This window comes from Gobius niger, assembly GCF_951799975.1.
Source record: "Gobius niger genome assembly, chromosome: 6".
Taxonomy (NCBI): domain Eukaryota; kingdom Metazoa; phylum Chordata; class Actinopteri; order Gobiiformes; family Gobiidae; genus Gobius; species Gobius niger.
Window position 1 is genome coordinate 11098438 of NC_136857.1, and position 144179 is coordinate 11242616.

Here is a 144179-nt window from a genome sequence, read left to right on the forward strand (position 1 = left end):
GATGTGGCAAAAAAGAAAAAAGTCATTACTGATACAAACTCTCCCTTTATCTGACCTCGGGACCGGAGCAGAGGACTAAACACTTCATCAAGCCAAGTGGAGATCGGTGAAGCAAGTATGGAAACGAGAAAATATTACTCATTTATTCCTCTAATTTAAATAACTAATTCACGGCCCTATTATTTTAATTGCTAGATGAGTGATTTGTTTGTTTTATTCTTTTATTTTTCCACTCATTTCACACCGATGAGATAAAAAGGTCTTGTCTTAATTCATCGGCCATTCCAAGCCTGACCAGGGGCCATGGTTGCCGTAGAAACAGCTCTTTATTAGCAAGGCGCCGCTCTGATTTTGACCCCCTTTTATCCATCGTTTAAGAATCCTGATTTTTGCAGTTGTTTTGTAAAATATTAAGTAGAAGTAGCAGCCAACAGTATAGCGTCTTGAGTATTGTTTGAAATGCACCAAAGAATATTGGACACTCGGACTATTCAATATGTAAACCACTGTAAGTAAAAGGCGCAAGGAAAAATATATTCGCTAACTGCCTGTAATATTTATAAACGAGGCCCCGGATAAAATTGAAAACGCCTTGAGAACAAATGACGCAGAAAGTAGTTTAAAATCTCTCCTTGACCTCATTGATCATTGCTCTGACCTGGTCATTTCTTTCTCCAGTGACCAGAAAATTAACACTGTCTCGAAAACAAAACCCAGCCCCCAGCTAAATTAAAAAAGCTAAAAACTTATTTCAATCACACATCTGGTGGGTGTTTCCAGCAGACGCCCTGTCGCCAAGACTTCACCCTCCCCCCCCCACCCCACAGTGTCCCACGTGAGTCAGTGCATGTCCTGTGCTGGTGTGTCCCGTTTCAGGATGCCGACGGGAGTGGAGGACAGAGCAGCGTCTCTTCCCCTCCTCTCCTGTGCTCTCCGCGGGACATTCCTGGTTCGCTCCTGAGCTCGTGGTGTAGGTGTCGGTGGAGTTTGGACTGTAGTGGGTCACTCTGGGGCAAGGAGGACGGGGCGGGGTGTGGAGCAGTGCAGCAGTACATCGAGGAGGGCCTGGGTCACTGCCGGCGGTCCTCTGTCTCTGACCGCGAGAACGCCATTACCACGTCCTCCGCACCTGGAAGGACAAAAGACGGGCGGGGTTAGTGCCACCTCATGTATGTTATTGTGTGCACAGAGAGGGCTATGTTTTATTTCACAAATTAAAAATTAGAAAGGCTTCCTCTGAAATGTTTCAACGTCCAAACGTGGGATACACTGCAACTGGATCGTATAAATTATAAGTGGACTTGTTACAAAGTAGGGGTGGGAACCTCTGGGTACCTCACATGGCTGACGATAACAATCATCTCACAATACGCCGATACTGCGATATATTGCACAAAAATAACCTAAGATACGTCACGATTAATAAAAAAACATGCTACTTTTAACCTTAATTTCAACATACCACATATTATTCATCATTTACATTTCTTTTCATGTGTACCCCTTTTATCTGTGTGTATAAATGATCCCAGACTTACACACTGAAAATGGGTCTATGGATCCGCCAGTGACTTCATTTACATTTAAATAAACAAGAAACCACAGTCCTTTTTAAAAAGGAATAAATCAAGCCCAAATTCATCTTTTTTTTATAAATATAAAATTAAAAGTAAATCATTTGTGTGACAGTGTTTGGTCCAAGTGCTTAAAACTGTAGTGCTGCCCCCTGTTGCCCTGACTGAATTCTTGATCATTGACCTCTATAGACCAATGGCCGCTGGCTGCTCTGCTTTTTGGCAACAACACTAGGGGCTTCCATTGCTGTAGTACCTCCACATCGCCGCTAGTCTCCCATTGAAATGCTTTGGACTGTAGACACGTGAAAGCATTTCCAAAGCGTCCCTAATTTTCTTAAACTTTCTACAGCTAGATATTCCTCCTGTGATCCCGCTGGGTTAGTTACAACTAAAGAATCCAGGCTGGTTTTCGTAAGAAAAAATGTCAAAATCTCGTACTTAATGAGGGCTGGACTGTTAGCATTGGAGCAGCGCGAACTACACGTCACTCTAGTTGACGTGTAGTTCGTGCAAGGGCCAAGTCTATGTGATCCCGCCCCTGCCATGATTTCCCCCTCGAGCGTAATCATTGTGGCAAACAGGGAGGAGTGAGCAGGAGACGTCTATTCTTTTTAACGGTCTATGGTGAAAACAGTGGAGCACTGCGGTATCATCGTCCCACAAAACACCGCGATATATCGGAAAATCTATATATCGTCACACTCATATTACAAAGTGGCCTATAATACAGCAGAACAGAAACATAAAAGGAACAACGTGACCTCAATTCATTTTATATGGGGTCCAAAACTTCAAGGTTACATTTTCTGAATGGTGAATATGAAATTCTACCATCAGGAAGACGGTACAGAGCACACACCGTTTCAAGAGCAACAGACACAAGCTCTCATTCCTCCTGTGTCTCTTTTAAACAAACAAAAGGATAAAGAGCAAGTGAAGAAATTGTATTGGATTATTGTGATGTACTGGTTGTAACTGACAAACTGAATTGTTTTACATGAATGGTTGTACTTTATGTGTGGCAGCTGCGGGCAATGAGCACAAGACAAATTTCCTCATTGGGAACAATAAAGGCTATCAATCAATCAGTCAATTCAAGGTAACTGTGTTTACACTCATAGGTAGATTTGTTTGGCTGTTAAACCAGATATGAAATCTCATCCATGAAGCAACTAAACAACTGCGCAACCTAATGCTAATGCTCACCTTTTCAAAACGTCTTCTTAACTATGGTCAAAACCAGGGGCGGACTAGGACTAAAAAACGGCCCTGGACTCTGACCAGCCCGGCCCAAGTTAGTGTAAACATACGCGTCCACAAAGACATATTTTTACATCAATTTATAACAGGCCTAATTTTTATTGTGCAATTGCTGTGTCACCAATAGGCGCTGGCTGCTCTGCTTTATGACCATGACACTGGGGGCCGCCATTGCTGTAGTGCCTCCATATCGCCACTAGGCCCCCATTGAAAACACTAGACTAGGCTAGAAATTCCTCCTGAGATAACGCTGGGTTAATCACAATTTAAGAAACCAGGCTGGTTTTCGTAAAAAGAATTTTTGAAATCTCGTACTTAATGAGACTCGGACTGTTAGCATTGGAGCATCGCGAGCTACACGTCACGCAAGGGCCGAGTCTACGGTGAAAATCCCGCCCGTATGTCCTTTTTAGGAACATGCTTCGTCAGAGCTGGGGAGGGGGAGTCTGTAAATCTGCCATGAATTCCCCCACGGCCGTGGTCATTATGGTAAACGGGGAGGAGTGAGCATAAGACGTCCATATTTTTTTTACAGTCTATGTGTGTCACCAATGAACAACAGAGCTGTTAAACAAATAGAATAGAGATGTTTTAATTTTTTTTGCTGCTTCGCTGTGCAATTGCAAGGCCAAGTAGCAGCACCCCCTTACAGACTGATGGCCCTCAAGCCAGCAGCCCTTCTGTGCTCCTCCAGAATGGACCTATGGCCAGTCCACCCCTGGTCAAAACTACCGTTCACAGAGGGAACGCAGTTGCTCAGGCTGGACTTTGTGCCTCTGTAGCAGCTCTGAGACAAAACTATTGCTCTTTTCTCTTAAAACACGACTCACTGTCTGACTTCAGGTGTGAATCAAACCTCCCATAGCAATTAACATTTGTCCTGATCCGTGTGCGACTAAAAAACCTTTCGCAGATAAACTAAAAACCAGCAATGACTAAGGCGCTCCCTTCTGCAACCCTGCTTTGAGAGGCTTAAAATCATGACTCAACAAACCGATCGCAGGTCATTTTGTGGGTGGAAACTCCTGCCTCACAATAAACAGTAACTTATTGCTACATTTGTGAAGCTAATAAGACAAATGGAAGCTTCTATTGTTTGTACTGACACGCAACCCTTGACCTTCCGCCAATTGAGCAACTGCAGCCGAAGAGATTATTTTGGGATCAATCAAATCTATATTTAGAGCTCTCTGCTTGTCATCCCAAACTAAATTTAGTCCGATGTGCAAAGTGGGCGCAGAGCTCACACTCTATGGGGGATTCTCAGCTTGTTAAATCCTGTCTTGTGTGACGGTCGCACAAAAGGCACGAACAGTAAACACCCGTGAAAATCCATTTGCAGCATGCAGGTGAATTTATGTATCGCCATGTTCAGCCAACACCTGCCGTCAAGGAAACAGTTGATGGGAGACGCCGCAATGCACCGCGAGACCTGCTGACAACGGCGCTCTGCTCGGCAAAGATTAGGCTTCACAGATGAGAGAACAATACCCCACAAGGCTACAGTCTGGGAGATGCTGTATCCAGCCCGGCCAATTCTGTGCACTTGCTCAGTATGTAAAAATGTAGTCCAGTGCTCCGGTCTCTGCACTGGCTTCCTGAGACTCAAAGAATAGACTTTAGGGAGGGGTCTCCTGGTGGTTCCCAGAGTCAGGACTAAACACGGTGAGGCTGTGTTTCAGTTTCATGCAGCTAAAATCTGGAACAGTCTGCATGAGGATGTGAGACAGGCCTCAACTCTGACAATGTTGAAATCCAGGCTGAAAACAGTTCTTTTCACCCATGTAGAACAACTGAAAGTATTTTATCTGCACTCTTGCACTCTCGCTTCACAGCTAGAAGGTCCCGGGTTTGTTTCCCACTTGGACGGGGCCTTTCTGTGTGGAGTTTGCATTTTCTCCCCGTGTCTGCGCAGGTTTCCTCCGGGTACTCTGGTTTCCCCTACCACTAAAAACATGTACAATAGGCCAGGATGAATGATGTATGATGGTGATGAGAGGGACCATTGGTGCAGACGTGTGCAGTCGTGACAGTGCTTCTGTCAGTCTCCCTCAGGGGAAACTGAAGTTACAAACGTAGTTTACCACCACCGAGTATGGAGTGAATGTACAATTGTCTCATGTAAAGCGCTTTGTGACTATGTCTGTGAAAGGCGCAATATAAATAAAGATCTTCTTCCTCTTCGTTATTAATTATTTTTTTTGTTGATGTTTTATTGATTTTATCTCTTTTCTTGTAATTTTATGAAACTGTGAAACACTTTGAATTGCCTTGTGTATGAATCATGCTCTACAAACAACCTTGCCTATGTGTTATTGTAACGGCTATTAAATCTTGATTTCTTTTTAATTAGCAAAGTGAATATCCAAATGTCTTGCTCCACAGGTCTGAAATTAATTTGAAGAGAGCCGAGGCACAGGTTTTGCCAGAACCCACCAGGACACTGTGAGGTGGCTTCATTAACACGCAGCCAAGTGATTCAGCGGCTTTGGTCCAGGCTCACACCTGCTGAGAGGAGCTTTAACGCATTTTCAGGATTCAATTTTACAGAACAAGGCCTATTCAGTTAGATATGTCATGTGACAATGCTTTACTGCAGGTTGAATTCAGGGGGGGTTCACATATCAGACCATGCAATGAAGTTAATTAATTTTCAGATGGATCGGAAACAGCAGCCCTGATACTTGCTCACTATAGGTCACATTTCCACGTTTTCAAGGTGAATATTCTATGAAGAGTTGATAAGTTGCTATGAAATAAGGTTCAGCTATATCATACTGTCCCCATAGGGAAATATGTCTTTGGCAATTGCTCCCAACCTTTCAGGATCAGTGTGTGACCCCAATGCAGCGTCCGGTGACCTCCAGATCGCGAGGTTTGGTCATAACGTCTATGGTCAGGAGAGGGTCAGCCTACTGTGCATATAAAAACACTTAGCAGGGCTCATCCAGATTAAAAACATCCCGATTTGGTTTTTCGTGTTGTTTGTTGGAAATGAAAGTGAAAGAAATTAGCTCAGGTTGTTGATTATTACTTTGAATAACTGGGTAGCATCACCGCGCCGAAAACTTGCTAAAACAATGAGTCACTCCTTTGTTCCCTTTTCACAGATTTCCACCTCCCGTTGAAAAGCTTACCTCTCATAAGTCGAGTTTACAGAGTTTTGTCATGCTCTTGTTTCTCTCTCATAAACACCATCAACACCTTCAACACCTTCACAGACAGATGAGAGCATTTCCTGCACCTTATGCACCGCTGCTATAAAAAGCCCGCCCTTCGCCACAGCGCCCAAGAGCTCACTACATTTAATTATTGTGGATGTATGAATGTAGGCCAAGAGACTGGAAGCTTCCTCTCGTCGAGTATTTGGCACAACAGGCGGACGCTCTCATCCCAAGTCCAAAAAAAATATTGCATTTTTGGTTTGAAGCTCGGCTTTATGTTTATGCGGAGGATTAATTAGGACGCCGCCGTTTGCATCCGACTATCCCAGCTTAAAGCAAAAGGAGGGGAATAGCGTGGCTTTTAAGATGACGTTTTTTACATGTGCTTCCTCGGGGCGAGCGCACTGGTCTGGCAAATGAGGTTATGGCAAATTACAAGCCCCTAAACGCTGACAGACTGTTGTTAGGCTTCGAACAGAAAGATGGCACGTAAATCACTGGTTTGTACAAAGGCAGTTATGTAACGTCACACAATAGGGACTGCATAACTTCGCAGCTCAAGTTTGCGGCATTATTTGTCTCAGTTTTAGCTAGGTGTGTCAAAACACAGTCTTAGAAAGTCTAATCCTACAAGATTCATAGTTTAATGTGAGAAAAATGGTCCCTCTTAGTCTTAACAGGCTCAATGTAATTCTGCCTTGTGGATGCCATTTTGAAATTGACTTTCATCAGTCAATGCAAATCTTAAATATCGTGCCTGGTAGGTTTTCCTCAGGTAAAGCTACACTTCCCACTGAAACGATACTCAGCCATGTGAGCCTGAAATTAATCCCAAAAGACCTAAGCACTGGCGGGACCCTGGGGCAACTGTCTGGACTATATCGGTCTTACTGGGACACTTTGCTGCGAGCTGTTTTAGGCCTTGCTCTCACCATAAACACATTTAGACAAGTCCGCGCTGCCGGGACAGTCCCAGAAAGCTGTTGCCTAGCTACTGATAAGGCTGCATCAGCGGACCGCAGAGAATAAACCAATCGGAAAACACATGCAGGGTTTGGTATCCTCCCCGCAGCGCACTGATCCCCCCCCCTCCCCCTTCCCCCTTCATCTGACAGAGGGGCAGAGTGGGATGCCCCGGACACTGGATTACATAAGAACAACACGCTCGTCACGTTTGTTTTCCATAAATACACCCAGAGGAGGAAAGTCCATCATCGTCCGCCTCTGCTCTGGAAAGCATGATTCATAATATCACAATTAGTGGAGCATAAACTAATGTCTCAGATATCTGTCAAATATAGAAATTTAACATCATTAGTGCCAGACTTTTGGGGAAAAGGGCACAGAATTTTTAGATCCCTGCATTATATAATTTGCATATGTATAAAAAGTATTAATTGGAAACTTTATGTCTTTGATTTCCATAAGACATGATCATTTATATAACCGTCATAATGTCAGAGCTGATGGGAAACTTCAGAAACAAGGACAGTATAATCTGAATATTGGTAACATAATTTGGAAATGCTAATGTGGGGAGTTAAGACAATAAATCATTTTATACTCACCACTGCCACCTCAGGCCATATGTGTAACTGCAGCTTCTATATTAAGCTCGTGCACGACGGCACTTCGGACCAAATTAACACATTTTTGAGTGCAGGATTTTAGAGGCAATTGTGGTGAACAGGTCTGAGCTCATTCTACACATTAGGACATTGTTGGAACATGTAGGGGATGAAAATACATCATTCTAATATTTTTAAACTCTGTACAGTCCCTTTAAAGCAGAACTAACTAACTTTCCTACTTTAATACATCCTTTTCATAGTCCCTCTGAGGTGAATACAAGTGTTAATGGGATGATTGTGGGGTCTTTCATCTCCCCCTGGTGTCTCTGGCCAGAAAACCACCCTTGCAGCTTTCCTGCCCCGACCCGGGAGCCCCAATACACACTAATGGAAAACATTTCCCTCCCTGCTCTCAGTTGTCGACAAAATCACTTTTGGTTTGCATTTCTGAGGTTCATGACAGGGCACAGGTAAGTCCTGACTGTATTCGGTTTATCACGATCAGAAGAAGCTAACAGGCTAATGGGAAAAGCTAACTGTGGGCTAGCGCCACTTAAAGGAATAGGCCACCGTTTTTATATACTAAGATATGTTCTTACCTCACTTTAGTCGAGTTAATATATCCCCGTCTGGTCATTGTCCGCGCGCTCTGTCACGCAAACGGAGCACATACGCAGCCTCTCCCATATGTGACATAGCTCCGAAAAAGCTCACGATAGAAGCTACCAAGCTCTTCCACGTGTTCCCTATTTAAATAAAGTTACGTGAAGTGTTTTCATGCGAAGTATATTTACACAGAAATGTAACGTGTCGATTTTATAAGCAAATAAAAAGGGGGACTATATTGTGAGGCGTAATGATACGAGGAGCACAGCGTCCGCGTAGTAACTCCTAAAGACTTCCCCCCGCTCACTTCCGTCAATAACCTTTAGGAGTTACTGCGCGGACGTTTTACTCCTCGTATCATTACGCCTCACAATATAGTCCCCCTTTTTATTTGCTTATAAAATCGACACGTTACATTTCTGTGTAAATATACTTCGCATGAAAACACTTCACGTAACTTTATTTAAATAGGGAACACGTGGAAGAGCTTGGTAGCTTCTATCGTGAGCTTTTTCGGAGCTATGTCACATATGGGAGAGGCTGCGTATGTGCTCCGTTTGCGTGACAGAGCGCGCGGACAATGACCAGACGGGGATATATTAACTCGACTAAAGTGAGGTAAGAACATATCTTAGTATATAAAAACGGTGGCCTATTCCTTTAAGCAGTATTTACAGCCAAGTCTAAGTGGAAAAAATATATCAGAAGAAGCTAACAGGCTAACGAGAAAAGCTAACTGTGGGCTAGCGCCAGTTTAGCAGTATTTACAGCCAAGTCTAAGTGGAAAAAATATATCAGAAGAAGCTAACAGGCTAACGAGAAAAGCTAACTGTGGGCTAGCGCCACTTTAGCAGTATTTACAGCCAAGTCTAAGCGGGAAAAAAATATCTCAACCCATCACAATGTACAATATCACTGCGCATCTAACTATAAAGCGTTTGAAACAATTTCATGAGTTTGCAGGTTAGTTTTCTGGCATTTCAGTGACGATGACACTGAAAAGTGACACTGCAAGTTGTGAAATGAGCCATTAAACCCATCCTTGTGAATAATTAAAACCACAACTAACATTTTAGTTTAGTGGCTTCCTCTGTCATTGTTTGTGACATCACGCATATTAATGAGGCCACAGTTTCCACCGTCGATAATGGCCGAAGGTGGTCGACACTTCTGCCAGGACAGACGAGGGCGGCACCAAGCCGGGATTTAAGTGTTTTTCAAAAGAATTCTCCAAATGTCAAAATAACGTGTCTTTTGGGTTTTGTGTTTTCTTTCTCTTTCATGTGTACTGAGGAAATAAAACAAAACCTGTCAACAATATCAAAGTGCAACACTTAATATTCATCACAACTCATCGAAATCCAATCAGTCCCTCCCTGGGCATCGTGACAAAAGCAGTTTATCTCGGCCCAGTGGGTTTCAAATTGACATTACAAACACAACTCCAATTGAATATTGAACAAAAACAAAGCTTATATTACACATTTTTTGCTGTTTAAATGGAAAAGCAATACCTTCTGCTTCTTATTGAAACATCAACAGATTTTGTAAGACTGTAATGTTTGCTAAATTTGCAAATCTAACCATATCTGGATCAGAGGTGTAAAAATGAACAGATGCAGCTGAAATTCACTCAACAAAAACAAACCAGTAATGATTTTTCATGTTGTTTCTTGTTTTGCCCAAACAACAGCGCGTAGCTTTGACAACGTAAAGCTGGTGTGTGGATCGATGTGTGGTGGGGAGAAGGTGAGGCTAAAATTAGAAATGAAAGCACAATGTTCAAGAGGCAGGTGTTGATGTGAGAGCACTGTTAGATCGACCGAAAGAAGAGAGCGTTTGATGTTAAAAGTCTTCTCCCGAAAATCGCCCGGGGCCTGGGCTCACAGCAGAGGTGGGCCGGGAGGACGGGGCTCCAGCTCACAGTTCGAGGTGGATTAAAGCTTCAGATGGATTCGCGCCCGAGGTCTGTGCGGGGTCAGTCCGGAGGAGAAAGGGCCCCCTCGCCAACAAGAGCAGCGGGGAGCGGGTCAAGAGACACAACACGCAGCAGGGGGTCTGTGTGGTCCCGATCAACAAACATCAACATCAGAAAACACTCTGCGCATTTTAAATCATTTTGAAAGAGCTGTACAGACAAAAGGCTAATCGCGGCTACAACTTAGGGACTTTGTATCACACTGAAAATAGGAAGACAATTTCTATTTAATGTTCATTTTTGGCTACTTCAAGACAAGTACAATATATTTGTACATTGTAATGTATAATGGCAAAATCTGGCATCATTTTACAGGGGAAAAAATCACTTCGCCGCACTGAGACCGGCACTTGATAAATCAGTCTAAGTGGTCTATCTATCTGAGTTAAGAACAAACGAAAGCAGGAATCGATACTTGGCAAAAGAAGTTCCAACAAAAGGGAGCTTCATCATGTCTCCCGAGGCTTTAGTTCAAACGACAGGTCGGAGGACGCTTTGTGAGGTGGACAAAAAGGAACAAGATCGTGCATTGAACGCTTGGAGCAGCTCTGATATCCGAAACTACCCCTTCCATTTTCTTGAGGGCCTTGAAGAGTTTGAAGAGTTAACATGTTGTCGTCATTAGCACCGAATAAGCCCCAGGCCCAAACGGCACCTGCTACAGCGAGCCGAAACGCCAGAGAGGGAGAAGCTGCTTTTCCCAGGACGGCCAGGATCACTATGGAAACCCTCGCTCATCCGCTTTTCACTCCGCCAGCCCCCTGAGGGGTGTCACCTTCCTCGTCAAATCAGACAGGATAACAAGCGCATCCATAGTTGGCTGTGAGTGGGTACATTGTCTAATAAGTAGCATGCCAAAAAGAAAAGTGTTGGATTTGCAAGTTTATCCATATATACACTATATATATGAGCAATTAAGTGTATAATGCCGACGCCACACTTTATCAATCACCAGTGTGCGATTGAAGAGCCTGAAGAGCCTATAGTTTAAAATGGAGGTGGAGGCAGGTAAGAATTCCAGGATGATAACTATTGGTATCTGTCAAAACTCAGACTTTTTATGATCTATGGCTAATATCTCGGTCTTTATTAGGACAATCCACAGGAAAACAAAAATGATCACAGTGAAGTCTTCTCGGTCAGCATACCAAAAGTGGACACAATATTCAAGAACCTTTACGTGACCTTGGTCAGATGAAAGGACCCTCAGCCAAATGTATCAATTTTATTTTTTGAACATTTCTTTCTCTGCTATAGAATAGAGTTGCATTGGTCTCTGCTCTCCATCTGAAATCATGAAATTCTAGAACGCAACCTTATGGCGACCTCCAATATGTGTCTGCTAAAGACCGGTAGACAAGGAAGAAATTATACGATTTTGGGCACATTTTTAGATATAGATGAGATACCAACTCCTGTCACAAGGGGTCAGTAAAAGTATTTCGATAGTTGAGTAACTCTGAGGCCACAACTTATAAAGCATTTACGCATCCAGCAAAGAAGTGTATTCAACATGTTTGTGCTCTTTGCTCTACTTATTATTTTGTCTCCACAAACGGGAAAAAAAAAACCCTGTCTCTGTAATAATTTAAGATAGACTCCCGTGTTGCCTTGCTCCATCCCAATTCTCACCTTAACCACAACAAAAGATAATGAAAAACACATTTCTGCTCTGCTGGGCGTTTGGTAATGAATCCCTCTTTGGCCTGATTAAAATTGCACAACAAATTTCTGTATTTGCATGAATGCTAATGAGCCAATTAAGACCATTTGAAATGTAAATCTGGTGACCTATCGAGAGTGAGAGGGGGGGGAAAAAAAAAGCGCCTTTCTCCAAGTTGTACGTCTCAAAGCAGAGGAACTGGCTAAGATTTGATAAGAAAATGAAATCTGTGAGAATAATTCAAGATGGAGCCCAGTTTCTCTCAGTAAAATGCAAATGAAATGTGCAAAGAGAAGTGCTAAAATATTCTGGGTGAAATCTGCACAGCACAATCATGTCACTGCAGACTTTATGTAATGGTCTGGTTATATTATTAGTAGCTTAAGCATGTTCTTCTATTGACCTGTGCATTAAAGACTTCCTCAAACGTTTGGGCCTCAGTGTCCGCAGACCACGTTTGCACAGCTTTCAATAAAAAAAAAGGCGTATCTTGCATAACCTGATTATTCTTAATAAGCAAATGGATAGCATTCTTTTGCAGAACGGGCAAACTAAGCTTCAGGTGATAAAAAATAATCACATTTTTGTTTTCCTGATAGTGATGAAAAACAAATGCTTTCCTCCAGTTTGATTTAAAGCAGTACTAAGTAACTCATGCCCCTAGAGACCATAAGAGCCACTGCAGGTGTCGTAGCACGTTTTTTTTACTCATTAATTGTCCGTGAGAGTAAATACTACGCTGACAGAAAAGACAAAGGAAGGAAAAAGAGGGATATTGTACATTGTGCCACACCTCTATGACACAATGGAGATCATTTTTTTCACTCAAACAGCTGTAAATGCTGATAAGCAGCGCGAGCCCACAGTTAGCTTTGCCCGTTAGCCTGTTAGCTTCTTCTTTGTGATTCTATTAGTGTGTATTGGTGGCTCCGACGCGGAGGCAGGGAAGTTGCAAGGGTGGTTTTCTGGCCAGGGACACCAGGAGGAGATGAAAGACCCCCCAATCATCCCATTAACACTTGTATTACTACGAAAAGGATTTGTTAAAGGAGCTACACCTGATTTTACTTATAGAGACGGTATGAAATTTACCTTGTCCTCCTTTTGCATATTGTAAACTCAAACGTTTTGTGGGGGAAACAGTGTGGATCATATTATAAAACATTTGTATACATTTCACTTTCAGGCTATTTTTCTAGCATTTTTGTGAAAGTAACCCCAAAAAGTGACGCTGCAAGTTGAGAAATATGCCTATAAACTTGTCCCTGTAAAGAATTCGGATGTAACAAATATATTAGGGAAGTCACAAATGAGTTACAGGCAAGTTACTTAGTTCTTCTTTAACACACGACAATCTTCCATTGTCTCGTCCAAACTCCAAAACTAGGTTCTGTTTCTGCCAAAGAAACAGCTGTAAACCGGATGATCATAAAGTCCCATGACGATTATTGAGATTGCCCAGCCCTACTTCAGGGGCAACATGTGACCCACCGTCCACAACCACCAGTTTGACGCGTCGGCAAGTTTTGTCAAAAGTAAGGTCATAAATCTTACTTTATCATACATCTGCTTGCTTCAATAGCAGTACTTAGGTTGAATAACAGCGTGAACAATAAAGAGTATTTCTCTATTCAGCAGTGGAGACGGCGGTGGCAGGTCAGAGCGGCCGCCGTAATGACCTGCATCAGACAAACTGACTGTGTTTCAGAGAAGTCTGTCTGAAGAGCGGGGTCAGACCAGGCTCACACTGATCACAATAAAGACCACCACTGAGCAAGTCTATGGATCCAAAATGGCGACGTTTGATGCAAGAGCACACACGGAATAACACGAATCGAGACTGGGCTTTATTTAGGGTTAAATACACCCAAGTACCACGGCTTCTATCCCTGACAAGTCACGTAACAGCAAATCTTAGGCAAGGACCGCATGTTAGGCAAGCAAATGGACAGATAAATAGTCTTGAAATAAAAGAAAAACCAATACATACAAATAAGTGTTTCCAAACTTTTGACCAGTGCTACATAAAAATGGATGAGAAAATATTCAACTTTGGACAAGGTGTTTGTATAGAGTCAGAACATCCACTTTATATAACCCTCTCTTGCCTCACATGAACAATCACCTGAACGTCATAACATTCATCTTCAACACGTCGACATGCATTAAACTACTGAAAAACTGTCAGATATTATACAAGAAATCAACACTTTCAAAGCAGTAATGAGGGCATGCTGGCTTACTCATTTCACATTATTTACATCAGTAAAATCAATGTGCAAATGACTCACTATATGGTTTATATTATAGATGATGAGTAACAATCTGTGTGTCCGTAAGTTGGCTCTTGTTTCCACTCTCAACACTTTGCATATATTTATTCTTTGTATTACTTCTTTGAATAGGAGAAACACTTCACCCTCCTCACAACATTTTCTCACTGTGTTCTTAAGCCTCGCCGTGGTTCATATGCAAAACAAATCAGTACGCCGCACGACGCTAACAAAAACGTCTTCTTTCATCTTATTCAGCTCTAAATAGGATCAAATAGCAGCCGCGCTGCTTTATTGCCCCACCTCCGAGCTTCTTCAATGCGCTGATGCGGTTTCCTATTGCCACGCGGTGCATATTAAGAGTGATTAACACCGTCTCCGCGCCGCCTAATCCCCGCGTTTTAGATGAGATGCAGACCACTAATAATTCATTGGCGGTGCGGGGAGATGGCAGAGCGCCAAAGTGACACTAAATGTGGCTGTTTTTTTGATGTTTAATGCACAGGCCCAGCACCTTCTTCAGTCAACATCAATTATTAACAGGGCTCTTCCTCGCGGTATCGACACGGCAGCACAGGCCTGGAGCGGTGAGCCTCCACTAAAGGACAACAAGGAGAGATCCCAGTTAACTGTATGACACAAATTACAGAAAGATGTCTCATGGAAACACCTGGCTGCAAAAGTAATCAATGGTTGCTATAAGAGGTTGACTGATATATCGGCCGATATGCGGGGATTTTACAATATCGGCAATCGGTCGATTTAGCGCCAACAAAAGCCGATATCTCCGGGACCGAAAGTGAGAGAGACTTTCCGTGCATTGGAAAGAGTGAAGTCAGGGCTTTTAAACGAGTCCTCCCACAACTTCCTAGGCCTCAGGGGAACAGAGAAACATCGCAATGAAAATGGGTTAGCTACAAGTTTGACTAACGCTAGTTAGTTTCACTAAACCTTGGTGAATATGAACATAATGCATGTCATTTTGATCATCAAGGGATTTGCAGCAATAATGAACTAATGGAGATTTTAAAAGATAAAATACTGGAGTTATTTTTCACATTAAAACAGTGCAGTTGTATTTACCAGTAGTGTCTGCAGAGTTGTTCCACGCCTTTTTCTTCCCTATTTATATTGTTTTTAGCTAATGTTTCGTCAATGGAAAATGTATGCTAACAGTGGATTTTCCAGAACTCTATTCTTGATTGTCGCGCCAAATACCGTGACTAGCAACAGTATGCTAATGCTAATGCTAATGACATTCAAATCAGCATCTAATCAAAGCTAGGGCAGAAACTATGATGGAATCACCTAAAGTAATAGAATAACATCGGCTACTGCTGGAGTGGCCAAGTGTTTATGGTTTTTACAGGATTATAGACCAGACATTTGGAAAAATCAATCAAAAATATTGGTCAAATATATCAGCTGAGCATATCGGCCTTAGAAAAACCCATATCGGTCAACCTCTAGCTACTATAAGCATTTCTCAACAGCTGCAGTTATTTAGGCCACATATACCACTGTGTATAAAACGTGCCGACCCGATTTAACCCTCGACAGACACGTGACGAACTGCACGTTGTCCTACTATTAGATCACAGCAGTTCTTTTTACCTTCTCTCAAATGTTAATGCTGCTCACACAAAATCTTGTCCAACGTGGAACAGTGTTATTTGACATTTAAGCAAAATGTCATGATGGTGATTGCGTGAAAATGTCCTCCTTAAACTACGCACTTCCATCTCCCCAGCCAATTTATCCCCGAAGTTACGAGCAAATCTGCGACGAAAAACACTATAATCACCTGTCCGTCTGCTGTGGCGGCACCTCGAGGTCAAACAACGCATTGACAGAACACAAAGATGACGGGGCCGAGATAAGCCACAGTCGTTTAGATCATTGACTCGGCAGGTCATTCAGAGATTCCACTTCTAGAGGTTTTGTAATGAAATGACTGGTGTTTTCAAAGCAATTATTCTGACTGGTGTGTGTTTTTTTTTTAAATAAAGCTGATAAGACTGAACATTTCATCTGTAATTAAACCATTTTCCACACACAAACAGAATGTGCAGATAACTTGTGAAAGGTTAATCTGTTATATTTTGAATCACCTAACTTCAGAACATGTTACACCAAGCTGCGATCCAAACAAAATAAAATATGCATTTCAACTTATTATGGTAAATGGACTATAGAACACGTTCCCACCTACTTTAGGCACTCAAAGCGCTTTACATCAAGAAAGCACTCACCCATTCATACCTCAATGCACTCAGACACAGACGCGTGAAGGAGGAACCGGGATTCGAACCATCGACCCTATGGTTATAAAATGACTCTCTACCATCTGCCCGACTGTTGCCCTAAAAATACAGTTTGTATAGGCCTGTATAATAATAGTTATCAGTCACTTCGATGTCAAAATGCAGTACTTCTTCAATGTTCTTTTGTTTACTATCAAAACCAAGAACCACTGCCCTTAAAGGTGCATTATGTAACATTTTATGTGGGAAAACAAGCTGATATTACTGCATATTTGAACTCTCAGGGACCCAGTGGATAAGGGTGGTCACCATAGCGCCTAGGATTAATTGTTTTTTGGGTTCCTGGTAAATTTTCTGTATGGAATATATGCATAATCATGGAGACGGATCCATCAGCAGAGAAAACCTACCAGAAACCCTAAAAACAATTGATCCTAGAGTGTCCTAGGGGTCACTATACTAGAAAGTAAAAGGTCAAATACAAGTTAATATCAGCTTTCTTTTCCTTGATTAAAAGTTACAGAATGCACCTTTAAAGATACTCTTGTGAGGAGTTGTCAAAAGTGTGTCTGTGTTATTTTAAACCCTCCCCTAAAAGTAAAAATCAGATCTATATCATTTGAAACAACAGCTGCCGCCTCTGCTCTGAGTAAAGGACACGGTCAAGGAGACGCTGAGCATCACTACAGGGCGAGCGGTGCATTGTGGGTAATTTTCCAGACTCTAAGCTCCCCCAAAGGGCAGAATATGATTATGGACTTCAAGACAGGGCCAGGGCTCAGCAGGAGGACAGCAGGCTCCATCTGAGCAAACAGTTAGAAGCCACAGATAATTTGATAGAGGAAAGCATCTGGATTCACCACCACTGCTTATGGAGGAAACTGCAGTGGGTCTGGGCAAGACTGCTCATCTTGTGCCCTCTAGTGGTCGGATCAGGCCACCCAATATCCACACAGCAGAGCCAAGTCAAATGTAGGGCTGCAGATATCAGGAAAATAGTGCGTTGTTCAATAAAGCCTCAAATTATACATTAAGATAATTCAAAAATGTGATAAAATCATGGTGACTTGAGAATCAAACTTGTGTACATCACCATGAATGTATTTTATTTTCTGTGTGTAATGATTCATAGTGTTGATGACGCACTATGTGAAATGTCGATTAATGCGTCCCTGTTCACATAAACTAATGAAATAAATATAAATAATAATAAATAATCAAGTCATGCATTTTTGTTGTATAATGTGAATTTCTCACTCAGAAGTCACACCTCAGAGGATGCGTATATGTTGTGGCTATTTTGCTGTATGGATAGTGCATCACTTTGCTGCAATAACAATCATTTGGTGATTTATTAAACAGGCCTTGCCAATTGCAAATATTTTAAGATGTCTGTATCATAGTCGTGAAGAAAATAACGCACATAGATACCCATGTATACAGTGTAATGTCAAGTAATCAAATGTACTTGTACCGCTGGAGCTTATTTCGATATTGTGAAAAATCAGTGCGATTGACACATTGCATCTCAAGTACCACCTCTCATCTGAGCAGTGGGGATGCGTCAGTCAGATTGTACAGCAGTGCCCTCTCATGGTCATTTTAAGCACCTCCCTGTCACGCAGACCACTGGTGAAGCGGAGATGCGCTCATGCAGACAGTGAGTCAGTGATTTTGAGAAGGCTGCTGTTTGCTTTATGACTAATGTGGGACTGAAGGGGCCCTGGTGAGGACTCAGGAACCTGCTGAGCCTGGGATACAGTAGACTCACTCAATGGGCAGGGATTTAGTCTTGTTTTTTCAGTCTGGGAGCAAACGAGGACTGTAAACCTCTGTTGATGTAAAAAATTATTGATAGACGGGTAATATAAACCCAGTCTCATAACACTAACTAAGTGGGGGGGAGGGGATGCAGAGAAAATAGTTTGGAAACTACTGTCCTACTGCATAGTTGTACCTCATTTAAACATTGAGCATGTTCGATGTCTGGAAAAGCACATTCATGCAAACTAAGGCTTTTTCATTTAGCTACTGGACAACTCAGGAGGCCATTTATAGTCCAAGCAAATTTTCTGAACCTCCAGCACAACTCTGACCCTAATCAAATCCAAGCACTTTAAGACAAGTGTTGCCCCGCATTAAGCCTAAATCTCCTCCAAAGCTTACCCTGGTCGATGTTGTGCTGCGGTAGTTGACTCATCTGACTGTGGACCACGCCAGCGTAGTTTCGGAGGAAAGCCTCTTCACTTGGCGTGAGCTGAAACCAAGACAGAAATCGTGTGCAATGAGACGGAAAACAGCCAAAATCAATACAGGGTTATTAGTGTGTATCGTGTTACTAATGAAAAAAGGAAGTGTCACATTTCAGGAAACCCCACAATGTCTATAGTGCGAGGGTTACATGATTTCATTACAGTCAATAGCAGTGTATAGTAGCTCTTCTTATACATTCGATTGAAAATGAAGTGAGTGAAGGAGCATTACTTACATTTGATCCCATTTTCTTGAGCATGAGCAGGACCCGCACTTTCTGTTGGACGTACATGTCTTCAGGAGACTTCCCCGGGGCCTCCTCGCGGTTCATCCCCTCTGCTCCTGCGGCTCTGCACACACACACAATGCAACATCTTTTTAACCAAAATAAACATCAAATCAGCCATTTTAAAGAGGTAAAGGCAGAATAGTTTCACGCTCTCGCCTCTCAGCCAGATGGTACCGGGTTCAATTACCGGCCTTTCTGTGTGGCCTTGTGTTCTCCCCACGTCTGAATGATATTCTGAATCTCAGAGGGACGTTCCTGGTTAAGGCCAAATCAAGAGCCATGCATTACACTTTTGGATCCTATTTACCATGGTCGTATAAATGAACTATGATCCAATACATCAGCAAAGATTAAAATGCTCTCGAAATACAGAGTGAAGACAGGTTTTTGTAACTATTCAATATTTACACAGGGTTTTAATGCTTTTTAATGCCCAAATACGCAAACATTTCATCAACAGAGGAAAGGGAATTGGACAAAATGGGAAACTTTTTAAACCAAAAATGTTATCAAAACTGGAACTGAATGTTTTTGACCATCATTTTGGTATGTTTGATGAACTTGTAAGGTAAAGAATTGTTGATCAGTGTCATTATCTTTCAATAAATTACGATTTAACGGCAGTTCGAATCAAATGTATTGCTTTTAAATGACATTTAAGGCCTTTTAATGTTTTCTAATGCATGTAAACAAAAGCACGCGCACGCCCCTTGTATATAATCCATACCAAAGGGGCACGTCGGCCTCTTCACAGTTTGAACCGCTGTCATTAATACTGCATGGCTGTTTTCACCCTGATCTCGCCGCTGCCTGCCACCCTCTGCCTCTCCCCTCCGTCTAACTAATGACCTATTTTCACTGTCAGTCTGCCACCGCACAAAATATAGCAAAACTGGGAGAAACACGGCGAGGGGGCGGTGGGGGGGTTTGGGGGCGCGGCTGATAAAAGGAACAGCCAGGGCCGATGTGGGCGATGACAGCGACTGCACACATACATCAAGTGCTGTCAGATGAGTTAGCGCCCTCCGCGTAAAGACTGACAAGCCGCTAAATGAAAGCTGAAGCATTTAAGAGAAAAACAATCTGCGAAATGTGTTAATATTGGGGGGGGGGGGTGTATAACATCAGTATGCAAGTCACGAATCGTCCTCCCTTCAAAACAATCTTTAGGCAGCCGCCACAATAGCTCGAGCAATTTATTATGGCCTCTTATCTATACAAAAGCCTGCTAATGCATGTCGACAGGCTGTTTGATGTGGGGTTATATTTAATTGAAGAGCCAGCCCGACGCTCCCCCCGGCCGCCCCCCCTCCCTGTCCTGTCCAGAGGGAGGGGGGCTGGACGGGGCACAGAGGCTGAACATTGGCTGGCAGCGTTTGGTGGCACTGGATTCAGATCAGAGCAGCTGGAGAGAGTGAATGGGCAGAGCATTCTTAATTATTACAATATACTATTGCAAATGTACACAACTACACTGTATTTCATGTTAAAAAATGATGCAAAGTCCATCACTTGTTCTGACACAATTGAGGATGCGCTGATCTGATACTGGCATCGGATATCGGAGCCGAAACTGGAAAAAATACGACATAGGGGATCGGCTGTGAATATTCGATACTGAACCAATGACTAAATCAGTGAATATGGGCATTTTGAAGCTCATTTTGACGCCTAGAACCTGGAGAGTTCCATCACTGAGTTAGTTTTAAAGCAGAACTAAGTAACTCATGCCCCCAGAGGCCATTAGTGCCACTGCAGGTGTCGTAGCATGTTGTGGTTTTTTACTCATTAATCGTCCATGAGAGTAAATACTACGCTGACAGAAAAGACAAAGGGACAGAGGGATATTGCACATCCAATTACACAATGGAGATACGTTTTTTCTTAAACTTAAATACTGTTTAAGAGGCGCTAGCCCGCAGTTAGCTTTGCCCGTTAGCCTGTTACCTTCTTCATGATTCCATTAGTGTGTATTTGTGACTCCAACCCGGTGGCAGCGAAGTTGCAATTGTGTTTTTTTTAACCAGAGACACCCTGGGGAGATGAAAGACCCAGTAATCATCCCATCAGCACTTGTATTACCCCCAGAGGGATTACGAAAAGGTAGTTATTAAGGTAAACAAGTTACTTAGTACTGCTTTAACCTAACTGATCTAACAACACATGCATCACTTTATGAAGGTCGCTAAAATTAATGTAACCTAATAGTCTCAGCCTGTCTTATACCCAATGATAGTTAGTGTAGATCATTGTTTCCCAACCAGGGGTTTGGGGACTTGAAACTATTTCAGATTCAAAAAAGGGGGAAATTGAACATAATTTTTTTATAGGAAAAGCTATATTTTTCTGTAAAATGTGTTGCCTTGGGAGAATTTTATGTTTATTTTGACCGAACATTGTCCTTTTTCTTACAAATACCATTTTTAAGTAATTACTTTTTAAATAAACTGCAACACCCCTGAGGTAGGGGGTACAAGGACGACCATTGAAAGGCCCAAGGGGTACACAAGACAATAAAGGGTGGACACCCCTGGTGTAGATAACTGTTGTGTAATGTGTGTCCATTACTTTATGAATAGATACAATTGATCTGTAACATCTCATTTGCGAGAAACGAGACAGTTCACTTTTTTCACTCACAGCAGTTGCTTTGAAAAACGTGTCTTGGCATCTGTTAAAATCAGATATTGGCAGATACTCAAACCACCTGGTATCGGTATCAGAAGCTAAAAAGCTGGATCGGTGCATCTCTGGACACGATTTCAATTTAGAAGTGACCTCTTTTTTTAAGTGAAGTCGTGTAAGGGTGCTAAAACCTCTGGAAAATTTAGGGTCAAACTTGGACATCCCACTTTTCAGTCTTTTAAAGCCTGTCACGACACTTAATGCACCAACGTATTGTTCAAAATTAGCTTTGAGTGGTTGTTCGACGCCGGCACTTTGAGACAGACCAGGTTCCAGCTAAGCCGCACTGAAATGCATTAGTTGAGCTCAAATACAGCGGCTGAAAGGGAAAGGAGAATGTGGAGCGTGTTGGAGCAGAGTGCAGCTCCGGGATGATGCTGCACCAGAGCAGGACCAGCGCGGTGTGTATAATGTATTAAAGAGCTGAGTGGTTGGAGGGGACAGCAGTGTCTCAGAGGAGGAGCGTTTGATCATATGTACAGGCTTCAGACAAGCGCGCCGCAAAAGAGAAACGCTACCAAACTTAAAAGTGACTGGGAAATGAGAGCACACAGCCAATTTTTAGCATCATCATGATTTTAAAATCGATCTTTGTTTTCTGCGTTTTTAATTATTTACTCGAAAGTTGAATGTCAGTGTAGAAAGAAAGAAATCACACAATTGCTAATATCTTCCCCCTGAAATAGCTTTACAGTTTTAAGCGTTTGAAACATCATGCAAAACATTCACTACTAAACATTTAGAGCACTATTCAGTGGGGCTGGGACAAAATATCGGATCGGACTTGGATTGCGATACTTTGTCCTGAATACCAAGTATCGTTACTTTATCAAGTATCGCAATACTTTTAATACTTGTCTTTGGAGGCATTTTCATCACACTTTAGGCAGCCTTTGTTTTCCAGTAACAATTACACAGCATTTTGCTGCTTTTTGTGTTAATGCACTTTTCAGTCTTAACACTTCAATAAATGTCAAATGGCATTTGGTTTATAAACTTTGGACACATGACTGTTTACACATTTTAAAGGGATATTTCAGGATTTTTGACATAGGGCCTCATTTCCTAGTTATCCAGAGTGTTGCTGATACCTGGAGATATTTTTTTTGTAATTCATGCAGTTCTTATGTTTGAAGAGTGTCGTGGCGCTAGGCTAATGCAAGGCTAGCGCATTTCTACGATGTCAGCTAGCCTGCATTAATAACAGTCTGGCCCTTTTTTATATTGCGATACATAGATTTTAGGCCATATCAAAAGCTGTCACGATAATTACTATATCGACTTATCGTTCAATAAATAGCAGATAAACTATATATTTTTGGGCTTTGATTTTTAACTGAAGCAAATTGAGTTACTTTATATGTCATGTTTATTGCAGCCTCCAGCTTGTGTGTGTTTTTTTAGGATATGATGATGAACTTTTAGAATAAAGGCTTACTGTCATTTTTATGCCTGAGAGTCGACAGGCATCCTGTATCGTAGAGTCAATAATATCGTTTATCGCGATACTTTCTTGTCTCAATGCATCGAACTTCAAATTCGTTATCGTGACAGGCCTAGCCATATCCTCTGGCCTGCCCTCATGGTTGCAGTATAAATGCCACGAGGTGCTCAATATGATTGTTAATCACACCATTTTCTATCACACCTCAAACATTTGCTATTGGGCCAGGTTTGTGCACAAACATATGCAGTATTTGGCCACTAAATCTTTTTTTTTTTAACACTCTCCCACATTTGTAATCCAACGTGGTCTTATTTATGCCCTGCAATATTCAGACACGACAGAAGGCAACCATTACCGTCTCCGGCTGGTAGAAAAGGCCAACATATTCCGCACTTTCGTATAAATTGGGCCAGCGCTTTCATGACGGAGGCATCTCTGATTCTCTGATGTTCACGTTTGAAGTTTGAAAACTGGCCATATTTAGTATCTGCTCAGCCTCAGCATCAGGCAGTTTTCAGGACATGCATTTTTCAGGTTCATCAACAATTGCGGGGTAAATAAATCTGATTGCAATTTTTTTTTAAAGAAATATTCCGATTTCATTTAGATCAGGAATTGACTGTGTGCTTAAAATCCTTTCTTTTGCAGTGCAGCGTCTGAGAACATGAATAATTTGAAATGTTTCACGCTCTGCAAGGAAAAGATAAAAAGAAGTCATCACACAAGTGGAAGCCGACAGCAGGTTTGCCATTATAGAATTGCGTAATGCTGGAGCAGGTTGCTACACAAACCGTCTTTCCAAGAGCATCTATAATTACAAGAGGAGGCCAGATGGTACCTCGCAAAAACACTATCCAACTTTTCACTGCCATCCTCTCAAAATAGTCTTCCCTCAATGGATGTTGCTCAAAAATCCTGCACACATGCTCAGACTGTTTACCGGCTAATGAGGGCTGGCAAAATAATGGCAGTTTAAGCTCAATTAACAGGCAGTCACAAATGTATGCCTGATGTAAACACAATGTATCATCAAGCTTTAAATAATCCTGTCGTTCTGTGCATTTCATTGAAAGACACATTTCAATTTTAGCGATCATTGTTGTTTTGGTGAATCATAGGCAACAGCTGATGCATCCAGGCCTCTGACGCTGTTTTATAAAATCCCCAATCTGTTACGGCACAAATTGGGGATTTTACAGAACTGTTATATTATTATATTACCCCCGGACGTGGCATCGCAATCTTATACAATGCAGTTACCGACCACTTCATTCATGCTGCATTAAGAAAAGATACAGTAAAGTAGCAGAGATTTTTAGGCACCCAGAAAGGCTGTTCTGTGCTCTGAAACAGGGACCAACGCAGGAGGTGGGGCCCTGTTTCATAGGAGCACTGAAGGCACATGCTCCGGTTTGCCCGACCTCAAAAAACATGCTGGTCTGGTTGGCCCACAATGGCGGCAGCGACGCCTGAACGCAACATCATGACAAATAAAACACTTACTTACTTCCATAAAAGCCTAAAAGGAGCAGTATCAGCCTGATATCAAAATATCTCTATTTAGGCTCAGTTATTGGTCCCTTTAGCGTCTGCAGTCAGTAACCCAGGCCCGGATTTTATTCACAGACTTTCATCACTAGTTTCACTCCATTGATTAACTTATTACACTTTATTTACTTAATAGGGAGAAGGGACAGGTAGATTCAACATGTAACACATGTCATTTAGAGCCAAAGTGAGTTTGCAATGTCCGACTTTCATGCATTAAAGGGGACTAGATGCAAGTCGGTCATTTTTATACTCACTACTGCCACCTCAGGTCTTGCGTGTAACTGCAGCTTCTATATTAAGCTTGTGCGTGACGGCAATTCAGACCCAAATTAACTTTTCCAGTGACAGTGCAGGATTTTAGAGGCAGTTGTGGTGAATAAGTCTGAGCTCATTCTACACAATAGGACATGACTGGAACATGTAGAGGGAGGAAAATACATAATTTTAATATTTTTAAACTCCGCTTTAGTCCCTTTAATTAACAGAAGCAAAATAAAATGCAGAAGAAATATGACTGAGATAGGGCTGACCGATATGGGCAGCATTTCATATCTCAATATTCATTCCAGACATCGATACGACACAATTTTTTTATTTTAATATATATTGAATGTTCATATCTCGATATAACAATATATTTTTCTTTTGCAATATTGATATCTTGAATGTTCATATGTCGATATCGATACGATAACGATATATCTTTCAGCCCTACTCTGAGACCAGGTTTATTGAAGTCAATACTCCAACCAGCACATACATATTAACATAAACAACATGTGCTATAGAAGAATATTGTACAAATGCCTCATTTATGCAGGGTGCACATTGGTGGAAGTTGCATTCATTTATGATAATGCTGTTACGCAACTCTGCAATTACATGTCTCTGTGCATCTGTGTGGAGAAAATAGCACAAAAGCAGCAGAAACAATGACGCAGATGAATCTGAACTAAAAGCTCAGAACCAATTACAGCTGACACTACCATTACCTGAGATCATTTTTCTTATCTATATAGTCAGCCTCGTGGCAAGTGAGATTTTCTTTCACATGTATTGGCTCCAACCTCCAATTCAAGGCTTGTTGCAGCCAAAGAAACACTTTCTGTTCAAGTCATCTTTATGAGGGGTCTACATTTTTATTGTATTTTCTAAATTCTCTTGGACGTTGTAAACTGTGCACTGTGAACTGACAATTTATTACAAAACAAATTGCAATAAATATAATATGAACCTACCAAGCAATAACACGGTTAGAATCACAACATTGTGCCCCTCTCCCGCTCCTGTTGGTCGTTTTAGCATTGTCCTGATAAACATGCCTCTCAGCGTGGCGCGTCTTAAATGATGTGGAGGGATTCAGCGGCGCTTCAGTCAGACTCCTTTGTGGGAGCTTGTTAGGTTTGAGGTGGCCTGGCTCAGCACTGATCCCCCGAGGGACGCTCTGCCGCCTCTCACACGCGGCTCATGTCCCAGACGTAATCAAAGGATTTCTTTAATGCTGATCTCGGACTAAACCCCCGGCCCACTGCGCTATAGGGCCCCAGTCAGTGGGCAGTCTTTAAGCAGGACTGAACACGGCCACACAATATGAATAGATATTAATAAACCGTCCTGAATATTGTGACTTAATTGTGTTACTTAACCATTTCAAACTTTAAATTTTAATGCTTATTATTCAATTTGTATTTCAAAGAAGTCAAGGGGGAAAAAAACACAAATTTGGCAGATTTTGGTCGTTTTTTCAAATATGTTCTTACCTGAGCTTAGACGAGTTGATGCCTACCTGTCTGGTCTTTGTGCGTGCGCTCAGTCACGAAAAAACGACCAAAGACGTTGCTTGCATTTAGCCTCTCTCACTTCAATTCAATTTGAATTTCAAAGAAGTCAAGGGGGAAAAAAACACAAATTTGGCAGATTTTGTTCGTTTTTTCATACTGAGATATGTTCTTACCTGAGCTTAGACGAGTTGATGCGTAGCTGTCTGGTCTGAGGTCTCAGTCATATGTTGTTAGCATTTAGCTTCTCCCAGCATATTCCTATTGCTCCAAACTGGGGGGAAGTTAGAAGCGACCACGCTCTTCAATGTTTTCCCTATTTAAATACGTGAAAAGTTACACGATCCAAATCTAGTTACACAAAATTGAATGTGGATTTTCCAAGTGGATAAAAAGAGGTACTATATTCTAAGGTGTAATAATACTTTAGGAGGACTTTGACTTTACTGCGTGGACGTCAAAGTGCTCCTCAGGTGTTACTACGCCTTACAATATAGTACCCCCTTTTGTATCCACTTTGAAAATCTACATGTTTAATTCTGTGTAGCTAGACTTGGATCATGTAACTTTTCATGCAACTGTCATGTAAAATGTGGAAGAGCTTGGTCGCTTCTAACTTCACCCCAGTTTGGAGCAATAGGAATATGCTGGGAGAAGCTAAATGCTAACAACATATGACTGTGAGACCTCAGACCAGACAGCTACGCATCAACTCGTCTAAGCTCAGGTAAGAACATATCTCAGTATGGAAAAATTGTGGACAAATGGTGGACTTTTCTTCTAAGGCTTTCAAGCAAAAGATGTGTCAATCTCAGTTAGCTCATGGAAGTGATTTAGCGATACAGATATGGATATTGCATCACTTAATATGCAATAATCTGGTTATGTAATGTGCAGCTGTTAAATAAGGTAGAAACTTTGAAGGCTGTAAAGTTTATAACAAGCCTGACTGGTGTTATTGAAAGAGTTTCTTGATATTGGGGGTAAAAAAACAAAGCCAAAACAAGCCTTTTTACTTTACTGTACAAGGGATTAAGATTGTACATGTAATGGCAATGTCTGAAGGCCAGAACACTGGGTGACCAGGCCAGAGCAGTTCATGGGCTGGTGCCAGGAGTACAGTGTGCAATACGATAGGTCCCGGGTCAGGATGCAAGAGGAGGGGCTGGACAGGAGGACCACAGTTCACTGGTTTATAGTCAACCAGTAAGTCCACTATCCCCAACGGACGAGAGACAGAATCTGCTGCTCTGTACGTGATCAGATTCCTCCAGTGTGGCCAAAGCAAGACAGGAGGAATGTTTCGAAGTCAACTGCTGTTTACGAAAAGAGAAAAAAGTAGGGGGTAATTGTCATAAACCAGTGGGCCAAAGCAATGTGTGAGAAACCTAAGCTGAGGAGGACTGAGGAGCAGCCAGTCCATCTGCCAACAACCAGAGCAGCTGAGGCAAACACCATTAACAATGATGACTTATGCTGCGAGCAACTTTAGACCCAGAGTTGGTCTCATATGAGGATGTTCAGAATACAAGCAGCGACACTGATATGGTCCGGAGGAAAATGAACTTGATCAGGGGCAGCTATCTGTTCAGGAAATCAGTAAAGGGTGACGCCAAGCCTAGATTACGATTTCATCATAATCCATGTGCACTTAATATCTTTACATTGCCTTAAAGAGCTAACTTAAGTAATCTGCTGCCTCTGAAAGTTCACTTCACTTGGTTAAGTCGGCGTGCCACTCACTTGGAGGATGACCAACAGGAGGAGTGGGTGGGTAAAGCACAGGCTGCAATAAAACAGTAAGCACTGAATGACAAGAAAATATTCACAGGAATCAGATCTGGATTAGATTATTACCGTCATATTGCCCTATGACAGTTTATACTGATGATCACTGACCGACCACAGTTTCCTCTTGTGCACGAGTCACATTCCGATTGTGATGCCCACAGTGCAGACAAGTGGACAGTAGCAGCAGACCGCCTCCCTGAGGGTCTGGGGGCACACTGGGGTCCCGGAGCAGCGGGGGGTGGATCAACCTGGAAGTAGATTTACCAAATGTCTGCTGTACTGCCATCTTTGTGCCCAGACACACATGGCACTGTGCCTTCAACAAAGGCTACAGTATCTGGGGACAATGGTGATGAAGGGGATGTGATTGAGAAGTAGGTCATGTCTTGTTGTCACCACGTGAGGCATGAACTTCAGCTCTCCCCTGCTCCAAGCGTTTGGGGGGAATTCAGCCGTCTTTGGACAACATCATGCCACAACAGACAAGAAAGGCACGATTTAAAGCAGCTCTGTGTCTGGGGTAGCATTGGATACCGCTCCGTACGATGGAGAGAGATCGCACTCATTTAGACCATCAGCTATTGGTCATGAAGCTCAAACCAAACTTTAACAACAAAGCTGTATGGTGTGTATTATTAATGAGCTTTCTTTTTGATTCCAGTTCCACTCAGTCATGTCTTCCAGAAACTACCCAATATATCACAATTAAATGTGGACTCTGATCTTGGCGTATGGCTGTGCTCCCCGGGGGTCTCTCAGAGGAATTAAAACAGAGGCTGGTGCGCCCGCCTTAAGCTGCTCCCCTGGGGCTGTCACTGCCAGATTTCAAAGGCGCTGGCGTCAAAGCACAGCAGAAAATTCTGATTTGAGAAGAGTTATATATTCTTTGTGCATGAGATAACAGTGCAATTCAAATGTGCAAGACGGCAAGCATGAAACGCAAAGAAACTGAAGTATAATCAAAACATTAGCACAAGCACATGTGGAATTATTGTAATCTTATAGTAAACGTCTTGAGCACAAACACTGTCAAGCAAATAATACAAGTTAAAATCATGTTTAAGTATAATGTAATGTTTAAGTATAATAATGTATAAGTATGTATTAATAACAGGTTTGCACTATTCCTGTATTAAACTAAGCAATGGGCACCACATTCGATGCTGACAGACGAGACTGCCAAGACTGCAGCCTATTAGACGAACCATAGCCGGGTACAGACTTGCTCACAGCTGATGGGGTCCAGTCAGGCTGACAGAGCACCTGCCCCATGTGTGAAGAGCTAAAACATTCGAGGCCTGAGGTCCAAGTGTCCTCTGGACTCTTGGCTCAGGGAATAACATCGTGAGGTGGGTCTGACATGTGCTTAGACCAGAGAGGAGCTGCCAGAGAAGCACTTAGCCCTCGGCCAAACCCTGACACTCACGGGCTATGTCTGCCATCACTGCCCAGTGAGACAGGGTGCCAGCTTCACCACCTCACCCTCTGCTGTCAGCCTCTGACAGGAGCAGAGGCACAAAGTAAACCAGCACAGAGCCAAAGATAGACAAGTGTTCAATGAAATCAAGCACTTGCTGAATATACTGAACTTTAGATGAAGAGATCACACTCTGTGAAACCACACCGTTGCTATTTTATTAGGCCAACTCTACTTGAAATATGTGACGTTATAGTGATTTCCCATAATATTAGTATCCGCTCTCCCACACCTGGGTGTTTGTACCTGAGAGCTGGCTCAGGAGCCCCTGGACAGACTATGCGGGTTCTCTCAGAAAGTATCACGCGAAAGCGTTTTTCTTTAATCATTGTTAAGTACATCAGCAGTTTTCGACTTAAACACATAACCATGTCCCGCAAAGCCAGCAGAGATAGTCCAGTGTCCAGAGAAAGGTGTTAAATTGTGAGAGGCAGTGAACTGCAGGCTGCTGCTACTAGCTGCTGCAACCGTGACTCGAAAATACGATCAGAGACAAATCAGCCGTGGAAAATCGTGGCACAGACCGTCCACAGAGTGACCTATATTTCGCCCGTGTTTCCCCAAACACACTCAGTTCTTTTAGGCATTAAAAGCTGTGGTTCCACCGGCAGAGCTGCCGCTGCTAACAGCAGAGCTAGCTGCTAGCTCCGAGACAAAGCCTGAATGAAGTTGCTCAGTGAGAGGCGTCCAGGTGCCGCTGCTCCAGAAGTGCACACGCGAGGATTCACACTTACATTTACAACATATGACAAAGTGCTCACATGTTCTACAGTCAAACACGCAGACTTACCCCTCCTGGTCCAGCTTTTCTGTCTTGTGTGCGTGTTTGAATGGTGTGTTGTTGAAGGAGGGCGTCCTGTTCCGGGGTCACATCCCTCCAGCGGCAGCGCTACAGCGGACTGAGCTGAGAGGGGCAGCGGAGAGCTGAGTGCGCTGCGCAGAGCGGCCGCTGGGGGCGCCACACACCAACACACTCTCACTCAGACACCAGACCCCTGTGCAAAAGAACCAGACCCCTACAGGGCAAACTCTCACAGGGCAGGCTCTCTTCAATTTATACACGCAAAACAAACGATAAGAACAACCTCGAGTTCTTCTCAACACATTGCTACTTTGAGAACAATTGGGCTGTTTGAGTATGCACTGCTGATCCTAATCGCGAGCTCCTATCTGTAGTATAACAACTTTACAGCATAGCTCCATAATATAATAAATGATGAAATTATATGTTGACCCCTCTTGTACAAATGTGAATATGTAAAAATATGTAATGGATGAAATAAGAATTAAAAGTCAATGCCGGTACAAAAGATGCAATTAAAAGTGGAAAACCTTAATGCACTGGTCAAGTATTGTGATTCAGATTCAGACTATTTGAGTCCGTCAGCATGTTCACAATGACCACGTTTATTTAGCTGCACAAGTTCAGGCAAAGTTTTGACATTCACAAATTTGTATCATATGACATGACCGGGGCACACTGTCCATTAAATGGCAAATAGGTGCAAAGATTTTGATCTCAGCGTTTCAGGCAGGATTTTTGTACGAGACAAAGAGTAGGCTATATTTTTCAACAATGCTAAAAGTCAAACAAAAACATACTGCACAATGTTGTGCAAATATTAAAAATCACTAAACCATTGGTCTTGGTTGAAATTCATTCATTGTCCCTCCAGGGCACCCTGTATTATGACAGCAATATCTAGACCTAATGTTTAAAATAAAATGCTTATGAGGGTGAGTTTATTTATTTTTTGTCTCTGTCATGGCGCTGCATCTCAATGGCTTTGAATACTTTGAAATACAATTACATTTGGCATAAAATAACACTGCCTTACAAGTGGTGCAGTTGAATGTTATTGATAAAGGGTTAAATGTATAATATTATGGAGGCACAATCATAAGTCTAGGGTTCACACAAGTCTGAGATTGTCTCATATCAGCTGCAGTAACAACTTTCTCCTGAGGCATTTACAATAACCAAGTTGGTCTTAAGGTCTTCACAGTTCAGTAGTTATTTTAAATACAGGTCCTTTTGATTGGCACAGCAATGGCACCTTCCTCAAGGCAAGGTTTTAAATTAACATAAACGGTGTACAAAACAGTCACAAAATTATATAAAATACAGAAAAATACGGCATGGACATTTTTCAAATAACGGCCACTATATGTTCTGAACTTTCAGCATTTGTGTAAACTATAAAACAGTCTTTACGTGAATTATTCATAGTAATAAATGCATATCTCATCCATGGCCACTTCATTTTGTGTTTAATGCCTTCAGTCTTTGCTGCTGGAGTTGGGGGTTTTCAAGTGCAACATCATCAAAGTATGTCCTTGTTGCAAAGTTGTTTAAAGTATCTATGGACTGTCCTCTCATGGCTCCACAAAGTTACAGTAGATGTGACACAACTGACCAATCAGATGTAAACATTTTAGTTTCCAGGAATGTCCTCTGTCAAAAATCAAATATTTGTTCTTCCATAAAGTCTATAATTACTTAAATACTTTGTTTGGTAGGTCCTGTTTGCTCAGGGTCTATTGTCTTTGGCCAAGGAGTGCATCATCCAGTTCACCTTGGTCTTCCAGCTTTCTCTTAACGCTTCGTTAAATTTCACTTTGAAATTCTTTAGAGCTTCTTCCTCAGATTTGCCCAAAGCTAAAGAGTCCTTTGAAAATGAAAACAACAAACACCATGAATATCTGAGAGGACACTCTAGTCATTAATATTTACACAGAGCTTACCTTTAGATACTGGATGTCTTTGAACGAAGTGAGCTCGGGCAGACCCGCTGCCTTCATCATGGCAAAGAGGTTCACAAACAGTGTCCCGTTATGACACAGGATCTTATAGGCCCACTCACAGTACTCCCTGAACCTAAAACATCGAGGGAAAAAACATCATTATTATCCACACACTTTTAAATACAGTTGTCCCCTCGATGATTTTCTTGAGAATAAATAAAGGTGTTTTACAATTCTCAGACCGAAGCTGCAGATTAAAATCAAAAGAAGGATTTACCTCTCAAACTTCTCGCTGTTGTTGGTACGTCCTTGTTGAATCACATGCACAAAGTCATACGTGAGAATAAAAGGTACTCGCTCTCGGTTGATGCCCAGCTTTCGTTTGAAGTTTCCCAAGAAATGTCCAAAGTCGATGTGAAACAGCTAAAAGAAAAAAGTGTAGCAAAATACATTATGATGCACAGTATAAATCACTTTTAAAATAAATCAAATTTGTGGCACTTTTCACTATGTGGCCCTTTCATGATTTTGTTTATAAATGTAAAATGCACGACTATTATTATCTGAACCCAGTGCTACCTGTCCGGTCTCTCTGATCATGATGTTGTCATTGTGGCGATCTCCAATCCCCAGGACGTAGGTAGCTACACAGTAGCCAGCACATGACAGAGTGAACTCCTCTATGGCTTGTTCTAATGTATCTCTAGGGGGACGAAAAGAAAGACAAGAAAGAAAGCAAAGGTTTTATTGTAAATTAGAACAAAAAAGAACATATTTTTTACTTGATACACTGATTAAGTGTAGTTCAGCGACAATGCTATATCATGTCCCAATACAAATACAAACAGAAACCTGACAGTGTGTTTTGAGGATTTTGGACAGTAATAATTAACCATTCTGTCCTTTCATGGTTTTGACGTGCGTAGGATTCAACTGCTTTGACAAAATCTCTCCGGTTCATTTTGCCCGCTTCAGCATTTCAGGCTAATTACTCTGCTGTTGTGTTGTACAGTCAGCTGGTTCTGTCCTGCCAACGTGACGTACAAAGGCTTATTCATTACATTCAATGCGTTACCCTCTTCAAGGAGCTTTGTGAATGGACAAGACCTTCAGACTGTCTGGCACCAAATGAAAATCTGCTCTTCTTGATGTGAAGTATTGGTTCTGCTCTTGAATGATAAAACTTACTATTAATCAATGTTACTCATAGACGTACTTCGGATCATTCCAGGTTATGTGCAGCGCTTTATGAATTACGTATGATATTTTATATGATCCTCACGAGAGCAACTAAAACGCTGATAAATCAACACTTCCTCAGAGATGATGTCCCACTCAAAGCGTAGTTACAAGTCAGGTCTAAGGAGAACGAGCTGACCCACAGTAAAGACATGCGCTTTACTTTTACAAAAGCCTTGTCTAATGTTTCCTGAAACTCACCCTGGGTTTTTGGACTTGAGCCAGTTGAGCAGGGCGTCCTTGTTGAATGCTGCAGTGGCTGCGCTGTTGCTGCTGTTGCGCTGAATATTGGCGATCGTGTCGGAATTTTTCACGACTTCAATGAGGCCCATTTTGTTTCCGGTGGAGAGGCAGCCATATGGGATCATCCTGAGCGGGTAAGAAGACGAGTTAGAGGTGAAGAAATGAGAAATAAAGGCAAAGCTTAATGTTACCTGAGATCCAAACCCTCTTTCTTCCAGAGGTTCTCCATCAGGTGGATCATCTGAAGGGTTAACATGTCTTGCCGAAGATCTGTTGAAAAAAGGTAAATGATGTGGCTTTTTAATTTCTTAAGTGTGTGGATGCAGATGACAATGCACATTCCAATTTTTAGAAAAACAAGCATACAATGAAACACTAATTTACAAAGTGGCCATAAAAGCATTAGCTGTTGAATAAACTGTAAGATTTTGAAGGCATTGTGAACAGCATCTTATTTATTTCTCCTATTTGAGATTATGACTTTGATACTTTAGAGAAGAGGTTTGCTACTTCACAACTGTGACCCACAAAATCATCAAATAAACAACTCAGGAAGTCAGCAAAATGTTCAGCAATGAGATTAATTTCTATCTTCAATTGATCCCAGTTAACATAAAACCATCACAGCAATTGCTGAGTTGCAGGTTCTAGATTGTGATGATGTCACCGGACCCAGTGGAGGGCAAGAGCCAGTTTTTCCTATTAACAGCATTACAATTTCACAAGTCGTATTTAAAAAAAAAATTATGAATTAGAAAAATGATCATTAATATCAGTCACTGGGTCCATGAGCTCTCTGTACAAGACCAAAAATGTCCTCAAAAAACAAATATTTTTTCCTTACCATTAAATAACAAGGATTTGAAAACATCACTGACAAACAGCCACATATTTGGAAGCTCACCATCTCCATTCTTGAAGATGATTCCCACCATTTCCCCTTGAACACAAGGATTCCTGTACATCATCCACAAAGGCTTCATTTTGGAGTCCATGAACCTGCATTTATCTGCACTGCAACAACAAGAACAAAGTATGTGTAGAGGATGAGTATTAGAAAACGTCTTTTTAGTATTACAGTTTTGTGTTGTAAGAGTGCCATGCTAACCATATCTGGTTGAGGATAATGCTGGGGTTGAGGGGGGACAGCAGATCGGACAGAGCCTCCACGTAGGACTCCTGTTTGATGCACAGCTTCAGGTCATCAACTGTCATCTTCTGAGAGCCGGACTTCACAATGTCACTGAGTGCCTTCATTTTACTCAGAGCTTCATTCTGTGTGAGGAGAAAGTATTATGATCTGAATGTAAAGGCCTGTATGCCAGAATGTAAAGGCCTGTATGCCAGATTTTTTAAATCACAAACAATGGAAGGGGAAGCCACTGAATTTATGTTCTTTGTGGTCCAAACTTATTCGTAACTTTTCTAACATGCAGGTGAAACTCGGAAAATTAGAACTGTGAAACTAATATATGAGACTCATTACATGCAAAGTGAGATATGTATAGCCTTAATTTGTAATCATTTGGATTATTAAAGGGGCTAGATGCAAGCTTGTGCACGATGGCACTTTGGACCTGAAGCAATAACCTTTTGAGTGACAGTGCAGGATTTTAGAGGCAGTTGCGGTGAACAGGTCTGGGTTCATTCTACACCTTAGGACATTGTTGGAACATGCAGGGGGAGGAAAATGCATAGTTTTAACATTTTTAAACTCTGTATAGTCCCTTTAAGGCTCCGATTGTAAAACCCCCCAAAATCTCATAAAATTAGAATATTTTGCAAATGTAATGACTGTAAGCTTCTTCTGAATTACAGAAATAATATATGTAATATCCCGATTCTTCACAGGGATGAGTTTATTGGCACATTTCACAATTTCACTTGTACTGTCACTTTTCAGGGTCATTGTCACATAAAAGCTAGAAAACTAACCAGAGACTTCATGAAATTGATACAAATGCTTTGTAATTAGACGGTCAGTGTTTTATAATACACTAAAGGAGGACAAAACAAAATTTGTTCCACTACTAGAAAGAAAATCAGGCCTTTAATTTGTTTAGATATAATGCTGGTACAATGTTAAGAAGTACACATTCAACTATGTGATAAATAAGCAAAATGTCCAAATTAGCACTTTTTCATTTTTCCTTTAAAATTGTCCGTCGTTGTTGTAATTTACAGTAATTTATCTGTAAAAAAAAATAATTTAAAGCCACACTGCGTACAATTTCAAGTAAATACAATAAAATATGGCAAGAATTCAACTACAGTTAGTGTATTGGTGAAAAATATGCGACTCTTTACTTGCTCCTGTAACCTGACCGGAATCTCTGCCGGGAGCGGGATATCAACAGCTCATTTCCAAACATTTGACTATACAATGCCAAACATGAGCTTTAAATACATTTAGTCCTCGTCCAAATGCTATATTTTGAGGACCTATTAAAAGAATATCATTGTTGGAGAGTTGTTGAGCAGTGGCATGTTTGGTTTCACTGGCATGTTTATGTTTTGAGCGTGAGTTGGTCTACTGGCATAACAACATATAATCTTGAATGTTCTGTAATGTACAGAATTATATCCATATTATAGATTTATTTTGGTACATCCACTTTTAAATCCTGGCCTCAGTTGGTGATGACTTCAAATACACACATCTTTACATAAGTACTTTACTTGTTTGGTCAGCAGCTTGATGTGGTGGATGTTTCCCCTGCAATAGGCCTCGAGAATGAGGCCGAATCTCAGACCGACGGATGAAACATGAATCTCTGACCTGCAAAGATGATGAAAATGTCAACAACTCAGGAGACATAAATAATATAGAAATACATCTATAGGACCGACAGGGAGGGTATGACTATGGCCTCCCTAAATCCACATTCTCATGGAGACAGAGAGATTACAGCTGGTGTGGACACAAATAAGCAAAAACTCGACCAGACACAAGAAAAACATCTGTGCAGCTGCAGGAAGTGACCAGGAGATGACCTGTCATCTGTCAGCCATGGTTCGTAGTGTAAGCAAGAGTAAAAATAACTGAAAATGATGATGTTGAAAGTTATAAATAGGATCTACTGTATATCGCCATTGTCTGTTGAGCAGCATCTTAAAAGAAAATCGTAAAAAAAAAAAAAAAAAAAGTTCATTAATGTGGTATGTTGCATGAGGGTGTCCTAAGGCTATGTCCAACAATGTCTGCTGATGATAATGTCCTTATCAGATGTGCGTATAAGAGCTGTAGATAAATGTTGTTTTTCCTGGAGAAAGACGTCCGGAAAGAACATTGTGGAATGCCTAAAATGTTTGCATATCTCTGGGAAGAAGAATACAGGCAAGCTCCAAACTGTATGCCAAGGCGAACACGGAGAATCAGGAGACATCTAAATGTAAGGTCAAGTTTCAACATTGAATACAGAACAGAGCACAGACAAAAAAAAAAACACTGAAAAGTCAAATAACCAAACAGCCTTTAAGCAAAATAGATAATATTCAAATTGCAACAAGCCGCGATATGTCACATATATATATATCCATATGATTGATGATCCATATGAGCGTTTTGTTTGGAAAACTGCAATAATCTCGCAATATTTAGCATGGTGTATACTGAGGCTTTCCTGTTAAAGGGATATTTCAGGATTTTTGACATAGGGCCTCATTTCCTTGTTATCCAGAGTGTTGCTGATTTCTGGAGATATTTTAATTTGCAATTCATGCAGTTCTTATATTTGAAGAGTCTTGTGGCGCTAGGCTTGTGCTAGACTAGCGCATGTCTATGGTATCAGCTACCCTGCACTAAAAACAGTCTGACACACTCCACAGTGCACCTGAGGCAAATCACTTATAACGCCAGACTAACAATATAAATGTTTGTGTCGATGGAATCATTTTTGGAATATAACTGACCTTGCATCACATGAATGATCGCATTTTGAGGGACTATTTTCTAGCAAATCACTCCACCACTGCGTAGCTTATACAACCACAAAGCTGATGCTGCTCAAATATAAGATATTTTAAATGCAAAATGGTTAAAATTACTCTATCGACACAGACATTTATATGGTTAGTCTGGTGTTATAAGTGATTTGCCTCAGGTGCTCTGTGGAGCGGGTCAGACTGTTTTTAATGCAGGCTAGCTGATACCATAGAAAAGCGCTAGCCTTGCACTAGCCTAGCGCCACGAAACTCTTCAAATATAAGAACTGCTTGAATTGCAAAAAAAATATCTCCAGAAATCAGCAACACTCTGGATAACTAGTAAATGAGGCCCTATGTCAAAAATCCTGAAATATCCCTTAAAGCCTGAGGACCATGTCTCACCTGAGATGCCAGAACAGGAAGTGTCCGATCCTCTGGTTGGACAGGGCGCGCTCCAGGAGGAACGTGGCCAGGTCACAGTCCAGATACGACTCGTACTTCAGCACCTGCACCAGCTGAATGAGATACTGCAGCAGCTCAGGGTCACTATGGAAACACACATTTTATAGTAAGGAAGATGGATTTTTCAATAGAGTTCAGGGCGGTATGACCCAAATTCACTGTTACCGTGGAAATGCTTGTGGGTACTAGCAAACATAGTCCATAAACTAACACAAAAGAACCGTGTTTTAATGTGAAAAATAAATCCAGTACTTTACCTTTTGAAATCTCTAATAGTTTATTATAGAAAAAGTCCGCTGCTAATCCCATAATGCTTTATGATATGACGATCCATTCTATTTTATATTGTTTTATTTAGTTATTCATTTGTGCTTAAATTCTTGCGTAGAGCACGGGGTTATTTAGGAAAAAGGGTAATTTCACATTAAAGTGCATATGACAAATTAGACACAATTTTACCAAAACATAGTTAACATAGTTATTTAAGATTTTGCTAAAGTACACAGCTTTCTTTAGTTTGGCTATTTATGCACTGTATTTATGTGTATATAGTTTCATTTCCTTATTGGACACTGACAGGGAGCAACATAGCTGAAGGCAAACTATTTAAAACTGTTGCCGTGCCAACCCTGTTAAGCAGTACTACGTAACTCAGGCCATAAGCGCCACTGCAGGTGTCATAGCATGTTGTGTTTTTTTACTCATTAATAGTCCGTGAGAGTAAATACTACGCTGACAGAAAAGACAAAGGGAGAGAGGGATGTTGTACATCCAATTACACAATGGAGATAATCTTTTTCACTCAAACCTGGCTGTAAATACTGTTTAAGTGGCGCTAGCCCGCAGTTAGCTTTGCCCTTAGCCTGTTAGCTTCTTCTTTCTGATTCTATTATCGGTGACTCCGACCCTGTGCAGGCAAAGTTGCAATTGTGGTTTTCTGGCCAGAGACACCAGGGGGAGATGAAAGACCCCCCAATCATCCCATTAACACTTGCATTACCTTTGCAGGGACTACGGAAAGGATTTATTAAGGTAAACAAGTTACTTAGTACTGCTTTAAAACCTGTCATGTGCACTTTAAACCAATGTTATTATGGACAATGTTTGCTCGTTTCCCCTGAAATGGTAGATTTCTATGGTAATGCTCAATTTCTAACATGTGACCCCAAACGCTATATTCAAATGAGTTTAAAGTACAATAGAACCATATACTGTATTTACCGGAGCTTTTTGAGGCATCTTATGGTGAATGAGCGGACGGACGGGTCTGGAAAGCTGTAGTCCAGCAGCTCTAAGGCGTGGATGGCAGGAAGGTCCGGCCAGTTTCTCAGCAAACTTACCATCTAAGAAAATAATCATTACCTGTATTTATATTGAGATCGAGACCAATACAAGCTTTTTTTTTTGGACATATTGCCCAGCCCTATATGACTGGCGTGAATCGATATTAGAAATTAGAAAAAAGAGCAGACGAGCGGCTACACACCAGGACCACTTCCTCCCGTTTGCTCCACTTGGTGATAAGCAGCAGTTTAGACAGACTCTCAGGATAACGCTCTCGGACTTCGTATCTCAGCTTCCACAGCAGCTCCTTCTCGTCCTCGAAAAACTCTGTGTAGTTTTTGTTGTCCATGATTTCTTTGAGCCTCAGCAACTGCAGACGGAAAAAAAAATCGCAGTTAGATTTTGATTTTGAGCATCTATGAGCGCAGTTTGAGAAGACGTTTACCTCATCTTTAGAAACAGCAGTAGCATCGCCGTTCTTCTCCACCTCAGCTATCTGGAGGGAATAAAACATGTGAATCAAATTAAACACATACCCAAAGAAATAAAAGTTCAGGAACATAATACAGTATAAACAGGAAGTGAAAAGTAGGGATTGGATTGGCACTTTTGTATTTCATATATTCATTATATATTACTTTCTGTCTTATTGCCAGGATTAAAAGTTTAAAAAACATGTTGATTGTGAAAATGTTTAAGGGTAAATGACCTTGTCGAGTGGGGGATAATAAAGAGGATGTGGTCTGATGTTGGGGAAGCGAATGAGCAGCCCAGCAGCACTGTCCACGTTGGGGTTCTTCTCCACTGTCCCCATTGGGTTCAACAGGTCACTTTTGTCATCTGCCACATAGAGAAAAAGGTTACATGTAGGGCTGGGCAATTTGGACCAAAAGTCACATCCCGATATATTTAGGTTGAATATCGGATATACGATATATCCCCATATTTTTTCTGCAAAGTGAGAGCTGTGAAAGAAATGTTAAGTCAAAGTCAATGTCAAATATGAGTATTTTTTTATTGAAAACTCACTATAAAATGGAAACATAAACACAGTATAACAAAGCAAGGGGCACATTTAAATAAAAAATATCTTAAATTATAATAGCCTATAAAATAAAATAGGTCAATCTTTTTCTGAGGGCAGCATTTATATATAAGGAGACAACAAAATAAATTGCTCAGTTTTTTAAACATAGGCTTGTTTCTTTTTGTTAACTTAATAGCTTATCTGAACTGTCTCAACTCAATAAACTTTGTTTTTACTTTGATAAACAGTAGTGCTGTCTTGGGGTAGACATTAGAAGACAGATAAGCTTGTTCTCCTTGATTTAAAAATTTTGTGCAAGAAACACCAGCCTGTCACAGCATCTGGCTTCAGAGATGCTCTGTGGGAGGAGAGCAAGTATTACAGCGCAAATTTGAACTATATCAATACGATATGGTCTAATTCCATATCTCATTTAAAAATATATCGCTATATCTTAAATATCGATATATATCGGCCAGCCTTAGTTTCATGTAAATTTAAATGGTTCAAAAGCCTTTTGGACTAGAGACAAAATCTGCTAAAAGCTTTAAAACTCGCACATGTGGGGCCAGAATGTTTCTTATGCTAAAATACTGTCCCAATACAATGAGTGAACATACATCAAAAACAAGTAGTTTATGAATGGATATACAATGAATGTTTATAACGCAAATAGAGCAGCTGTTATGTTTGTCTGTCTTTAGTGAAATTCAGAAATCTCACAGACCCAAACCGGCATGTGGGCCAGCGCCACATGCCACACTGGTTTCTTTAGCCCTGAGCGTGCGCTGACAGGTGCTCTGGAGGAGGCTGTGGAGACAGATTTAGACAGAATAAGTCTGTTCGTACCAGGAACTGAGGGCCAAGCGGACAGAAGGAACTCCCCAGTCTTCAGCTGGTCCTTGTAGTCGAATACCATAGTGTTAACCCAGGCGATGGGACAGTCCTGAGGAGATTGCATTTGAAGTACATGCATTAATATCATTAGTTTAATGAATGTACACATTGTGGCATTACAAATTAGTTGAGCAGATCCTTGCAGGGTTGTTAGTAAATTAGTTAAGCAGGTCCAATTTTTACAACAATTTTAGCTTACTAGAAATAAATTACATTTTAAAATAAATCTATTTAATTGCGTGTACAGCACCAGTTTCTTGTTAACACTGTAGTACTTGTTTTGTTATTTCAACCAGGACATGTAGGGCACCATTGACTAAAATAGCTGAAGTTGGTCATGGCAGCCGTGTTCCGGGCAGAGAAACAGAGAAGTATGGGTGAAAGCAGAAGTGCATCATCACACATCTTATTGAGGAGTGGGGGCAGAAGGGGGGGGGGGCTGGTACAGACACATGGCTCAAAACAGGACCAGACCACGGCCACAGAAAAGAGGAAACATTGATGCACTTCACACTACTGACAGAAATGTGGGCGAGCCCGCAGTAGCAACATTCGGTAGTAACGAATACAACTTCTACAGGAAGGTGGCGAAAGAAAAACATGCGGTTAGAAGTCAACATTTAAGGGGATTAGTATTTTTCTATATATGAATATGTTCAGGGGTGATGGGAATCCTTACTGTAACTCTATACTGTATATACAACACCAATATTACTGTGTTTATGAAAAAACTTTAATTGATTGATTGATTTGTGGTGGGTTAAAACTAGGCTAAAAAATCTGCCAAACGAAAAGTTTAAATTTGTATCCAAACCTGCACTATTAAACACAGTGGAGTTATATTAGTCAGATGAATGTTTCTGCACATAACAAAACTCTAAAAACTCTCCAAAACAGTTAAGACGTGAACACAAAATGGCTATTGTTTTTTTATTTTTTATTTTTTGTTTGTGACCGCGGCGTTGCGACATCTCTGTCAGAGTAGACAAATTTAAGATTCCTTGAAATAGTTGCCGATTCCTTCCTGATTCTCAGATAAAAGAGCAGAAGCGGATGAGACGGCGACCGCAGCTCTGCCACTGAACACACCATACACACTGCACAGTTTACTGCTGCAACAGACTCACACACAGCCCCACCCAACTGCAAACAACAAACTGTACTTAAGGAAGCCCCCACCCAGTCCCAACAGCAATCTACCTGACACCGTCCCACCTCAAATCATAAGTGAAACTAATCAGGGCTGGGTACCGTTAAACGATGCCAGTGTGGGATTTTAGTGTAGGTGTCGCAAAAGGTATCGGTATTGTGAACCAAGTTTTGTTAAAGTACCAGTAATGGAAAAAAAATAACGGTACGCAGCCCTACAGTTTAGGTTTGTCACTGAAAAGTACTTGCTTTGCTCTTATCTCTACTGAATAAGAGCAAGAATTTAAAAAGGTGGCCACATCGCCTTTGCTCTGCCCAATCCCATCAGAACTTATAAGCCTAGCCTAGCGGATGTAATGCGTGAGTGAGTGACTGGTGGTGGTCGGAGGGGCCGATGGCATAGACTGGTTGCCTCGCTTCCGTCAGTTTACCCCAGGGCAGCTGTGGCTACAAGAGTAGCTTACCACCACCGAGTATGGAGTGAACGAATAGTGCAATGTAAAGCGTCTTTGAGTGTCCAGAAAAGCGCTTTATAAAACCAATGCATTATTATTATTATTATAATAAAAAATATTTCAAGGCTTTTCTTTCTGATTGCTGTCTCTCTACAATATTTCTAGTTTTTTATAATAATAATAATAATAATAATAATAATAATAATAATAATAATAATAATAATAATAATAATAATAATAATAATAATAATAATGCCTTACACTGCTTTACAAGCCTGTATCCCCAAATTCTCACTGTCGTCGTCATTATTCATTCACGCCATACTCAGTTTTTAATTTTATGCCGGGGCTTAGTATTACTCATTGTCAATCTTCAATTTTAAATCATTTTTTCATTTCAGTACCGTATTAGTAAAAGCTGTAAATATAGTTTTTACTAATATGGTTCATGGGAGCAGACAAGATTTACCTTAAACCCCAGCTTGAAAAAGAGCGCTTCTGCACCACCATTTAACACAAAAAGGGTTTCCATTTTTACCCTCTATGCTAGATGAGTTGATTATAGCTTAGATCACAAGTAAATGAATGAATTGGATTAACGGCACAGGCCTATTTTACACAACTCGTTCATGCTGGCGGTGAGATCAGATGTTTAGATAATTTTCTATTTTTAGCATCCTATTAAAATCTATCAAAATGGACTCTTTGACAGTAAGGGCACAGTTTTAACAGGGCGACTCACAGCCTTCTTGTTCTTCTTCTTGGTGCCGCGGGGCTTCTTGGTTTTCTCGATGACTGCGTACAGAGCAAAGCACAGGCGGCTCATTCGGGGCAGGTCCGAAACATTGATGTCGAACTCCAGTTTCTGGTCCCAGAGCGGCTCCGAACGCACTGCAACCTCTGAACTGGTCACTACTTTGCACAAGAGCTCGCTGCCATGAAACAATCCGGCCTGGACCACCAACTGCAAAGACACGGAAAAAGGCGGAATGATGACTTATAATATGCAAAGGCAAAAGTATCACAAATACAGGTGACAGAGCGGTTCATGTCTGTGTCTGCCGGCAGATTCTGTGTCCAATCCTCAGCCTGACTGACCTAGACTGATAAACATCTGCAGAAATCACCTTGGAACCAGTGTGTCAGGGGCTGCCATACATTTATGGAATATCTGAAACAAATTTCTGAACTTATTTTGTAAATACAATATCCTTAATAACTTAAAGGAACAGGCCACCGTATTCCCATACTGAGATATTTTAGTGACCTTTATATAACCAGGAAAAGTCCCACTTAGATTAAGAATATCTTTTTCAGGGGAGTCCTGGCCCTGGACTTACCTGAGCTTAGATGAGTTGAAGAGTACCTGTCTGATCTTTGTGCGCGCCCTCAGTCACCCAAAAAGATCAAAGATGTTGGGGCCAAACGGGCGTGAAGTTAGAAGCTACCAAGCTCATCCACGTTTTCCCTATTTAAATACTGTAATATAATTCATAATGCACGGATGTCAAAGTGCTCCTAAGGTGTTATTACGCCTTACAATATAGTACATTTTTATCTGCTTATGAAATCAACATTTTGTGTAACTATACTTGGATTGTGTAACTACTCATGTAACCGTATTTAAATAGGGGAAACGTAGACGAGCTTGGTCGCTTCTAACTTCACCCTCGTTTGGCCCCAGAGAGGAGAGGAGGAGAGGCTAAATGCCGACAACATCTTTGGTCTTTCTGCTTGACTGAGCGCACGCGTAAAGACCAGACAGGTACACATCAACTCGTCTAAGCTCAGGTAAGAGCATATGTCAGTGTGGAAAAACAGTGGCCTGGTCCTGCCTTTTTATGTACAATACCTGTAAACCTTTTATTTTAGCCAAGTGGTTGCTAACTGGTATGATGTTAGACCCACCATCATTCTAGGAAAACAAAATAAGAATTCATTTTGCTCTATATAATGTTAAAGGGGGGGTATTATGCATTATGGGTATTTTGGGTATTTTTTTCAAGCTTTACATCATGTTATTGTGTCATTCCCTCATTAAAAAGTGTTGCCTTGGCACATTCACGTATTTTTGAGTAATCTGTAAAAACTCTGATGGCGGCCATTTTAGGGATAGGTTTGCCTGAGTCCTCCTAGGAACGCCCCCACCTCCTGGAGACGCCTCCGAGCTTTCGTCACCAGCCGAGTAACCAACCACTGCTCCTCAGCAGAACCCCCTCCCCACCAACAGAAGGTTTCGTCATCATTGTAGTGTGATATAGACTGGTGCGATGTGATTGAAAAAAGCAGAATACCCCCTCTTTAAATACTGTACTTTCACCACAAAAAAAATGCTAAATGAATCATCACCAAAACAACTCGGAAACAGCAATGATAACATAAGCAGGTAGTGTTTTCTATATGCTTTTCAAGCCCCCCCCCCGGTGGAAAACTGCTCACCTCTGCATTTTGTATTAGTCAAAAATCTCATAACAATACTTTATACTTCACTCATCTTTCCGTAAATGTGCAGACGTACTATTCTGTATCAAAGTGAGAGCGGATAGCTGTCTGTGTAAGACGGCAAGATAATCTCGGTCAAATCAAAAATGCATTTTGAATGGTCGCAATAATCGAATTGAGAAGGCTGAAATTACGTGGGCAAGATAACAACTGCATCTCCATAGGGGCTTAAGACCTCTACAAACATGTTCTCAATGCATGTTATTCTGGCATTTGGTTGAGCAGTTGAACGTCTTCTATGAATGTTTCTGGTCCTGTTCAGAATGAGCTCAATGAACAGTAAAATCTAATATATTCTTTCACTCAGCCCACGGTCCGCGTTTGTCTCTGTGTCAGCCTTGTAATTGGCCACTGCCCATGGGTGTGTGTTTGCCGCTTCCGTCACTCACAGAGATCACCGAATGATCATCGTACACTTGACATGCAACACAACGTCAATCAGAGCCTTCGCGTGAGTGGCTCTTGAATATATTCTGACACATTGCCCAGCTCTGTGTGTTGGCATGATATGTGGTTTGGAAGCTTAGTGTCTGAGCGTGAAGAGGGTTGTTTATGAAGAGTTGAAGTTTTCAGGATGATTCAGAGTTTCCTGTGTTGCAATGAGTCAAAGGTCACATCAAAATCTTCCCAAAACGTTACACCAATTATTTGATGGCTGATATGCATTTTGGATGGGGCCTTTCTGTGAGGAGTTTGCATGTTCTCCACGTGTCTGCATAAAATCCCCTGCCTCTGAAAACAATTGCATTACGGTCGACTCTGGGGCCGGTGTTCTTGATGCACACTGTTATCTTGTCCAGATCAAAAACTCTTTTTCATCCATCATCAAAACAAAGTGTAGTTTTCTACTTCCTCAGCTTCAAATCTCTAGTTTTAGAGCAAAATTCTGAAATTATTGTAAAATTCCCTATTCCAAATCTGTGAGAAGGTGCTTAATTCGGTTCAAACATAGACCCTTTTCATCATGAAGTTCAAAGACAAGACAAAGATAACTACAAAAATATGTATTCATTCTAATCATATAATACCAAAAAACACATTAAAGTGTATTGATTGGATGTGGCTTGTGCATTTTAAACATACAGTATTCGACAGTGTACATTCCCTATAGTATCTATAGTGTCCACTTCCATTTTGAGTGAGAGTCAAACCTTTGCCAGTTGCAGATTAAGTGACAGGACAGACTTTTCTCCTGAGTCATGCAGCTTTTGAGGACACAGCCGGAAGTACATCTGAACCTAATAACCCGACTAAACAGTAACACGGTGAGTTATGAAACTGAATTTTAAGACAAACATTGACAGGATTCCTCGTGTGCGCTGAAAGCCCTTCCTGTTTGTCAAATGTCTGTAATAATAAGACCAACTGAACAAAGCGAGATGTGGAAAAAGTCAGTGCGCTGACTAAAATGAGGCTACTTCAGTTAAAGTACAGACACTACCGGTCTATCATTACTCCAATACAAGAAAAACTTAAGTGAAGCATCCAAAGAGGAAAGTTAAAAATCTGTTTAAATAAGTGTTAAGAAAATCAACTTTGCTGCTTCTAAAACAAAGAATTCTCCCTGTGTAAAGCAACAAGACAGGGACAGAACTTCTTTCTTGATATGAGACAACATCAATGACAGAACATCTGCACAGCGTCCCTTACGCTCATTCATATAAAAGACACAAGAGAGCTGCAAGAACAAAATGAAGTCAACCATGGATACAGCTAAACGTTCTACATTTCAACTACAGAGTACAGAAGAGGACTCGAGAACCTTCACTGAACATGGACATGTCTTCAGTTACAAGACGTTTGAGCCTTACTGTTCGTCAAGTGTGCATTATTAGGCTTTTAAATGAACAAAACACATCGCCAAATTTACTTTTTACTTTGGAGCCTTTTTATAAATGTAGTAGAGCAGAAAGTGCAATATTTATCTTTCAAATACTTACTCCACAACGTATTTCAAATGTAGTGGAGTAAAAGCAAAACTCCACTAAAGCAATAAGTAACAAATACTTAATAATGAGTACACATCCTCAAAAACTCTAGTTGAGTGCAGTGAAACGTAAATTTACTTTGTCACTGCGCCACTGGCGTAGCCACGGCTGTGCCAGGGTGTTCCAGTGCTGACCAAACTGGAAGCTGGCATGCAAAAACATTTTGGGGAAATGTGGTTTATTTATTTGGTTGGGACAGCGCATGTTAATGAACAAACCACACCAGATTGGAGGCTTGGGCTAATTTTCAATCCAATCCAACTTTATTTCTATTGCACAAGAAAATAAAATACCATTAAACCAGAAACAGTAAAATAATTAAAAGACAAAAGACACAGACAAAAAAAGATTCTATAAAATAAATAAATTAAAAACCAATAAAACATTAAAAACAATAACTGGTCGTCCCCATGCACACTCTCAAACACACTCTCATTCATCCTGGCCTATTGTACATGTTTTTAGTGGTAGGGGAAACCGGAGAACCATTAGGAAACCTGCTCAGACACAGGGAGAACATGTAAACTCCAGACAGAAAGGCCCCGTCCCAGCTGGAAATCGAACCCAGACCTTCTAGCTGTGAAGCACGCGTGCTAACCACTGTGCTACCGTGCCTATACTGCTGAATAGTTTGAGCGCATATTGTGGGCTAGTGTCTCCTCTGTGTCTGCGGCTCAGAGCTGCTGTCATTCACCTCAGTCACTCAGCCCCGTGTCCCCTTGGTCCGTCTCACTAAGACCTTGTGAGGAGGATGTGAGATGTCCCCCCGTTTTTACCGCTATCAAATTGCCTTGTTGAACGAGCCGCTGCTGTTACTCAGAGTCTGCCCCTAACTGACCAGAGAGAGCCCCGTTTAGAGGCTTCAGAGACGGACAGGCTGAGGGGGGAGGGGACGAGGGGGAGGCAGGTGAGGCTCAGGGAGAGGACAGGGGAGACGCAGGTCGAGAGGGAGAGGAGCTGCTCTGAAAATGAGTTGGGTTCAATTCAAAACAGCTGTAGCCTCATCACGTTCATTTATAATAAGCATTTATATTTGGTCAAATGTATTTATTGTGCTTTGTTAGAAAATGCCTTGTGATGAAATAAAAAAAATATATAATAAATGAATAAATATATATATAATCTGAACAGTATTTGAACATTATTTTCAAAAAAAGTTCATTAAAAAGTGGTTTGGAACTGGTGCGTAAGAGAAAGCACATATTGGCCAAACGTAGAACAGGAAAACATCTCTCGTCTTAGTTGCAACACCGGTGTTCCTTTGTGAAACGGTTCAGCCAGTGGCCTTTGTCAGACAAATCATCGTCATTTGCCCCTTGAGATGTAGCTTCTCATTTTCGAGTGTGTCCATAGAACACGATTAACAGAACAGGCACAAACAGGAGCGTGAACAGATAAAGTAAACATAGTGTGTTTAAAGAACTGACCCCACTAAAATAAAATTGTACATAAAAATATGACAATATGTTGGTATGGCAGAATTCAACAGAGTCTTCAATTACCACAACTTAATCTAATCGCATGCAGCCTTAATAACCAGAACAGCGACAGTCTGCTTGTCTTTAAAAATAAGTGTGAACTGCCATAGGATATGAAGTCTGCTTTTTTCTTAGAAACCAGGACCAAGAATGAGACGTGTAAACCAGATAGGCCCTCCCCACTTCCTGTTTTGAAGTTATAAAACCAACCGACTTGAATTATGGGAAACATGTGGTCTGGACCATGTGACCCCTGTCATTTACATGTCAAAGTCAAAGCCTTTCTACAACTGAAATTGTGATATTGGTAAACAGCACATTTCCACTTTTCATTGAGTGAGACAGGCCCACGCCAAACCGCACCCACCTTCATGCCTTCGTCTGCGTTCACGCGGCTCCCCTGCAGCAGCTGAATGTAGAACGGCTCATTGATGGACCACAGGGAAGACGTGTTCTGCTGCAAAGAAAACACCAGAGAAACAACAATTTAGTGAATAAGTTATAGTCATTAGAGTCAATTGAGTATCCAATTTAGGGCTAATAGTGGACAAAATAATGAAAGATAACTGTCTTGAAAATGCTATTGCAATATTTCAGTAATGTTCAATTTAACCTCTCATCCACCGCTGTAACCAAGCGTATTTTTTGTGGCGTGTTTGTCAGGTTTTTGTCACCTTCTGTGGCTTTTATGTTGGTTTTTCCATCACTCTTTGGTCACGTTTTTGTCGCCTTTTTATTGTGGTTTTGTTAATTTTCCGGCATGTTTTCGTAGCTCTTTTGACACTTTCCTGTCAGTTTTAGGTTGCGTTTTCATCCTCGTTTTTGTCCCTCTTTTGGCTTTTAGATTCGGGTAAAGCTAAGTTGAAGAAAATGTGCTCGGTTTCATCTGGGGTTCGCACAGTGGTTAGCAACACACCGGGTTTGATTCCCACGTGGATGGGGCCTGCCTGTGTGGAGTAAACATGTTCTCCCTGTGTCTGTGTAGGTTTCCTACGGCTACTCTAGTTTCCCCTACCACTAAAAACATGTACAATAGGCCAGGATGAATGATGGTGGTCAGAGGGACCGTTGGTGCAGATGTGTGCAGTCGCGACGGCGCTTCTGTCAGTCTCCCCCAGGGGAAACTGAAGTTTACCACACACGTAGCTTAACACCACCGTGGACGGAGTGAATGTACAAATTGTCTCATGCAAAGCGGGGGTTAAGAGGTAAAGCTTTTTTTTTTTTTTTATAAGGATATTCTGTAAAAATAAAACTTAATTTAAAGGCACACTGCGCAACATTTTGGACTATACTGTTGCCATCAGTACAGACACAGAAAATGCAGAGGGTTTAAATCTCATATTCTGCTGACTTTACTGTAGTCAACATCTCCATGGAGACGAGCTGGAGACGCACCCACTCCCGGTAAAGTTACAGTCATGTCTTACGAGAGGTGAGTCGCTCACAGCAAAGGCACAAGTTTGTTTGTACATTTATGAGGTATTTTTCAAATATGAAAATATTGGTCAAAAAATAAATGCTTGTAAATGTATATTGTAAAAGATTTGAGAAAACAAACCCAAGTGTGTTCATTAACATGCGCTGTACCGACCAAGTAAACAGTAAACAAACATTTAATGCATCTAATTATGAAATATTTTCATTGATTATGAACTAGCAGACCAGTTGTGAGCATTTTTGTAAATCAGTTCTTTTCTACCTGAAAGTTTTGAGTAGAAATGTTATGAAAGTTAGGAATAAGTTTGGACAACAACTAACAATTCAAACTTTCAAACACAACGAATCAGGTCCAGAGCCTTTAACCTCAAGGGCTTCACTGATAAGCATAAGAAGTTCAAACTTTAGCCTGAACCCTTTCCGACAGCCGTAACTAAATATGTGTTATGTTTTATATATAACGCCCCAAAAAAATCAGCTAACTGACTAGAAGTTGGAAAGCACTGTTACAAAACAAGAGCTGCCCAGAATTGAAAGATAAAGAGACACATTATACAAAAAATAATACAAACGTAATAGGCTACTTCTGTATTTGACAAGCTATTCAACTATAACTGCAGAAATTAGCTAATTTTGGCTCATGTCTTACTCATGCTTGTATTATAAATGCTTGTATTTAAATGTTATTTATTGGGTAACATTCTACGCGGTGTGCCTTTAATGAAGAACAAAACAAGGCTATAATGGGAGTAAATTTGGGGGGGAAATTTAAGTTGCCATGTGTTTCTGTGTTTGGCTGTGTTAAATAAAATATTAAATAATTTGTACCGGGCTCTAGACTAGTTAAAGTGTTCGTCTAGAGCCCTGCGCATATACAGACACATTTATAAAGCTGTGATTTTGATTGAAGTCATTCCGAGTTGAGATCCCTGCTCATCTTTGCCTTGTGACTCCTGTACTCCAGTCTATCTGTTCTGGACCTGTCCGTCGCTAATAAACACAACATGGACGCTCATCTTGGTATTCCCAGAAACCGCCTGCCGTCTTACCTTCTTAAGAGGCAAGGGAGGAGGTCTAGTCAGGGATCGACTCTGAAAAAGCTGATTGCTCATGCGACCCTGCTCCTCTTGGTATTTAGAGATGGTCGAATGATGGACCACGGTGAGCTGGGGGGGCTGGCCGTTTCTTAGACAGCTAAAGATATACTGAAAGACACAAAAGAAAGGGGGCATGTGAGTGAATTAGAGGTACACGCTCGTCCCGTGACGTGTGCGATTCGGCAGTGCGCCGTTTAGCTCCCGCAGGCTGTTCATTTGCAGTGGGTTAATGCAGCCCTGATCTCATTATGCGTCGATGGATGGAGGTCCCAGGGCACGGCTGCTGCGCTGATATGAGTCACCCTCACAGGTACAGAGGTTTCAAAATCAACACGGGTGACTCCTGCCACTGAAATCTCTGTCTAGCCCACTCTTGATATGACAAAGTGAAAAACAAGACGGCTGACACTAGTAAAAAAAACAAACAATCGATTTATTGTATTGCCAACTAGTTAAGGACTTATTTCAGGAGACTACAACAACAACAAATAAAAAAAGAAGAAAAATCTCTCTTTTTCAAGCACATGACAAGTGTTTGTTTATATTACAGAGACATAGATTACTACGTAACAATAATAATCTTGTTTCAGCCCCTACCTACTAGTTTCAACAGAGCAACTCATTTCAAGTGTAACAAACCAGGAAACACATAATTAACCACGTACTCAATATTCACCGTGGGAATTTGCTGAGTTTAGTGAAAGGGAAAAAATGCCGGCAGAAGAACTTTCTAAAATAACCCACATATGAGGAAGTTTACAAGAAAGATCAGGATATTCATAAGTACAGTAAGGTCAGTCACTCAAAAGGGGAAATACAAAGGGCCTTAGTGAAGTGAGTCGTCCATGGGGCACGAAGGTCATGTTCACAGTTAACAGGTGTCAGATAAAAGGTTAGTGTTAAGAAATCCATTCAAAGGTCTTCCTGGAATACAGAACTAAAAGCTTCATAGAAATGAAAGGAAAACAAATGCAACAATGCCATTACTGTGTCCAAAATCAAACCATTCACCAACTACATATAAAGCAATGTCAGTTCTCCAGTTATAATTTCCCCTGAAACCAAAGGCCCTGTAATTCATTTTTTCTAGTAGTGGAATGAAATTAGTTTTGTATATTGTAAAAGATTTGAGAAAAACAAACCCAAGTGTGTTCATTAACATGCGCTGTACCGACCACGTAAACAGTAAACAAACATCTAATGCATCTAATTATGAAGTATTTTCATTGATTATGAACTAGCAGACCAGTTGCAAGCATTTTTGTAAATCAGTTCTTTTCTCCCTGAAAGTATTGAGTAGAAATGTTATGAAAGTTAGGAATAAGTTTATAAGGAATAAGTAATAAGACAACAACTAACAATTCAAACTTTCAAACACAACGAATCAGGTCCAGAGCCTTTAACCTCAAGGGCTTCACTGATAAGCGTAAGAAGTTCAAACTTTAGCCTGAAGCCTTTCCGACAGCCGTAACTAAATATGTGTTATGTTTTATAAATATATAACGCCCCAAAAAAATCAGCTAACTGGCTAGAAGTTGGAAAGCACTGTCCACAAAAAAACAAAATAAGATTACAGAACGAGAGTTGCCCAGAATTGAATGATATAGAGACACATTATACAAAAATAACACAAACGGAATAGCTTACTTCTGTATTTGACAAGCTATTCAACTATAACTGCAAAAGAAGAAGCAAACTTGCCAGAAATTAGCTAATTTTGGCTCATGTCTGTCTCATGCATAGCCTAAGCTTATTTTTGTTTGTCCTTTTAAGACAAGCCTTTCGTTGTGATCGCTGATTCACAGCTTGTGCACAATAAGCAGTCAAGTGAATGTATAGATGAAGAGACATTGCAATAATCTTCCCCGCATCAGTTACAACACTATACCAGCTGAGCGATTACTCACGCGGCCACCATTTTGGAGCCTGTTACCACAACAAACTAGCAATGTGTTGGTCATTTACAACATCTCAAACATACGCCTCACCTTAGATAACTCTCGAGACACAGTATGTTGTACACACTGATGGCTCTCTCTAGTCTAAACTTAGCAACTTATACAACTCGTGTAACAACATCGGTGTCATCAGTACTGTAAATGTACAAAGGAGGAAATATAAAATGAACATGGCGTCTGACATGCCAAAGTGTAAGCCGCATCAGAAAACCACATGGGTTTGTAAGATCAGCGCTAACAAGTCTTACATAACAATGCAGCAAATAACATTTCTCAAAGGTGCTGTTCATGTTGTTTAATGTTCATGTTTGTGACAGCACAAAAATCAGATTGTGAATATTGTATGGACTTACTTTGAACTGGCAGAGAGGGTGGGCCCCATAGATGAAGTCCCACCTGCCGTTGATCTGGAGGGTGTAGTCCTCCGGCTCCTGTCGAACCGAGCGGAAAACTGTGGCCTTTTTCTTCAGAGCGCTCTTCACCAGAGCCACAGGCTGGTCCTGAGGGTCCTGTTGCAGCATGAAGCTTTCCTGTAACGCACACAGGGAAGCTGTTCTTTATCAAATAGAGAATGCTGAAAGGTTAAAGATGAGGCCTGTGGTTCATGAAAGGGGTTTCCAGTTATTTGCATCAAATCATCTAAACTGAACTGTGTCAATGTGCAACTGCATCTAAAGAGATTCACTACACTGTTTTACTAAAGCAGAATATCAAAGGCCAAAAAGTGACATTCACAAGAAGGCAAAAAACAATTTCACATTTTTTTGTAACTTACATGGGCTGCAACGTCTGCTTATTTACCCATTAATAACAAACAGAAATACCTAAAATACCATTCACTCACTTCTGAAGCCTCAAACTTTATATTGACAAAGATCTTGGTGTTTTTCTTCTTGTTGTTGCCTTCCTCGTGAGGGCTGCAGCAGGGCTCCAGGTCACAGGGGAAGCTGTACTCCATCCACAGGCGCCATGGCAACAGCTGCCGCTCCAGAGCCTTCTCCTCACAAAACGCGCGCATCTTTGTCCGAAACTCATTCACCTCATGGTTCTTCTGAGCCTCAAACTCATGCAGGCCTGGGATAAAGATAATGATGTATTTTTATAGAGTATTTTCCTTAAACTGACAGACACAAGGTGAAAAACTCTAACTTTTCTAATTGTAAACCTCCTTAGCTCCACAAAAAGCCTCAACCAAAACAGAATTTAGCGCCTGTGTCCTGGCTACACTGTTTGCTTCAGTGTTTTTGAAGGTGTTGCTGACCTTTTCCGATTAACAGGCTGATTTGAGCATTGGTAAGTTTCTCCACGCGGTCGCCCTCTCGGGCCACCAGCCTCAGGACACACATGAAGGGGCGCACGTCACTGATGCGTCGGGACTCCTCCTCCAGCTCCTCCCGCTCCGCCGTCTGGTTAATGCAGGTGAAGACGTACGCATCGGGGTCCCCCAGAGCTGAGAACAAGGCCTCGCTTTTGGCATTCTTCCAAACCATCTGGGACAAGGACATAAAAAAAAACAAATAAAAGGTTGAAAAAGTAGTTTGGCCTCATTATCATTATGTGATCAATATTTTTCTACAGCTCTGTTGTAGGCTCTAACCAGTAGCTCAGGAGCTAAAGCAGCTCTCAACCACAGCTCAGTATACTTGTATACTTGTACGTATACCTGATGAGGCAAATTGGATTGCAGTATCACTTCACACAGATGTTATACATATCTTGTGCACCAAATAACTGAGTGACAAAATTAAATGTTTAAACTTTAAGGCAGGGGTAGGAAAATTTGTGTCATGGAGGGCCGATTTTCTTCAATGCCAAAACACCAAGGGTCGAAACTCACTATTGTAGCCCAAAGTAAAGCACCTTTTTTTCAAGTTTTGCACATAATATATGACCCAATTGGGTGTTTTGCTGGGAAATGTGAAAATATTTACATTATTTTCCACAGTTTAGAGTCCTTTTCACGTATTTGGTCTCTGATTTATGAATAAATGTTTCTCCAAAATTCTCTAGGGGCCAAAGGTTTTATGCTGGAGGGCCGAATTTGGCCCCCAGGCCTGACGCTGCCTACCCCTGCTTTAAGGTAAATGTATTAATGCATTCAGACGAATACAAAGTTTTTACATCTTTATGTTGCTATCTTGATGTTCCTTTGCCTAAGTCCCATTGTTAGTCAAGCATCCTCAAAATATAAGTAGCTCTTAGCAGTTTTTATTTGATAAAAGGAGTTCACAAGGAGAAATGTATTGGCCGACTCTACTTGTAAATAAATAATAATGTTTTTCTGTTCTGTTTGTATACAGTACGCATGGTATGACTAAACAGTTTGACAGAACGCATGAACAACAAGTCACCAGTTGAGTTTATTCAAGGCAAAAATGGAAAATGAAACATCCTGGAGCAGCACTGTCAGATTTTTTTTTAAGAAATAAGTTCCTTGTGAGAGCCCTGAAGTTTAATCTCTTAATCATCTTAACAGCCTCCTCTGCGAGCATCGGTCCTTAACACAGTGAAATCAAACGGGCTGGAGAGCAGAACTGTTGGCATAGAAACTGGCACTTTCAATGGCACTTCCACGTCAGGCAGCAGACACATTTGGCGGCTTACACCGAGATGCTCTGAGCCTCCTTTAGCTTCAGACTTGAACACAGAAATCCACTATCATCGATTGAATCAGCTTAGTGCCTCTATGTGACGTTTCGCTATATTACCTAAGAGCACAGTGCACACACACATTTAATCCTAGTACTGGGCCTGAACAATATAAAAGAATTGTGCAAGATGTACAGTGTTACATATTATGAAACTGTTCATGTCTCGTACTCAAAAAGCCTATAGGGATGGACATTGACAATCAGCTTTGGCTAAAATGATGATGAATAATGAGCATTAGTTCATAAAACATACCAGTAAACATTTAAGTAAAATATGTAAATTAATAAACTGAACTATGGGAAAACACTGGGTATACTATTGTTAAATTCTTATTGATTTCAATGTGTTGTTGAAATGCTTTTTTATTCATTTCAAATCTCAAAAGTCTGGCTCCCTTTTCTTTGCCGAATGGAAGACTGCATCGTGACAGCTAGTATCTATTCTCTACAAAGCGAACTTGCTGACACTGCACTATGATATTTTGCCAGTATTCCTGCTATCTGAGAAAGGCAAATTACCGATACAGAGAGTTCCTATAGCAGATGCACAGTGGATCATATATCCCATGTACCCGGTGTCTGTTATCAGTGCTGTGGGATGAGGAATCGCCTACGAACCTTTTTGATGGTTTTAATGGTGTCGTTCCGAGACACTGGGAATTTGAGGAAGATCCCAGTGGGCAGCAGGAAGTCCATCATGATCCCTTGGTCCCACGCCTCCTCCTTCTCCCACTCCTCCTGCATCCCATACTTCCCCGGGGGCATGGTGACGGCTATGCATTTACTGTTAGCGCCGGAGTACCACCAACAACACCACCACCACCACTACTACTGCTGCTGCACACCAGAACAAGAGGAAGCACACTGCGAAGTTAATATATGTACAGTATTAACAAAGGGTAGTATGTGTGTCAAAAGGCTAGATGTAATGTTGGTTTAAAAGATTTCTTATTTTTTGTTTCCGTATAAGACCCATATAAACTTACAATGTTCTAAATGGTTCTCAACTTTTCACACAAAGTACCAGCTCGTGAAACATTTGACCTTCCAAGTACCACCAGGCCTAGATCAAAATCAAATCAAGACTAAACCTGATTATAAAAGGGTTTAAATTGGGTAAACATACCACAATTTGAGGACAACTAATCCAGGCTGATCAGATGTGCCCAAGTGGCAAGGTCAAAGCAGGTAAAATACAGGTGTGAAGATGCAGATATTTAAAAAAGCTGTGAAATCGAGCTATGGATCCCCCCCATGATGTAGACATAATTTTAGCAGTGAAGAGGTCTAGTGCAATAGCGCAGCAGTCCTGGATTAGTTTGAGTAGTGGAGTCAAGTTGAACGCTGACATTTATCTCTTTAAATTGAGACAATGGAGATTTGGCGCAATTTAAGCCGTTGCAATGCGTAAAAAAATGTTGTAATGTAAATCCAGCAACACAGCCGTATGAAAAGTCAGCGTTATCTGCACTAAAAGGAAGCCGTGCCAACCTGTTACTGCGGACTCCAGCCGGTCACCTCTCCTTCATGGCTTTATTGCGGTAAAAAGATGGAGACTGCTGTATTTCTGTGATGCCGCGGTGACATGTTTAATGAGCCGCAGGCCGACGCTGGTTCCGGGGTAAGAAACTGCGGCTCAAAGGGGTGCAGGCTCCCGGAGGCTGGTTCGTGTGCGCCGTGGACTGTCATCCATCCTCATGTGATGGTGCACTGAGGCGGACTGAGGCGCCGCGCCGCGCACAAAAGACAAGCTGAGCCCGTGACGAGTGGAAACGCCACCTACTGCCTGGCTCCGGACCGAAACATTGCAGAAAATCAGGCTGATTCAAAAACAAATCTATCAACTAAATGAATTAAAAATAAATTCAATATGAAAATGCATTAATGTAGCCTATTTTACAGCTTGCTGATTCAGTTGGTTGAATGACATTTATAGATTTATAAAGTCTACAAATGTCTGAACTATTGTGTGTCGCTGCTGTTTTAGCCTCATGGTCAGGCGTCAGGGCACGCAGATGTCCAATATTAAAGGTGCATTATGCAACATTTTATGCGAAGGGGAAAAAAAGTCCGGGATCAACTTGTAGGGTTTCTGGTGATAGGGTCCGTAGCAGTGAAAACCTTCCAAACAATTGATCCTGGAGTGTTGTAGAGACCACTGTGATGGAAAGTAAAGGTGCCATGCTGACCACTCATACAGCCGCTGGGCACTACAAGGTGAAATGCGCACAAACATCAACTTTTTTCCCACATTAAAAGCTACATAATGCATATTTAAATAAATTAATTAAAGGAACAGTGAATTAAGTGAGTTAAGGGCCTACATCTATGGGTTGCAGTCCATCCATCCATTTTCTTCTGCTATACCCGGGCCAGGTTGCGGGGGCAGCAGTCACAGCAGAGATGCCCAAACTTACCGGTCCACACACACCTCCTCCAGCTGTTCTGGGGGGACCCCGAGGCGACACCAGGCCAGCTCGGAGACATAGTCCCACCAGCATGCCCTGGGTCTTCCACGAGTCCTTGTCCCACTAGGACATGCCTGGAACCGAAGCAGATGCCCTAGCCACCTCAGCTGGCTCCTTTCGACGTGAAGGAGTAGCGACTCTACTCCGAGCTCCTCCCGGGTAACTGAGCTCCTCACCCGATCTCGAAGCCACCCTGCGAAGGAATCTCATTTCGGCCGCTTGTATTCGCAACCTTGTCCTTTCGGTCATTCCCCAAATCTCATGACCATAGGTGAGGGCGGGAACGTAGATCGTAGAGCTTTGGCCCCCGACTCAGCTCCCTCTTCACCACGACAGTCCGATACAGCGAACGCATCACTGCTGAAGCCACACCGATCCGTCTGTCGATCTCACGCTCCATCCGTCCCTCACTTGTGAACAAGACCCCGAGATACTTGAACTCCTCCACTTGAGGCAAGGACTCCCCACCGACCTGAAAAGGTGAAGCCACCTTTTTCCGGTGGAGAATCATGACCTCGGATTTGGAGGTGCTGATCCTCATCCCGGCCGCTACACACTCGGCTGCAAACCGCCCCAGAGCGTCCTGATTCGTTAAAGCCAACAGAACAACATCATCCGCAAACAGCAGAGATGAGATCCTGAGGCTCCCAAACCGGACACCCTCCGGCCCCTGGCTGCGCCTAGAAATTCTGTCCATGAAGGTAATGAACAGAACCGGTGACAAAGGGCAGCCCTGGCGGAGACCAACACGCACCGGGAACAGGTCTGACTGTCGACAATGCAAACCAAGCTCCTGCTGCGGTCATACAGGGAATGGACAGCCCTTAGCAGAGGGCCCCGGACCCCATACTCCCGGAGCACCCCCCACAGGGCACCACGAGGGACGCGGTCGAACGCTTTCTCCAGATCCACAAAACACATGTGGACTGGTTGGTCGAACTCCCATGAACTCGAGCACTCGATGAAGGGTATGGAGCTGGTCCAGTGTGCCACAACCAGGACGAAAACCACATTGTTCCTCCTGGATCCAAGGTTCGACTATCGACCGGATCCTCCTCTCCAGCACCCTGGAGTAGACCTTACCGGGGAGGCTGAGTAGTGTGATCCCTCTGTCATTGGAGCACACCCTTCGATCCCCCTTTCTGAAGAGAGGGACCACCACCCCGGTCTGCCAATCCAGGGGCACTGTCCCCGACCGCCACACGATGTTGCAGAAACGTGTCAGCCAAGACAGTCCTACAACATCCAGAGACTTAAGGTACTCAGGGCGAATCTCATCCACCCCCGTAGCCTTGCCACCGAGGAGCTTGACTTCAGCTTGGGAGATGGGCAAGCCTACCTTCGAGTCCCCAGCCTCTGCTTCCTCATCGGAAGACGTGACGACGAGATTGAGGACATCCTTGAAGTACTCCTTCCACCACCCGCACTGTATACAGTGTTGGTGAAGCACTGCTTGCCCCTCCTTAGGCGCCGGATAGTTTGCCAGAATCTCTTCGAGGCCGACCGATAATCCTCCTCCATAGCTTCTCCGAACTCCTCCCACCCGAGTTTTTGCCTCTGTGACCGCCTGAGCTGCAGCACGCTTGGCCTGCCGGTACCTCTCAGCTGCCTCCGGAGCCCACAAGCCAACAAGGCCAGGTAGGACTCCTTCTTCAGCTTGACGGCATCCCTTACTTCCGAGCGCCACCACCAGGTTTGAGGATTGCCGCCGCGACAGGCACCAGAGACCTTACGGCCACAACTACGAGCAGCCGCATCGACAATGGAGGAGGAGAACATGGTCCACTCGGACTCCATGTCCCCATCCTCCCTCGGAATCTGGGAGAAGCTCTTTCGGAGGTGAGAGTTGAAGACCTCACTGACAGAGGGATCTGCCAGACGTTCCCAACAGACCCTCACAACACGCTTGGGCCTGCCAGGTTTGACCAGCTTCCTCCCCTGCCAGTGGATCCAGCTCACCACCAGGTGGTGATCGGTTGACAGCTCAGTCCCTCTCTTCAGCCGAGTGTCCGAGACACGCGGCCGGAGATCAGACGACACAACTACAAAGTTGATCATCGACCTCCTGCCTAGAGTGCCCTTCTGCTCGAACATGGTGTTCGTTATGGACAAACCGTGACGAGCACAGAAGTCCAACAACAGAACACCACTCGGGTTCAGATCGGGGAGGCCGTTCTTCCCAATCACTCCCGTCCAGGTCTCACTGTCGTTACCCACGTGGGCGTTGAAGTCCCCCAGTAGAACAATGGAGTCCCCAGTCGGAACACCATCTAATACCTCTCCCAGGGACTCCAAGAAGGCCGTGTATTCTGCACCGATGTTGGGCCCGTAGGCCGAGACAACGGTGAAAAACCTGTCCCCAACCCGAAGGCGTAGGGACCCTCTCATTCACCGGGGTGAACTCCAACACGTGACGCTGGGGGGCAAACCCACCCCAGCCCGCTGTCTCTCCCCGCAGGCAACTCCAGAAAAATGGAGAGTCCAGCCTCTCTCCAGGAGTTGGGATCCGGAACCCAAGCTGTGCAAGTAGGTGAGCCCGACTATATCTAGCCGGTATCTCTCAACCTCCCGCATCAGCTCAGGCTCCTTCCCCCCCAGCGAAGTGACGTTCCATGTCCCGAACGCCAGAAGCTGTGCATGCGGATCAGGTCGTCGAGCCACCTGCCTTCGACTGCCACCCAGTCCTCTCAGCACCCGACCCCTATGGATCCCTCTGTGGGTGCCGAGTCCGCAAGAATGCGGGCCCACGTCGTCCCTTCGGGCTGTGCCCGGCCAGGTCCCGTGGGCAGAGGCCCGGCCACCAGGTGCTCGCGTTCGAGCCCCAACCCCAAGCCTGACTCCAGGGTGGATGAGAACCAAACCAGTTTAAATCTCAAATTCTACTGCCTTTAGTCACATCTCCATGGAGATTTTTCAGTGGTGAAAATATTTGTCATAAAATAAATGCTTGTATTTCAATTTTATTTATTGGGTAAAATTCTACATTCTGTGGCAAATTCTGTGGCTTGAAGTAAAAAAAAACAAATTTAAACCCCTTTAAATTTAAACTGTAAAAAAAACATATTACAATATATTGCCTTTGAAACTACACATACGCATCAAGTCACAGTTATTGTGCTTTTGTTTGTATCAAAAGGCTGGCCCAATATTAATCTGGAAGAATTAAGGTAAATATTGTAAAACATTGAAAAGAACCTTGTTTTCCATTGTGTATAAATATAAGCCTCATATTTACCATACACTGTAAAAACATAGGTCAATACGTTGCTCCATTGAGTTCACTTCGACTCAAACCACTTTGTACAGTGGCTCAAAACTTGAAACTTGGATTTATAAGACTTAGAAGTATCAATACTTATACGCACCCATTAAAACATGAGGGTTCAATCATTTTGAAAGGCTGAGGATCCCTCCCCATGTATTGTTTTCATCACAGACTGAAATTATATAGGCATATATGCTGTACCTCATCTAGACTCATAAATCAGTCCAAAAATTGTCAAAGGTTTCCTTTCTCGTAGTTCAGGCCGAGGTCAAGTGCATTTCTAGGCACCATCATTGAGCACAGCAGCTTGTTCTCACAGGAAACTGACCCCAGTTAAAGTACCACGTGTTCTAGCGCAACGGGACCTACGCCTCACAGTGAAGATTGTTTTCATGCTGCATTTAGAATTTAACTCTTGAATATGGTAATATTTTCCCCAAAAAGCAGAACAAAAACACAGTAGTTTAAAAGAAAGGGGAAATATCAGGTTTGCACCCACACAACATACGTCTCCCACACACAAGAGCAAACTTAAGCATGTTTATGACTCTCTGCAGTTGAATATATGACTTCAATCACAAAATGGTACACAAAGATTGACTGGATGTTGCTTTCGAAAAACAAGTGTGCAGCTGGGGAAAACAGGAAATGATTGGGCAGAAGAGAAACTGACCCGTTTCCCTCCCCTCACCTCAACAAGGCCCCCCCTCTCCCCAGATAATACTTTAAAATATGAATAGGAAGTTAGTTAAAGATTACTGTACTTTGGGGTACACTCTTGCTATTAACCAGGAGTACAAGAAATGGAAAAATCATCAAGCAGTAACTAACATACAAATAATTTATTAAAATCATCTTCAGCATCATACAAAACCAAAACCATCACATTCTGTCAAGTCAAACTACACATTGAGGAGCAACAAGCCACTAAACCCATAATGAACAGTATGACTACAGAGCTATATTTACTATTCACCTTGTGCTGAAGAGGTCTTTAGAAAAGAAATACCTGACACAAACACCTGTACAAAAATGTACACGAGAAGAATGTAAAATGGCTAGTTCACAACTCTGTCCCGACAACAGAAATAAAAATACCTTTTCAGTAGTATTTTTGAATCTTTTCAGAAATGTCCCACTTTTTGATCAAAATAAATACAGAAAATGTAAATCCATTATGAGACCCATTCCAATACAAAAATGTCTCCTCATAATCAAGGACTACAGATTTAGACAAATATGTAAATTAAAAATATGTACACACTTTTAACACTTAACATTACAGTCAATACATAGAAAACACTGGTGAACACTTCAAACCCACAAGTGAAAACAGGCCACATGATGTGAATCAGTGATGCTTTAAATGAAATGTTTGTTTCAGCACTCTGCTCTTCTTTAGCACCCATTTGGACATGGTAAACATTATGAACCCCAATTCTTTTATTGTAGGTGTAACAGATGAAATACTTGATTATGGACAACCAAGTCCATAGAATATAAATTACTGCTTTGGTATCGAGGAAACGATTATTATGGAACCCAATGAAATCAAAACTTCATATTGTCACCAAAAATACACATTACGGTACAAATCATGCTGCATATTCCGTCCAGGTCAGCTACTGTAGATATCCAGATAAAGTTAAATTGCAATTTTACAATCAGTGTCGGAAATTAAGACGATCTCTCGGGTAACAGCAGCATGAAAAGAACAGTCCTTAGTTATTGCACATTTCACAGCGTATCAGTAGTGTCCATGAACTAAATTAAATGTGCATGCAACTCATCATTCTCAACGTTTGGACAAAGACATGTCCAACTAAATCTGTCATAAACAAAAAGGCCAAGCATCCACACATTACCCTCTGAGGATGAGTTTGTCGTCCTCGAGACAAATGATGACTTTTCACTTCAGTCAATGCAGCAGAAGCAGATGACCATGGAGCCCATTCAGAAGTTCATCTCCAGTTATTATACATGTAAACGCAGGCAAAGCCCAAGTTGGCAGTGAGGCTCGCCAACAGCAGTCCAGGCCAGATGAGACGCCTCCCCAAACCTAGAGCGCCAGCAAGATGAAATGTAAAAATCAAAAATAACACGTCTTGGTTCAATTGTATATCAGCATCATTTTATTCTTATTTATTTTTTTCATTTTATTTTGAACATGGTTTATTATGTCCATGTAGAGCTCTTACTTTTCACTGGAGAGATGTCTGGACTTTGTGTCGTGGTGTCAACACAACAGGCAGAGGACTCAGAAGAGCTGCCTTTCCTCCCCTCCTCCTCGATCACACTGCCATCTCGATAAATAAAGGGCAAATCTGAAACAGAAAACACAGCTTCTATTATTACTGTTAATGCTGGTTTTATAGTTATATTGTATGAAGAGAATATTGTCAATAATCCAATGTGGGGGGTTTTCTGAAGCGACAGACTTAGTTCCTATGGCGCCCTCTAGTGGTTGACATGTTACATTGTACAGTGTTATAGTTAGACTTATACGAGTGGCGCAGACTGCGGCTGAACAATACTGGCACCATATTCGATCATGAGTATTGTGATTCACATAGCACATTTCATTCAGTGTTAATGTACAGGGGTTAATGTCACAATCATTTTTATTCCAAATTCTGTGATGATATATTCCTAACATTATTCATTCACACAACTAAGTCCAGAAGAAAATAAGAAATTCACTAAGAAAACACCCTCATTCAAATTTGGTTTTACACATGTATTTAAACTGAAGTGATGATATCGTCGGGTGTCGTTTGGGGGTCCTAATAACGACAGCCTGAATTGCTGATTACAACCATTTTGCTTCACTTATAACTCATTCTACTCACTCACCTTTTTGGCTGTGCAGAGGGAATATGTCTGAAGAGAAACCGCCGTTGTAGACAGAAGACGCCGGCTCGTGACCCAGGTAAGAGGGGGAAACAGGGGGGGTCCTGAGGCCGGGCTCTGCGTCGGTGGAAAAGAGCCTCAGTTTTTGGCCGCTGATGTTGAGTCGGGCCGGGCTGATGAGGGGTCTGCGGTGCCGGGCTGAACCAGAGCTGGAGGTCACGGACCCAGCCACCGAGGGAGTCGGGGAGGGGCCCGGGGACGAGGGCCGGCTTCCAGATTTGAGAGAAAAATAGTCTATGCAGAGAAGACAAAGTGTATTAATAAAGTAAGTAAGTGAGTAAGCTGTATTTGTATAAAAACTTTCACAGACAAAAAGCCACAAAGTTATTTTTATGTAAGAGACAGCAGAGGGAAAAAAATACCAGAAGAGGGTGGGTCTTTGTAAACTGAGGGAGGTCTGCTTCCACTGAACAGGAACCCAGAATCTGAAAATAGGAGGACAATAGCATATAAGACAAAATTAAGTTCCTTCCTGAATGAGGTCTTGGCCAAACATCCACTAGACCGGTATAATCTTCAGACTAAAATCCGTCTGTTACCACTAGATGTCATCAAAAACTACCTTATAAACAAACTTAAGCAAAAACTTTTAACTTGCCTGTCCGTATGAGTGTTGGGATGGTCCCAAGACTTAGGGCTCTGTTGAGGCGTCCCGGGAGAGATGAGGGGGAGGCCTTGCGCTCACGTGGGCTCTGTTGGTTTATGAGTTTGCAAAGGTTGGGCGGTGGGGTCAGGACAATGGAGTCTGTCAGGTCAGGAGAGTGCAACGAGGGCTGGAAACCGTTTGATAGATATCTGGAAAAACAAAATGCAGAATTTGCAATCGGTAAAATATTGGTTTTCTTATTATTCTTTGAGTTCAGCTCCTGTCCAAAGGTCTGGTAGAAGAAATATGTTGAGAGCTGAAACATTGAGCGAAGTGTGGAAAGACGAGGCTGTTGCAGCTGTCATCTATTTGGCAGCTGCTTACACACAACCTCCAAGCCAAGGAAGGATTGTGCTTTTCAAATCTTGATGCCTGTATCAACTTGTGCATTTTAAAACCTACATATAACAATAACAATTCAGTCAGTTAAATCTCTGACAAGTCAGTGAGACAATTACCCAAAAAGTTCCCAAGGAATACGCCTTTTTTCTACATGTTTATTAATATTATCAGTTTACATAAAACACATATTCAAAACGAAAAGTCTAAATCACGACATGCTCAATGCAATTCAAATACAATCCACAAACACTTGTTTGTGAAAGCTACGTGACACAATGTTCATATACTGTGGTGCAGAGGTTCTCAACATGAGTAGGTATTCGGGAATGGAAAGCGTACGACCCAGATACATTTGATGAAGTATTTAAATCTATATGAAAAACCCCTTAGACATGCAACTTGAATACTGTATAGTGTGTAGAATGTTAGTGTTTCTGCACAGTCTGATTTTAAGGCTGTCACCTCTAGAACAGCTCAGACGCCCCCCCAAATCCCCAAATTTGGGTTCCAACCTGCCAGTTGAAAACCACTGCTGTAGTATAGGCATTTTGTGCATATATTAACTTAATATTTGCAAATCCAAATACCAGAGTATTACAGACTACAGATAAGAACCTACTCACTGCTGAACAAAAGGCACCATCACATTTAAGGGTTACATGAAGAGGGGAGGTTAATTCAGTGAATACAACACTTTAGGCCATACTGTGTTTCTATGTTAACATATGGCTAACACTTGTAGCTTATCGGTTATTAAAGTATCAAACACATCACAAATATATTGTAGTTAAAAAACTTTGGCAACGGCAGAAATACCATTTTGTTAAGTGTGTGTCTAAGATGCAGTTTGTCTCATAAAAATGTTTAAAAAAGCATTTTTATTTTAAAAAAATTCACACTAGAGTAAAAACAGCATCTTTTTGTCTCAAACGACTGGACAAACTGCATCAACATGCTTCAATTAACAACACATCCCCAATTACAGGACATACAGTACTGTCTCAAAATACAGTCTACAGACATCAGTTTCACATTACTCACAGACCATCAGAGAACCATCTTTACCCACTTATCCCACACAGAAAGGGCACAAAGAAGAGGTAAGCGAGCGCATGCAGGTTAGTTGTGAGCAGGGCAACAGTGCACGACTGCACATGTAGAGCAGTGCATGACTCAGTGCGGTTTTTAGAGCAACTAAAATAAATAACATTTTAAATGTGCTAATGTTAATGCTTATGTTAGTCTAATGAGTTTAGTCAACATGTTACCGTTCTTTTTTCCATGGAGTCCTATGTTTGTTATTAGCTAACTAAGCTAATGAATAAATAAGATCAACTTACACACTACAGTACAATTATTAGAAAAAAATCATAATACTTCATAGGCTACATTTATACAAGAATTTAAATCATAAATAAACCGTACTGTGGCACATTTAAATTCAAAACCAATTTATGTTTGGATAACTAGAATGAATGGACAACAAAGAACCATAAAAATGTATGCATAAATGGATGGCAGCAATAAAATTTGATGTTAGCAGTACCAATTGGAACCAATTTGTCCAAATAATATAATCCTTTGAAAACCCCAGTTGTTTAAGTACCACAAGAAATCTTAAGTACTGTGTTCACTAGATGTTCATAATGTTCACATAATTAATGAGTTATACTACATGTTGATTATAGAAACAGTAAAGGATACAGTGCCGAGTGCACAAGTTAGTGTGAAGAAATTCACGGTTTTGTAATTGTCTAAATTTGCTCAGTAGCTTCACATTAAAAGAAATGTTACTTAATTTGCATTAGTATTTTCATGCTGTCAGTGTCAGTGGAAGTTTGAAGTACATTGCAAATCAATAATAATAATAATAATAATAATAATAATAATAATAATAATAATAATAATGAAATAAAACTCTTTAAAAAAAAAAAAAATGTATGGAGTTTGTGAATAGATGCATTTTAACAGACAACTGGAGTTGTCTCCAGCGTGATTGAAAACCATGATTTCATGTGAAGAATACCATGGATCAGCTCAGCTCCCACAAACGTCACATTGTAGAAGTGGCACTTGTTTCTGCGCTTATGTAGTTGTAATATAGAATACTGAGTGTAAATACTGAATACTTCTATGAGTGGACACACAGACAGTGACATATGCAGTTGATAGTAAGAGTGTAAAATGAAGAACCCAAAGCCACCTGTGAAACCCATTGGGAGCATTACTGCTCAGACTCTGACCTTCGGTATCTGGCTCTTCTTGAACCCAGGGGTTTACGAGTTGCCACAGCTGCACCAAAGCTGAAGAGACAACAGAGGGAGACTGCGCAGAGTGTGGCTGTGCTCATCCAGTCTGAGGCAGTGGGCATGACGCTCTCAGCCATGCCAAGACACAGGATTAAGAGCCACAAAACAGAGGCCACTGCGTCAATTCTTCTCAACCTGAGAGAAGACAGATCTCATTAGACATTTCAGTTCAGTACCAAAGCTTGTCGCAACAAAGTAAGTCTTACCGTGAGGGTCCTGCAAAGAAAATACTAGTGAGACAAGTCAGGAGGCCAAGAGAGACCAAAGCCATTTGACTCTCTTTCCCAAACTGCAACGCCTCCTTGGACTTTTCAAGGGTCTCCTCTGGAAGCAATTGGAGCAGACCTTGCCAAACATGCTCAATGCCATTGCTGTAATTTTTAGGTGCAGATTTGTTGTGAGTAGGAATTGGAGGAATGACTGTGCCACTGGTTGAAGAAGATTGTTCAAAGAAGTCAACAGACGACGAGGCCAACAAAAAAGCACATATCAAGAAGGCAAGGATTCGTAGAAATATTACAGCTATAGGAGACGATGCATCATAGGCGCTCTGTAGAAAGAAAAAGTTGCGGAAAACGATTACACAGCCAAGTTACACACATTTACATTTTGCAGAACCCATGGGCTAAAAAAAACCTGACCCGTGCATCACTACTAAAGATACAGAGGTTTGGTTTGTGCACTGACCTTTATGAAGGCCTTGTCAGTTTCCCTACTGCGGCGAAGCTGATGGTTTAGAAGCCCAGTCCTCAGCTGACGATTCTGATATTTAATGTAGTACTCAACAGCAGCCTGACATGGCCTGCACAACTTATACGTCTGTTCCAGATGATGCTTGTAGGCTTCGATCTCTTCATCGTAATTCTCCTACAAAAAAAAAAACTCACTGTACTAATTCCTTTAAAAAATATTAATAAAATCAGCAGATCATACATCATCTCTTGGTATAAACGAGGCCAGCTGCTTTATCTTTGAAGTTTGGTTGTTGTTGCACTTTCTGCAAAGCAGCATCTGACAGTTTACCCACTGCAGTGTCTTTGGTGGCTCTGAAGAGGGATGACCCCCAGAGACACCATGGTTCAGGTTCTCCATGTACTGAGCAGGGATCGGCTTGTTGTAATCTCCATTCTTAAGAAAGAAAATAATAAGGTTTGTTTTTTTAAACATGGAAAGGGTTAAGAAGTTGAAGCGGGATAAAACATACCTCTTGGAAACCATTGTACTGGTCGCAGTTGGGACAGTCCCAGCAGTTCCTGTTCCCATAGGGAACCACTGTATTCTGATTACAGAACCAACAGTTCACATTGGCATGGGTCGGCTTCTTTCTGCAAAGACAAAAGGTTGTACACATATTCTTACTATAAATACTATTAAATAGTATGATGCTAACTAACCACGAGATCACAAACAATATTGTGGGCTACAAGTTTTCAGATTCATTAACATATACATTTATAGCGTAGAGTAAACTTCTTAATTACCCTTCACACTTACAAGTTACAACATAGAACTACTGGAGGTATTGACATAGACAGATTAAAACTACTACACCGCTATGATTCCAGTGACATTACCTGGAGGACAGTTTGTAGACAAGCGCTCCTCCAGCCACTACTGCTGTAGCGCCCATTCCACTGAACATTAGCTCCGGATACTCCACCAGCAGGTGATTAAACGCCTCCATGTGCAAAGGAAATGTTTCAGATATTAATTAGATATTATAGACTTATCAAACTGTAGCAATACAGACACAAAGCCTGTCCAAAACGCAAAACACGGCGCGAGCGCGCACGCGGCAAATAAGGTGTCTTTTGTTCCGCTCTTCATCCGGAAACGGAAACACGTCACTGTGTCCCTTGGCAACGCAACCCTCCGGAGCTGCCGCGCATATTTTCTATGGCCGAGTCACTTTACTCCTGTTTCACACACAAACAAACTTTACTCCTGTTTCACTCAAATTTGCCCATCAAATGTACTGCTATATGAAGGTAATGTATAACTTACACGGACGAGAGTGAGCTATTGCGGTGCTCACATAAACGTTTATCTAGCGTAATCTAGCATAATATGTTACAGGTGTTCATTACCGTTCATTGTTTTTGTCAGTGGGTTTTTCATTTAGCTAAAAACGTAAAATAGAAGAAGAGCCAGTTTTATAAATGTTCCAATACAAACTTTTATTAAAAGAAACATAATAGAATATAGACAATTCACATCGTGTAGGAAACATTCATTGATTATAAAAAAAAGTTCAATTCTTTGCTGCATAGCTGCTCCTGAATAGGATAACAGCATACAAAGAAAACTAAACACATATGGACATAATAAATAACTTGGCAAACCCGATAGAATAGTTGACTATTCACAACATAGTGCAAAACAATATCAATTCGCCCTCACAGGCTTTGACTTAATTCTTGCGCTCACAAAAGAATCAATAAACATGAGACAGATGCCATAAACACAAGCCAACAGCCCCGGGCACGTCCCAAAAGTGAACACATTTCATAAACACATGCTAGTTCAGTTGTAATAGGTCTACCTCACAGCACTCTCTGAACAGAAGATAAATGAACTTTACTTGTAATGTGGCGCATCTGGGTACGCTGAGAAAGATGTGACCTGGTGGTACCCGCACGCGACCGACACGCTGCCAGCCTCGGGGCTCGCAGGCTGTGTCACTCCGCCGTACGGATAGGCGCTGTGGGGCACCATGGCGGCTGGGTGGCGCTGGAAGGTCCCGTAGGTCGCGTGGTGCCAGTGGGGCGAGGGGCAGTAGGAGTTGAGCGCACCGCTGGGGGTTAGATTGTGGTATCCGGGCGTCGGGCTCCACGGGCTGCTGCCTACACAGGACTGCAGATAGCGGGGCTCGTAGTCCACCATGGCCCCGGGCAGGTAGGGCACTCCGGGGGTGAAGGAAGGTCTCCTCACTCTGCGCCTCCGCCGGTAGTTCCCTTTCTCGAACATGTCTTCAAACGCGGGGTCCAGCATCCAGTAGTGACCCTTCCTGTCCCGAGTACCGTCTCTCGGGACCTTTACGAAGCACTCGTTCAGTGACAAGTTGTGCCTGATGCTGTTCTGCCATCCTTTCTTGTTCTTTTCGTAGTAGGGGAACCGGGATGAGATGTATTCATAAATCGCACTCAGAGTCTGCCTCCTGTCTCTGCTGTCCTTGATGGCCATGGTGATGAGCGCCACATAGGAGTAGGGCGGCTTCTCCGACGCGCCTCGGGGCGCCTCCTGGGGCAAGTTGGAGCTGATGTCCAGGAGCTGCACTCCCTCCTTGGCTGGGGAATTCTCCATTGCGTCCGTGGCTCAGGTGCGTAATTCAGCGCGTCTCTGTGTCAATGAGGTCTGCAGGTGCACACTCCTCCCACAGCTATCGTCCGCTTTGAGCTTTGATGTCGCCGGTTTCTCACACTTTTTTGCAACAAGTATCAAGTTGAAGATGGGGTCACTGCTCAGACATTGCAAATGTTTTCAAATAATCGCATACAATCAAAGAAATGCGCTCGCGCCACTCCCGTTTCAAGTGCAAGCCACAGAGCACACCTGTCCATGTTTACCAGCAAACTGCTGACTTCAGAGCAGCTAAGCTTTTCATCTAAGCTTTTTCAACATTTTATTTGTTTTAAATAGGTTAGTAGTGTGTTACCAGAAGATAGCATTACTACACAAAAAATGAAACACTTTAACTTTCACAGTTAACAGCTACCTAATGCTTCTACTAGTCACAAATTAATTTGATTTGACATTTTTGCTCATGTTAATACAATGATACATTCTTATTGTTATATGTAGATCAATCTATGAAATACAACAAAATATGGCATAACTAAAGGCCTACAATATATCAATGGAACATGTTTAATTTATGTTCAAATAAAAATGAAACTAATGAAACTTAAATAATGATTCTGAGAATGACTTTTTTTTTTCTTGCTTTGTTTGATCTTGGATATGGAGGTGATGCTGTCAAGACAATGAGTGATGAGTGGGGTATCCAGCACTCATCCTACAGGCCAGAGGAGAATTGAAGCTTACATGTATCAAAGACAGCAACTGCAGGAATAGCAGTGAGGTCTGTCCACTGCTGCCGCAAGATAATGATCACCTGCACTCACCAGACAGCCTGTCTCCTCTGAACCAACTCAGCGACACACACAAAATGGCGCTGCAAATACATAGTGAACAGATGAGGAAGGATCTGACTTTACACAACAAGTGTTAAACACATTAAATGCTTGTTAACGTCAAGGTTGTGCATAGGGTCAATTGGTAATAAGTAGTTGTAAATGTTTTGCTGCAAACTCAACGTATGCCTTGTTAACAAACAGAAATAGTCAAAATGAGGACATGACTCATATTGGTTGTCACTTCTCTTAGCTGCCCACTTGACCAACTGCTGTGTTTTGCCAGTCCTACTGAACAAGCTGTCCTTAAAGCCCGCTATCTGATTATTTTGGAATCCAGAATATGTCCTACAAAGTAAAATTATATTCTTAGAAAGTAATAATTTTGCAGCATATTGTTGTTTGCCAGGAAGAGCAATTTGATGGATGGAAAAGACAATGTAGTTGATATTAGAAAGTAAAGACAAACATATCTTATATGCAAAATTGATACCTGTAATAATGTTAAACTTAAAGTCATGTTTGACAGCCAAGGCAGTGCATTTAACAAAGTTAATTCCAGGTAAATGTTCTGTAATACAGATCTTAATACACATAAACATATCCATAATCAAAATCTAACCCTGGGCCGTGATCAACAACAGGACAATCTCAAAATGAACATGACTCTTAAACTCTAAACCCCCACCTCAACTGAGCACATTTTCTCCAGTTTCTCCAGTTCAAATGGCAACAAAAAAGAGATGTAAATGAGGATGAAATGGCTAGTAAAGCATTAAAAGAGCGACAAAAACACAACAAAAGAGGCAACAAAAATGCGACAAAAAAAGCAAAAATAAGATGCAAAGTTTTGCAGGTTTTAGATGAGGCGGTACACTGGCCTACAGGCTGTGAGCTTCAGCCAAGAAGCGTTTAGATTTGGGTAAAGCTGAACTGGAGAAAATGTGCTCGGTTCAGATGGGGGTTAAGAGGTTTACAAAACAAACAACTATAAAAATGAAACATTGTGTACATTCATATCTATAGCAGTTGACATGACACTTCAGTGAGACTGGTACCTGTGAATGGCATGATGCCAGTGACCCATGATTTATCCCACAGTTCATCTTTTGTTGACAAGGCGCCTGTCACCACATTTCAACATGAGAATTCTGTCAACAACTTCCTCTCCAGAAAACGCTCCCACAACACCTGCCTCTTACTCCACAAACATGCTGTAATGTTCGGCTAATCTCCTCAGCACGGTCTGGGGTAACAAGGAAATGCTTTTGACTGACATGACAAATGCACAGTATGTTCCTGTAAGTGCCAGCACATACTAAAAACTTGGAACTAATTAAATAACTTTAATGCATTTTTGTTACAGTGAAGTTCACTATTATCAAGATTGTTTGAATGGAGCATAATGTTCCTGAACAGGTGTCAAAAGGATATAAAAACCATCACAGTTAAATAAATGTAGACCTGATCAAATTTGTAGCAATGGCACACCTTTTGTTGCATATCGGCTAAAGAAATGAATTTCCTGCCCAACTTGTTTCCCACAGGTGTCCTCCATTCAAACCGTCATGCATTAGCTTCTCTGTGGTATTCTTTGGCCACTTTCCACAGAACATTTGGCGGAACCTGGACTGATGGTGCAGAGATAACAGTGTGAAGCGCTGACATGCTGCTGACAAACAATTTCTTCCTTGCTTTGCATAAGTCAGGCCAATGTCAATCTAAAACACAAACTGTAAATGCCACAAAGGCTTGTAGGTGTTGTTTTCTTGTTACTGGAAAGGATGCAGGAAACTCTTTATGTTTGAAATAATTATTTAAAAATATGTACTGTAAAACTTGTTATAACTCATTTTTATGGCAACTTGATCCTTTAACTCTGGTTATTTGTTTTTTAAACAAAATGTGACTAACTATTTACAATGTTTGTGGCAAAGTCGGTTGCATGGCTCCAGTCAAGAGCCAATACAGCTTTGATACACCAACATTTGCTGCACGATTGTGCCATCTAGCGGTGTTAGGACAAGTCACTCACTGTGGTTATCCATAAGGAACAGACACATTTCTTGTTTGGGGCACAGGCTGAAGATGAGGGCATAAAACTGACATAAGCGCAAAATCATAAAAATATACACAACATATTCTCTCATGTGAATATGATTGTGATGCAGATTTTCTTTTTGTAATGATGCAAGTTACACCTAAAGCCACAATGCCATGTCTGAAGCCATATATTTTCACTCCTCAGGTGTAGTACTCAGTCCTGACAGAAGAGGTCAGCAGTAGCCCATGAGTAAACGATGCCTCTGTGATTGAAGATCGCTGAGGATGATCACATGGACCGACGACTGAGAGGTCAGAATATTTCATGGTACAACACATACTGAGGTGTAAAATAAAGTGTATTTTTGCCATCATTTCCAGGAAAAGCAATAGAAAGATATTTTCTGAGAGAGTGGTATAGCAAGCTATAATAATAATAACAATAATAATAATAACAACAATAACAATAACAATAGTAGTCATAATAATAATAATAACAATAATAATAGTAGTCATAATAATAATAATAATACTAATACTAATACTAATACTAATACTACTACTACTACTACTACTACTACTAATAATAATAATAATAATAATAATAATAATAATAATAATAATAATAATAATAATAATAATAATAATAATAATAATAATAATAATGGCTTACACTTGAGGTTGAGTATATTACCAAGTTTCTCAAAGCGCTACACTGTCGTCATTCACTCCATACTCGGTGGTGGTAAGCTACTGACAGGTCAACTATGGTAATTTTTTTTTTTTTTTAAGTTAATTCTCTTAGACTGCAACAATAGGCAATCAATGCTAAGTTGTGTGTTGTGTGTTCTGGCTGCTCTGGCGAACCAAAACAGACAACTCCTTCAGTCATACCCATCGAAGGCAAAAGAGGGCAGCAGTGAAACACTCTAAATTTAGAAACTTTCTTCTCTATAAGATACTGAATTTGTTGAACGTTGTTTACAACATATTCTAACTATGATCTTGTTGAAAAGGCAATGGTTTATAAAAGTGTATTTAATCATTAATGTCAATCTGCCATATCTATTCTTACTTTGTGTTTTTCTCGAAAGATTCTCATGTTTTTATGATTACATCTTATATTAATGCGATGATAATGCCTGTGTTAAGTATCAATCACATAGCTTAATATCACTGAAGTGAAGTGAAAAGCCATACCAAGTTTAAAACAAAAAAATGTGCATAGCAGTGTTGCATGTAAATACTTTAGAGTGAAAAAAGATCACCACATAAAGAAAAACCAACAAGAAAGAAAGGGAAAAAGTTTGAATTATAGATTCTGGAGGAATTAAATTTAAATTCAAAGAAAAGTTGAAAAGTACAGTATGTTTTTAAATAAGGTTTGAATTCTTTAATGGAGGAGGAGATCTTGATATGGGCTTGGTGGTTATATAGCACTTTGTATTTGTATTGTAATTTTGTGAAGCACTTTGTGTGACTTCTTTGTCTGTGAAAGGTGCTATATAAATAAACATTACCTACTATATAAGTAAGTATGAAAAATCATCATAAAAAAATAGAACTAGCTTCTTTTTTTATTTTTATAAAATGCACATAATAATTGTGTAACAGTCTGTCTAGACTGTCACATGCACTTTAAATATATGATCAAATATGCCTTATTAGCTTCTGGATTCAAAACTAGTAAATGAATGAACCGCGTGACCCTTTAGATGTTATCCATTATCATCTGCAACAACAATGACTGTGTGGTGCGTACAAAAACAGGATGATCATATATGTAAATGCCCAGTGGGGTGTGCCTCATAACCTAAAGCAGAGGGGCCCTGTCTCCACTGAAACAAAAGTTAGAGAAATGTTTGGCCCATTACAAGGAGCCGGTGCAGAAAAACAAGCTTCATGTCTGAAAAAATGCTTTATGCTCAACCCCATGGTGACCGCATAGTTGATGCTGATTGACTTGGTAAACAACATCCATTTGGACTGGGTTTCTTTACACTGACAAGTCCCTTTGCAGATAACTTTGAAGTGAAAGACAAAAAGAGGAAAATGTATCCCTGGGGCTTTTGGTATTCCAGTCAAAAACAACACTTCATCAGGGGCACCGTTCAAAAGGCTGATCACCAATATAGTATAGGCCAAATTCAAATGAGAAGCATTGTTCAGCTAAAAAGCCAAAGAGATTTGTCTCATCCGTGGCCCCTTTGCTATTTTTTACCATCCACTCATGAGTGACTTTGATGTGGAAGAGATGATCGGAAGACAAAACGCACTAGCCCTGGTCTAATCTGGTGTGGCAAAGGGCTGAATGGAACGGGTGTGAAGATGGGGAGGCCACGAATAGCACGAACTTTCATACAAGAAGTCAAGGAGATCACGTATGAACCAGTGTATCAATCTGACATGGTTTGGAGGGGGACTTGGGCGCACGAGGAGGAGTTACAGAGCAGTTAAAGCGAGCCGGCTGTGAGAAAAGCAGCCCTATTTGGTCGCTCTTTAGAAAGCGCACCCCTCACCCCCGCTGCGTCCTGCTCAGGCCTTGTCCTGCCGATACAATACCGCGAGACCACTGTCCCCCTCCCTCCTCCACTCCACTGACTCATACAGAGACCCCCGGCTGCCCTCCCATGTGCTGCAGCCGCGCTCACAGCCTGGACCCAGGACCCCGGCATATGGGGGACAGAGCAGAGGGCTGCCCCGCCATGTGCTCCACAGCTGGGGAGCTGCTGGATCGGGCAAGTAGGTCCCATACTGCCACATGGTCGCCCCGGGGGAGTACAGAATTAGGTGAAATTATCCAAAGTGTTGGATAAAGAAAGATGCTCATATCTAGAGATTAGTGGTGGACAATTGTGTTATTGTCCCGGTTCATTCGTGACCTGTAGTTAAAGCTGCGCGCTGCTGATGCTAATGGGGGTCTTCATGAATATAAACAACTGACTGCCATACAATGAATGTAAAGAAAAAATATTGAACTTTTTATTAAATATTACATTTTATTTCATTACATTTATTTCAATGAAGCTTTGTAGAGACAGCTGATAGCAGTTCTTTGATATAAATAAACACTCATAACCACTCACCACTGCATAATTGAGAAAGCTCACGGACCTGTATGTTATTGCTTTACCGTCTCAGATGAATAAGCCGTCCAGTGCCTCTCGACAGTAATGTAGTCAACGTGTTCTTGACTTGCAATATGACATAATTTACCAAACACAATCATCACGAAATACAGTTGTGTATAAGCGCACTTGCCTTGCGTAAGGGAGTTTCTGCTCATCTTGAACTCCTCAATTCAACATGAACTAATGTTGACTCGCGACACAAATATGAGGCCATTCTGATGCTAATTGCAGTTTTAACCACCTACTTAACCACACAGCCCCGGCGCTCTATACAAGGCCACTCAACCTCATCCTGGTCCCTGTTTGTGAATGAGATAGAGAGCGGGATGGACAGAAGGGGAGAGGGATGGAGAAAGCGGCAGACACAAAAGGAGAAGGCGGCAGAGCGGTGTAAAGAAGCACTCTCAAAAACGAATCACAATTCAGTCGCTCACTGTAAAAGTGAAAAAGTTAAAACAGGAAAGGGGACACAATAAGATGTATTTAACCTAAGGAGAACTCGGAAGTGCTTGTGTATGTGGAAGATGGAAATTGGGGCATTTGTTGTGATTAAGTGATTTAATTATACATTTTGGTATTTTGTGATGACTAAAATGTATGCGGCAATTGTAGTAAAACCTTGCTGATTATATGCATATTGATTCAGAAACGTTTTACATTCATGCTCTTTGTGTAAATGTTAAAGCGACACGTAGTGAACAAAACTGACCTATAAAATTGATCAGGGATAAATTTAAGAACCATTGCATTTTTTTGCTGGGAAGACAATAGATGAGGTTAGCAAACTAAAGATGTATCCTGTTAGTATTCATATTTCAGAGCGGCTCTTTGCCTGTGGTGGTTTGGATTGTCAGCCTTGTGTTTGTGAAGACAGGGGTCAACAGTTAGCGCTGTGACCCTCCTAATACCAGGAAGATGCTTGCTGCTCGGCTTGGCATGACACAAGAGCGCAGCAGTGAGGACAGGTGGTCATTAAAAGTGGTGTAATCCGCTTCATGAATACCTCATGTGCAGCAGGACAGAGGGATGCTCAGGAAACACAGCAGACAGAAAGAGTCGAGGTGATGGTAGTAGGTCTGTTGAGATTATTTTGAGATTATTGTTTTGTTCTATTTTCCTGAAAACCTCATGATATACTTAAGGCAGTTATGCTATGAGGCTGATAATATGCACTTTAAACCCATTTCTCTTATTCATTAATTTTTCTGTTGATGGATCATTCTTTTTAAATAAATGACTAGAATTTCCAGAAATCTTTTATGAGATGGAACCTTATACAGTGCTTCACAGTGAAGAGGATTTGTTCTTCGGCACATTTATGCATCATTTACTGTCTCCAATATATGGACCAGAACTATAATATCCTTTTTTTTTTTTAGGATATGCTCATATAATTGCGAATACCATAAGTATAGGTGGTATTTGAGTTTCTTCAGCTCCTGCTAAATTAAAAAGATTGTGATTTTCTCTGACAAAACCTTGAGCTATAGGCGCAGTCTGCAGCCGCGCCTCAGAAGAGCGGATGTGTTAACAGTTTCAGGCTCAATGGAGGGAGAAATCCTCACAAAGGGAGGTGTACAAATATTGTGGGAAATCCGTGCACTCTTTAATATTTCATGAAGGGCCGCAATCTATTCATGGGACCTCATTCCTTTGGAGGGGCCCACATTCAGGCTCACTCTGCAGGCTCAATGGGCAGCTCTTAATTGAGTGCCCGGGCTTTCTTCGTCTCCCTGGCAGATTGTTCGCCACTCAAAGCCACAGCCTCTACGCCCTCCGCCTCTGCCTTGCTGGTGGTGCATGCGGGAGGGTAAGGAGAAAAAAAAAGTTAGGATTTAGGAGGGGTGAGCTGTTGTGGATCAAATATGATAATAGGCCAAGAAGGGTTGGTAGTAGTTCGAGACATGTGGGGGCAGGGGGCTAATTCGCAGGGTGGTAGAGAAGGGGGGGAATGGTCTCATGATGGGGGACTACAGTATTTATAGATAGGCGGATTGTGTTTTGAAAGTGATTTGTAAAGTTTACTCCTCAACATATGACAAAGTTAAGTTATCACATTAAAGAAGCTGTATGCCCTGAAGAAAGTCCCCTGGAGTTTGCCCTCCAGTGGACAACTTTAGTTCTTCTTCTTCTCTCTTTTTTGTTGCACAAACCACTAACCATAGCATAAGCATACACGCCAATAAAGTAAAAGGAATAACATGACACTCAAATTCATGACACTACATCTAGATAGAAATGAAACCTCAAATGAATGGAGAAATAGAAAATAATAAATAATAGAATTGAGTTACAATACAAAGAAAAAGTAAAGAATATTGCCACTGAATTTTCTCTTGCCGTGTTATGACATCACACGCATAAGTGGCGCAATGCCCATTTACTGTCATGACCCTGGTTCTAGAAACATCATCTCTAATTAACATTTTCTATGTCAAACTCATGATCTCATAAGTTGTTGCCATTTTCTGTCTCCTATGACCAATACGACCTTGTCAGTCGTAGTCCATGAAGATTTCAGAAGAACCAAAAATGTGTGCTCCATGCCAGCACTCAACTTCATCCATCCAAAGCCTCGTGTGGGCCTGTCCAGGCTGCAGGTGGAGGCCAGCTGGGCGAGTGACCCGTGGGCCTGGTCTCCTGTGGCCCTCAGCATCATCCAGACCTATGATCCCTTATTAAAGGTCATCCCGTTCCATCTAAGGGCCTGTAAGACACTGAGAGCAGCACTGACTCTCCTTCGGCGCCCCGATGTGTGTCCAACAGGCTTATGGTGGGATGGAGAAGGCCTGCTGAGATTGTGTCCCGCAGAGAATAAAATCCCAATGCGCTCAGGTTTAGCCACATGCGAGACACTGGAGTGAGGTGCAGTCATGGTGCCCCTGGTGGATCGTGGCAGAGGCATGCTAAATGGATTCACAGAGGAAGGGATTTGGGGCTTTGATAGGCCTCGGTGTGTTCCGGGCGGCCGAACCTCTCCACTTTGATGGATTGTTCTCATTTCTGGATTATCCCCAGATTGTGTTAGTGTATCCTGGATGTGATCGCATGCTGCACTGGTTTACTGAGGGTTTTGTAACACAACATTTGGTTTTCTGTAGCACCTGCAGTTCAGCTAAAGTCTACTCCATTTAGTGACCAAGATTAAAGCCTTTGTGGCTGGTGCTGTCCTTTGAACAGGTGTCTAACTAGCAGCAAAATGAAAGGCTGTTAAACCAATAGTTTTCTACTTGTTGTAAATTGTATAAAACAATAATGTTGCAAAGGTTCAACGAACCAAGTGCATTACAAATTCTGGCGTTTCATAGTTTCATCAGCTGCATTGTAAAAAGTTTTGCTTCATCAGCTTGGTATAAAATCCTTGGATCTTGTAATAAGCTTGCACTTTGCCAGTTAACCCAAACAAGTGCTGATGATTAAATTCAGTGACCTAATCCGTGGCGGCCCATGGGTTTAGGAGGAAGTGATTCAGGCACAGTCTAATCTATCCGGATATGGGACACTCCGCCGGGCCTTTGTATCTGCAGGTATTAACACCACAAGTGCCGCCTCAGACTGAGATGGGCTCTTGATTGGAGAGAGCGACTGGGCGATTTGATAAAACTGGAAGTGGGAGTTACTGAGGGGATTTATTCATTAGCACATAACTGGGGACAGCTTCAGTTTGCCATGACTGCATTCATGCTTGGGCAAGCCATGCAGAGAGAACCATAGTTACCTGCTCCATTGCTTTGACCTGGTGTAGGCCTAGTCTATAAATTAATTCCGCTAAGTGGCAGCACACAACCCCCATATTATTTATACTCCTGCTTTTGGACAAGGTGTCACTTAGATAAACACTGCGGAGGTTCATCTCATCTGGACCACAATAAGCCAAAGTGTGCCGCTCCCAATGGCTGCGCTGAACTTTAACCCGGCCGGGTCAGAGGGAGCATTTGTTCTGCCGTAATTGGACAGAAGGACCCTTTCGCTCTTCATTTAACCTTTGGGGTCCGAAAGCTTTCGGCTGTGGCTACCATAAAGCCCCTGGTACTGACCCAGTGTTTTCAAGCCTATCTTTACCACCCCCATCTCAGAGCTTTGAAAGGCGGAGAAAAGCTGAAGTGTGCTCGCCCCGCCAGACACAATGGCAGAGTTAGTGACCCCTGACCCCACGGCTGAGGCCTTTCTTCCAGGATCGTGATGGGCCTTTTGCTACGCTCGGTTATTGCTCCACAGCTTGGCAACAGAAAGAGAGTAAACACTTGTTAAGATTCTTCTTGTCCTTAGGTTCTTTTCTGTGCCGGCTTCAATATTTCTTTGGGGGGTGAGGTCTGTTTAAGGATGGACATCAGTTACGGCAAGTCTCTTGTGAAAGTCCAGCTACAGCTTCACAATCCATCTTCATGACAGCTCTTTGTCATTGGTCCAAACAAGACCCAAGTCATTGGAGCTAAATGTTGTATGTAAGTAAGTATAGGCAGATCTATTTGCACAAAGCTTGATAAGATTTACAACCATGTGTCTTTTGGTAGATGTACTGTTGTAAATGTAATGTGTTTGCAGTGCAAGTTACAAAATCAAAAGTACTTCTCATTTTACGATAAGTTTTACAAAATATCCCTGTCCTGTTTATTAACTCTTATTTTTGAAGTTGAATTCCAGAAACTTCAAGCCACTTTTCCCACTCTTCACTTTGACTTTAAATCCAACAAAATTGTGATTTTACAAGTACTTCCTTTCTTTAATCTTTCAAGTGCTTGCCTGAATCCTTGCCTATCATGTGAGTGTTACCGTGGAGACCCAGCCCCCTCTTGGCTGGGCCTGTGGTCACTGAGGGGTGGCTGTGGACCGCATGTGTCCAGATGCTGAGCATGCGGCACGGTCAGTGCAACATCCTGTGCAGGAGCCACAAACATATGGGCTAAAAGAAGAACTTTCTGGCCCTCTCCTTTGGGACAGAGGGCTATTGTCCTGGCCCTGCCCTCCATGCCACTTAATGGTGCAGAACAGCATTGTACAGTATTGTAAACTGCTCTCTGCTTCTTTTGGGCTGTCGGCCTCAATAGCTGGGCTCTCTCACTCAGTGGGTGTTTTAGTGCCCTCTGCTTTCATCCCTTTCTTGTGCCGCCTCATCCCTTTGCCACTTTTGCAGAGCTGCTCAGTGTAGTGTTGAGTGATGGTCTAATTGTCATGGAACAATTAAGCCATCTGATTTCTCCTCTCTCCTCTTGTCGAGTCTGCTTTGTTTTAAAGGGGAACTGCCGGAGTACATGAAAGGGCTGGAGGTCACTTCAATATCTGTCTAGCCCTAAATGTAAGGCCCTCCCCATGTGGCCTTAAATAACACAAAACCTCCCAGATGGGACTTCCTCCAAAACATACAACTCTTGCATTTTCTTTCTCATGACAAACACTTTGCCAATAATGTAACTTGTGTGCCAAGATGCATCCCAGCTTCCAATGGGCATTGAAAGTGATTTACAACCTCAGTCTAATAATCAAACCACTTCAGGACCTCCTACTTGTAGCCCCAATAAATCTGTCTCTTTCTCGAAGCCACTAAGAATTATGCTCCCTTTTAATAGACAGGTGACCCAAACAGCTGGGCCACAGCTTTCACTGAGATGCCATGTCTGCACACTTTTAGTCCTGCTGCTCCCTTTGTCAGTGTAATGTCACATCTGCACCCCTGTCTGCTGCTGCGCCCGTTGGTCTTTTCAGCCTCTTCTTTGCTCATACCTTCCGCTCCATTTCATACTGTCTGGGTCCCTCCCAACACGTGGCTGAGCGGCGTAGTGCTGCAACACCGCGGCTGCAGGTCTTTGGACTAATCCTGATTTCATTTGACACTCGACCAGTAACTCGGAAACTTTGCTTAGTTGGTTGTGTGATACAGTAGGTGGACACAAATCAAAGACAGTTTTATGTCTCTGCTTTGAGACCTCCATTGTACCCCACAGTGTTCACGTCACATGTCCTAAACTCCAACACCATAATGGTTTTGGACTTGCATTCAGAAAATTATCCGGAAAAAAATGTGCTTCCCTCTTTGCTAACAATGTGTCTAAATTTAAACTCTTTTCCCACTTATATTTTCTCCTCAATTTTTATGCTACATGAAAAACAAACATTATTCCACCAGATAATGTTAATCCCATGCAGACTTCACACATGTAAATTGAGATGCGGACTCTTAAATATTAGCTGGTTATGCCTTTAAGTGTAAATGAGATGCAAACTAGACAGGGTTGCATTAACATAACAGTTCTTTCAGATCATCCATTTCTTGGTTATATTCTTTATTTCATGTGAACTTTTTCCATGTTTTTATTTGTTCTAATATTAAATAAAAATCGAAATTTCTGTCCCAAAATTTTCAAAACCTAAAACCTCCATTTTGCTTGGTGTTTTTCTTTTCCTTTTTTTCCCCAGAAGCAGTGGCTAATGGTCTTACTGTGCGGCCTGAGTGGGACAGTGGTGTGGGCCACTGTGGTGCTAATGAGCAGAGAGGACGGCCGGGCATCGCCTCCCACACACACCGCTCTTTGTCTTTCCCTCTGCCCCCCATCATTACCCTAATGTGTCCCTCGCCTAAAAGGGCCGCTGCCAGTTTGGCAATAGGTTCACAGATGCAAATCCCTGCCCAGTGCTAATGGAGGTAAATGAAAATTAATTGATTCTCATTCAAAGGCCCTTTCAGTTGCCTGTTCTCCCTCCGTGTTTTCTTAATATGCAGACCCTGCCTCTGCAACAATACACACCCTTCACCTTGACGATTCACGCTCATGGCAGAACTGCTATTGCTATGCAGAACAAAGTACACAAAGACCAGTGAGTTTCTCAGTAAAAAAAAAAACCTAGATATGCATGAGACGTCTCATCTCCGGTGAGACTTCTGCTCATGGGTGTGGTGGCCTCTTAATCTGTTTGATGTTTTTTAGTATATTACCACAGGTCAAATCCCAAACTTTATTTGCATTTAGATGAATAGACATTCCATATGCAAACTGAGGAGAGACCATGCACATTAGATTTAAATAGGTCGTTTCACAAATGTAATCTTAAGGATTTTCTTGTCTCTGCTTGTGCCACACGCAGGCCTGTTTTAGTCTCTAAACCAGCTAATAAGAAAGAAAACTTACTTTATCTCAGAACTAAGTAGTGAAAGAGAGAAGGGGATGTTTGGAAGGGAATTTGTATGACGCTTTTCACATAACAGAAGTCACCCAAAGTGCTTCACACATGGTATTTTATTAATTCTCTCCAGAATGAGTTGTCACAGCTGCCCTTGGGGTAGACCATTGACAGTATATGGGGTAGACTGACAGAAGTGCGGCTGCACACATCTGCGCCAGTACACATAATGAAATTGATATCTCAAAATACATATTTTATTTTATTTTATTTATTTATTTATTTATTTATTTATTTATTTATTTATTTATTTATTTATTTATTTATTTATTTATTTATTTATTTATTGATTGATTGATTGATTGATTGATTGATTGATTGATTGATTGATTGATTGATTGATTGATTGATTGATTGATTGATTGATTTATTTATTTATTTATTTATTTATTTATTTATTTATTTTATTTTATTTTATTTTATTTTATTTTATTTTATTTTATTTTATTTTATTTTATTTTATTTTATTTTATTTTATTTTATTTTATTTTATTTTATTTTATTTTATTTTATTTTATTAAATAAAACTGAAAGTCCAAAAGAGGTCACTTTTTTGGCACACTATGGCAAACATGGGAAATATAGTTACAAATGCTTTCATCATCTTTATTTCACCTACATTACTTCACACTGAAGGAGACAGATTAAAAGCTCAGACTACTGATCATGTCACCTGTCATCATTTTTATTTGAAGGATTGATGCTTTGTACAAAATTCAAGATGGTTTCCTTTTAAAATTCTTCATGCTTCACTCGACTATCTTAAGTGCTAATGTGAGATTTGATAGGAGGCAGGTAGTGGGCCCCTGTCAACACCTCCTGATACCCTGTAATGAGCTCTGATGGATGGAGATGTCAGTTGGGGTTAGATAAGAAGTTTCGTCCCTCACTCCGTCTTTGCTGCTACTGCTTCAGGAGGTCCGGTTTGTTTACCAATCCATCGATCAGGCCTCTGTTGTGCCTTTGTGATTTACCAAACCTCACGTGCTCCTCTCTGCTCCAGTGTTGTAGTCCAGAAATCGTGGCGTAGTGAAACATTAACCACGTGCAGAAGAAGTGACAGTGATGGAGTGAGGCTGCAGGGAAGACACTGCTGTTACTTACCAATAGGACGATTGTTTGTGGCCTGTAAACTGCTCCCTGAGGTCAAGCCAAGGGTCACAGCGGACTCTGGGCATGGCTTTATCTGCAGGAAGGGACAGAAGCTCATTATGCTGATATATGAGCTGATATTAGCAAATATACAACCAGAGAACAAGGACTGAAATACAGTCAAAGGAAGTCTTTTGTAAGAGATAGGAAGATATTATGATATGATGATCAAATTAGCAACGTCCTTCCTTTTGTTTATTATGAAAAGTTTGTATAAAAGGGAAATATAGACTGTGGACCATTTGTAAGTTTCTGTGTGTTATCATCAGTTATTAAATAATATATAATGTGATAATTGTCCTTGCTGGATTTCTTTGCCCACAAACTATTGATCTGATTGTCTCCCTAATAAGGGCATTAGGTTTTTATGGCAGTCCCCAACCAGCTCATCTTAAACCCGTGTGATGGACTTGTGCATTTTACACAACAACTGGAAGGAATTGAGCTGGATTGAAGTAAAAATGTAGTTTGTGTTTGAGTTTGAGACTGTAATTGTTAGGGAATAAAATGCATCCTTAACAACAACAAAAAAGATGAACAAAACAATATATTGTAATGAAATGAATGATTTTTTTTTTTTGGTTGCTCACATTCAAAGCATCACTCTACACATAAGACCCAAATCATTACAACCAAAAAAAGGTTGGGCTTTTACTATGTCAAGAAACACATTCTATTACAGTATAACTGTTATGCAATTCTCAATTTGACAAATTCATTACATATTCATAAAATAGCAAAATGAACCTAATAACACATGTAATTAATAACATGATAATTAATTATATCCCATTTCATTGCTTTTTTAAATTTTGACAGAGGATTTATTAATTTAAGTTTATCACTAAGGTCATTCCATAATTTCACTCCGACTAAAACAGTAATATTCATTAAACTTAAGTATTTTTAGTCTTCTCTCAAATGTTAATAGAAAGTGTTTAAAATTTGCACAACCAATTAAATACATATTTTAAAACACAAATTGCAAATCTAATCGCAATCCGAAACAAAATTACAAAATTGAAATTACGTGTGAAAGTGTGCTGCCCTAAATGTATGGTGTGAGGTCTTCAAGGACAAGTCTTACAGCGAAAAGGAGGAAAAGCAGCAGTAGTGGAATAACTTTTACCTTTTGAACTTTGTCCCTTTATACCAAACACAAGAAACCATTGCTTTGTGTTTTAGAAAATGTGGGAATTTCGTCTGTGTTGGCCACTTGTTGCTTTTATACTGAACATAGGCCTTGAAGGTATGTTGTAAAATTTATTGCGGGCAGTGAAAATTGTGCACATGTTGTTTATCTCACGAGTGAAAAACATCCCGACCTCCCAGGAAGTGCCTTTCATATAAAACTGAACCACATTCACTGGCTTTAGCCAATGACAGATAGCTTTACATCATTCGACCGACCATACCGTGAGACCACTCAATTTAACAAGCAAAAATGTACAAAAATGCACCCCTCCCCAATCCCATTCTCTAAACATCCAGCGACAAAGTTCACAAATACAAAATGGCACAAAACCCGACACGTTTCAGAATCGCAAACCAATCAAACCCAATAAAACGAAACAAAGCCGGGCCAGGTTTTTGAGTAGCCTATGAAAGAGGACGAGAGATGGTCCTACAATGAATGCCGGTGAAAGGAGGGCCATTTGCTAAGCTATCATTCATGAGCTATGGGTCCCATGCCTGTACAAGCTTGCTCCCAGCTCCCAACACTTGTTGCCATTATGACACACTGGCAGAGAGAAGCCTCTGTAGTCCCGGGGATCAATTCAGCCCCTGACAACACCACAGTGAACCAGGGTGCCATTTGTTCTTAAGGAACCCCCCCAAAGCCGCTCTCCCCATCTGTCAGGGGGCCCCGATGTGTGAATGTGAGTGGGTGGGGAAGGGGGAGTGAGCGAGGAGGTTAATCAAGATTTGGATGCAGACCTTTTTTGGGAAGAGGGAGGAGGTCCAGCGTAGTGGAGGAGTGAGAGAATGTGTGGCAGGGGAGTCATTATGCTGATTTCCCCTTTTTCTCTTTAAGACATTAGAAGAATACCTCCTTTTTTAGGCGCCGCACAGCCTCTGCCACCTAAGCTGCCAACTTTTATGCAGCGGCAAGGGTGGTCAGCGCGGCAGAAATCTGGGAATCAGGTCAATTATGGTTGGTGGCTTGCTGATAAGACAGAAAGAGAGCGAGCAGAAGAAAGGGGGGAAAGACGCAGGAGTGCTGTTTTTTGGAAACCATTTGCCTGAATGCCGCTGGGTGACCACAGTTAGCATGGCCCGACCTGACCGCCTGTTTTGTCAGCCCCTCTGTTGATGCTCTTAACTAGATCTGTTCTCACCAGACCTCCTTCTTGAGTGCCACATAACCTCCAGTCATGGGTGTGTTCCCCCGGCTCGCTTCACACGCATCCCAACACACCTGCGAATTCTCCAACCATCTTTGTTTTCTATTTGCCATTGAGGCCGACAAACTTCTACAGCTATTTGTCCTTTTTCTTAATGAAGCAACCTGAAGGGTCCCTTTCAAACGCTTCCGCCCATGAGCCACCTCAAAGCCCCAGCTCCTGCTCAGTTCACACGTCTATGGCCCTTAAAACCAACCGGGCACTATGTCCCGCTGACCGCTGCCTTTACATTGGGGTTCATGTTGGTTTTTAGCTCACAATGAGGCGAGTGCTGACCCCTTGCCCTTGGCACTGACCTGTTCTCTTCCAGGGGTTAGTGCCTGAGACAGATGTGGGTAAACTTCCCCTGGGAACAACAGAGCGGGGCCCACTTCATAAAGAGCTCCCTCGTCTTGAAGAAACTCGACCTTAGAATGCGAGGTGCTTCTAATTGGGCAAATGTATAGGCTATGCAGTTTAAATAGTCCCTGGACAACTTTCAAAAGCACAATAGATATCAGTGAAGAAGTGGAAGACGCCTCAAAGGATCGTGGCGCTCCTACGTTCTAATTGGAGATATGAATGTGTAATGAGCAACATGATCTCTTAGTAGACAAGATATTCACACACGATTACTTTGAATGAGGCTTTTGCGTTCAATGCGTATTCGTGAGCAGTAAAAATTGACCATAAACTAAGAATTACCATATGATACATTATGTATTTTTGCGACTGGTAAATATTCAACTTGTTGTTATGGTTTATAATGGACCATTATGCGCCTGCTCCTATACTGAGTGTTTGTGCATTCCTCCAGTAGGGGTCAGTAATAGCTTGAGGGTTTGATGTGCTACGATTGAGTTCAGTGTTTCTCAACTGAGGAATCCACCTTCAGCTATTTCAACAAGCCACAACGACCTAAATAAAACCACTATTTCAATTATAAAGTTTGTAGTTTTGCTTCATTTCATATATTTATTATCAATATACAGTATTTTATTATAAACGTCTTTTGATTCTAGCACTGATCATAGGCCTGACTATCAACATAATTTCTCACAACCAACTGGGAATTGTCTCACGGTCAATATGTAATCTTTTGTATGCTTCATTTTGCACAATGTATATTTCCACAATTAAATTGCGGTTTGTATTACTCTTTCCATGATTTGAAGAGATTTCAGAATCCCTATAGTGTTTATTACGTATTGTAGTGGCCCCCATTTGAAACTTTTGCAGAGATGTGGAGAGTAAAACTCCACACACAAAGGCTAGGTGGGACATGTTTAGTGCTAACCACTGCACCCCAAATGTGTATGTGATAAATGTTTTGTTCTTGTGTTGCCTGGGGTTTCAGTGTTCATGTTTGTAGTCATTTTTAAATTTCAGTGAACTGCTGGTCCACATTTAGGTGGCACTAGTCTGCTTCGAAGTGGAGTAAGTAATAAAGAGAAATATCATCAGGGTGAAATACCAGGGGACAGACACTGTCTGGGAAAGGTAATAACAGTCTGTTTAAATCACCGCCAATGGGACAGAGCCTTTCTCTGGCTCTCAGCACAGGAATGGTGCTGTCTCTGCCTGACTGAAAGTGTGGCTGTGAGAGTGTCCCGTAACTGAGCCTTCATCTTCTTCCTGTGGCCAAAAAGTCATAAATGTCTTGTTCCTATTGTGTGAGAGCCGCGGTGGACATTGTCCCTGCAGCTTTGCTCACCAGTGGCCAATAAGAGGAACATGCTCTCCTATCGAGCAGCAGTCTAGCATTCCTGGCATTTCAGTCGGCCGTCTGCCATAAGGTTAAAGAGACAGGGCCGCTCTGCTCTGCTCTGGTCCCGTCTCCATCAGGTGCTTGTGGACGTCTCCAAAAAGGAATTCTATTGTTCACCGCTGGAGCGGGCTGACAGGTCGTCAGGCTTTGTTTTGATCTGATATTTAAACTAGATCCAAAATAATTAAATGTGTGAAGATTTAAAAAAAAAAAAGATTTCACAATATAACCACAAATTCAAGTTAATGTCTTTTGTACAAGGTAAAAATTACTGTTGATTATCCTAGTATCAGGTAATGATACTCAGGGTCAGCTCTCGCCACATCATGGTAGCAGAATGAAATGTCTTAAGAAAGAAGAGTGTTTTTATTTCGAGCTCAGCTTCACAATCATCCAGCAGAGCCAGCCAATATTCAACAATCTGTTTTTGTTTCCCAAAATAGCTTCACAGACAGATAGGCACTCATTACAGAGCTATTTTTGACAAAGATCCTAACTTTTTTTCTGCTCAAATTACACCCCAGAATTTAATATCTTCCATCACTGGGGTTCCTTCCTGCCCCGGTCGCCTCAGCTCCAGATTAAATTAGACCTTAGAGGAGAGCCATGAGCCCCCAGTGAGTTACAGTGACCAAGGAGTGACTGGAGGGCAGCAGACGGCAGGGCTGTGCACTGAAGGCATCTGCCTCATCAACAGTGCAGTGGGAGTCCTGCACTGGGTGTTATGAGGAAACATTTTTTCCCTGAGACACCTGGGGCGCTCCGGTCTCCTAACCAGTCTCATGCCCTTAGGTCTGTAATGAAATCTAACTGACAGTCTAACATATTTCATTTTTTCATTAAAGGGGAAGGAAGTTTTGATATATTAGACGCTCAAAGTCTTGTTTCCGTTTTTTCTGATTTGCACCTTTGGAGAACAAAAATAAATGTGAGTTTTCAACATTTATATTTCCTTTTTATCATAATGGGATGTGACTATTGTTTATTTCTTTTTCATTTAATTGAAAAAGCAGTAAAAAAGGGGTAGCAAGTGGAGATTCAGCAACGTTAGCCCTATTTTGTGCATTGCCACGGCAGATTATACAAGTATATAAATAATTGCGTCTCTATATATACTTTATTACATTAGAACAGCTATTGCATCATTGGAAACCATTGATGCAATACAAGATCGCAATCATTTTGAAGGAGAAAATCTACGAGCAACATTAACTCTTACTTGTGGCCATAAACTAAAATGTTAAGGGGCAAACAGTGTGTCTGTGTGTAAGTGATCCCCCGGGCCTGGTCTTGATTTAAAGTCTCGTTACTGGCCGATTATTAGACTTAATCTAGTAAAGAGGAGCGTGACATGGCGATCACCCTGCAGCCCTGTGAGACAGTGAGGGAATTCATCCTGCCAACAGCCATATACTCCTCCGCTCACTGCCCCTCTCTGTTCTCCAGCGGAGCCCATTCAAACATCACCTGAGGGCACTTGGCTGGCAGGTATCGCACCCCAGCCAGTGATGTGAGAGAGTGGGATGTTCCGGTGATGACAGAGCACCAGGTCACCCACCGAGTAGAAGGCTGGGTCAGGGACGGATGGGGTGCCCCGGGGCCGGAGAGGTTTGGAGGAGTGGACAGATGCGGTGAGGTGCGGACTTGCGGAAGGGGATCCCAGCAGCACAGGAAGGCTTTGAACCGGAGGGATGCAGGTGGAATGTGCTTAGTCAGCAGGTCACGGTTTCATCCCCCTTAAGGGCCAAAAAAGCCTGGAGAGTCTAACTAATGCTAATTGTGCTTGAATTGGTGGTCCGTGACTGAGATTTACCAGTCATCATGACCAATCCATTGTCTGAACCCATTCACTTTGATGTGATAAATCAAGCGCATGGGTGTTGAGGAGTCTGCTTTCAAAGTTATACTAAATCACAAGTTAAACGCGGAAAGCTAAAAGGTGGACTGGGTGTAGCCCTTGATGTGACGCAGGTGCAGAGCTTTGAATATCACTGCGGTCCTTGATGTCCACCTTAGTTCACACAATGCAGCTCGGGATCTGAAGGGTCAATAAAGTAGATGATGTTCCTGCGCCAGAGAAAGAAGAAATAAATTACATCAAAGCTTTCAGGAAAACAGCATATAATAGGTTAATGTGGCTATAGCAGTAATTTGGAAGTTGCTTGTAAGTGTCTTAAAACGGTGGTGGATGAATTAACAGCCTAGTCATCAGATATAAATCATATCAAATTAGTTGAAGAAACAAGTATTGGCCTCCTGAAGTGTTAACCTCTTAACTCCCACCTGAACATGTTTTCTCCTGTTCTCCAAATTCTCCAAATCTAAAAGCTTCTTTAAAATAGCGACAAAAAACGAGAAGAAAATGAGGACGTAAATTGACAAAAATGACAAAAATCCAGCAAAAAAGTGACAAAAATCCAGCAAAAAAGTGACAAAAATCCAGCAAAAAAGTGACAAAATTCAGCAAAAAAGTGACAAAAATCCAGCAAAAAAGTGACAAAAGAGCAGTAAAAGATGTGACAAAACAGCAACAAAAAAGTGACAATAATCCAACAAAAAAGTGGCAATAATCCAGAAAAAAAGTGACCAAAATCCAGAAAAAAGTGACATAAAAAAGTGACAAAAACACATAAAATAAAAAGGAAATAAAAATAAAAAGGAAATAAAAAGTGACGACAATGGCAAGAGGAGAGAATGCATTTGGTTTTGGCGGGTGGTAAGAGGTTAATACAATATATTTCAAATATCGCAAAAGAACAAAATTCAATCTTGACAAGAACAAATATATTTTGAATTAAGCAAATGTATAGAACTTAAGTGCTGTTTCTCTACATTGAAGGCCTCTTTGTGCCTGAGCAAATACATCTAATGGATAATTGTTGGTGAAAACTTGTCATGTTCTTTTTCATGAATTATATTTTGTTGACAAAACAACGCAGGAGCTAGGGACCAGACAAGTACTAAAATGTGTAAAAAACAAAAAAATGACTTCACATGGAAGTTTTAACACTGTGAGATGTGAATTCCTCTGTAAAGGCTGTTGTGTAGATACAGAGGTGTTTAATAAGAACGTGGATCCTGGGTCCGGCCTGTGGAATCTGTCGGGAGGCACCCCCTGTGTTTATCATATGGGACCGCAGTGGCACCAGACCTATGACCCCTGAGGCTGAGATACGCCTCTGCAAACCCTGCATCACACAAATACCAAACAACAGATTCCACACACAGTGCCATTATTAAAGAAAAGCAAAAATAATAAATCACCCCTTTAATAATACAGAACATGAATAATGGAAAACATTGCACTGCTGCAAACTGAAAAATACAACAACACTATTTTAAATGCAGTATTTAACGGGTCCTTTTTGTAAGGACACAATTTTACATTTAATAATATTGAAAATGGAACATACTGCAAGTTTGAGAGTAATGTCAAAAAAACTACAACATGCTTCCCTTGTACTACAACTGCACGATCTCATCATTATACTGTAAAATTAACCAGTCTCACAATGGTCTTAGCCAACAAAACAACCCAGCTCTTGGTGAATTCTGCTTCACAAGCAGCCTGCCTACAGCCGGTGTATTATTCCTCTCTGTCTGTCGGTTTTGATCTCAGTCCTGATAAGAGTCTAATTTGCATAATTTGCATAAAGTGGCTAAAACTTACCAACCTTTCCATAATTGTTTTGTCCTCTGTTTGCTCAGCAGTGATGTCATCAGCACAGACGCTCAGGAACTTGTTTGCTGAGCTCCAGTTTGATCTACAGAGGTTCATTGTGGGACAACAGAGGCCTGATCAAGTCATGTTTTACAGTTTATTGAAAGTATTTCAATGTTTGAATATTTGCCTGCGGTGTGACCACTGCCTTGTCCTCTGTCTCTATGACCCAGTCACCCACCGCAGATCAAGGTCCCGGGGCCCTGGACTGTCGCTCTGTCCCCGTGGCCTATAGTCTCCCGCAAGCCTCCAGGTGGGCGCTGCTAATGAGCCACAGCCGCGGCTCCAGCATTGGGCCTCTTCTTCCCAGGGTTGGAGGGGGCCACGGTGGGGGCACAGAGGGTCTGCCGGCTGGGTCAGGACCAGGCAGGGGGCATGGTGGGGCTGGGACAAGGCAAAGGGAAACCCATATAGAGGCTAAATTTCACTGTTCTTGGGCTTATAAATGGCTGTGAGTGTGGGAAGATGGAGTAAGGAGAAAGGTTGTGCCACATGGCGTATGTGTCTTTGATACTGTGTTTATTGTAATGACACAGTAGTCCACTTGTGTAGCCGCGGGATGAATAGCCAGGCGGTAGGTATAGTGTCAGATATGCGCATGTAAACAGAGCCTCCTTCATGTACAATGCAGTGACTAATGGCAGTGTTTGTCAGATGCTGCCAGCCCCTGCTTTTGTTTCCTACGCCTTTTGAAGTGATTGATACACAATGTTTTCAAAGACGCAAATAGTCTCCTCTGCAATGTTTGGCCCAAAATAAAACGTATAAAGGCAATAGTAGAAACTGCAGACTCCACATCAGAGGCAGTAGGAAGGGTGGCCGTGTTTGGGGTTGAGGCTTGTCTTTGATCACGGGATGACGATCAAGATAACCACAAACATGTTGTAAACTTGGCCTCATTAGCCTATCTGATCCCAGCGCTGATACTACACACATTCACCTGCTTTCACGCTCTATGACAGCGGCTGACTGTGGCCAGGGCAATTCTGTTTGGCCTGCTGCTACACTTCAGATATTTACATTAGTTACATTAGCTTGGTCACACTTTGTCATTATTGTGTCTATCCATTTCCATCCATCTTCCTCTGCTCATCCGTTGTCCATTGTCCCTGTTGGTCTCTCTTCATGTGGGGCTTCTGACATGTTACCAGGGACCTGTTTGCCCTACAAGAGGCACAAAGGCTCTGACAACATAGCTCCAAGTATCTGCTTGACAGAGCATGTTTATTGTATAGTAAACGTACACCTGTTTACAGTTTCAGTCTACAAACAATCCTCCTTTCACCTCCTTCCACATATAACTTACATTTAGCATAAATTGTGAAGTGAGTTATTTATATGTCATAGTTCTTGAACCACAGTTGTAGGTCTGCAAGTTATGGATCTGGAGCTCCTGTCTCTCTACAGCCTTTTTGAAATTTTCCAACATTTGTACAGAAGCGTGTAGAAGAAAATGTTATTACCGTCTTGGCAACACAACTTATACCTGTATATAAAAAGTAATCGCTCCCATATATCTCTCTGAAACAAGTCATTAACAAGGCGCTGCTCAAAACTTATAGGGCTTTTTATCACACTTTTAACCCTCTGATCTGTATTCATAACCCTATAGTATTTGAACTTCTGAGCCACGGCGGTGTATTAAAGTCCATTATCTGCTCCAGTCGGTGGTTGGCCATCTGCCAGAGCCGGCTCATCCTGGGAATGAGCTGTGTGAATGGGGCAGATTACAGCTCTGGGCTCCCTAACCTCCTTTAACGCACTGAAAAAGGGAGTTAGTTTTAGTGGCGTTGCGCGTGTTGGGTCTCCCGCGGTGCTGGTCACTCAGGCTTCTTCATGAGTTCACGCCAATGCCATAATGGCCTCTTTGTCAATGCCTGAACAGGGTCATCCCGCTCTTCCACCGGCCAATAAACCGCCGCATTCTCCACCTTTTCTTATGATTTTGTTTAGCTCGCGGGCCCCAAACAAAAGTGCCAAGATGCCTATTCTTCACTGGAAAACGAAGAAAGGATTAATTTGCATTGATTTTGGGCCTTCCATAAAAGCAGTCATTTTTTTGTGCCGAAATCCCAAAAAGCAGTGCATTTCTCGAGCAAAGAATGGGATCAATGGTACTATTAAATATGCCTATCAAGGAGACACATCACAAATGTGTGGCTTTTGTGTTCTATTAGTTTGGAGAATTTTCCACATGGTCTCCAGACACAGAGGCTGACTTTTGTGTCGCTTTTGGCCAAATTGAGACACATCAGTCTAAATTTAGCTAATTCGAAAAGATCTGGGACAGTCCTGATCCATCAAACCTGCTTCACGATTGTTAAAGAAGCGTCAATTGCTCCTTTCTCAGCCTTGTGTTCACGTTTAGGTTTAATTCAAGAGCACTCGCCGCAGCGTGTGAAAAAACATGTCTGCTTCTAAAGTGCTGTTTGCAATGGATTAGACACAAGCTCAATTTAAGCCAAAAGGAGGAAAGAGGCTGATTTTCTGCCTGGTTTTTCGGTTGGAGAAGTTGATTATTTACAATGACGCCAACATTTCACAAACAAAATGCAGGAGTCAGGAAGGACAAGAGCCGATTTGTGAGTGTCAGGATGGCGCTTGTTTGAAAAGTAATGGATGCGGTAAGTTCTAAATCAATGCCCGATGAGCTCAGACCTTCGAGGTGACAGGTTGTGCGAGATAGTGGTATGTGTCCCGTACACAAACAATATAGGAAATTATTTTTTCACATATATGTCAAAGTCACACAACAACAGAAAACATGTCGACTATAACACATTAAAAGATGCCTATGGACATGCATTTAAAGTGCCGCAGTGTTTTTGTAAAGGTCTTTCTTTGTTTTTTACCAGACCATACCAGAATAAAATGTTTAGTATTAAGACAGAGCTGTCACGATAATACCTACACTGCAAAAAGTAAATATCAAGCATTGGCTTAAATGACTTGAATTGAGGAAATGTATCTTGTTTTGAGCGGTTTTCACTCATTTAGACACTTTTCCTGATCGGACCAAGTTTACTTTGCTTGTTTGAGGACATTTCAGACCAGTTCTAATGTAAATCTCGCTTGAAATAAGAAAGTAACATTGCCAATGAGATAAGAACAATTTTCTTACCCCATTGGCAAAGAAAATTACCTGAAATAAGGAGGAAATGTATTGAAATGAGTCAGAAACATCTCAGAACAAGTGAAATAATCTAGGACAAATGCCCAAGAACTTCTTAACTAGTCAAAACAACAAAAAATGTGATTATTATGCTCAAATTGAGATGTTTATACTGTCTGGTTAATTACTTTTTGCAGCGTATATCAACTTCTTGTTAAATAAATAACAGATAAACGATAAATATTTGGGCTCAATATTTATCGGCTGTACATTTAGTAACTGAAGCAACTTGGATTACATTATATTTTATGTTTATTGCAGCTTTTACATATGTGATTATTGATTACTTTCCTTTCCATGCCTTAGAGTTGACAGTATCTTTAGTCAAAAATATCATTTATCGTGATATTTTCCTGCCTAAATATATCAGCTTCTAGTTTGCTATTATGACAGGCCAATATAAAGGCACTAATTATAATGCGCAGGCCATAGTAGTACTAATAGTAGCGTTATAACATGGTTCTCAACTGGTGTTGCTTTGGGGCCCACCTTCAACCAGCTATGACAAGCTGTGGTCCCCAAAGCGCGACTCAATTCAGCTCAACTGTAATTGTGGTTAGTGCTTTTAACTCACAACTAGAAAGCCTGAAGTTTGATTCCCGGTTCCTTTCTGTGTGGACTTTCCCCATGTCTACGTATGTTTCCTCCAGGTACGCCGGTTTCCCCCACATCTAATAAAAACATGCACAAAAATAGAGTAAATAAAGACCACAACCCACTTTTGGTTCTGACTCCATCACTGTTTACATCATTTGTAAAGGCAGTATGACACTAACAACATTATTAGTGTTGGCTGTAATGTAGTGGCAAATCACACAACTGAAAACTCGCACATGCTTTAAAATACCGCAATGCTTTTGGGCCAAATCATCCATTTAAAAGTGTTTTTGAGACCTCCTTATGCCTTTTGACTTCATTGCTTAGTGACTTCATTGCCTCACGTGCCAGACGTGGAACAATCCTGGCCGTAAGTTACAAACAGAAATCAAAGTTACTCTGATAGATTCATGGAGCTGCTCTTCAGCGCTAAGTCAATTTCACATTCCTGCACGTTTGATCTTTTGTCTTGTAGTGACCACCCTCTGTTTTCAGATGTGGCCAGCCTGCGGTGGGACCGGGGGGTTGTCCCGTGAGCGCGAGGGGCTCATATCTGTCACTGTGCATTCCTCTGTGCGGCCATGATATAAATGAAGTGCTGTGGTGTGCCGCGAGGCCGGCATGGTCAGTCTCTGTAATGTAATTATGTAGACAGTCTCTCAGATCTATTAGTTTCAACTGTTTCACCAGCACCCCTCCCAAACCAAGACCCATTCAGACCAGTGTAGAGGGAAAGGGGGGGCACTGAAGTCATCTGAAAGGACCTCCTCTATATTCATTGTGCTCTTTGTCTTTGCAGCCGTGTTATTAGCCAAAGAATTGAGTTACAGCGCGCCACTGATGATGAAAAGCAACGGGATTTTACAGTTTCAGGTGGAGAGTGATACTTAACGCGCGTCGGGAAAAACAAATCAAATTTAATGACAATCCCACTTAACTGTCTATTCTTTGTGAGGCTTTGATGACGCCTGCATTAAGACCTTTTCAAAGGGTTATGTTGGTTGTGATGCCAGGTCATTAATCACCTGGCTGCGGCATTGTGAAAGAACATTTCCAAACATTCATCTTGCCCTATAGGTCTATTGTAGAGAGCAAAGATTTTATGATCGCACAATGTCTGAACTCGTCGTAACATATTTACTGTAAAATATTTTTTGGTTAACCTCTTAACCACCACCTGAACCGAGGACATTTTCTCCAGTTTGGCTTTACCCAAATCTAAAAGGTTACAGGCTCTAGGCCAGTATAACGCCTCATTTGAAAGCGAGGACCGACAAAACTAATCTGAACTCATCTTTTTCTTGCGCTGTTGCCATGCAGTCGCAAACCTTTTTGACATTACTTTTAAAGAGGGGGTATCTTCTGTTGGTCTGTAACTGCAGTAAATTAGAATAACTGCCTTGTATAAAATTGCTCTCTCAAAATGGCTGTAGCGAATGTCTTGAAATAGGCCTCTGTCTCTTTAAGAACCTCTGACCCTTTCCGACACGTCCCCTCCACACTCTGTCTGTGGCATCAGTGGGGAGGGGGTTCTGCTGAGGAGCAGAGGTTGGTTACTCGGCTGGTGACGAAAGCTCGGAGGCGTCTCCAGGAGGTGGGGGCGTTCCTAGGAGGACTCAGGCAAACCTATCCCTAAAATGGCCGCCATCAGAGTTTTTACAGATTACTCAAAACTACGTGAATGTGCCAAGGCAACACTTCAGGCATGTTTTTAATGAGGGAATGACATGATAACATGATGGAAAGCTTGAAAAAGTCGATTTTGCATAATACCCCCCCTTTAATTATTTTTCTGTTGCTCTTTTGTGGCTTTTTTTGTTTCATAGTTGTCTTTTTTCCCCCACTTTTTTGTCACTTTTCTGTTTCTTTTTTGTGACGTTTTCGTTGCTCTTGTGTCGCATTTTTGTTGCTACTTTGACGCTTTTTTCATGAAGCTTTTCGATTTGGGTAAAGCCAAACTGAAAAAGAGCTCGGTTCAGGTGGGGGTTAAAGGGACTAGGTGCAAGTTGGTCATTTTATACTCACTACTGCCGCCTCAGGTCACACGTGTAACTGCACCTTTATTAAGCTTGTGCATGACAACTGTTTGAGTGACAGTGCAGGATTTTAGAGGCAGTTGTGGTGAACAGGTCTGAGCTCATTCTACACATTAGGACATGGCTGGAACATGTACGGGGAGGAAAATACTTAGTTTTAACATTTTTAAACTCGGTATAGTACCTTTAAGAGGTTTTAATGCTCTTCTTATGACTGATATGTAAAGATGTCCCCAATCCCATTCATGTAGCTGAACCGTTTTATCATCAAAACTGTATACTCAGAAAGTACCAAAGCATACTGTTGTTCAAATACAGTAGGTTTGAAGCAGTATGTTTTCATTTCTTTTCTTGGAGTAAATATAGGAGTAGTATTGTCGAAGTTATTACCGATAAGTACAACATCATATTCTATCTAAGTCATTTTAAATCTCTAGCAAACACAACTTTCTTGTACTAGTTATATTCTGCTATACTATGGTTTGTACTAGTTTCCCCAAAATTTGCAAATCAGGCTCTTTTTTAGACATGACGATAATTGAGCACAGTCTAAAGAGTTAAATAATTTCACTTAAAAACTACTTAACAAGCTGGCCATGAAAACCTTCTGTAGTGCCAAAGTCCGGATAAAAGTGCAGATCGCATTAGTCTTGTAGTTTGAAATCACATCCCTCACAGATTTGCCCGGGAATCAAATTAAGGGTCCCCAGCAATTTCCCCAAATTCGATTTAGGTCTTTGTGTTTACCTAATCTCTGGCACTCACAGAGACACCAGTGAAAACGTCCCGATGCGTCAGTGCACAACTTTAAAAGCCTTTCCCGTGGCATTGCCGTCTAGTGACCCATTCTAAATCACCTATATCATTGGGGAACTGCGCCGTATAAAGGAGTTCATTGGGCCCTACGCTCAAAGGGATGGAAAAAAACAGCACAGAGGAGAATAAAGAAGGGGGAAAAAAAAAAGTATAGGGGATGTCAGGACGCCTTTGGGAAGAAAACAAACTGCGGCGGCCAATGCGAGTTGACTTAATCTGATTAGGCTAACCTCATCAACAGCCCACTTTAAAGGCACAAGAAAGAGCTGAATTGGGGCGAGAAGCAAGAGAAAGGGCTCTGTCTCCGCTGAATGCACCATATTGTACTGGACATGCTGGTCCACAGATGGCAAAATGACAACAAGGCGCTTGAAAAGTGAAGCAAAAATAATTGATCTCAGTTTTTTTCCCTCTGTATGTATGAAAACGGCCAGTGGAGTAATCAGATTATAGAAGAATATATGAATAGTGGGGGGAAAAGCACTTCAGTCACGTTTTTGGTGCAAACATGTCTGCTTTGATGCTTTTGAAGGCTTTGACTGATTGGCCCCTTGCCTTTACCTAAGCCATGAGAAATATTTCCAGATTCATAATGATTAATTAAACCTTTTTTTTTTTTGTCAGCGCCTCCTACAGTTTCGGCAACACTACATCAAACGACAAATTATTTAGCGTTGCATGAAGATCTTAATACCAGATTTTAATATATCTTGCCACTCCCATATCAAGACAATCCCTAGCAACAATGCATGCAGAAATATTTCAACTTGGCACAATGGGATAGGCCTTTGAACTCTCTGAGGAGGAAAAAAACGTGCACATATTTTACCTCCAAATATTTGTTCCCTCAATATTTAGTTTAATTAGCCGCTAGCATCCAGGCAGTGTTTTGAGACTCTAAAAAAAAAAAAAAAAAACCTCTGCTAGAGAGCGGGGGTTGAATGGAGCAGCCACAGGTGTCCTTTCAAACAGGAGCTTAGGGCCGCGGCTGTTGGGATTGTGGCTTTGCCGGATTCAAAGGCCCAGGCACAAACCTCAGCTAACCGCGGCTTTGAAGTCCTGTTGTCAGCTCTGATTTGGAAACACAGACTGAGTGGTCATCTTTATCATCAGCATGGATCTGGTAGCTTTGGGGATTCATGTTGGATGTTATAGGCTTACATTGTAGGACAAGAAAGATGTAGTGATTATGTAATAGGGAAATCGTGCTAATGGTAAAATGCATTGTATTCACTTAAAGCCACACTGTGTAACATTTTCCCCAATAAATAACATTGAAATACAAGCATTTATTTTATGACAGATAGTTTCATCATTGAAAAATACCTCACAAACTTTGCTGTGAGCGGCACAGCTCTCCTAAGACATGACTGTAACTTTACTGGGAATGGGTACGTCTCCAGCTCGTCTCCATGGAGATGTGACTAAAGTCAGCAGAATTTGAGATTGAAACAGGTTAGGTTCTCATCCAAATCCATTCTTTGATTACCCACTACAGTCATAGCATTTTCTGTGTTGAGCTGGTCTTAGGGAGAGTGTCTTATACTGATCGCAATGGTTTAGTCCAAAATGTTACACAGTGTGCCTTTAATAGTACTGACATTCCTTATTTGGCTAAGCACATATGAGGTTTAATAGTTTGGAAAGCAACAAAATGCTGCCTCCCGCTGTACAAGTGATCTTTGAATAGAATCAATTTCAATTTTCAATTCAATTGTTTGTTTGTGCTTTTTAAAATTCAAGCAATGTAAAAGTAAAAATAGAAATAACTTGAGTAGAGTGTTCTAATACAAACCTTATTTTACATTACTGTCGTATATTATCATTAACCCAAGACACCAATATTGCTGCTACAATGTGTAGCTCTCAGCATTGGTGACTATTTAAGATTCAAGTTAAAAATTCAAGTTAAGAGCGGACAAATTTGTTGCTTAGGGTATACTTTAATCTCTACAATCATTTACAATCTTCCCCATCTTAGTAATAGACAAACTCAACCTCATTGTGCTGTAAGTACCTTGCATCTGTGCGCTCAGGACATTCCTGCATTTGCACCTCATTTGATCACAGCTTTCATCATTGCCACAGTGTCTGAAATTAGCCAGATCCAGCCAAACATCCTTCACAGGCGCTGGATGTAAGGGATTCAAAGCAGTAAACACATGACGCCATTGCCCTGCCTAAGGACTGTGCATAAAAGGCATTGTCCGGAAGCTCCTGCTAATTCACATATAATTGACTGTGCTCCTGCATTCTGCACGTGGATTTGGAGTGTACGGCTCATTGTAGTACAACAAATTAAGCAAGCGGCGCTCAAAGCCACCTCAGCGGCATTCACCACAGGGCTACCCAAAAAGTCCCAAACCAAATCACCCAACACAACTCTGCCCCCTTTCATCCTCCCGACATCTCCGCCTCTCCGGGTCCCTCTAGTAAAACTTAAGTCAAAAAGCAAAGCACTCGTGGCTCTTGTCTGGTGAATGCTGATCGTCTTTTAAGACATTCCTGCGACGCTAGCATCGACTTTAATGATGCTCTCACAACACAATCATCAGCAACCTTTCTTTTAGGTGAAGGGGAATTCCTGTTCGCTTTGTAGTTGGAGGAGACTTGCTTTTTATTGAAATGCAGGAATGAAAAGGGTCACTGGTGTCGGCATAACTTCAAATAAATGGAAAATTGAATAAGCGTCACATGTTTTTCGTCTCGCAAAGGTCTATAAATATGCATGTTGGGCAGCCTTTCAAATGGGAAAGGATGAATTCTGGACTAATGTGTGTTGATGTTCTGAAACGAGTGAGGCATGTTCTGAAATGCTTTTTTGTCTTTTTCATGAAACTTTCTAGCTATGCTTTTATATGCAGAGAGCCTGAAAGGACCTGTTGTTACTCCGTGCAAGCATCATCAGTCAGGGGAATCAGTCTGCAGTCTGATTTGTGTATAATCATTTTTCAACTAGTATTTTGTGATTTATAGTGATTTACCTTGTCTTTGTTGCACCTTGAGGCTGTGATTCGAAAGGCCATTTTTTTTATGGTGCAGGTTTTTTGGTCATTGAAGCGACCGATGGCCGGAGGCATTGTTATGCACAAGCAATAGTGACTGTAAAAATATATATTATTAGAGCACGTTAAAATGCATTAAAGACACCAAGAATGCGCCGCGGTATAATAGCTCTGCTTACTGCAACATACACTGGGAAATTTGCCACCTCTGATTAGAATAGTTTACCTTTATCCATTCGTTCTTGAACATTGTTTGGTTTATTTAGAGCCTCCTCATTTTCTCACCTAAAATCACCTTGTTTATGTCTTTAAGTGTATTTTATAATTTTGTACTTTTACCTCATCTCTTGGAAAATGTATTTATCTGTTTTGTTGTCTCAAATTTTCCTTTGTTTTTTGCTTGTTTTTGTTTCCTTTTGACTATATTTCTGTTGTTGTTGTTTTTTTAATTTATTTATTTTTTTATTTTATTCTATTTTGTAAATTTTGTCTAAGTATCTTGGAAGGGTTTGGGAGGACTATGGAGCAAATTTGTTTTGTCTGTGTGACTGTCCTAATGTGTGTTTTGTCCTGTCTGTATCTTGTCTTTTACTGTGTTTTGTTAACTGTAACTAGTGTTTTGTGTTAATGGACCCCCTCGAAAACGAGATGGCATTTTTCTGAATCGTCCCTTTTCACACTGGCCTGAGCTGTCTAATGTGGGCCAAATTAAATAAAATCTTTTTAGAAAGACAAAAAGAAACCGAGAGTACGTAGCACAGCTTAACAAAGGGGAAATGCAAGAATTAACTGAATTAGAAATACCACCAGCTGGAGGATCTCTGTGGAAGATAGTCCAGAACTAAGCCCTTGAATGGGTTCCTGTTGGAGCCCTAACATCAGGACTAAACCATCAGCATCTCATAACTAGCCCAGGTCGAAATTAGGACTAATCCAGGAGTAAAACAGTCTTAAGAAGCTAAATAAAGTAACACTACACCAGGACCACCAGGGTACATAAGAAACTAAAACTGACCCAGCCACTTAAACGATCCCTTTGAAACACTATAGTTTGATCACTCTGTGCTTAGATCAGGTTCAACAGGTGCCTCTCCTCCACCTCTCTTCCCTGCACCCGTCCCTCTGGACCGGTCTCTCCGAGCAGCATTAGACTCGTATGATTTGGAAAGACCCCAAAAGCAAATAAAAGACAGAAGCCAAGCACACACAGCTGGTCCTTGAGTCAGAGAGCAGATCCTGGGTAAACAAGAGTCCGGCATGCCTCAGCCTCCGCAACAATAGCTGATACTTCACTACACACTGGACTGCCTCCCAGCTTAGCAAAATTTTATTACATTTGGACTCTTTCAATTGACTGTCAGTCTGAAAGAGGATCACAGACTTTGTCATCGGTTTTGAGATTATCGAGGTCTGCATAGACTGAGTAATGAGTGCATTATGGAGGAACACCCACTGGTTTAACGTGGAATCTGCCGCTCATGTTAGATGTGAATGGGTGTCACTGCAGCAAATGGAAATAGGGAAATGTGGAGCCATAATGTCTTGGTTGTTGTATTTATAATATAAATTTACATAATGCAGCAATGGTTCTTAGGGTGTTTATTTGTGGACCCCAGTCTTTTTTGTTTTTTTTAATCAAATCATTTTTGTACAGCAGTTAACAACTACAAAAAGTGCAAGAAAGAAAGTGATTCGTATAAGCTCTATAGGGCTGTGTCGATTTCCTTTTGTCATGATCTGATATGCATCCAGATACTCACGGGCCGATCCGAAGTAATATTTACCTTAAAATGTGTAAAAAGAAAACAGTCCTGTGTCCAAAGTTTCTAAACCTTGGACACATCTGACATTTATTGAAGTGTTAAGATTGAAAAGTGCATCAACACAAAATGTAACAAAGTGTTGTTACTGGAAAATGAAGGAGTGAAGGATAAAAATGTGTTGAGAAGGATGAACTAAAAAGGATAAAAAGTATTGAAAGTGTTGCGATACTGGATAAAGTATCGATATTAGGTATTGTAGCAAAAAATCTAATATTTTATCCCAGCCCAATCTTAAAATTGCATAAAATGGACAATACAGTGAACAAAATGAATGAAAAGTAATTCACATTATTTTTTCTGCTCTATTTATAACACTGTGCCTTTGTATTTGGATAACTTTCCATAAAGTTACATCAAATAAATTGTCTCGCCTAGAGATGGATATTGGAATTGGGAAGCTACTGAACAAAATGACACATGAGCATAAGATGACATTTAAATGTGCCCAATGGCTGACATGCTTTTGGATGATTACTGTTCATCTCTTTCTTTTCAGTGTTACTTTCTCTCGTAATAAGAAACTATAGACACTTGTTTCTTTATTGTGCCAAGTCTCCACGTTTCATCCGACCACTCGCCTTTTATTGGCCTGTAGAAATGTGAACACGGGCTCCACCTGCTGGTGCTTTCTTAACTCTGAGCCTTTATCACCCATTTGTTGCTTTAGTATAACATATGTTTCATCTGGAAGGTCACTGTTATGTCATACAAACGTTTAATAATTAGCAAAATCTTTAATTGTACTTTCACAAAAGCTTACAAAAGAAAAATATGTCGTCCTGTTTGTTTTTACTACAGGCTGTCTTCTACGTGACAATATAGAATACGCCAGCAGATGGCGCTCCTCATCTGTGTCAAGTCCACTGTAGTTTTCTGGAGACTTTCGCCCATTTATCAGAAAAAATGTAAACATATTTCTGTCTTGTTAAGTGCCAGTTTATTGATAAATAAATAAATATATAGCACATCTAACAGAATTCCGAAACTTAAGTCAGAGTTGGAGTATTTTACTGGTTAGTATTAGCCTACACCTTATGGGCCATATTTGTGTGTCCGTGCCCAATACAATGTCCATCTGTTAATATGTTGACATGTAGAGAACTGCTCCAACTTCTCGCTCTCATTTCTGTAAGGTAGTTTCGGCACGTGCTCCGCGGGGACCGGAGAGGGCAGTGCGCGAGTGGCACGCGGACAGATGTTGCCCCGCCCTCCCGCTCCTCGCTCCTCGCTCTGGATGTCTGGGGGGGGGCGGTCGCTGAGCCAATCGCACGTCGCAGCGCCTCATTTGCATGGGAGCGGTGCTTCGCCATTGGCCCGGAGCGTGCCGCTGCAAACCGCCTCGCGTGCCATTACAGATGTAGACTCCCGAGAGGCGCGAGCGGGGATAAAAATAGTGTGAAGTGTGTTTGCTTAAGACGCGCCGGAACAAGACTCTGCAGGAAATAAATAAACCTCGAGTGACATTTTAGAGAAGATAGGCCGCGCTCTGAGGCTTGAGGTTAAAAGCGGAGCCCGTGAACATAAACTACTCAATAAAGTTTTGAAAGACTTTGAAACCAATTACAAGTTACATTTGTTTGAATTACACCATGTTTGGCGAGTATGGATTTTAGGGAAATGTATAATGACTTGACTTTGGGAACACTTCTAAAAACTCTAATGCCCAGGCAACATAAGAGGCTTCATTCGACCTAACTTTCTCTCAGACTTCACCATCACTACAAACCCTAATCTAGCTGTTTTAAGACTTTGACTTTGGGGCGCTATTGACTTGAAAGATTCACTCCACATTTCTCGTAGACGTGCACCCTGGCTCAAACAAACAGCGCTTCAATGTACACCTGAGTCAGGACCCACATTCTTCCACAGCACACACCTAACAGCTACATTTCTCCAGGAGCAAGGCGCATTCCCCTCTCTTATCGCTTCACAGCCGCCGCCGCCGCCGCCGCGCACCTCGCTCGCTTTGTTGTTTGTCCCTGCAGGGCTGATTGCGCAGCGCGTGACTGACGGCCCGCGGGGGTGTTGTCCAATCAGCGGCCTGCCCCGCGCCCAATGGGTGAGTCCTCGCTGCCATTGGTCGAGGCGAGTGTGGGAAAGAATGCAGAGAGGGTTTCACACGAACTGGGAGCACGCAGGCCGGGTATAAGTAGCTCCGCGGCGCGTGTCAGACGGCAGAAGCGCATCACGCTCCTTGAGACGCGTGGATAAACACGTCGTTATTCAGCCGCTCGTGGATGTTCGAACGCAACACGCGAATACTCTTTGACTCTCCTCCAACTTTTTTTTCTCCAACTTTGCCTTCACTCGCATTTCTTGCCAAAAGGATACTTTTTGCTTGTTTTTTGGTTTGGTTAATGATGCCTGCTGATACCATGGAGAAGCAGACCGCATCGCCCATCGCTGGTGCCCCCGCGTCCGGAACTCACACCCCGGACAAACCTAAAAACGCCAGCGAGCACAGAAAGGTAAGAATCGGCTCCAATGACTGACTTTATTTGCGTACAGTTTGGGATGTGAGGATCTATGCGAGAGACTTTGGAAGACACTAATCTTGAGTTCTTCGCTGTTTGCAGTCATCCAAACCCATCATGGAGAAACGCCGCAGAGCCCGAATCAACGAGAGTCTGGGGCAGCTCAAGACCCTCATCCTGGACGCGCTCAAAAAAGATGTAAGTCCAGTGCGCGAGCGTTGGCGAGCTGCGCCTTTTACGCACGAACTTGTCAATGCAAAGTTGGTGCGTTTGCAAACATAGACTAAATATCTTTAACTTTCCACAGAGTTCCAGACACTCTAAACTGGAGAAGGCGGACATTTTGGAGATGACCGTCAAGCACCTGCGGAACCTGCAGCGCGTGCAGATGAGCGGTGAGTTCCTATCCACGGAATTTGACCCCAAAACCAGAAAGCTCACTTTGCAAAGACTTGAGTGACTTATATTTCCTCTCCCTCTCCCAGCAGCCCTCTCTGCGGACGCCACGGTCCTGAGCAAGTACCGCGCTGGTTTCAACGAGTGCATGAACGAGGTGACGCGCTTCTTGTCCACCTCTGAAGGAGTGAACACCGAGGTTCGCTCCCGACTCCTCAGCCACCTGTCCAGCTGCATGGGCCAAATGATGTACCCCCAGCAGGCCCCTTCCCAGCAGCACATCGCGCAGCCTCTCCACGTGCAGCTGCCCTCCACGCTACCCATCAGCGGCTCCAAGCTCAGCCCTGCCGAGGCCGTGTGCCCCAAAGTCCTGGGGGGTTTCCAGCTCGTGCCCGCCTCTGACGGACAGTTTGCCTTCCTCATCCCCAGCCCATCTCCCGTCATCCCGCTCTACGCCAACGCAGGGCCCGTGGCTATTAACGCTAGTCCGATTCACGGGAGTTCTGTGCCACCTGCAGCCTCCCCCGTCCACGGCATGACATCCTTCTCTGGTGCCCCGCAGGCGGTGAGCCCCGTGAGCATCAGCGCGGGCTCCGAGAGCAGTGAACCCGTGTGGCGGCCCTGGTAGTCCCGGGGACCCGTCTGTGGACTGTAGCACATGGGTGTACCTGTGTTTTGGGACCCAGTTGTTCCTTAGTTGTTCCGTTTTAAGGGATGAACCTGTTATGGATGAAGTTATTTTTTTATTGTCTACTCCAATATTTGGATTCGGTGATAAAGTGTTGTAAATGCATTTGGACATTAATTAAACTGTTTAAAGTACTTAGTCTAGTTTTGTAAAGAGTCCTAACTGTTTGTCAAACCAAAGTGTTTACATACTTTTCTTTTTTTGTGTTGAACACGAGATATAAAAGAGGGCATGACCCATGTTTTAATAAAGATATTTTAAACATTATTCTCTGTCTTGCACTCATCTGCCACGTGTTCCTTTTCATTCCACGTTTTGCGTAAAGTTGCATTGGTTTTCTGATGCGTAAAGGTCAGACTTACTGATTGCTTGAACTCACACTTTTGAGACAGACATGATTTGTTGAGCATTAAACTTATTAGTTTAGTTCTCATCTTAGTTATTGCTCAAAGCTTGAGTGGGATATATCTGTAGGAGACAATGCCAGTATTTTTATTGCCATATAGGTAATTAAAAGTTTGAAAGGGGCTCATCCTGTATGCAGCGGGAGCTTTAAAAGCCTTAAAGCCTATTCATGAGCCTGGGAAATGTGCTCAGAGGTTAATGTCACTAACAGATTGCCTCAGTGAAAAGAGAATATGGAAGGATCCTGGCTTCCTTTTGTGCGTCAATTGTTCAGTGGCACTCTCAATAGGTCCACACCTCAGTCAAGGGAAAAGCGAGGGAACGCCGAGAGTGTGAGGGTAACCACAGCTTGAGAGACTTTTGCGGACAGATATGGCCAACGTCCGTTTCTGTCTGTAAACTATCTATCTGTGTGGGCACGGAGGTGGCGTGCAGGCCGTGTGTTCACCACTTACAGCCCGCGGCCACTGGGCCTCGGATTAGGTTACAGACTGGAGACCGCTTAAACGTCCCCAACATCAGTACTGCGCCGGCCTGCAGACACCTCCGCAAGACGCAAAGCACGCATTTCAACCAGGAAAAAACATGTCCAGTGTGCGTCAAAGACTTCATGGGCGGATAGTCAAGTTATAAATCCCTTTAAAGTAGACGTGCATTAATTCATCAAAGATCAAAGCTGCTGTTGGGCTGAAAAGCAGGTGAAATAAGAACTGGTTTCGATGTGGATCGTCCCCAGGGCCGTGGGTTTGCACTGACTTCACACAGAGAAGATCGAAACTCACTACGGCCCACAATATATTTTTTAAAGCAACCAACAGGTGAACGTAAATTATATGTATATAACATCAGCTATCAATAAGGCTAACACTCTTTTGCATTTCAATTGTTTCAAGGCCAAACATTGTGCCAGAAACATATGTTTGCCTAATGGAATGAAATGGGAGACTATCCTTATTTACGCACAACAGGTTTGCTCAAGGAACATGGATTGAACCTTTATTCATCATTTAGCATGTAGGCTGCTTTTTAGCACACAGTTGTACAGCCTGTTTCATAAGGTGGTAAACAGAGCTAAAATAGCCTACGTGACTAGTTCCCCCTCTCTCAGTTGGACCTTGTTCATCTGTGTAGTTGCGCTCTCGCTCTCACCCCGCGCTGTGCCAGTGCCCCGCGCATGACACTGCTTCCTCCCGCGCACAGACATACTGAAACACAGTTGGCAGCGCGTGTGGCTTCTGCGGTCGGTCCTACTGCCTTCGTGCCGTAGTTAATAGTTCAGAGATGCCTTTGTGCAGCTGAGGTCGTGAGAACCGAGCGAACTAGTCCGCCTGCGGCCGGGCAGTATGCCAGTCAGTAATCCGCACTGGCTGAGCGGAGGTGAGGAGGTGAGGAGGCTACACGCGTGTAGCCGCCGATTGGCCCGTAAACCGCCGGCTATTGGCTAAAATAAAAACAAAACATAAGTCTATAAAGTCTATGTAATGAAACAGGCTACACGGGATGGAGGACCACAATATATTTGCTATAGCTTTAAGTGTTGGGTCGGCTTATTGCGGGCTTTTGCCATATGCTCCATTGAACAAGGGCGTTTTAGTTTCAACACCAAATGAATCCTGAAAAATATGAATCATTATATAACCTCATAATCTGTACCTGCACTCCAAAGTGCACACGAACAACTGTCAAACTATTTGACTTCTTGACCGATGCATAGGCCAAATCAGGCGGGAACTCTCATCTCCCAATGATCTCCCAATGAATGGGATTCCAATAGAGGGCACGCAGAGTCCCGTGGGGCAGTGCACCGCGCGTCCCCAGGGAGAAGTCACCAATTGATGGGGGTATAGGGGTCATCAGCGCGGCCACAAATTACCATTCTCATTAGCGACTGAATGGAGTGGTCGCGCGCTCAAATTTACCGCCAAACTCTGGATAGCCTAACTTTTCCCTCCAAAATAACAGCTTTTGTTTCCACCAGGTTTTGTTAACTAGAAAAGACAAAAGTATTCTGTGTCCATACAGTGAGGAGCTGATGGGGCTCATGGGGGATTTCCGAAGGACATTCTTCAGCTCTGATCCACATACGAATGTGCATGTGCTCAAGTTATAGGTTCATAAGAGGACATCTGTGGCTCCAAGGAATTGTTTACCCCGTTTATCTCTCTATAAAGTAGGAAATGAAGACAAATCATTTTTTACATAGTTGAGTGCACAACAAAGAGTAGCGACAACAATATGTTGTGTGTGTACGTTAAAGTGTGAAAAAAGTAAAAGGCTAATAAAGGCCATTAAAAGGTAAAGACATACGTTTATAAATCTAGGTTAATTGAACAAAAATGGTGATAAGTTTTCTGCAAACTTAGTGTGGTTTATTACAGAAATGTGCACTTATATTACTGGACTATTTTAATTTGCATCTACAAGCCTGTTTGTATTTGCCTTTCACTTTTACAAAGAGCACAGATATACGCCTATTTTTGTCCGTGGGTCTGAAGACGCCTCAGAGGGATAGAAGGAAATGCTCTGGATGCTTTGGCCACAGGTTGTGTTGGGAGGGGGAGATGGGGGGGGGGGCAAAAGGAGACTGTCCCGGGACGCTCCTCTTGCACCTGTTCTCCTTAGATTCAGCTGTGACATGACAGCGAGGGCAAGGGCATAGAGAGCCAAGAGATACGCATACTAACGATTGCGCAAAGATTGTAAAGTTAAACATATTGTATTATTTTGCATTCCTTTTTGTGTGCTACAGAAACTATAAGAAAGGAAGAAGGAAGAGTGGACGGCCTGAGAAAATGGGTCCAAGTTGAGTGAAACTGGGACAACTGTGGTTTGTGCTTAACCAGGTGAGCCACAAGAACAACACCAAGATGAAGAAGTTGTCAGTGTGTTTCCCTGAGCACAAGTTCATACATTTGGTTAAACAGACAGGAATGACTTATGAGGAGCTGTTTTGTCAAAATGTTACTTCCTGCCCAATTGAAGGCAATGTAACTTGGCAAATGCATGAATTTAAATTGGGAAATGCATTTAATCAAAGTAAAGGGCGCTGTTGTGTCGTATACACTGTGCAAAGCTGCAGCAGTTTTCTTGTTGTTGACTTAGTTAACTTCACACTGAGTTTCAGAATGAACCACAGCTCAAATTGGTATGGTGTATGGCATCCGGTTGGGACATAGTTCCCAAAGACTGACACAGCAAGACATGACAGCGTAGAGATGCAACAAAACTTCCAAAAGATAGTGATGATATACAGCAACTTAAAGCCACACCGCGTAGAATTTTACCCTATAAATAAAGTTGAAATATTACCATTTATTTTATGACAGATATTTTCATCATTAAAAAATACCCCATAAATGTACAAACAAACATTTATGAGGCTCACCCCTCCAAAGGGATGACTGTAAACTTTACTGGGAGTGGGTCTCCAGCTCGTCTCCATGGAGATGTGACAAAAGGAAGTAGAATTTGAGATATAAACAGGTTAGTTTCTCATCCAAGTCCATTCTTTTATTACACACTGCAGTAACAGCGTTATCTGTGTCATTAGGAACATGTTTTGTTTTGCCGCAACAGTACAGTCCAAAATGTTACACAGTGTACCTTTAATAAACAACCCGTTTTCTCTTCCTAACTGTATTTTTGTTCCTAACTCTGACAAAATAAACACTTTTTTGGAGATAGTGGATATCATCACTATCTCCAAAAGATAGTGATGATATCCAGCAACTTAATAAACAACCTACTTTCTCTAACTTTGAGTACTATATCTGCAAACACGTCCTAGCATACTTTAAAATTTGAATTTATTTGCGGGTATAATTTGGATTTGGATACAAATGCAGGGATTTAAAATGTGAAAAATGAATATCAATAATGTAGTTCTTTTTAACAAGACAGAGGCTCACATTCTCATTGGCTACATTTTAAGTAATATAGTTACAAAAATAAAGAGTAATTTTAAATCATCTATTGAACTCCCTGGAAGCTGTAGAATGGTTATTGTGTTACAGAGTAAGGTGAAACAAAAACATAAGCATTTTTATAATTTGAACTAGGCTACTGAAAGTTAGCTACATTATGCCCTGTCCCATGCCACAAAAATGAGACTGCAATCAAATTAAAAAGTACAATTTCATACAATATAAAAGGCCAACATTTACAACAGGGTAAACACAAAGCTCTACAAGTTTCTCATACATATATTTCAGCTTTATAAAGAGACCTTTCAGAGCTCTAACTGCCTTTTCCCTGACATTGACGAAATCCTTCCAACCCGTCTGGCTGTCACACCTTCTTAACAGGTGTGCACTTTCATGTCCCGACTGCGGATCTCCTCCTCTCCCCCGCTGAGTGTATTTTAGGCCGTGCAGCACTTATCCCGGGCCGTGTGTGAGCAGACAGAGGAGGGGATGCAGAGGGTGGCAGGCGCGTCCCGGTCCGATCAGATATCACAGGAGCGGCGTGTGTTGTTGATCCTCGCCGCTTGTCTACAGGACGTATTTCTGAGCCCACTTTTGGCTTTTAGCAGCTTCTCCCGTTTCAAGGCATGAGGTGCGAGGCGTCCAGTCTGTGCCAGTGAGCAAATTCCAAGAGAGAAAGTGTGTCTTCACGGGGCTAGAGGTCGAGCCGGAGACTCCGAGGTGGCCTTCAAGGAGCTCCCCTTTTTATTTATGTATTTATCCATCCATCCTGTCTGTGCCAGGCTGCAGCTGCTGGGCTCTTTCAGCTCAGAAAGTCCCTGCGCTGTAGAACTAGATGATGATATAGCTTTAGTAAAATGTTAAGTCAAAATCATATCTCTCACGCAGGCAGATTAATATGCAGACATGCATCAGAACAGGGTGTTACATCCAGAAAATACATTTACTTCGAGCTTTAATTTATCTACCAATTACAGATAATAATTAGAACAAAATCCTTTTTTTTTTTTTTAGGATTATAGCCTTAATCTTCACAATTTTTAAAAGGTTTAGACATCTTCTACTTTCAGTCTGTGAGAATGACCAGTTCAGATTTCTCATAATGGCTTAATTCAAAGTGGACAACTCACTGCTGCCGCCTAGTGTCCAAACCATAGGACCACATAGGTAGTAAAAGAATGCCCCCCCCAAAAAACATAACTAACTAACTAACTGACTAACTAACTGACTGACTCACTGACTCACTGACTTATGTAACATAATATAAAGCAGAAAATGATATATGTGTGTGACTAAATTAAGTAACATGGAAGTCATTTGTTAATTCTTCCAATATATTAATTTAATTACAGTGTAACCTGTTTTTAAGATGTAGGTTCCTCTTAGTTCAGCTTCTTGGCCATATTTGCAATGAATAATGTGCTAATCTATCGAATGTAAATCCTTTCTTTTATGGTGGTTGTGATTTATGTCTTATGAACCTAATGATATTCCCATGGGTCACATGAGGCATGCGTCTCTCCACTTGCCCAGACTTGTCCTCTGTGTGACACTGAGCAGAGGCAGCACTGACTCATATCAGTCTGTCTCATGGGGCTGTGTTTGTGTGTGTGTGTGTGTGTGTGTGTGTGTGTGTGTGTGTGTGTGTGTGTGTGTGTGTGTGTGTGCGTGCGTGCGTGCGTGTGTGTGTGTGTGTGTGTGTGTGTGTTTGTGTGTGTGTGTGTGTGTGTGTGTGTGTGTGTGTGTGTGTGTGTGTGTGTGTGTGTGTGTGTGTGTGTGTGTGTGTGTGTGTGTGTGTGTGTGTGTGTGTGTGTTTGTGTGTGTGTGTGCTGCCCTGGGTGTGAAGTGGCGGGAAGTGATGTGTGGTCGGGTGCCACTGTGAGAAAGCACCTTTGTCCCATTTCTGCAACCATCACTGAACCTTGCTGATATTTTAGGCTCAGTGTTTTTCTCAGTTTCCTTATTATTGATCATATTCGATGTATACAACCACAGCTGTGTTTCCAAAAACAGTGACCAGTTCTGTAGTATTTTACGTGCACTTGAATTTAGTATGGTCACTTAAAAAGAATGTTCATAATAATGATTATTATAATGATGAAACTCTATTTAATTTTTTATCATCATGTCAGAGTAGAAGTGTTCTTACTACTAACTAAATAATCAGGAAATGCTAAATAGTTTTTGTTATGTGCTTCTCTGGTGTTTTGTTTCAGGTTCTCAATGCCATGTCTCATGACTTTATTAGTTGAATATATTAGATAGTAACAGGTAATCTGGACTAACTAAGCTGTTCATGAGTGATGCTTATGGGCAAGTCCAGACCAGCCCTGTCTGTTCTATTGTCCGATTGTCTGACTCAGAAACAATGTTTTAACTGACCTCACGCTGGCTCATGTTTCAGAAGTGCAGCGTCAGCATTATCTTAGCGCCTCTTTCCCATCACTGCCCCCGAGGATCATGGGAAGTCTCAGGTCCGGTCATATATTTAGCAGTTAATATATGGCTGTCTGACAAAGGGAAATTCTGTTAAGGACTTGTTGAAAGGTGCAGTTTCCTGAGTGGCCCACACTGCTCTCGGGTCTATGAGGAGCTGACAGTCCACTGTCCAACTGCATTATCACTATAGCACTGCGCACAGCCTTTTCAACAGGACGTCCTGCTAACCCCCACAACTCTGTGCACTGGGGAACACATGTTTGACAATGTCACAGGACAGAACAGTATGACAACAGATGCCAAATGAGTGTTCATTGTACAACTTTATTATTTGTTTTGACACTCTGGAAAGTTGAGGGCTTTATTTAGAATGAAAATGTTGTATGCATAGTACTCTCTCTACACGTGATACACTCACCGCCTTTCATTCACAATTTCTTTTAGGCTTGTGTCTCACGTAGTGATAAATTAGGTTCCACAACCAGCCGAAAGCTCCTTGAATTTCCCAGTCTACCAGCATAATTCATTGCAGATAAAACATCTTCTCCCATTCATGATTAAGTATCCTGATGTCTTGGCTGTGCGTGTGGCATTGCTGGAGCCAGTCTGTTTTGCCCTCCTTGTCTTTTCATGGCCTGGGAAGGTAAACACTTGCGCCCTCGGCTCTTGTCCTCTCTTTGGCAACTGTTGAACGCTGGCTGCCTCCACTCGTGCTTTATTGCCTGGATTGTCATGCAAGAGGCTGAGAGACAAGTGTCAATAAGTGGATGGGCCCAGTCCAAACAAATGTGTCCAGAGAATGGGCAAAAAGCGTGAGTGCAGCTGCGCACACACTTTCTCTGAAAAACTCTGAGCGACAAATTAGGTTGATGAAGGAAATTAAGACCTGTCCTAAATACGGTAGTATACCCCTAAAGAGCAAAACCACCTCTTTTCGTTCTAATCTGCTCCATAAATATCATTGTGTATCAAGTTTTTTACCTTTTACCTCATATTAGGATGATTTCGCCTCAGATGTCAGTGCGGGTCTTCTGATAACCTGAACTTTGGTGGTTTTATTGCTGGCTTCTACTGGTGCAGAAGGTTGTTTATTTCTTTACTTTTTAATTCAGGCCTTGACATAAAACATAATTATAAGTAGGGGGTATGTGCTCTCCAGAATCCACGGTCGTTCTGAGAAGCATCATCTGCCCACTCATTTGAGGATCTGCTGTCGTTGTGTCTCTGGGTAAGGCACTTCTTCCACATTGCCTGCCCTCTAGTCACGGTAGTGGCTAGCTGTGGTAGGAAGTGAAACTAGTTCACCCAAACAAGCAAATGAGCAAAAGAGTAACTTTAAACTGCAACCTTTTCTGGAACTTTGTTTATGTTTAAGCTGTGAGAGTGGAGCCCAGAGGTGGGTAGAGATGTTGAATTGAACATCTCTAATCCAAGTGTCTGACCAAATGAACTTTGAAAATTATGCTAGCAACAAGCATGAGCATGAGCAATGAGCATTACTAAGTTTAAGAGTAACTTTACTGAAGAAGTAAAAAGTAGAAAATGTGAGAAAATTGTGAAATTTGAGAAACAAAACCTTGCGTAAAAGTATTTCCGAAGCGCCAGAAAAATATAAACCAACAATCTTTCTGAAGAATAAAGCACACAAAACACAAAACACAACTATTTTATGTGTCAACATAAAGATTTTGCCACATATAGATTTACTCATTGTGGACAAAGTAGCTTTTTTTTTTTGCACAGATACTTCATAATATTACTGAAGTAGAAGTAAAAAGTGCCATATGGTAAAACTACTCTAAGTACAATTACTTTAAAAGTTTCTCAATTACATGAGTAATGTACCTGAGTACTACTCGCCTCTGGTGGAGCCAAGTGATAGTCAGATGACAAAAGTGTTTTGACTTGCAGTTGTATTTAATACATTGCTCACAGTTACAGCCTTTTAACAGGATTATGAATTCATGTCTCTCTGAAAAGTAAACACAGACAAGATAAACAAATGCTTTCAGTGCCACACTCCCTGAAGTCATTAGGCAAACAGTATTTAGTCCTGCATGATAGCGTGGAGCACAGCTGATTTGAGTCCTCTGGGAAACAACAGTCACTCTGTCTGTTGGATTAGGCCCAGACACAGGAGCATATCCTGGACAACTGAAAACATTAGACTTCAGCACATCAAATACTGTATTAAGGCATCTGAAAGATGGCTAAGTCATCCATCCTTCCAGTTACAAGGGAATGAGTGAACTAAGACTCTTGGGTTTGTTTTTGTATAATTCACTACCACCACACCAATTTGTCATCAATGAGTGCAGATTTAAACGACCATTAGCCTTTTTCTCAGCATTAACAGAAAATAAACAGTTCCCAGTGTATGGGCTTGTGTCTCTCGAGACTTCATCCATCTTCAGACTTGCTCAATGGCCCAGCTCAAAAGAAGGGCCTCATGATGAATACATAAGGCTTTGATAAGATTAGACCAAACTCAAGGGCCACTGTCTGTTCAGTATGTTCCTCTCAGCCCCGTCCCGTTCATAAAGCCCTCCCTCTGAGAGTGTCTAGATCCCTGTCTGTCATCGTCCCATCATGTCTGTCTCAAATCAGTCTCAAATCAGTCTAGTTATTGGTCCTGGTATGCATACATTTAGACACATTTATTGCTACTATTGTGCCTACCCATAGTAGCTTACCACCACCAATTAAGGAGTGAATCAATAATGCAATGAAACGCGTCTTTGAGTGTCCAGAAAAGTGCTATAATGTATAAAGCCAATGCTTTATTATTATTAAGACATTTCAGTCTTTTCTGCTTGATTGCATTGTGGCGATGCAACTTGTGTGTGAGTGAGTTGTGAGTGCATTAGCCCTGCAATTATTCTTATGCTTTGTGCCTTTATTTAGCATAACTTTCCAGTGATCAGGCGCAAATGTCATTAAACTCACAAAGTACAAAAGACAATTTAGGAAGCACCCACATTTGGACACTACTCAGACGAAAATAAGAGCGCAAAGAAGCAGTGGAATCACTACCGAATACATCTAACGCAATGTACAGTATGTGTGTAGTGTACCCTACATTGCATTGTAAAATCTCAATCGGCTACTATTATTTTAACTGCAAATTTGTTGCACTATGAACAACTAAACATCAAATAGTCATTTTTATAATAATTAAAACAAACTTTTTTTCCAAATAATATTGAAATACAAATGGAAACTTCCTTGCTATGATGCAGGGGCACTGTTGCCTATTCAATATTGTGGAAAACATTGCATGGATCTGCATAAGGACTGAATCAGAGTCATCCACAGAGCCCACACATACAGTGCCTTAGCAGATGTCCATTCATTAGAAATGTGACGTCATGGGCCCATATCGGTAACTGCCCTCACCCTCCTCCCGAACCCTGATGCGCTTGTCTCTTGTCTCTTCTATGTGATTCCCGCTCACCTCCTACTGTGTCCCTGTGCGCTGACTGACAGCCCGCGGGTGCTGTACAAAAGCTGATCTTTGCTCTGTCCGACTGTATAAACAGCTGAGACGGCTCCTTGCATACACCACTGCATTGATCACCTCTGAGATCCCACAGCCCTCTCTTTGTCCTGTGGCCTTTCTCTGCTGCCACTCAATAGCTCTTTGTGGGGACCTCTACCCGCGGACAAATCACTCTCACCCATTGGTTTTGTGCACCTGTCAATCACAGCAAGGTGCACTGCCGGGGCCCATCCCAGAAGCATTTAGGGGTCTACTGTAATCAAATATAAAAAAATATAAAAAAAACTAAAGACCAATATTCAGCATTGGTTACTGCATTAAAAGTAATATGTGCTGATTTTCATATCAAAAGGGCACTATAAATTAATTTTGGCTGCCATAACCTGAATGTGAGGACACAGACACCATGGCTTTCCTCATTTGAAAGCTAAGAATCTCCAGAGTTCAGAGATTCATCTACTAGAGGCCTGCTCTACACTATGTTAAGAATTACTATGCAAATTGTATTTCAGTGCTATAAAGGTAAAAGAAAAAAATATGTTTTTTCAATTAAACTTATGAATGGTTTTGTGTCTCAGGGCTTTTTAAATCACTGACATCAATCTTTGACAGCTGTGATAATTATTTGTCAGGTATCCGGCCACCGAGCAGGAACAGCTGCAGTTTAGGAGTGGCTGGATAGACGGCACAACTGCAAGCCTCAAGATCCTACACCTTGATGTTCGGGAGGCTCCAGAAGCACCAGCAGCTTCAAATACCTGTTTGCTGCTTTGTAGCAGCTGTTCTCTTAAGCTGATGTATTTGTCTGGCAGAAACCATCCTCATTGTACCTTTATCTGCACAAACCTGTGTGTGCACTGAATCAGCCAAACACTTAATCTTTCGTGAAATCGCGTAGGTTTTTATACCTTGTCGAAGGCATTCAACTATTCCACGCTTTTCATCAGCAGAGAGATCCTTTTTCTTTCCCTTATTGCTTGAAAATGGTGGTCTGCTTAATAATGGTTAACGTCCTTTTTCAGTAGTTATCCCTTAACTGGGTTTACCTGACAACTAAGTATCACAGCTGTCTGAGATTGATGTAAGTGATTCAAAGAGCCTTGAGACACAATACCTTCCACGAGTTTAATTGAAAACAAGTTTTTTTTTTTTTTTTTTACCTTCATGGCACTGACATACAATTTGCATAATAATTCTTAACATAGTGTAGCTCTAGGGACTGCTGGGATTGTGGAAAAAGGAGATAGTCCCCTTATGTTAATATACAAACTGGTTTCAGCCATAGACTTGTCAACCCTGGGGCTCATTGAATAAATCAACACTACATACAGTATTATCAATGAAACCAATATTTGAGGACACAGAGGGTTCAGATGTTTCAGAATCTTACATACCCCATCTTTAAATTGAACTATGTTAAAAAATAATTAATTTATTCACATTATTTGTTTTGAGGTTATTCCCCTTTTAATGCAATCCTTTATCTAGTAGTGTTTTGAACATGCACACAGTTCTTTGCATTGTCAATAATTTTGCATAAGAAACCTATAGAAGCAACAGTAAATTGGATAAGATACAGTTGCTTCTACAAGATACAGTACATGTAAATACCTATTTACTTTACACAAAGTTGAAACAAGAAAACAGGCTGCTCATTGGGTGCTTGGATTGGAATGTCACACCAACGCGCCAAACTCAATTATGAAATAGTTTGACAGTAGTAACAACTTGTCTAATGATCTTAATGCAGAGACTTACAAGAACAAAATAAACTGTTCACAAAGCTGAGTGCAGAGTAATAGCTTGTGTCGCTACATTCATGGTTGGGTGGAACAAAGCCAGTGTCCATCAGGTGTCACAGAGTAAAGGTTTTTCGACTCATTAAACCTTTTTGTCTAAATGGAGGATCTGAGCCTCAGCAGTGGAGCCTGTCCGAGCCCTCCGCTTGAATGAAGCTTTTCCCGGAGCAAATCTGGTGAGGCAAAAAGTAAATGTAGTTTATTATGTTTGATTTTGGGCGAATTTGTCATTCCTGGCTCATTGTCCTCATCTTGATTTTCTTTTCCTTTTTTTTTTATGAACAAAAAATATATAGTTTTTTTCTAATATGAATCATGAACAAAGACAAGCTTTTTATTAAACCTGAACTTAAACAAAAATGAATGCTTTCCACTCCACTGCCATTTATAAGACAAAGACAGTTTCCATGCCGATAATTGAGATAGACCATAGTTCAGTTAATCGCAGGGCCCTATGTTGAAGCTAAGGACCTAAAATGCTTGATATTAAAGTTGGTTTTCATCAAATTCCAGTTCCCTTATCAGAGTGACTATCTTTTATAAAGAAATAGAAATGATAGAAGTAGAATTAGTCTTTACAGTCAATGCTCAAAACAATGTGAATTTGACAAGGTTATCCATTGAGTGCAGCTGATTTCACAAAATGTTTGGGGATTTTCTCAGCGTTCTCATTTCTCATTACGTTCTCATTTTCAGCTTTTTCATTTCTCATTACTTTGCAGGCGTATGAGCACAATGTGAAGTTGAAGATGTTGCTAATAATATTTGGCAGTTGCTAGTTGCTTGTGACCCGGTATGACAATGTAATGAATACTGTGGGAAACGCAGCCTACTGTACATCCCTGACTTAACCACTTGTTGCATGTGTTGACACTAATAGCTGTTTAACAATAGCCCCATATGATTCTCACACATGTAACCCCAGCCTCTCTCTCCAGTGTCTCGGCCTGTTCTCCTGTATCCATGTGTTTATCCTCTGACAGTGTGTTTGGGTCCATTATTTCTTATGGCCGGCTGCCCTTGCTCAGATACAGTGGCCTATAGAGGTTCCCAGTCCTAGACACAACACACTGTCCGGGAACAACACGCCTGTGAAGCCTCGCTCTTCCGAAATCGTCTGGGATGATTCCGAGCTGCGGAGAAGGCTCATTGTTCGGACGTCTTTGTAATGCGGACCCGTTGCGCCGGAATGCGGGGATTTCCTCCCTCCAGGGTATTTTTAGCTTGGTGTGTGTGAATGGGACAGAAAGGGGATGGCGCGCGGGCGCATAATGCCGTGTGGTGTGCGCTGGTGTGGGGTCGCAGGGCGGGGGCGTGTGCAGCTCGTGTGGGAATCAGGTTCAGATGATCTAATGCAGGATGTATGCAGGACTTTGAAGAGCTCCTTTTTTTTTTCCAAGAATCCCTTCGAGCAGTGCGCCAAATGATTTATGTACTGGAATACTTGCCACGAGCGTCACATGAACCGAAACCACACTCTCTTCTCGCCACACTTAACATGTTTATTGTGTAATATCAGTGCCTATCACACACTTCTGCATAATATAGCCCTACTGTGATGTAAACAAGGAGGCTACTTGTCAAAAGCTTAAAGTTGCTTATCAGTACGATTGCTGAAGAACCAAGAAAAGCAACACATGTTGTTACCTGTTTGTTTGGTCTTTGTGTAGGTTTTTTCTTATGGACCATCGATTTGTTGATGATGAAGATGATACGACGATAAAGTAATCATTAAAATTATATTCAGCTTCCACTTAATCCACTTTTTGGTCTCACAAATTGAGATCAGGGCTATTTAAAACAGCATTGTTGTAGTGTGTGAAATTTAGATTTTACTTTGCTTATGTCAAGTTTATCATTATAACTTATAGCTTAAAGGGACTATACAGAGTTTAAAAATGTTAAAACAAAGTATTTTCATCCCCCTACATGTTCCAGCCATGTCCTACTGTGTAGAATTAGCCCAGACCTGTTCACCACAACTGCCTCTAAAATCCTGCACTGTCACTCAAACAGGTGTTAATTCGGGTCCGAAGTGCCGTCATGCACGAGATTAATATAGAGGGTGCAGTTACGCGTAAGACCTGAGGTGGCAGTAGTGAGCGTAAAACACTTGCATCTAGCCCCTTTAAAGGAACAGGCCACCGTTTTTTACACACTGAGATATGTTCTTACCTGAGCTTAGACGAGTTGATGCGTAGCTGTCTGGTCTTTGTGCGAGCGCTCAGTCACGCAAAAAAGACCAAAGATGTTGTTAGCATTTAGCCTCTCCTCCTCTCCTCTATGGGGCCTGAGCGCACGCACAAAGACCAGACAGGTACGCATCATAAAACATTCAATCAAAGACTTAAAGAATCCTAAATAAACATGAAAGTAGCAGCTGATCTTGTATTGAATGCCAGGAGCTAACTTTTAGTACATTTAGTTCACTATTGAGATCTTTAGCATGATGCGGATGTAAATGTGGAAGAAAAAAGCATTTGAAGATAAATGCGTTATTAATTACACCATTTAATTGCCTTTAGCTTAATGATATGTAACCTAACAAAACATGATTCATCTCACACTAAATCTAAACCAACTAAAGAGTTAACTTTTTATTATATATTTTGTGTGAAGCCAGCCAAAGTTTTCTCATGCAGACCACAGCTGGCTTTGATTGAGACGAACGCTAAACCTGTCCCATGTGAAATTTCACGCCGTATTTAGCAGCAGATCCCGGTCTGACAGCTCCAGATTGGCCTGCTGAGCCTCTCGCGGACACATCCCTGGACGGGGACACTGGCGATCGCTGGAGTGTTTCGAGGGTCGCCTGGAGGTCCTGACCCCCCCAGTATAATGCGCTTCTCTGGGGCTTCCTCTTTGACAGGGCTCAATGGGGCTGGCCATGCAGTGGACAGCCGGGCGGTCAGTCGGGGTGAAGCTGGGGAATAGACAGGTCATATTCAGAAGGACTTGTCATCCGCACCATAAAAAACAACTGGGATCTCCTTCCGGGTGCCACTGTCTCCCCTGTCACCCCGAGTGACATGTGGCGTGACCCGTCCTGAGCGGAGGATAGCATCTTTGCAAGTGTTTAGGCACAAGGGTGGGGATGCTCACTGAAATGTAACATCCGGCACAGTAAACCGATTTAGATCTTTGAGTCAGCGGAAACGACCATTAAAGTTCTCGGAAAGTCCTTTTGTGATGCTGACGTCTCAAAAGCTCAAAGCACAATGACGATTTTTTTTTCTTTTTTGTTAAGGAGAGGGTTGAATTTAAAGTGGGAAACATTCTTTAACTGGTTTTGCCTCATTTGAGAATAAAACACTATCATAAATACTTAGAAGCCCATTTATGCCCAACGTCACTTTTGTTTTGCTTCTTTTTTATACAGAAATCAATAAAAAGGTCAGTTGCCTCTAATTAGCCGGTTAACTGACAATGGTAGGAAAGTAACTTCACCTTTATAGCAAATCAATATGCTAACCACTGCACGTCTGGAAGCGGGTGATTTGTGGTGGTGCTTCCCCAAAGAGAGAAGTCAGTGACATTGTGTTAAACTTTATCTTCTAGGTAGCCTGAGAATTTCTCATCTTTCACTCATGGCATGGGAAAGCGATTAGGAATTTCCCTTGGGATCAATGAATCTTTAAAAGCTTTTTGTAGGGGTTTAGTGACCAATCAATAATTAATTGCTAGTTAACCATTCCAGTTCATGCTTTATTGAGTTTAAACTGTGAGCAAAAGGGCATTAGATATTGATCCAAATAAACTATTAGGTGATCTCCATTATTTGGCCACTTGACAGTTGAAAGTGACGCCACAATGATCATTAAATATTCAGCCTTATAATTGCTGGTAAAGTAGATAAAGTAGAAAGTAAATATTCAGGGTATCATGGAATTATTGTAAACAAACGTTACCAGAAACAGGCTTACTCGATCCTGAGGGGAATTTCTTTTGTGTTACAGACATGAGATTTCCACAGACTGGTAAAGAGCTTCAGGGTGACCGAGAGTTTTGGTTGCAGCACACGTGCCAGGCTCTGTACTTGCCTCAGCATGATCCATTCCTGCAAAATGCTGAATGTCTTTATCTGCTCTTCTGATCTTTTTTCTCTGGGGTAGCCTAGTTATGCTACGGTCACCCCCGCTTTGCTCTTAATTTCCCCTTTTTTTTCTTCTATTTTTTGATGATATACAACTGAATTAGTGACCCCGGATATGGCTTAATCCCTTTTGAGTGGTGGCACATCAGATTGTGCTAGACATGCTGCTGCTTACAGTCCTGTCTAATTAAGTCTAGGGGCCAGAACAAATCAATAAATTCATTAATAAAAACAGTTAAAGAGGGGGTATTATGCTTTTTTCAATCACATAGCACCAGTCTATAGCACACTACAATGATGACGAAACCTTCTGTTGGTCTGTAACTGCAGTAAATTAGAATAACTGCCTGTATAAAATTGCTCAAAATGGCTGTAGTGAATGTCTTGAAATAGGCCTCTGTCTCTTTAAGAACCTCTGACCATTTCCGACACGCCCCCTCCACACGCTGTCTGTGGCATCAGTGGGGAGGGGGTTCTGCTGAGGAGCAGTGGTTGGTTACTCGGCTGGTGACGAAAGCTCGGAGGCGTCTCCAGGAGGTGGGGGCGTTCCTAGGAGGACTCAGGCAAACCTATCCCTAAAATGGCCGCCATCAGAGTTTTTACAGATTACTCAAAAATACGTGACACTTCAGGCATGTTTTTAATGAGGGAATGACATGATAACATGATGTAAAGCTTGAAAAAGTTGATTTTGCACAATACCCCCCCTTTAAAAAAATGTTAATAAAAGGTAAAATGACTGGGCGCCTGATATTTCTGATAAGTAATACTATACTTTTATAAATACGTTTAATGAACAAAGGTTTTCCATATACTTTTAATTGTTTGAGACATGCAGGTCTGCAGGTCTGGTTGTCCTCGTGCCTCCATAGATGCAGTGACATCACCACATTAGTGAGCAGTGACTCATGCCTTCAGTCGACCAATCGTCTGGTTCACACAGAGCTTATCTTTCCTGAAGGCCCCGGCACCAAAACACCTGTTCTTCAGGGGACTTCCCCACAACCTACTGCTGCTGCCGCTCTGTGCTGGCATGTGCGAGTGTGGACATCACAAATTACACACCAGGGTTCAGGCAATGATTTATTCATCCACTGATGTATTTATTGCAGCTGAAGAAAGTTGGGTGATTTGAGTATTTGATGGGACAACAGAGATCTTTTTTTTTTAATCTCGCATGTTCAAAAATAAAGGGTAGTTTTTGGTTGTTTTTTTTTACATCAAAATGGCTAAAACAAACGGTAACACTTTACTTTACACTACCCTTGATACATTGTGCCTAACTAAATTTAGTACAATGCAATGTGCTCTGTAAGAATGTGCAGTAACTTATAACCTATGGGTTAGATACACAATGTAATGATATGTATTTGTAGTTTGTAGGTACATAATGTAATAAGACATAACTCTAACTCTAACCATAAGCCCTTTCTTCTTCATCCATCAGGTCCAACCCCTGGTGACCAAATCTGATCACATGTCCAAAGAAAGACCGTCTGTTCCTCTCTATTGTGTTCATCAGAGATATTTTCACTTGGATTTCTTTCAGGACCCATTGGTTTGTTTTCTTCGCTGTCCATGGAATACGTAGAAGCCTCTATTCTCTTTCTGTCAGCCTTTTTTCATAGTCCAACTCTCACTTCCATAGGTCGCCACTGGAAAGACCATTGTTTGGACTAACCTGACCTTGACTGATTTTGATACATTTTTATCTTTGAATATGTCGGTAAATTCACTTAAAGTTGTTCGCACCATTTCAATTCTTCTTTGTGTTGTAGTTTATTAAGATTCCAACCTCCAATTTTTATTCCATTTCCTTTATAAATGAGCATTTCTCATTATATTTTCACTGTATATATTGAATTAAAGGGGGCAACCTTGTCTCACCCCTTTGCCTAAACCGAACCACTCTGTGTTTCCAAATTCTGTTCTGACTGTGGCCTCCTGTCCAGTGTAAAGAGTCTTCACCAAGGCATGTGTATGTACCTACAAAGTACTAATACAAGTATTCCATTGTGTATCTAACCCATAGGTACAAGTTATTACAGATTGTTACAGAGCACATTACATTGTACTCAATCTAGTTAGGTACAATGTGTCAAGGTACAGTAAAACAAAGTGACACCAAACAAACTGTTAATGTGAGTCATTATTAGTGTTTGTATGTTTGTACTGTGTTCAATCAACATTGCTTGATGACACATAAAACAAGATCTTTTTAGACAATGACAAAACAAAATGAGGGGGAAAAAAATCCTAAATGGTTGATTTGACATTAGCAATAATTAGCAAATCATGTGCCTATAATTTAAGTTATATAATGTTTCTTAGGCTTTTAAGATATTGTATACAAATCAATGCAAATATTTTTTATATGTAGTTAACCAAAACACCAGCAGAGGGTGTAGATTTTTTTTTTTTTGTGCTCCGATGACCAGAGCAGAGGTGCAAAAATTAAACTTTAAAAATTGTTAGCTACAGGCAAAGACGAGGAAGAGCTTCATGGGTTTCTCAGCTGCTTGTGCATTCACCTCTGTTATTCCACTTAGACTGTGAAATTAATATATGATAGACTCATTACATGCAAAGTGAGATATGTATTGCCTTTACTTGTTATTATTTTTGATTATTTTGGCTCAGCTTGTAAAAAAAACTAAACAAATGAAAAATCTCATAAAATTTGAATATTTTGAAAATGGACTGTAAGCCAAAATCATCCAAATTATAACAAACAAAGGCTTGACATATGTTTATATCATATATTACCTTCACATGTTAAGTTGAATTACAGAAATAAATGATAAATAAATAAATAAAACTTTTTCATGATATTCTGTATACTGGTGTGAGAAGAACACATAAACAGGATTACTGTTTTGATGAGGATGTGACATTGGTTAAAACCTCAGAAAGTTTTATTTTTATTTTATATATATATATATCTATATATAAATTGCCTTGTGATATTAACAGGTCATTTAAAGCATCATCAAAGTCCCACTCCTATCAAGCCTCCTCTCACTTTCCATTGATAAACCTGAGCTTCTGATTTGATGTTTTGACTCATATTCAAAGTGACATATGCTGCACTCACTAACGTCTTTAACTTCATGCTTTTTGGCTCCATCTCCACCGCTTTTCACCTTAAACAAAACCCAGTGTCCCTAATGGCCGTATTAACGCAGAGGCAGGTGGTAAAGGAGCCTTTGTAAATCACTTCATGATGAACCCCCCCCTACTTTACATGGTGGCTTTTCTCACCAGCCCCAAAACTTTATAAGAAGTTTATTTTACCATGAAATGAGTAGGCACGGATAAATGACCAGCGGCGGGTTTTTGTCCACGTCAATGCGGCGGAGGGCGATTGGGGGTCCGCCTCACTGTGCAGGTTGGGACCATATGTCATCATTCCTGTGCTTTGTGTGGGCGTGTCTCCTTGGAAACCGCATCAGCTGTGGCCTTTGTCCCGGCCAATTCAATGGACCATATATTCATTGCCGGAGCTAGTGTGGGCGCCGCAACAGAAACAAATTGATACATACAAGCTCCCAGCCTCAATTGGCTCGCATGACACACCCTAAATGGACAAAAAAGGGGGGGACATTTTGGCCAGTAGAGAAAAATCTTGAGAAAAGCTTGGTTGTCTTGGTGATAGTGAGGTAAAAAAAGAGTCCATGGGCCATTAAACTCCAATCAGATGTAAATTTGGGCTGCCCCCAGACCACTCAGGGAAAGCCCCCTTCACTGCACGCACACAAATTAAACAGTTTGTTTGCCAATTCACATGTCATCTTAATGGCTTTTTATTCCCCTGCCTTTGTTTAAATGAAGAGAATTACAAATCGGCATTGATTTATAATATTAGGCCACTTCAGCGGCGGTGGTTAAAGGAGATAAAAGACACTTTAAAAACTGAGCAAAGTGCAGAGGAGGCACAGTCCAGAGGTGCTGAACAATTATACTTCAGATAGATTAAACAATGCATAGGACGCTAAACATGAGTTCATACGTCAGTCCAAAAAGCAAAGGTTCTCATTCGTCTAGGAAGTATTCCTCATAGTGAAGCTTAAATCATCGACTGGACTTGGTTGAGTTGAAGCAGTGTTAATTTTCACATATTTTAGTCTGCAATTTTAGGTCCCCTGCTTCATGAAGCTGCTCCCACATGAACAAAGCTCAGAGCTGTTCCTTTGGCAGAGAATGTAAATGATGTCACTGATGATTTTCATTTCATTATTATTAAGTCATATTTTATTTGACGAAAATATATGGACATTTTAGTCATAGTTTAGTCTAATGAAACACATTGAATTTAGTTTTAGTCCAGTTTTAGTCAGCCAAAATATTACTTTGACTAAAATTATGACTAAATATTTTAGTTGACAAAATCAACGCTGAGTTGAGGTAATTTTGTCCTCAAGTCCAGTCGACGATTTAAGCTCAACTACATTTTTTTGCGTTTACTATTTTAGTTTATTACACTTAAGCATATAGATTATCCATATAGTAGTGAAGGTTTGCCTTTAGCTAAGTGTGCATTTGTTTAAAAAGTGTCTTTTATTACTGACCACCGTTATATCTTCTCAGCTGCAATTATGACAAAGGCCTTAAAATAGAATGACTTGTTCATGGAAACATGACCGAGGTCCTAAGCCTTCCATAATGTGCCACAATATTTTTGAGTTAATATACAGTATAGTGCTATTCATTCCTTATCTAATCTAAATATATGACCTCATGTTCCATGCGTTGAGATTTTTGTGTTCTCTTTGTAAGTGCAGGAAAGTAATGTATAAAACATACACGAATGAGTGACAACGTCTCGAGGAGAGGAAGCAGCTTGCCTCGAGATTGGCAAGTGAAAATATTTATCTGTGCACGATGACTGGAGTTTTAAAGGACAATAACGAATGCCATTGTGCGGTGCAATTTAACAAGCCTTTCTCAAACATACCAAACATATCTGTGATAAGAGTCACATGGCATGCATGATTGTGCAGTACGTATGGTTCTCATATTCATCAAAAGTAGTTGTTTCTAATAAGGCGAAATCCTGTTTTCTAAATAATTTCTTACCCAAAAGAGAATGTTTCATCATCGTTAATTAAAATCTGAAGCAAAGTTCAGTTTGTGGTTGGCTTATGATAACCCTGATTGCTATTTGTTGAAAGTTTAGAGTTAGATGCATAGGGAAAATGTGCGCTTCAATAGCACACATGGATAGTATACCAGATCAACATGAATGACATTAGGTAATCGTCAACTAAGGGGAAAAAAAGTCCTCACTAAATGCTCCAGCGCTGACATCTTTTCGCTAATTGCTACAATAATGTCTTCAGTTCACACAGCAGATAAAAGCGAACCTTGTGCTCAACTCTGATCAGTCCCTTTGTGCAGCTCCACTTCAGATTAACCGTGTTCCTTGTGTTTGCTCCAAGTGTGTCTTTGCCCATACATCTGAGGAGGGAGATAAAAGCCTCGGCGCGGCCCGTCGGTGCTGGATGGTAATGAGACGTGAGTGTGTGGTCCTTTTTTCGGAGGCGTCCCGGCACAGCTGCGTTCACCCTGCGCTCGGGTACAGTACGGCCTTGTGTTAGGGCTTTATTGTGGGCCTCCTCTGGCTCCGTACCAGGCTGACCCGGGACCTGACATTACCAGTGGAGCCGCTGCCTCCCATTGCTTTAGCTTTTGTTAGCTTTTGTCGCTAACGATGCCATGTCTATCTACTGCAGTGTCATCCGTGCAGAGAAGGCTAATGCTAATTTGACACAAGGATGATTAACTACAGTGCCTACACAAGCTAAGTGCCTTGTTTACACGGCCCATTGTTTTGAATGGCCCTCCTATGGAGAAATGTGATCGCTCCATTAACAAGCAGTGAAGTGAGAAGAAGTGGCTCAAAACTTGTTTGTCATTTTGGAAAGTTGTTTGGTCTCATTAGCACAATATTTGTATAATTATATTCAAGTTTATTCCTACCCTGCTTCTGCAAAACACAATGGCTGATGCAACAGAGCGCATGACCCGGGTCACGGAACCAAAAATAGGCACAGACCAGAAAGTCAAGAATAATTTAAACACCAAGTGACTGGAGATGATATTTCAATAATACTTTTAGGATCTGTAAGTCACACCAGCCAAAGACGAGTAATGAACAAAACAACGACCCTGTGGGACTGTTTGATGTCCACTCAGATCCACTGGTGGCTGCTCGGATTCATTCATTATTGACTCCGAAACACGTGACTGACACAACCCCTGTCCCACTGCAAAGCGCCGCACATCACCCCCCCCCCTGCCCCCCTCTTCCACGGTGTCCCATCTGTCCCGTCTTGCGACTAACAAGGGCTGTCCACTGTCCACTCACGAAAAGAGTTAAAGACCGCGAGATCCCGTCAGATTCTGCGTGGTCCGTGGACTCCCAATTATTCAGAGCTTATCTTTTCAGGCTGACTGATCTGGCGGTGAATAAAGTTACTGCCGGCCGGGTGCACTTCTAAAGGGGCTGAAGGAGGATCAGGGCTGCGGGTTATGGTGTCAATCTGGCCTGACCCTGAGGTTAGAGCCGCAGCCTTATGTAGTGACAGCAGCGAGGTGTCCGCTAGTAGCCCATCCATTTATAACACATCTGCTTAAAGGGAAAAGGCCAATCACATTAGAAAGAGGGTACTCCACGATTTGAACTAAGAGAAATCTCGATCAACAAGTGAACCGGTCACAAAGTTCTTGGCTTTAAAGACTGGGGAAAGGGCCATGTCAGAGGGTTAAACTGGCATGTTGAGTGCTGTCAATAATGACAAAGGCTGCAAGAAATGTACCCTCAAAATTAAATGGTTGTAAGATGGTTGTAATAGAGTTGGCTTTAATAAAGAGCTATTTGAACTGTGTTTGTTATTTGCCCTTCTAACCATGATTCATTTAAATGATTGTAAAAGTTTATCTTGAATTTGTTTTCTTTTATCTTACCTATTGCTATACAACATACTGAAGCCTCACCATTTTTTCTCCTGAACACTTGTCCTTTTGCATTTTCATTCCAATTCAACACTTTTAGTCAGTGTTGAAATAATTACCTACACATCCTTTAAACATTGCAGTCACGTATCACAGTTATTTACACATATTTATTACATTTTAATGAGGTTATCTCAGAGCAAGTCTCAACCACTCTCCTATCTCTCGTAAAGTATTGCATTCAGAAAGATCTGAGGTTTTGCCGTAAGAACCGCTCTGTCTTTGGTAAATGGCCGCTGCAGGAGCACAGCCTTCTGCTCTTGGCACCGGCCCGGGCTCAATGGGAGGCTGGTGGTCCATGGTTCCCATCTTCTGTAACCGTCCGGCCCTCAGATCTGCCCGACAAGTGCCGCCGAAGCCGCCCTTTCCTCCTGTCTGCGCCGCCATGGCTGTGAGTTTCTCATGCCAGCGCACAATGCCTAAACAAGCGGGTATGTCTAATTCAATTAAGTCCGCAAGGCTGTGCCAAGTGGGCTCTGGTCCGGGTTGACAGGGATAATGAGCGGGTTGCAGAAGGGAAGGGGAGTGGACGATTCACAAGTTCATCCTTTATGCTTTTTAGATTACACTCAAGGCTTTAATGTTTCCACGATGACCAGCCTCGGGCATTGTCTCTGTGAATATTTTAAATTCCATCTACGGGACATGAATGGGGCTGATGAGGGACGTTGAGAATGGGCATTATAAAAGCAGAGTGACCTTCAGAATTCCTGCGATTCAGCTCTCACAAATGTGTTCAAACTGAGATATTTTCCCACTAGTGTTTTAGACGCGGAGGAATGAAAGGGATTGCATTCAAAACACACAGAACAATTTTGTAATACTCTCATGACATGCAACAAGTGGACATAATCAGTGCAATAATGTTCTCTTGTTTTGGTGGTGAGATTTGTATAATTTAGATTTAAGTTTCCCTCATTTGCTGTTCATATTGTCTCGCATAAACTTTTTTTTCCACATTGATTGACGTATGAATCTCTTTGTACGGGGTGGTATTGACATCTACTTATCCCGTGTCGATTCAGAAAGTTGCTAAATGGCCCCGCAGTCATGGGTGACAAGGACTTAGACATTGTTCCCGAAAAACTGCTTTTCTTGCGTTTTCCACCGTTGTGACTTCAGCTGCGGAGGATCCCAGAGCTCAGGGGTCTTTAGTCTCTCTCCGCTTTCCAAAGGCCTCCTGCTGATGCTCCAGGACCCTGCTCCCCATTCGCCACAAAAAAAAGCTCCCTAAACGTTTGACTTTCTCACAGAAACAGCTTGCTAAATGGCATTTCTGTAATGGACTCCTGCTAGGGTTCATATGCCTTGTATAGCCACGTTGCACAAAGTTGAGTCAACACCATTACCATGAGAATGCGGCAAAAGAAAGGCCCAAAAAGAGTTTTTTGAATAAAAATCAGAAACTATAGAATTCTTTGTTTTCCCCCGGCAGAAAAAGATAAAAATCAAAGAGGTTGATGGTCATTTTTTCTATCGCAAAAGTGCTGCCCAATGAATGTCTTATTTACATGCCAATGGGACAGGCTGTGGGCTAAAAGGATGGGAACGCCGGGGCCTCCTTTCTGGTGGAGCTGGTGCAGGGCAGGGGCCACCGTGGCACCCTCCTGCCGGGCCACGGTTAACAAGGGCTGCGCTGAATTAAAGAATGGCAACGAGTTTTTAATTGGTGACACATTATATTTATCAAGTTGACGGCAGAGTGACTGCACTGTGGCCTCTCTTGCGCCACCCCTATAGGCGCATTACTTCCCCCCAGGTGCCCCCGCATGATACCCCCCGTCCCGCCCGGGTCCCTCACGTGTGAAGAGAGAAGAAAAACATAATAATCGGGCATCAAGTTGAATGATAACACTGAATTATTCATTAGGCTCCCGTAAAGCGCAGAGTAAATCGACCCCCTCTCGATTCTTTTCGTCACAAAAGCTCCTCTTTTGTCGGCCAATCCAATCGTGCACGTTTTACAGCCGGGCATAAAGACGAATCCTTTTCAGGGCTTTTGATTCGACGTGACAGAAGTTGTGCAGAAGGGGCCAAAAAGTTATTAGCAAGTGTTCAATATTTAGATGGGAGTGTTTGACCACCTCTTCCCAGCACAAGGCCCGCCTGTGCATTGAGAGATGGAGCCTCAACACTCCATAATGACTCTGTAATGTCATGAATACGCTTGGATACAAATGCACTGCAGTTTATTGTCACTTATGTACTCGGGCAGTCTATAAGCCTTCAGTCACTGTACGCACACAGGCTGGAATTTACATATGCATCCAATGGGCTTTGACCAATATTACCACCATTTAAAAAAACATCGATAATGATGTTGCTAACGCAGCTTTATTAGAAGTGGTCAACATAAAAATATGATGAACTTTTGGAATGTAAAATGTAATGTAAAGGTGTTAATGTAAGTGTTGAGCTTCTGATAAAATGTCATTTTTCACCCTACATTTATTCAGCCTGTGTTGGAATGTATGGCCACTTTGACCATATAAATGCAAAAGCTATCTGTTGAAAACATTTAGGCATTTATAATCAGTGTAACTCAACATCTAACTTTTCCTATATATGTATATTTATACATTTGTCAGTAGTTTCACCGCTTCATAAAATAACTTTGATAGCATTTTCCAAAACTTACAACAAAAGGTGAAATTGTCACACACTCTTACTTTATAATTTAGGATCTGAGGCGGCTGTCTGTTTAATCCTAACTAGTTTTTGAGTAAAACAGGTCCCAGACCGTTTTGTAAGACATCTTTTGTTGTGTGGGGCGTTACCCCAGCAGAAGGGAAGGCGGCTAAGAGCAGGGGTCTTGGCCGACGCTCCCCGAAAAAAAATACTGCCTAAAGAAAGGCGAGTGGCGCGAGGGGAGGCCTAATGAAATATTTAAGATTTAGGCTAAAAAGGCCCTCTGAAACATGCGACACAAAGGGGTGCGCCGAGGGTCCCCATTGTCCCGGGACGGTGGCGGAAGCAGGGGCCAGGCTGCTACAGATGTGAGGAGGGATGTGTAGGCCCTGCTCACAGCTGTCCCGACCCAGCCACCAGCCCCCTGCCTTTGTCCGCCTTTGTCGCGCCGATTTTACACCGCCATGATTGCACGGCGACCGCTTTGTGTCGGCAACAAGGAGGCCCCGCCCACTCTTGACCATCATCACTAACTCCCTTTGCAACACGGATCACTATATTCATAGCTCTAACCAAAGTACCATCACATAGTCTTATAAATACACAGCTATCAGTGGCTCTAATTGCTCAGTTATCTTTGGGAGATGACTTCTTTTTTCCTTATCCGAGATGTGTCTACTTAGCACCTAACCAGTGTTGATTAATGGACACTCTATTCAGTGCAGCATATGCCGTGTTTTAAGTCCTAAATAGGGGAGCACCGCTTGCACATAGTGAGTGATGGTGTGCCAGGGTCAGAGTTGAGTCCCGGGAATGAGTGAAATAAAGGCCGAGATTGTCCCTTTCGCGCACTCAACTCTACATCTGTGGGCAGTAAATGGGCTTTGTTTACATGCTGCGTTAATCGACAATGCTGGCTCTTTACTCATCGCGCTGGTTAGTAGCTATTGTTTAGCGATGTCTCGCGATATGGGAGATTTTAGGTTTTTTTCTCCTTTATTTATGTATTCAGCCTCTCATAAGTCCTTGAGGCATGGGTTTGTGTAAACTCTCAGTCATATGGGAGCTTTCATAGCAGAAAAAGGTTCTTTACAGGGTTGTTTTGTGTTGAGGAAATTATGCTTCTCATCTCCAGAAGCTTTGTTAGCAACATACTGCCACCAGACCCAAAAGATGAATACATTTCAACCTATTTCTTTACATTTCTTTAGACAACTGTCCATCTGGCCCTTGTCCGTCTTTTGTCTTCTTTTTCTAAATATAAGTAGTTTGCCTTAGAGATGACTTGACCTCTTAAATTAGCCTGCACTGCTCCTCAGTCTAACCCCATTCCCCGTTAAATCCTCCAGTGTCACAGAGGGCTGAGGGGCGAGTACAGGCCTGACAGCCCAGAGAGCAGCAGCTTAACACTGGCCTTAAACAGAGCTGGTCCACACGAGCCGCTAAAGTCTTCCTAACAACACTAATGTGCCTCACAATGGTGCTGCCCCAGAGGCCCACGGGTCAGATGTCTAAAATAATACAAGTCAGGTCCTGAAACATCAAGAAAGTTTGATCTGTGTGTTCAAATGAGGGCTTCAGGTTACCAAAGGCGGCTATTAAAATTGTGGACATACCAGGCTGAAGTAGGGTTAAATCTGATGAGTAAAAGACAGCGCTGTTGGGAGTAGCCTGAACTCAACTTCACATGCGACTAGGATAGTTTGGATGTACTATTTTAGGCAACAAAAGAAGAACTAAGAAAACATCAGCTATACTTATAGTTTCATAGTGACAATTATCCATCTATTTTCTTTTGCTGTGGGGACAGTTCCCAACAGAAGCTCAGAACAGAAGTCAAAGCAGGGATTCCCTCATCCCAACCCAGTTCTTTCGAGTCCAGTCAAGAGACATAGGGTCATTTACCAAGCGTTTGCTCATGTGCAAAATGAGTAGCACGTGCAAAAGTAGATCAGAATTTAAGCTATTTTAACATCATTCTCTTGTTTAGATATTATTTGGAACCTTAGTTCTGTAAAATATGTAATGTGAAATTGTAAATTAGGTGCAACACGCCCACAAAAGGTTATATCCAGTTTGCACTCGCGATTTAGAAGTCTTGATAAACGACCCCATAGTCTCTTCAGTGTGTTCTAGGTTTTGCCCGGGGCCCCATCCCGGTCGGTACATGCCCCAAAAGGTGTTCAAGAGGCATCTGGAACAGTTGCCCCAGCTTAGCTGGCTCCTCTCGATGTGGAGAAGCTCGACTCGAGCTGCCCTGAGGTGACGAAGCACCTCACCCTTCTCTAAGGGAAAGCTCAACCACCCATGAAAATGTAAAGTAAATGAATATCCATTGCCTGTGTCTTGAACTAAAACAAATCCAGCTTGAGCTCAGAGCAAATTTCCAAACCTCAACAAAGGTTATTAGGGTTATAGTAGTCTTTACTCTCACAGTTGAGGTATTTGTTCACTTCATTTGATCCATTCTTTGATGCAGTTGGGGCAATCTGTCTGGAGCAGTGAGCAACTGCTGCACAAGTGGACTCTTCTCCAGATCTATGCCAGAGTCTTGATCAGAAGCACTTGGCCACGTCTAGAGCATCGGTACCAGACAGGAACCCAGAACATGCAAAAGGTCTGGGCCACACAGAGGGGACGTTTTGTGAGCCCTCAGAGGCCCATAGCTTTCTGATTTGCAGGCATTGAATTTTCTGGATGCTTTTTTGTTTTCTTTTAAAAAGGTGAAATATCAAACATGTTATCCAACAAAAAATCACTGGCACAAGTTGTTGATTGATGCAAGATCCTTGAGCTTTCTTTATCTTTTGACAGTTATTGAAGATTTACTTCGTGGTAACCTTTTTATGAAGTGAGCCGATTGCGAGAAGAGGCTGTTGCAAGGTGTGCAGAGTATTACACAGCAACAATGACATCAGTGAAGCTGGAAAGTCCTTGGTCTAATGATCCCTGTTGTGTCTGTTCAGATCTGCTTTGCATTGGTTATGGCTAACAGCGCATAGCCTCAGCCTCCACAGGGATGTTAAATAGCCCCTAATAGGCCTGAGGTTTTGGTGTTTGACATAAACCAGACGCGCGGGCGGCTAACCTGCTAGCCTCAGAGTTAGCCGCTCTCACTCTCCTCTGAGTTCATCACAAAGACCTGTCACGTTTAATGGGCCGTTGGCTGAGTGGAGCCGCTGTAGCCCTCTCCAGAAAAAGCCCCCCAAAGAAAGACCCGCGGTCAGCTAATGCAGCTTAATATTCTTTAAAAAGGTTCAGGGCACAATTAGGAGTGCGATTCCCATGGCTCTTCCCCCGGCGGTGCACGGCGGCCTGTGCAGCAGCAGTCTCTGTGTATGGGCTCTGAATGCATCTTAGTGATGGGTCAGAGATTAGGCAGCCGGGCAGAAGGACATGGGAAAGAGGGTTTTGTTGTCTTTGGTTTGCAATTGTTTATTTCTTACTGACAAATAGTGGGTTTTAATGGAGAAGAGCAGAAGCAGTGTTTAGTTGGTTAATTTTTCTTTCCCTTCTGTTGTTGTCTGGCTTTTAGGTTCCACAATCCATCTTTACTGAACGGCTTACTGGCGTGAAAGTCACATTGATCAATTTAGTTTCAACTTGCTATTTTAGCAACGTGTAAACAGGCAGCAACCTCCCTCTCTCTCGGTACAGCTGCACTTGTGGTTTCTGTGTTCCACATTGTTTTTCTGGATACTTTTGTATGTCTTTGCCCTGTTTTGATTTTGATTCTTTGAATTTCTTTTTACTGCAGAAAGTCCATATTGGTCCTGAAGAAAGTAGCTTTTTAAAAGTAGAGTAGTAAAGAGCTAGTGTTGGGGCGATATAACCCATATATCGCCGCCGCCTGCCATGTTTGCCTAATTAACGTTCCAGATACGTGTCACTCAAAACATCCAAAATTGCCATGCTCAAAACCGTATTTATTTCGTCTTAAAACTTAAAACTGTTCCACACATATGTTCCACAAACACGGTTTCCTCATTAGACAGCACCTGAGCGCCACATATGGCAAGGAGGAAAAGCACAAAAATGGCTCCAACAGCTAGTTTACTAGCTAAACCCATTTGAGACTTACAAATTTCTTCTTCTGAGACACGGAAGAGGCACCAAGAGCCCCCACACCTGCAGCTCAGTGGAGGCGTCACAAGAGGAGCTACAGGAAACAAGGAAGGGACAAACGAGGAGATGGGGAAAGACTGTTGTGGAGCAGAGGGAGTGGAAGGAGCTGCCCAGGAGGAGGAGGAAGGAGGAGGTGGAGCTGACCAGTGCAGGACACCACGCTCTGAAACAGGGACAAACCCAGGAGGCGCTGAACCGTTTCAGAAGAGCACAGAAGGCAGCCTGCCAGGTTTCCTCCAGGTGGTATGGTTTCCTCTATCTCCAAAAACATGCTGGTCAGGTTGAGGCAATTTCACAAAGAAAGAATTAAAACAATAACAATAGTCATGTACTCTTCAACTTTTGACGGCAAGACACTTCATTAATGTTGGCTGTCAGTTATCACAGCTTTTCAACATTGGTGGACATTAATACTACAGGGAAAAAGCCAAATAAAATGACCAGATAAATGTTGATCATGCAGTTTATGACATATAAGCGCCTCAAGTTTGATAACCAGCCCATAAAAGTTTCACATGTTTCTCGACTTGGCATTCAAATGGATAACTGCCTTTTTTCCATGTTCATCAGAGTTATATCATTTTGCTCAAACATGCATTTCCTCCCATAGCTGAATCCACTGAACATTGAAGAGTTGAATCCCAGTCGTCCTCACAGGCTCTAGTGTTTCTGTGTCTGCACACGCCCCACTCCTGTGACTGCGGCCGCACACAGCTCCGGCACGCAGTCGTCATGCCTCATGTGTGAATGTGCCGGGTCATGACCTCAGCAGCAGACGCTCAGACCACAGTAACACTTCACCATCAGAGCAGACACGAGGGAGAGGCCCGGGCCAGAGCAGAAGTGACCTCATTTTCAAACAACTGAAGGTAAATCCTGGTGTTGCAAAACCAATTGCACAAATGACACACTGAGGAGAATCTGTTGAACAATGTGCTGTAGTCACTTAATGTTATTCCGTAAAATATTTCTGTCTAAACAGCTTTTTATGTTGTTGCATTTTGTACACTGTGTGCTTTGCAAGTAACTAAGTTTTGCCAAATGTTTTCTTTCTTTCTTTCTTTCTTTCTTTCTTTCTTTCTTTCTTTCTTTCTTTCTTTCTTTCTTTCTTTCTTTCTTTCTTTCTTTCTTTCTTTCTTTCTTTCTCTCTTTCTTTCTTTCTTTCTTTCTTTCTTTCTTTCTTTCATCCTTTAACTTTCCATCATAGAAGAGATTTTCAAATATAATCAACTGGACTGGGTTGATTCAACTTAAACCACTTGAACCACAAATTAATGAATTACTAATGCCATGTTTGTGAGATAAAAAAAATATATATATTTAATCTATACAAGTACAATTGAGTGGACCACTTTAAAATGCTTTCTCCAGGCACTTTGTTGCAAATCAATGACAAAATCAGGGATTTTCTCAGGGCATTAAAAAGCATGAAAAGTCATTAAATGAATTTTGCCAAAATCAAGGCCTTAAATGTCCTTAAAAAGCATTCAAATTGACTCAAGGCACTAAATCAAAATTTATTGGAAAATTATGATATTGCACAACAATATTTACTGTAGAAGTTCATAGATGGTCTAAAATAAGAAATTTACCACTTTAAAAGTTTAGTTCAATTTCCTGTTTGAAATGTTTGCAAATCGTAAGGAATGAAATATGCGCCGTTTGTGTGTGTTTGTGGCATTAACCTCTCAATCCCCCCCTCTAAACCAAGTGCATTTTCTGCAGTTCAGCTTTACCCAAATCTAAAAGCTTACATCATCACAGGCCAGTGTAGCGCCTCATCTAAAAGCCGACACAACTCATTTAAACTGATCTTTCTCATTGCGCTTTTCTCGCGCTGTTGCCACTTTTCTGTTTCTCTTTTGTGCCGTTTTTGTTGCTTTTTTTCATCATATTTTTGTAACTTTTCTGTTTCTCTTTTGTCATGTTTTTGTGACTCTTTCGCTGCGTTTTTGTCACTTTTTGTTACTTTTTCGTCATCATGTTTTTCTTTACATTTTTGTCACATTTTCTCATATTCTTAGTTGCTTTTTTTGGTTGCGTTTTCATTTCATTTTTGTTTTCATGTTGCTAGTTTGTTTCAAGAAGCTTTGGCCGTGGCTTTATTTGGGTAACGCCAAACTATAGAAAATGTGCTCTGTTCAGGTGGGGATTAAGAGGTTAAAATATAGTATTTCGGCATAAAAAATAATTAAATTTGACTTGCTTCTGCCTATATAGACCCTGAAAATATACCACCAATACGGCCCCACCCCCCAGAAGTTTAGATACTGTTTCTATTTCTTATATTTTCATACATTCTGTACACAATAAAATGTTGCGTGTATAAAGTAGATGTATAAAGCTCTATACACAGAGGACAGAAATAATTTCATTCTCTAGATTTTTTCCCACTCATTGTCCATTGTGAGTGAATCTTATAGTTCACCTCCTCCTCCTCTATAGGACGCCCCACCACTGCAATTAGTGAAGTGTGTGGTTCAAGGAGGCTGCGTGTTTTGTTTGGCTCCATCTCATGTTTGAATGGCCACGTATAGAAGCATGAAAGAAAAGACGCCAATTAAGTGCGAGGCGGTTTGATTTTTTTGTCCCGTGTCGCAATTAGGACCAGGCTCCCAAAAACTTCCTCAAGTACCATTTGAGTTGTTTTGTTGTGTGGCTATATCATTAAGGCCCAAACTTCCCGCCCAGGTGCTCAGTGCCTAAATATATTAAGACATCATGTAAAGAGACAGTGCCGCGGCCCCGTCTTGTAAGGTACTCGCCGGCTCATAGATGGTCAATAGAAACGGGTCCTTAAGTTTGGACAATTAGGACCCGGGGCACAATGGTGGACATGTTTGAAAACATTGTTAAGGGAGCGGTGCACTTTTTGTATCAACATCGAAAGTTCCCAAGCACTGCATAGTAAACGGCCATGTATTTTGTGGAAATTGTGAATAACCAAAGCGATTCTTTACAGAAATTGTGTCTATAATTGAAATAGATTTGATTGTGATGCCAATTGAAAAGATACTAAATCAAAAGCAAAACGAGGCTAAAAGGGAACAAAACTTGTATCAAAAATGGAGCTGTTGTGCATTTATGAATTACTGTGCGTTTTTGTTTCAGCGATTATGGTTGTTGGATTCTAAATAAATGAATAAATTAAGTAAAAAGGTGAAACTAAACAGCAAATTACACCTGCCTGAAGAAGTTGTTTATGTAACATTCCAAGCCTCGACACACTATACCAGGGGTAGGCAACGTCAGGCCCGGGGGCCAAATCCGGCCCTCCAGCACAGAACCTCTGGCCCCCAAGATGATTTGGAGAAATATTATTATGCAAATAAGAGATCAAATACCTTAAAGTTAAAGTAGTCTAAAAATGCAAGAAATAGTGTCAGTATAAAAATGTCCTGTCAGAACATCCCGCTTGCTCATATATAATGATAAACAGGTGGGTCGGGACGCAAAAGTGGGTCACGGAACCAATTTTCAGTGGGTCGCGAGTCTATAGGGAACTTTCATTCAGTATTTTCCATCTGAAACTGCATGGAAACACTAACTGTGTCTGTTAAAATTAATGTTATTGGGTTGTTTTGATCATAATTTCAGTCTTAATGGGATATCTACTGCTTCTTCAACAAAAATGTGTGTGGAAAGTGCAATATTTTACACAATATATGACAAATTACAGTTTTATTTGGGTCCTCGGCTTGTCATCCGAGGTTAATGGTGGGTCCCAAAGCCCTGCCACCTGAGAACCACTGATGTAAAACGTTGGCATTTGCAGAAAATAGTTCTTGACTTCAGGCTACAATGTTGAGGTTCGGCCCTTGGGTGTTTTGGGAATGAAGAAATCGGCCCTCCATGACGCAAACTTACCTACCACTGCACTATACTGTATTTTCCGGACTGGGCATGCGACTTATACTCAGGTGCGACTTATATATCAAAACATTTAATTTCACATGTTTTTCACACTGGCAGACGCTAAAGAGCACTCTATAGGCCTGTGTACCAGTATCTGCTACTCCTGTGCCACTGAAGATTTAAAAAACGGTAATCGAGCAGCAGAAAGAAAGTGTGGCTTGAGAGAGAAACCTGTGAGGGACTGGCGAAAAGCAGAGGTCACTCTCACTGCAATGAAGAAAACAAACAAAGCTAATTGCTGGCTAAAAGCTAGATGACCAACGAGTTTGCAAAGGGGTGCTTGAACAACGTGCTGCCGGGAGAGGATTGTCAACGGTGCAGTTAGTCCAGAAAATACGATACATCTGATGTATGAAATCAGGTTTTACTGTAGTGCCGCGTTCCCTTCTTTGTTTATTGTGTACGTATATATTTCTATTGCGCTCCTCGTGCAGGGTATATAATGGTCACAGTGTTGTCTGGATGATGCAGCTCCAGGAAGTGGCCGAGAGGCAGCAGCTCCCTTCACCACATTCATGCGTCATGCTCATTCACTGACATTTTCCACCGTCTGTCTTTAAAACCACTAATCATTGAAGTATTTTATGAACAACTAGCTCAGTATGTAAGCATCACACTCTGATGTTACACTAATGCTTTTGCTTTTAATTGATTTCTTAAAGATTCATCAAAACAGAGCATAATCATCAATCAGGAAGGCCCAAATGTGGCATTGATCATCAAGTTAAATTAACTCAAGCACCACTTCATAATAACATTAATAACTAATATACAAACAGCACTAAACCGAGCACATTTTTTCTCCAGTTTGGCGTTATCCAAATCTAAAAGCATTAAAAGTGGCAAAAGAGCAACAAAAAACATGCCGGAAAATCAACAATAACGCAATTTAAAAAAGGACAAAAACACATTACTAAAGAGTGGTGAAAAAAGCAACAAAAAGTGACCAAAATTCGATGGAAAGCACTTCCAAAAAACGGCACAAAAAACACTTCCAAAAATGTGACAAAAACGCAGCAACAAAGAGCAACAAAAATGTGCTGGAAAAGCAACAATAACACAACAAAAGAAAACGACAAAAACATGACTACAGGGTGATGAAAAAGTAACCAAAAATCAACAGGATTGACAAATAGGTGACAAAAATGTGATGAAAATGTGACCAAAACAAATCACTATGAAAACATAAAAAAAAAAAATGGAACAAAGAACCGCCAACAAAAAAGTTACGATGTAGGTCTTAGCTTTCAAATGAGGCGTTACTCTAACCCATAGGCTGCAAGCTCCAGTCTAGAAGCTTTATAGATTTGGGTAAAACTGGTGAGGGTTAAGAGGTTAAAAGTGGACTACACTAATTCATCACACATCCCATATATCTATAGTAGTATATATTGTTCTTGTTCATTTTGTTTTAACCTGACTATACTAAGGCTATCACACAGTCTTTCCTAGCATGTTCTATCTTCCTCTGCTCTGATGGACACATGAACCGGTGGTATGCATTTCTGCTCGATTAACCCGACTGACCGACCCCATAAGGAACTCACGCGCTGCCACACTCCCTGCCCACACGACTCCCTCCTGCCTACGGGCCGGCTCGGATCAGCAGCTGCCGTCAGGGCCGTGGGGCTGAGGGGCGCAGGGGCCACGCAGGGGGTATGGGAAGGATTTTTAGTCTGCCCTGTTAATATCTCACAAGTGTCCGGGGGCCCGTG

At 41.7% G+C, this 144179-nt stretch overlaps 5 protein-coding genes across 8 annotated transcripts; 1 reads left to right on the top strand and 4 right to left on the bottom strand.

Annotated features, from left to right (window-relative positions):
* Positions 1 to 370: 370 nt before the first annotated feature.
* Positions 371 to 30438, bottom strand: ctnnbip1 (catenin, beta interacting protein 1). Its single transcript, XM_079558625.1, has 4 exons — positions 30418 to 30438; positions 18845 to 18959; positions 18523 to 18613; positions 371 to 1129 (listed from the first exon to the last, which is right to left on the bottom strand). Exons 2-4 carry the CDS (start codon positions 18938 to 18940, stop codon positions 1071 to 1073), a joined length of 246 nt encoding a protein of 81 aa, XP_079414751.1. The 5' UTR covers positions 18941 to 18959; positions 30418 to 30438; the 3' UTR covers positions 371 to 1070.
* A 589-nt stretch (positions 30439 to 31027) lies between these two features.
* pik3cd (phosphatidylinositol-4,5-bisphosphate 3-kinase, catalytic subunit delta) lies at positions 31028 to 57966 on the bottom strand. 3 transcript variants are annotated; one of them, XM_079558590.1, is made up of 23 exons: positions 57661 to 57966; positions 56788 to 57003; positions 54780 to 55008; positions 54363 to 54592; positions 53872 to 54048; positions 51513 to 51668; positions 49391 to 49477; positions 43798 to 44019; positions 41404 to 41500; positions 40237 to 40367; positions 39973 to 40023; positions 39730 to 39897; positions 39465 to 39586; positions 38184 to 38327; positions 36534 to 36633; positions 34963 to 35129; positions 34759 to 34868; positions 34046 to 34124; positions 33813 to 33980; positions 32952 to 33075; positions 32650 to 32795; positions 32373 to 32505; positions 31028 to 32296 (listed from the first exon to the last, which is right to left on the bottom strand). In XM_079558590.1, the coding sequence occupies exons 2-23, from the start codon at positions 56932 to 56934 to the stop codon at positions 32159 to 32161; spliced, it is 3126 nt and encodes a 1041-aa protein (XP_079414716.1). In that variant the 5' UTR covers positions 56935 to 57003; positions 57661 to 57966; the 3' UTR covers positions 31028 to 32158. The 3 variants fall into 3 exon arrangements, with proteins under 3 accessions (XP_079414716.1, XP_079414714.1, XP_079414715.1); XM_079558588.1 differs by having other exon boundaries at positions 49391 to 49480; positions 57661 to 57965; XM_079558589.1 differs by having other exon boundaries at positions 49391 to 49480; positions 56788 to 57006; positions 57661 to 57965.
* A 5842-nt stretch (positions 57967 to 63808) lies between these two features.
* Positions 63809 to 69932, bottom strand: tmem201 (transmembrane protein 201). Its single transcript, XM_079558151.1, has 11 exons — positions 69684 to 69932; positions 69314 to 69434; positions 69043 to 69237; positions 68797 to 68976; positions 68316 to 68659; positions 68044 to 68244; positions 65411 to 65607; positions 65175 to 65237; positions 64756 to 65046; positions 64101 to 64226; positions 63809 to 63961 (listed from the first exon to the last, which is right to left on the bottom strand). The coding sequence occupies exons 1-11, from the start codon at positions 69791 to 69793 to the stop codon at positions 63864 to 63866; spliced, it is 1926 nt and encodes a 641-aa protein (XP_079414277.1). The 5' UTR covers positions 69794 to 69932; the 3' UTR covers positions 63809 to 63863.
* Positions 69933 to 70686: 754 nt separating this feature from the next.
* On the bottom strand, positions 70687 to 71422 carry foxl2l (forkhead box L2-like; the record flags this gene model as incomplete). The annotated part of the gene is made up of 1 exon (XM_079558285.1): positions 70687 to 71422. Exon 1 carries the CDS (start codon positions 71410 to 71412, stop codon positions 70687 to 70689), a length of 726 nt encoding a protein of 241 aa, XP_079414411.1. The 5' UTR covers positions 71413 to 71422.
* Positions 71423 to 107235: 35813 nt separating this feature from the next.
* On the top strand, positions 107236 to 108827 carry her9 (hairy-related 9). Of its 2 annotated transcripts, none has more exons than XM_079558682.1 (4): positions 107236 to 107534; positions 107643 to 107738; positions 107848 to 107935; positions 108026 to 108827. In XM_079558682.1, the coding sequence occupies exons 1-4, from the start codon at positions 107304 to 107306 to the stop codon at positions 108562 to 108564; spliced, it is 954 nt and encodes a 317-aa protein (XP_079414808.1). In that variant the 5' UTR covers positions 107236 to 107303; the 3' UTR covers positions 108565 to 108827. The 2 variants fall into 2 exon arrangements, with proteins under 2 accessions (XP_079414808.1, XP_079414809.1); XM_079558683.1 differs by having other exon boundaries at positions 108029 to 108827.
* The last annotated feature ends 35352 nt before the right edge of the window (positions 108828 to 144179 follow it).

Excerpts from the sequence above, each read along its gene's own strand:
- ctnnbip1 (XM_079558625.1), bottom strand. The coding sequence starts at position 18,940 with ATGAACCGCGAGGAGGCCCCGGGGAAGTCTCCTGAAGACATGTACGTC. Across the intron at positions 18,614-18,844 it reads TCAAGAAAATGGGATCAAAT|CTCACGCCAAGTGAAGAGGC; the intron begins GTAAGTAATGCT and ends TCTTGGTTTCAG. Across the intron at positions 1,130-18,522 it reads GCAGCACAACATCGACCAGG|GTGCGGAGGACGTGGTAATG; the intron begins GTAAGCTTTGGA and ends TTGTCCTTCCAG.
- pik3cd (XM_079558588.1), bottom strand. The coding sequence starts at position 56,934 with ATGCCCCCGGGGAAGTATGGGATGCAGGAGGAGTGGGAGAAGGAGGAG. Across the intron at positions 54,593-54,779 it reads CAGCCTGTTAATCGGAAAAG|GCCTGCATGAGTTTGAGGCT; the intron begins GTCAGCAACACC and ends TCTTTATCCCAG. Across the intron at positions 36,634-38,183 it reads TTCCTGTTCTGGCATCTCAG|GTCAGAGATTCATGTTTCAT; the intron begins GTGAGACATGGT and ends TCATCTTTGCAG.
- tmem201 (XM_079558151.1), bottom strand. The coding sequence starts at position 69,793 with ATGGAGGCGTTTAATCACCTGCTGGTGGAGTATCCGGAGCTAATGTTC. Across the intron at positions 68,977-69,042 it reads CGTTTATACCAAGAGATGAT|GAGAATTACGATGAAGAGAT; the intron begins GTATGATCTGCT and ends TTTTTTTTGTAG. Across the intron at positions 68,660-68,796 it reads CTGACAAGGCCTTCATAAAG|AGCGCCTATGATGCATCGTC; the intron begins GTCAGTGCACAA and ends TTCTTTCTACAG.
- her9 (XM_079558682.1), top strand. The coding sequence starts at position 107,304 with ATGTTCGAACGCAACACGCGAATACTCTTTGACTCTCCTCCAACTTTT. Across the intron at positions 107,535-107,642 it reads ACGCCAGCGAGCACAGAAAG|TCATCCAAACCCATCATGGA; the intron begins GTAAGAATCGGC and ends CGCTGTTTGCAG. Across the intron at positions 107,936-108,025 it reads GCAGCGCGTGCAGATGAGCG|CAGCCCTCTCTGCGGACGCC; the intron begins GTGAGTTCCTAT and ends TCCCTCTCCCAG.